Genomic DNA, 144,179 nt, shown 5'->3' with positions numbered 1-144,179 from the left:
AGCTACTCGGGAGCCGTGTGGTAAAAAGCTCTCCATGTATCTAGGCCTCTCTATAAATCCATCATCAGTGATACTCATGAAGTGATCTCTGTAGTACAGCATCTTCGGTGGAAGAGACTGTGTAGGCGATATCCATGTCTCTCGTGTATAGAGCTGCCATAGGTCCTATCTCAATACTTTGTTCCTCTCACTATGAGAGAGACGGATATGTGGTGCATCCCTGTCATACTGGAATGGTGGTAGATGATCCATGTCTAGGCCATGCTGTGAGAACCAATGTGTGACCTGTGCATACCATGATCCTCTGTCTCCTGCCTCAGCCAGTTGTCTAGATGCCTCAAAAGCTCTGTACGACAATCTGTCCTGTGGCATCTCTCTGAATCTGTCTAGCAGGCATATAGTCTGGAATATGGCCTCTACCATCATAGGAGGCGCAGCAAACTCTGCTCGGATAATGTCATGAGGGACTGACGGTTTGCTGCGTATCATGCGTGCCATCATGAGGGCCTCTGGTCTCTCTATCTGTGTCCACCAATGGGTAGCAAGGCCTGGCGCCCATACCGCTGCTCCATACATCAGTGCTGGTGTGACTAATGTGTCAAATAGCCACCCCTTCGTCCAGGGCTCCTGAAAATGCGCCTGGTGGCACTGTCTCTCTAGCATAGCCAATGCTCCATATCCCCGTGTCAATCTAGCTCTGGCTGCTGAACCCATGGTGAAGCGCATGGCTGCTGTGCAGAGAAGGTAACCCCTAGGTACACGTATGATGTCACCACCTCCACCTGGCGTCCTGCGAGAATGAATGTCAGCTGACTCCTGCCCTGTCTCGATGTATGAAAGACCATAACCTTGGTTTTCCCAAGGTTCACAGTAAGACCCCTTTGTCTGCAAAAATCATCGAGTGCATGTAGATGCTGATGTAGACCTCTTGGAGACTCAGACACTGATACAATATCATCAGCATAAAGCATAATATGTACTGAGGTACCTGCTAGATCAACTCCATCTCCGCCTCCCCGTGTAATGAAGTCAGCCACCTCATCAATGTATAACCCAAATAGCGTGGGGGAAAGTGAGCATCCTTTCTTCACACCAATGGTGCTAGCAATAGTCTCGGACATACCTCCTGGGCATCTGACTTGCCCAAAAACCTGCTCATATAATGCATAGATGCCCCATGTCATATCTGCTGGTATGCCAAGAGACTGCAGGCGCTGAAAGAGCCTCTCTCGTGGTACTGTGTCAAATGCCTTGTGGAAATCCACAAAGCAGCAATAGAGCTCTCTCTTCCTCACTCTGGCCTGATCAATCATACATCTCAAAGTGAATACATGGTCAGTGGTAGAGAAAGCTCTCCTGAAGCTTGCCTGCCCTGATGAGCGTAAACCTGCTCGCTCAACATATAAGCTAAGCTCTTGCTCCAACACTGCAGCATAGAGCTTGGCCAACACGTGGCCAACCATAACCGTCTTGTAGTTGCTCGGATCGAGCATATCCCCTGTTTTGTGAATCAGCACAATGGTGTGCATCGTCCACTCCGCAGGCAAACCCTCTGCTAGTGCCCTGTTAAACAAGTGTGCAAGAAAAGGAGCCAAATAATCTACTGCATATATGAGATGCTCACCCTGTAGGCCCATATGGTCGGCGGCCCGTCCATGCTGTAGGCGGCGGATAGCTTCCTTTACCATCAAGTGGGTAAAGAAGCTAGCTGTGGTAGGTCGAGGCTCCTGTGGCTGAGGTATAGGTGGCTGCTGTGGGGCGTGGTATAGGCCCTCTGCATATGTGTGCCATGTCTGTGGGTCTGCAATGGGTGTCGGTGTCCGGGGCTCTCTGAAGTGCCGCCATGAGATAGGGCTATCTCTACTCATGAAGAAATGGAAGATCTCTAGCTCTTGTATCTCTGCGAAGGCCCGCCTTTTGCGACGAGTAAGTCTCCTCATCTCTTTCCTCGACTCCTGCTTTGTGATGGCTCTCCCAAGGCTCTCTGTATGCGGAGCCGTGAGTATAGGGCTCTGCACTCATCATCATACCATCTATTTTGGGGCATAGTCCCAGATCTCGCAGGCTCTCCTGAGTGGACACGATGTGGGAAGCTCTGTAATGCAGCTGTGTGTAGGAGTGATGCCAGCTGGGCTGTAATGGTATCCATAGGTGCCAGGGGATCCATGAGTAGGAGCCCATCCTCTACTCTGCCAGTGTATATGTCTACCATGTCATGTGTGAAGTAGATGGTAGTGTGTGGTGTCGGTATGTGGGGGGCTGGTGATATTGGTGATCCGGCTAGTGAAAATGCCAAGTATGTATGATCTGCCCCAATAGGACGAGATGGGATGGAGAATGAGGTGACAAGCTGTGATGCCTCCAAAGACCCCATAATGTAGTCTACCACCGTGCCTCCGGTCCGTGTATGACCCCCATGTGGGAAGCATGTCAGTCCTCCTGATCCCGGCCACTGTAGCATCCCGTTATAAATAACGAGACGATGCCCGGCTCCCAACTCTAGTAAGTGGTCCCCATAATGTCCTCTGTTTGGTCCAGTGTCCTCTGATGCCTGACTAGCCCGTATCTCCTCTGGATCCACAGGGTGGAGGATCTCCATGTCATCATAGTCATACACCTCACACTGTCTGCTCTATGTGTGGGCATTGAAGTCAATCGTAAGAAATACCTCCCCTAGTGTAGAATAATGCATAATCTCCTCTGACAGACAAGTGTATGGCGAGGCTCCTGTCTCCTCCTCCTGTGGCATGTCCTCTGTAATGACATAGGAGGATCCTGATGGAGGAAAGTAACATAGGGCTATGTATATAACCCTGTCCTGTGAGAGCTGTAAGCTGATCCACATGTATCTGGCCTCTGGATCCTGTGCTACCACTCTCAGTCTCCCCTGTAGCTCCTGTCTAAATAGAACTGTAGCTCCCGTCTGAATAGAACTGCTACTCCCCCTGACCCTCTCGAGGTACCCTGGCGTGTGGTCCTCCTGTATGCTGACTCCCACTGGAATCCCTCTACTCGAGGTAGCCCTCTCTTTGGGCTCTGATGTGTCTCTGTCAAAAGTATGATGTCTCTCCTCACCATAACATGCTCCAGTCGTCCAGGCTGCACCCATAGTGAACCATTACAGTTCCATACTTGCCTGGTCTGTGTCCCATAGGCCCCAAATCGATCATCCATGGGCCGGCCATCAATGATGACCCGACCATCTCGATAGAAGGCCTTCTTGCCTTCTCTCCTCGCGTGTAAGACTCGTGGCATGCAAGCTCTCCTATGCTCTAGCTGCATCCTCGTGAGATCATCATCCAAGAAAATAGGAGCTCCCTCTAAGCCTCGTAGTATGACCCTCTTCCTCCGACCCTCTTCCTCCTGAAGATGGTGCGTGCCTCCACATCCCGAAACTGTATGATGAGAGCTCTCTTCTTTGTCATGTCTTTCCCGGCCCTCCAAGCTTTGAGGAAGGGGGGGGGTCCCTTATTTGAGTATCCAAGTCATGTGCATAGTGTCCGCCCATCCCCTCGGGGGTAGAGTCGGCTACCTCGGGAATCCCCGTGACTCTCACATTGAGTCTACGAACATGTTGCATCCGCTCCTCCTCAATGGTGGTGTTGACGATTTGGAGCCCTTATTTTTGGGCATCCTCTTTCACTTCCTTTTTGATGTTCCTCTTCACCACTTCTACCCAACCCTCCCTTGTTGCCTCCATCTTACCTTCTAGGCTCTTGGTGATTTCCTTGGTGAGTTCCTCTTTGATGGCCTCTTTGTCAACTTCCACAATCTCCCCCTCCTCCCGTGGTGGTCGATCCCGTAGAGAGATCACCTCTGCTTTGAGGATGTCGATTTCCTCCTTCATAGTGTCCCGTTCCTTCTTCCATCCCTCTTTCTCCTCTTTCCATGCTTCTTTCTCCTTCTTCCCTCCTTCCTTCTCTTTCTCCCTCTCCTTCTCCCAAGTCTCCTTCTCCCTTTTCCAAGCTTCCTTCTCTTTTTGTAAAGCTTCGATCTCCTTCTCGACTTTGGAAAGTCGGTTGATGATGTTGTTGATGTCGGAGTCCGCCGTCTTCTTGTTTTCTCTGATGGAGATGTTCAGCTTATCCTCAAAAGTGGAGCCAACACATCCCTCGCATGGGAGAAGTGCTCAGTAAGCAGCCCATCATGATCCTGTCTCCCATTCTACATCTTGTCAATAGCATCTCTCACCAAGGAATGGGGGGGACGAGGCTCAAGTGGATGAGGGAGGGGTGGCTATTCAGGGACGTGGTGTAGGTATGCCATATGTCGGGTGAGGTGATCTGGGTTGGTAGGCGATGATCGTGGAAGATCCTCTAGGCCTCCTTGCGGTCCCATCCTAGAAATAACTGGTACAGCTCGTGCTTGAGATTGGCTAGATAGGCTCGCTTCTTCCTCCATGTGGGTGAGTGGTGGAGCCTAGAGCAACCTCCCACTACAGGTGGGCATGAGTCTCGCGGCATTCCTCATCATACGAGTTGTTCTGTGGAACAGTCCCACCTAGTGGTCTGGGAGTGGCTCTGGTGTGTGGGAAGGCAGCTACGGCAGACGTATGAAGGGTGGCTACGAGCTGTGTGGTAAGCTCATCAAGTGGGATGTGTGGGTTGAGGTCGGAGAGGGTGCGGAAAATGTGGGCAGAGTAGAGGGAAGAGGTCTCCCTGGTGAAGTGGTGGCGATGATGTGGTGTACTTGCATGTGAGGGAGAAGGCTAAGTATGCATGATCAGCTGCAACACCGATGGGGCGGGGCAAAATGGTCCGGGATGATGTGGTGTACTTGCTTGTGAGGGAAAAGGCTAAGTATGCACGATCAGCTGCAACACCGATGGGGCGGGGCAAAGTGGTATTAAGGAGAGAGAGCCCACCAAGTAGTCCACTGTACTAGCTCCATGTTCGAAGAGGTAGCAAGTGAAAGAGTTGGAACCAGGACACTGGGCTATGCCATTGTAAATGGCTAGTCTATGAGCCCCACTAAGGGTCAGGAAGTACCCCCCATAGTCCGTGCGGTTCGCCATGTCCTGTGATGTCTGCTCGAGATCCGTGCCCACCGTGTCGATCTCTTGGTACATGGGATCATCTGTCTCAAAGAAGGGAACCTGTGCACTGGTGGTGTGGGCATTGAAGTCTCCAGTGAGGAGGATATCCCCTAGGCTGGAGAACTTCATAATATCATCATAAAGTGGCAGGTACGGAGACTCCCCACAGCTGGCATATCTGGATCTGGCTGGTGCAAAGTAGCACACTGCAAGGTAAATGTCTCGGGCCCTCTCGATCCTGATCCTCACCCACATGAACTGTGCATCCTCATTCCATCTGATCACTTGTATCACATGCTGTAGCTCCTCTGAATAATATGGCCACTCCTCCTGAGCCTCTAGTGCCTCCTGCTGTGCATGGCTTTGGGCGATAGACCGACTCCCATATATATCCCCTCACCTCGGCTAGTCGGCTTCCCTGGCATTGGTGTGTCTCGACTCTCTCTATATAGGACCATGTCACGCCCTCTAAATGTTTCCTCAAACAGGTGTGCATCTGTCCGCATAGCACCATTGCAGTTCCAGACCGCAATCTCTAGCTTGGTCTCATAGGTCGCGCACTGTCATGGAGAGTGCTGCTCGGTGATAATCACCCTCCCATCTCTGTACCCTGCCTACCTCGCTGCCTTCCGCGCTCCTAGTATGCGTGGCATGCGCTCCCTCCTGTGTGCGACCTGGGCTGGTGTGAGGTCGTCCTCAAAATAAGTCTTTTCCCCCTTTAAGGTCCACCTTTTGGTGAGGAATGCCCGCTTTGCCTCCAAACCGTCAAACTTGAGGTTGAGTGCGCGCTCCTTTGTGGTGTCCTTGCCCACTCTCCATGCCTCAACGAAGGGGGTGTTGGGAATTCCCATCTTCCTACATAGCACTATGGCATCTTCTTTCGGTGAGGCCCCTTCCTTCCATCCCACCACTCTCACATGTGGTGCTCGGATCTTCCATCTCTTCTCCTCTTCAAGCATGTCATTGATGATGTTTGGGCTTGAGGGTGGGTTTCGTTGTTTCTTGGCGACCTCAATCCAGTTGCCCGCTTCCTCCACCTTCCTCTGTGTCTTTTGGATCATTTCAGCCCATGTGGTTGCCTCACTGGAAATTTTCTCCTCCTTCTCTTGGAGGGTCTTCACTTGCTCCCTAACCATATTCAGCTCATCATTAAGAGATGGTTGAATTTCACTTTCCTCATACTGCGTGCATGTTTTCAGATTATTGTTTTCTGCTTTGAGTGCGGCGACTTGGGCCTCTTACCCCGTGATGAGCAGGGCTTGTTGGCTGTTTTTGGCTTCCACCATCTTAATCAATTCTCCCCGCATCTCGTTTAACTGGCTCGTCAACTGGGTCTGCATTTCTGCTTTCCATTTATCCATTTCCTCTCGCCTAGAGGCATGCCATATGCACATAAGCTCGTCTGCACCTTGTATTTCTCCAAGCTTCTTCTGCATATTTTTTATTTCCAAGTCTAGCAACTTGCACACCTCCTTCATGGCTGTCATTCTTGTCTTAACATGGGAATCCATGATCTTCTATGTATTACTCCATACTGTACTGTATTTCCTTTCTATTCCACCTCTGGCAGTCTTTGGAGAGCCCTCCATTCTTGGACTGAAGGGGTCCCCTTTGTGCCGGTTCCTAGTACTAGGGTGCTAGCAGGTAGGGCCCATGAAGCGGAGTAAGGGAGGTATGCAGGCAGGATAGTGGCATGCTGCAAGGCAAAGCAAGGGCAGGCAAGTCAGTGGTGGGCTGATGGGCAAAGAGGTGCACACAACAAGGCTTGGGGGCCTATATGTGCAGCACACAGGCGGCGGAAGAAGGGAAGCTCAAAACAAGGATAAAGGAAAAAGCAAGCTAGTGGAAAATAATTCATCTTCTCACGAGGGTTGGCAGAATGCAAAGAAGACGGTGCCTCTCAAACAAAGACCTCTCCAATCTCGTAATTGGGATGCTTCTGCTCCATCTCCTGGTCAACCTTCTACCTCTTCGGACAGCCCCATCTCAAAGGCATGGGTTAATGCAGTTAAGAAGGGTATTCCACTTTGTGAAGAAGATGATCTAGTCAGGGAATTGGATTCTGAGGGTCAGCAAGACCCTGTGGCAATGGCAGAGGCCTGATGCCTCCCTTTCTTTTTGAGGACTGCTCATCTCTTGTACATATTTTCATGCGTACTTCTCTTAAATGTTTTTCTTATAACATACAGGACCTCTGCAATCAGCATAAATGGAGGCTCCTATGGCATTATATAAATAATACTCATCCAGATGTTGTGTGTCTGCAAGAGCATAATCAGCATTCTTTTGCTGGCCAGCATGGGTTCTTTTCAGGATATGATATATTTTATGCAGGATCTGGACAATTCTTTGGGTTGTGTATTTTAGCCAGACATGATCTGCAGCCCTGTGTAGCATATAATGATCTTTGTGGCCGATGGATGATTATCCAATGTATGATCAATGGAGAGATTTTTGAAATAGGCTCCTTGTATGCCTCTCAAATTTCAGCTTCCAGAGCTCAAATGTGGGACTCCATAAACCAATATCCTTGGTCCTCAAATGCTCTACTTTGTGGTGACTTTAATAATTCTCCTCACTGGAAGGACAATACCACACATAAATCCCATATGCTTCCCTCTGAAATCTAGCAATGGGAACATATGACTTCATCACTTCATACTGCAGATTTATGGACAACAACTCACCCTTCGGTTTTGGGATTCACCTATCATCATAATGCTTTTACAGAATATTGGGCCAGGCTTGATAGATGGTATCTTATTCATGCTCAGCAATATGATGATTATACCTGTCAAATGTGGACTGATTATCCTCAACAACTATCTGATCACACTCCACTTTGGCTCAACCTTTCATTTGGTATGCCTCTGGATGATATTCAGCTCTCTTTAGTCAGACATTTGCAGGTTAATCAATTATATCTTTCTCATGAAAAATTCCAGCAAATGATCAGATTGGCTTGTAAGCCATTGTTATCCCATGCTCAGGAGGATCTGGATTTTGCTTGGAACTCTTTTGTACATCGTATTCAAAATGTCATTAAGGAATATGGAAGATGGTACATGGTAGAAACCAGACATCATATCCAGTGGGCAAAATCATACAAGCAGTCCTTGGTACAGATTAGCCATCAAAGGTCTCTTTTTGCTTCTGAACAGAATTCATTGTCTTGTGCTTCTTCCATAATTGATGCTAATGATAAACGCAAGCTTTCCAAATGGCAAACAAGGGCTAGAGTTAAACCTATGCTAGATAAGGGTTGCTCCTCGAAATCTTTCTTTCGAAATTTACACATGTACAGACAAAGTCAATCTATCATGAGAGTCAGGAAACCCGATGGTCTTTGGACCCAGACTTTATCGGAGCTAGAAAAACAATGGCTGGATCATTTTCAGCTTCTTTTTTCTCTACCATCTTCTTCTACACCTCAGGTTGCATTGGCTCGGAGGAGATTTATTGAGCTTGTTTCTCCTATTGTTTCTTTGCAAAAAGCTTCAATGCTGGAAATGCCCTTTTCAGATACTGAATTGGATGAAGCCCTCAAGCATTTGGGTAAACATAAATCCCCAGGCTGGGATGGTTTGACGGTTGAATTTTTTGTAGCCTTCTGGGCTGAATTGAAGGGTCCAATCTTGAAGCTCATTAATGTAGCCTGGCAGCATCAACATCTTCCCTCAGCTTGGAAGCATGGTCTGGTTAAGCTTCTGCCCAAAAAACCTCTGTGTGAGACAATGGATGACTGGAGGCCTATCACTTTGATGCCTGTTATATATAAACTTATTGCTAAAATGTTGGTACATCGGATAAAGGATATCCTTCATGATGGACTTCATCCCAGGCAATATGGTTTTGTTCCAAGAAGGCATATACATGATAATATCTCCAATACTCTCATTGCAATGGAATATGCAAAATACTCTGCTCAGGATGTCTTGATCATGCAGGTGGATGTGGCAAAGGCATTTGATACGGTGCAGTGGGATTATGTTTCTCAAATCATGTCTAAACTTGGTTTTGGGCCAAAGCTAGTTAATGTCATATATTGGCTTTACTCAGATTCCACTGCTCAATGCTTTATAGGGAAACATTTGTCTGAGTCTTGGACTCTAGAACGATCAGTTGGACAGGGATGCCCTCTCAGTGCTTTGTTCTATGCTATTGCTTCACATCCTTTGCTTCTTTATATGGATCATTTGGTTGATACTAGACAGTTAGAGGGGCTTCAGATTTCTGGTTCACAGCCTTTCATTGCACAGGCTTATGCAGATGATTCATTCTTCATGCCAAAGAACAGTCCTCTGGAGCTTTGCCTATTGATGGATACTCTTTCAGATTTCGGTTTGGTAGCTGGTCTAAAAATTAATTTTCAGAAATCAAAACTCTTACCTCTCAAGCATTGTGACTGGCATGCTATCCTGTGGCCCGGCCAGATTATCTATCCGGAAAGCATAGTAAGACATTTGGGTTATCCCATTGGCTGGAAAATCAGAAATAAGCAACAAATATCTTGGGTGGTAAACAAAATTCAAGACAAATTAGAATATTGGAAGATCTCCACTTGGCCATTGCACGTACGGCTTCGAATTGTTCAGTCCATTGTTCTGGCTTATGTCCAGTTCTACCTTCCTCTCTTACATTGGTCATCTCGAGATCTTTCTTCTTTTATGTCTCAAGCCATGGAGATTTTTGGGAAAACTAAGCTTCATAAAAAAGCTTTAAGGTTGCTCAAAATGGATCTTCTTTGCTCACCAAGAATGCATGGTGGTTTGAATATTATAAACATCAAATTTCATGTGCTGGCAAGAAAGATCACTATGCTCAAAACCTTTTTTCAACAAGAGCAGCCTTGGTCTATCATGTTGGCAATTTTGTGTAGTCAGATGCGCACAAATGCTTATGGTCGTTGGTTAGTTGATCCATCGGAAGTAGTACTTGGCAAATTTCAAGGTAAAATCCCTGGTTGTCCATTTTCTACTTCCTTGATTCAGGATTGGAAGAAAGTGCTCTCTCGCATCAAATGGTCTCCCCATCCTGCCTCTATAGCTTCACTGGTTGTGACAGTTTGGGTGTAGTACAGTACTGTTGCAGAGAATACAACAGTTTCTGTAGGTCAAATAAGAGTGCTATATATCCTACTACACGTGAGTTGAGGATAAGCAAAGATGTTGTGTTTGATGAAATGAGTAGCTGGTATGTTGCTGAGAAAGATGCCGTTGGGGTTGATGTAACTAGAAATGTGATTACAGGGAATGCAAGTCAGCAATCGCAGTCATTGAGTGGACCTGGAGAATTCTCTTGTGTTGGGTTTGTTGATAGACCATGGAGTGGCAGGCTGTGTCAAAATATCACTCCTAAAAATGCAGTTGATACATTACAAAAAGGCAAAGAGAAGGTTGTGAGCCTCTTAGTATGTCCAACATTTCTGTAGGGCATTCTTATGTTGATGGAGAGTCTAGTGGCTAGGACCAGAGCCTTGATGATGAGCTTGGGATTCTAGCTATTAGAACACATGGTGTAAGAAAGACAAGAGAAGCTGTAAAAATGCTAGGTAGTGATCATGGACAACACAGGTCACAGAGATTTAGAAGACCTGTTGACAGGTTGACATATGATGGTTATGTGGCTCATCATTATGCATATATGGCTAAAGTTGTGCAAGATGTTGAACCCACATGTCTTGAAGAAGCTGTTGGGAATGTAGATTGGGAGAAAGCCTAGGATGAAGAAATGGCTCCACTGGATGTAGATGAGACTTGGGACTTGGTGCCATTGCCTTAGGATAAGAAGGCTATTGGATGTAAGTGGGTGTACAAAATGAAGCATAACTTAGATAGATGTATTAGTAGGTATAAAGCAAGATTAGTTGCCAAAGGTTATGCTTAAACTTATGGCATTGATTATGAGGAGACATTCAGTCTCGTTACCAATGTGAGAGCTGTTATTGCGGTGGCTGTATCAAAAGGATGGGTTTTACATCAAATGGATGTTAAGAATGTGTTCTTGCATAATGAATTTCAAGAAGTGTATATGGATCAGCCACCAAGTTATGAAGATGTGGGTCACCTTGATTTTGTGTGCAAGTTGCATAAAGCGTTATATGGCTTTAAACAAGCACCAAGAGCATAGCATGATAAGATAGCACAATATTTTATCACCATTGGTTTTCATGTGGCAGATGCTGATCATTCACTCTATGTGCGGAACAGTGATAAGGGCCTTGTGGTCATCACAATCTATGTTGATGACTTGATTGTTGGGGCTGACAGTGGAGAGGAAGTTGAGAGTGTGAAATGTCTCCTCAAGCAGAAATTTGACATGAAGGATTTGGGTAAGTTGAGATACTTCCTTGGCATTGAGGTTATTAGGACGGCCAAGTATACATTGGACAGCTGTCCAAATATGGTATGGTTGGTTGTAAGCCAATTTCTATGCCACTAGATTCAAATGGCAAGTTGAGTGCAGTAGCGGGTGACCTTTTGGAGAACCCTACTATGTATAGGAAGATAGTGGATAGCTTGATCTACATGATGATCACCAAGCCAGATTTGAACTATAGAGTTGGATTGGAGAATCAGTTTATGCAGGTTCCTCGTAAGCCACACTTGGATGGTGTGAGTTGCACATTGCGCTATGTGAAGTGTACATTAGACTATGGTCTCTTTTATGAGGTTGGTACGGAGTTGCAGGTGTTGGATACATCGATGCAGATTGGGCTGGTAGTATCGCAGATAGGAGATCTACCAATGGATTTATGTTCTCCTTTGGAAGTGGTGTTGTGACATGGAGCAGCAAGATGCAGCCAATAGTTGCCTTATTGAGTACAAAGGTAAAGTATAGGGGTGCTGCTGCAATGGCAGCATGTGAGGTAGCTTGGTTGCGCAAGCTACTTGGTGATTTGGCACTGCAGGTTGACAGATAGGTGATCATCTATTGTGACAACCTTAACAAAATACAGTTGACGAGGAACCCAATTTTTATGCACGGACCAAACACATAGAGGCCCACTATCGCTTCATTAGAGAGAGGGGCTTAGCAGGAGACATTGATCTCGTGTATGTTAGCATAGAGGAGCAAGTAGCTAACATCTTCATGAAAGCATTGGGAGCAAAGAAGCTTCGCAGATTTCGGACTATGCTTGGAGTCCTAGAGATGGAGTTGAGCTTGAGAGGGAGTGTTGAGATGTCAAGCTCAACACGAGCTGACACTTATAATATGCCTGGATGATTGTTTCTGCCACTTACATCACTGGCATGTTTAGTAGGATGCTGACATGATAGATCTTCGCCAGTGATTCTACAGCTGGACTATGCCAGCTCTACTAGTCCACCACTGAGTTATGGCATACTTATCTTGCCAGCTCACTCATTTAGCGTGTTCTATCCACCCCTCTAGCCTGGAAAAATGGGTGATGGTAAGCTGAGAGGACTGTTGGGGCCGAGGATCTCTAAGTAGTGACTCTCTGTGTCGGCTGAGCTCCAGTAGGAAGAGTCCAAGGTACCTCTGATCTGGGTTCTCCAAAGTCCTCTCTGAATAGACAATGAAATCTCCCTTTGATCTCATAGTAGATTGGGCACTGGCAAACATAGTGCTCCTTTGACTCAGCCCCTGTCTGACAGAGTCTTCATGTCTTGTCCTTTTTGGGTATCCGCTCAGCTTTGCCACTCTCTATCCTTAGTCTATGGGATGATACCCTACGCTGGCCAATGGCTATCCTCATAGCATGGGACATGAAGGCATCGAGGTAACTTGGTCTCTATATGAAACCATCTGCTGTGAATCTCAAGAAATGATCTGTGTAGTACTGCATCTTGGTAGGCATTGGGCCTACTGGTGTGATCCATGTGTTACGTGTGTTTAGCCCTAGTAAATCATATCGGATGACCCGGTTCCTGTCGTCAAGTGTAAACCTAATGTATGGCGAATTTGGATCATATTGAAATGGAGGGAGTCGGTCCATCTGTAATCCATGTGCCTGAAACCAAGTGAGTACTGTGCCTTACAAGATGAATGCTCTCCCCGGCAGCTATTTGCTATGAAGACTGTAGTGTAAGTCGGGGGAGTCTAAGTGGAAGCATCTCCCTCACCTTGTGTATACATAGTTGTTGGTCGTACGATACGATATCGTACGGAAATTCACCGTACCGTATGAAATTTTGGGATATGATATGGTAAAGTATGGTTTTTTTTATAAACATTATCAATTTGAAAGGATAGAGAGCTCAGAGGTTGTTACAGAGCTTGAGAGCGATGGGAGCTTGAGCTTGAGAGGCTAGAGCTATGAGAGCTTGAGCTTGAGAGCTTTAAACTTGTGATGGAGAGAAGGTTGGAGGAGAGCTTTTTAAAGGGAGGCCAAAGAGTCCAAGGCACCCGCCCAAGGCCCAAGTTTTGGAAGATGATCTGCGAAGACAGAGAGTGGGAGGTAGTGAGGAGAAGCCTTTGCTTCTTGTTGCCCTAACTAAGGAATGTGCCTCACCTCAACCCTCAAAATACGGAGTAGCGATCACAAGGATAGAGAGAACAGATCCTTTGCATCCACACCAGAAGTCAACATCCACAGATCCTTGGCCGCTGAGCCTAAAAGGAGACCAAAAGCAAGCAAGCCCCATAACGGTCAAAAACAGCCATAAGCAACCATTTTTTTAATTATAAAAGGGGCCAAAACAGCAACAGTTAAAAGCAAAAAAGGGGAAAGGGTGGGGGAGGGTCCGTACGGACGACAGCGTACAACAGTGTTGTACAACGTACGAGAGAAACTGTGTATATATATGTGACTGTCTAGAACAGGGCCTCCATCAACTTAGGAGCTGCAGCAAACTCTGCTTGGAGAGAAAGATAGAAAGAAAGAAAGAAAGAAAGAAAGAAAGTTATATTAAACGTCTTGAGAAGACCCAATGGATCTATGAGACCAATAGTGATACAATAGTGTCAATGTAATCTCATCATGGTACAAAAGAAAACAAAGACTAGAGCTATGGGCTGGGAATGTCAAATCCGAGCCATATGATGTGAAATGGGATCATCATCATCATACAACCTATGGAGCTAACTCCCCGGTAGGAGGAGGGGACCATCAAAGATGTCAAGGAGAGAGAAAGAAAGAAAGTTATATTAAACGCCTTCAAAAGACTAAATGGGTCTATGAGACCAAAAGTGATACAATAGTGTCCATGTAATCTCATCATGGTACAAAAGAAAACAAAGACTAGAGCTATGAGCTGGGAATGTCAAATCCAAGCCATATGATACGAAGTGGGACCGTCATCATCATACAACCTATGGAGCTACTCCCCCAGCAGGGAGAGGGGGCCATCAAGGATATCGAGCACATGGGGTTAGCCTGTAGAAGGCTCTGCAGATCCGCCAGGCATGAGAAGGTGGCTCCGTGCCTCTCCAAGTTCTCCTCAAGGTGGGGCCTATGAGACCAAAAGTAACAATGAATCCATGAGTAATTGAATCATGGAATAATGAAATAAAAATGAAACAAGAACTACACTAAAATTGAGCTATCGCTATCGAAAATCCGTTTGTGCTACACCTAGGGTCAACTGTAAAGGTGCAATATTGTAAGAGAGATTAAGTGTCTACTAAAGACCGAATGGGCCTACGAGACCTAAGTGATACAATAATGTCCATGGCATATCTCGTCATGGAACGGAAATTTTTGGGTATTTTTCTCATCTTTCATTAGGCGTTTTTCCTAGTCGTGGACTTTGTCCTCAGTCATGGATTTTTAGGCTAGCCGACTAGCCCATTCATGATGTATATATATAAGAACAGGCTTTCTGCCATTTAATTCATTCATCAATTTGCTCAAGTGTTGGATCATTGCTAGCTGCTCCAAGCCTCTCCTCTGCTTTCGTTTGCTGCCTTCAACTATTCTCTCATGGTATCAGAGCGCTAAGGTTCTTAGGCTCTTGCTTCTACACTCTACAAGAAGACTATCAGCCAACACTTTTTTTTACAAGCCCACCCTCCATCCGTGCAGTTTAACGCAGCATCCCATTTTTTTGTATTGCATCCATCCCTATTTTTTTGTATTCTGTCCCCACCCCATTACTAGTGGTAGCACCATGCACTTGCTCTAGTAGCTTTCCCTCCCTTACTTCATCGCACATCGGGTCGGCTTCCATCTTCACTTGTGTGCCTTGATCTCCGGAAGGAGTATAGTTCTACATCTTTCTCTCACCTCACCTAGTGTCTAGGGAGGAGTGGGTAGTCCCCGGGTACCTACTTGCAACCTTTCCACTGTAAATTCAAGAGGAGGATTCCATGGCTTCTACACCGACTGTCATCTCTTCATCTATTTCCCAACTTCCCAAGGAACCCATCCTAGATGGGACCAACTACCTTGATTGGTCTTTGCTAATGAAGACTTTACTTTAGTATCATTGGCTATGGGGTATTGTTACTGGGGCCGACGCACAGCCAATTACAACTTCTCCTTGGGCCGACATTGATGCTTGGCTTGATAAGGATGCTTGGGCACATGTGTTCATCATCTTCAACATTAAACCATCTGTTGCTTGTCAATTTGATGACAATGATGATGAGACCACATAGGAATTGTGGAATGCCATTCAGAGGTGGTATCATAGAGCGAACTCTACCAGAAGATTGCCTTGGAGAATCAGCTTGCCAGTCTGAAGATCTCCAATACTGCCAATATCATGGATTCCATCACAGAGTTTGTTACCATCTGGAAGCAGTTGGTCTCTTTGGGGAGCAAGGCTATTGATGAAGACTTTGTTCATTGGCTCCTCTCCAAATTGCCTGAAACTTTCTCATCTTTTTGTGATACTATTTCACTTCTTCCCTCTACTCCCGATCTGCATATTGTTGTTGGCATTCTTCAAGATAGAGCTACGAGGAAGAAAACAAGCCAGGGTGCCTCCAAGACCCTTCTTTAGGTCAAGGGTGAAGGCAAATGGCAGTCTAAGGATTCCACTAGCAACAAAGTTGACTCTAAACCTGCTAACAATCTTGCTCGTACGGATCTTGCTTGCCATTATTGTGGTCACCAAGGTCACATTCAGCGTGAGTGTCGCTAAGAAGAAGAGAGGTGGTTTTGCAAAGAAGCCCGTCAATCAAACCTCTCCCTCTACCAACCAATCTCAGAGTTCCTCTTCCACCAAGTCATTGGCATTGAGGAGCTCCCCATGGACTCACCTGTTCCTACCACCTCACGTCTTATGGATTGGGTGGTTGATTGCGGCTGCACTACTCACATGACTCATGACATGTCCATTTTGCATGATTTTTGGCCTAGCTCTTCGAAGGTGTCCATTGGCAATGCTTCCAATTTTTAGGCCTCTTGTGTGGGTAATGTGCGACTTTACTCTTCTCCTAGCTAGCCTTCTACTATCCGGGATGTGCTTTATGTTTCCAAGATGTCTAGCAATCTGCTCTCAATGTTTCGGATTGCAAAGAAAGGCTACAGTGTCTACTTTGATAGTTCCGTTCTTGAGATCATTGACACTGGCACCTTGTAGATTGTTGTGATAGGTCTATAGAAAGGTGGTCTTTACAAGTTGAAGGACTTTGTTGGCTCTTTGAATGAGTCACATTCTCATTTGCTATAACTCCTTCAAAGCTATCATGCCTTGGTAGCTCAGGAGGATACAACGTTGTGGCATGCTTGCTATGGGCACTTGAACTATACTTCTCTTCAGCAGTTGTCTTCTCAGCACATGGTTGAGGTTCTTCCGGAGTTGAATTCCTCCCACTCCACTTGTGTGGCTTGTTTACATGTCAAGCAACATAGAGAGCCTTTCCCTCATGAGACTACTCATCAGGCTTCTCACATTTTGGAGCTTATCCATATGGACTTGTGTGGTTCCATGCGGACTACTACCTAGGGCTGTACTAGGTATTCGTGCTTATTATTGATGATTTCTCACGTAAAGTTTGGGTGTATCTCTTGGCACAAAAATCTCAGATTTTCTCCCACTTTCAAGAGTGGGTGGCTCTGGTTGAGAATGCGACCACAGAGAAGGTTCGACAAGTCCATTTGGACAATGGAGAAGAGAAAGGTGTGGTTGAATGCAAAAACAAGATTGTTCAAGAGGTGGCCCGTACCATGCTTTCTTCTTCCAATCTTCCTCCCTCTTTGTGGGGAGAAGCTATGCCCACTGTTGTCTACATCATCAACCGTTCTGCCACAAAGGCGGTTGCTAGTATGACACCGGAGGAGGCTTTTTCACGACAGAAACCTTCACTTTCACATCTCAAGGTTTTCGACTGTGATGTCTATGCTCATATCCTTGATTTTGCCAAGTCCAAATTTGACCCAAATCTAGGAAGTGCGAATTCCTTGGTTATAGCTCTCAATCTAAAGCTTACTTATTAAGGGATCAGGCGACAAAGTCCTTAGTGATTTCCGCAATGTTCACTTTGTTAAACCCTCGTCTCATGATTCCCGATCTCACCCCGAGCTTACCATAGAGTTCCTCATCCTCCTACTTCTTCCTCTTCTGCCTCGGCATCCCCACCCCCCTTAGCTTCTCCACCCCTAGCTTCTCCATCCCAAGTTTCTCCGTTGTCAACTTCTCCTACTCCTCCTACGTCTGTGCAACAGAGGATTTCCCCCAGGCTTCCCCGATGGTTGGAAGCCATTGTTTGTGACTCTCATCTCCTTAGAAGTACCTTTGACACGGACATATAGATTACAACAGCTTCGTCATTCCTGCAACCTCTCCTTGATGAGTAAAGTGGTGCCATCATATGAGCCTACTACAACAAAAGAGGCTCTTGCTTTTCCCGAGTGGCGGGCAGCCATGGAGGCCGAGATTGATTCCATTGAAAGGAATGGTACATGGGAGCTTGTGGACCGGCCTTTGCATAGGCAGGTCATTAGGGTCAAGTGGGTCTTTAAAACAAAGTTTCATGCCAATGGTTCTCTGGACAAACACAAATCCAGATTGGTTGCAAAGCGGTATTTTCAGATTGAGGGTATTGACTATGAGGAAACTTTTGCAGAGTGCTGTCCTCTTTCATGTCCGATGTATGCTAACTCGAAGCTTTCTCGAGAAGATTCTACTCCCATCTTTGAGGACAGTACGAAGTAGTGGAGGCTTGTGGGTTCTCTTATTCACTTGACTTATACTAGGCACGACATTTCTTACAGTGTCAGTATTCTCGATCAGTTCTCTTCCACTCCTCGACATTCTCATTGGGAAGCCACTCTCAGGATACTTTGATACTGGTACCTTGGACTATGGTCTCTCTTTTAGAGGAAGCTGTTGCATGCGCGGAAGCCTTGCTATACCGATCCACAGCTCTAAGCTTGATTAAGAACATGATGCTGATTAAACATGATTAAGATAGAGGAGAGAGAAGAAGAGAGAGATAGTTGGTGTCAGGGTTTTGATTTATTTTATGGTACAAAAAGGTTACCGAATGCTTGTATATGATGCAAGCCCTTGGTCAGCCCCTAGGGGTGACCTCTGGCCCCTTCTACATGCTTGATGATGACGTCTGCTTCTTCAATGATGAATGACTTGATGTGCTATGTAAAATGATGACTTTATGCTTATACAGGTGCAAGGGATGCTGGTCGGTCCAGTCCAGGGGCTGTCGGCCTGTTTGCTTGGACAATATTGCATAAGTGCTTTCTTTCTTGCTACGCTTTACTTCCATGATACTGTTGGTCATGTCCACTCCCGGCTAGTTCAGGTGTGAACCCAACTTACTCACGGGCACTTTTTCCCTGTGACTGGACACAGGTTTTTTCCCCGTGTGAACACACTCATGTGTGTTGGGCACTTTGCCCTAGGCCTTTTAGTACTCACTTGTTTTTTCATTTCATACCAGCACTCTCACGTTTCTCTGTGCTTGAGGTTGTGTGTGTGTGTGTGTGTGTGTGTGTGTGTGTGCAGGCTAGCTTCCCTCCTACCCAACATTGGTATCAGAGCAGCTTGGTTAGGGTTAGCATTAGGGTTTGCCCCCTGCTGCCTGTCAGAGCTTGAGCCTATTGCACACATCAGGGCATTAGGGTTAGGGTTAGGGTTTAGCCTTCAGCCGCCCTGCAGAGCCACCCTGTCGCCACTCTCAGCAGCCTCTGTACGCCTCCGCCGCTTTGTTCGTTCGCCGTACTAAACCGCCGCCGCCGCCGCCCCTGTGCACCGACCGTACCTGTGCGCAGCACCACCCTGTACCACAGCCGCCGCCACCGCCGTCGTCACCTGGCAGATCTGTGTGAGCCGTCGCCACCGCTGTTCGCCGCCTATCAGATCTATGACGCTGACCTGTACCTGCGTCATCGTCACCTATGCCCGTCGTACCTGCGTGCACAGTCGTCGACTGTAGCTGCCAGATCCGTGCGCCGTTGGCTTCAGAACTACCAAATCTGGGGTCGCCGCCTTCAGATCTGCCATCGCCGCCATGTGCCGCCCGTCATCTGCCCAGTGCCGCCGCCGTCTGCGCCCGCCTCTGCCGTCGCCCTCACGAACAGCTACCGCCTGCACCGTCCATGCCGCCCTGTACCGTGTCCCGTACAACCTCCTTGTACCGTCGTACGACTGTACCTGTGTACCTACTTTGCACTACCCAAAGCAACTTCAGATTCACCTTCAAATCTACCCAAAATTGGCAAGGTTTGAGGGATTTGCAATTTTTTGACCTGAAATTGCACATTTTGCCTGTTAAAAATTGGGGCTTATCACCATTGAGCCTGCAATTGCAGCATTGGCACACATTGGCATTGATTTCAGCAGATTTGGTGCATAATTGCACTAGAAATTTGGGGATTTTCAGAAATTGACTTGATTTTGCAGAAATTGGCACTATTTGCAAGCAATTTTGGGTATTACAGGCACATTTGGTTGGCATTGGGGCATTTCCTCCAAATTTTTGGGTATTGCAGGTACATTTGGTTGGCATTGGAGCATTTCCCCCAAATTTTTGGGTATTACAAGCACATTTGGTTGGCATTGGAGCATTTCCCCCAAATTTTTGGGCATTACAGGCACATTTGGTTGGCATTGGGGCATTTCCCCCAATTTTTGGGCATTGCAGCACTTGGTACAGGTGACAATCGCATTAGTAGATTTACAGGTGCAGATCCAGTTCAGATGTGGTCTAATTGGTTGCCTAAAAATTAGGGCTTTTCTACATTGATCCCATTTTTGGAGCATTCGACCAACTTACATTTGATCTGCCAGGATTTTAGCACTTGCAGCTTTTACAGGTGTCAGCTGATTGTGTTTTTCATGGCACATGTATACATTTGTGGTTTGCTGCAGTATATATTGCCATTGTGGACACTTTGATAGATTTGCATCATCGTGCAGTACACTTGCAGTTTTGGGACATGCAAGTGTTTCTCGTGGTGAAGGAGTTTCCTTTCAGTCCATTGGTTATCCTGCTATTTATCTCCCGCATTCTTATAGTTTTGCTGGACATTGCATACTTGTGGTGACTTGTGATGACAGATTTGTTGTCCTATCATGGCCAACAGTAATAATGACCTCTTTGGAATGCTATCTCAAGAGGACAAGCTCAATGGGGACAACTACCGTATGTGGGCTTATATGATGCGTCATGTTTTGGTTGCCAAAAATGTACGGTTGCATGTGGATGGCACTGAGGAGCGTCCTCTTGCACCTGCTCCAACGGAAGGTGAAGTGATTCCCGCTCATCCTCCTGCAGTCCACCTCCTCGTCTTCCTCCTACTCAGCAGCAGCGTACTTGGGATGCTAGGGATGCTCAAACCCATGCATTGATTGCTCTCTCGTGCTGCAGGCATATCATTCCGCACATTCGTTCTTGCACCACTGCAAAGGGTGCTTGGGATACCTTGGCGGCGTTGTATTCAGGTTGCAATGAGGCTCGTGTAGCTTACCTTCGGGGCAAGCTTGAGACTGACCGCATGCTTGAAGGTGACTCTATCGATCAGTACCTTACGCATGTGAAGGACCTACGAGAGCAGCTCATTAACATTGATGAGGTCTTAACAGATAGCTATCTTGTTCAGACAGTTTTGCGCAACTTGCCTGACTCTTATCAGACATTTGGCACCACTTTGCGGTTGTTGGCTGGCAATGCACCTAATGCGGTCACTTTTGACAGCGTGACTCTCTTGCTCAGTGAAGAGCAATCTCGTTCCAACAGGAACAACATGATGTCTACTGAGTCAGCAATGGCTGTTCCATTTCGTGGGAATAGATCTGGGCCTAAACCTAGCCCATCGAATCCTCCCAAGACAGAGGACAAGCCTGAAAAGAAAAAGCGCTGTAACTATTGCAAGAAAACAGGGCACACCATAGAGGAACGCAGGAAGCGTATTGAGAGTGAAAAAAAGAAGCTGGCATCTTCTTCCACAGGTGCAGATCAGGCCAATTTGGCTAAACATGTGTCAGCCTTGACACTTACATCTTCATTGCCTACTACAGAGATATCTTCTGATGCCATTGCTTTTGATGACTATGCTTTATAGTCTGTACTCCATGGTATGCATTGTCTGGCAGATGCATTTCAAGGGGGGATTCTACTTGCCCACATGCAGTTGGTGATGCCTCATGGTCACTTATGCTTGTTGACCCTTATGCTGGTCTATGCTAGACGCTTTCTTTCATGTGATGTCTATTGGCGATGCCTTTTATGCTGTTTTCCCTTGCAGCGGGATTGTTTCTATAGTGTTGACATTGTCACTTTCTCACATGTGATGTTTACTGGGAGTGCCTTTTACACACTTGGCCAGTGTTGGCTTGCTCTCATGGTTTTGACATGTCACATGTATATTATTCATTGTGGGATTATGCATCTTTTCACTTGCCATACATGCCACTGATCATGGCATCGTTGAGAGTTTACCTATCCTCTCATAGCATTGGTTGATGCCCGCCTCGAGCCCCCATTTTCAGCTTTTCCCATTGCTGAATTTTTACTCATATCAGCCCTACCATTGCTAATTTTTTCCTCATCGGATCCTCCATTGATGAGTATCACTTCTGCAGCTTAAATTTGCATGTCTCACAGGCATGACTTTTGGATCCTGTTGCCTTTACACGTGTATATCTGCTACCTCTTCTTATGCTTATCACTGGTGCAGTTATAGAGCATTGATGTGGATTACATGCAGTTCAGCTTGGCATTTGGTGCTTGCCTTTAGGGGGGTATTATGCGATGCCTCTTGATTTGATGCAGTTGATGTCCACATGATCTTTGCCATGCATTTCTGGTGATGAATTTATGTACTACTGTGCTCTAGCATTAGCACTATGACATATAGTGCTTGCTTTTTCCATTGGCACTGCAGTTCACTCTTACTGTGGACCATAGTGCAGGGCAACATTCACAGCTTTATCACCCTGCTGCTACCCGTTCACACCATTCACTTGAGGGGGGTTTGTTGGTCATGTCCACTCCTGGCTGATTCAAGTGTGAACCCAGCTTACTCACGGGCACTTTTTCCCTGTGACTGGACACAGGTTTTTTCCCCGTGTGAACACACTTATGTGTGTTGGGCACTTTGCCCTAGGCCTTTTAGTACTCACTTGTACTCTCATTTCATATCATTATTGAGTACATCTTTTCCAGCACTCTCACGTTTCTCTGTGCTTGAGGCTGTGTGTGTGTGCAGGCTAGCTTCCCTCCTACCCAACAGATAACCCACACCTCCTGGCTATTCACCCAAGCGTTGGTCGCTTGCTGCCTAGGACTCCACGCTAGTTGTCGACTGCAGTATGCTGGCTGTTGACAGGGTTCCATGCCCTTCCATGGTGATGGTGATGGTGATGGTGATGGTGGTGATGATGCTACTGCAGAGGTAATGATGCTACTGCTGATGCTCTAAATGCTGTCTTAAGTGATATTAATCAAGGATTATGATGGTCGTTTTCTTGGACAATATTGCATAAATGCTTTCTTTACTGCTGCGCTTTACCTCCATGATGCCCGCACGTGTTGGCCATTCACCCAGGCGCTGGCCGCTTGCTCCCTAGGGCTCCATGCCGGCTGCTGCCGACAAGGTTCCATTTCCGTGGTGGTGATGATGAGGATGATGATGGTACTGATGCTGATGTTGATACTGCTGATGGTAATGATGCCACTGTTGACGCTCTAAATGCTAGCTTAACTGCCATATTAATCAAGGAGTATGATGTTCATGCTAGAGATTAGCCATGGAACGAGCATGCACGTGACAGATGCACTGAGCTTGTTGGATACTCTGACGTTGATTGGGCAAGTGATCAGGATACCACGCGTTCCACTTTTGGTTATTGCGTCATTTTAGGTTCCAGCCTCATTTCTTAGTAGACTACAGCTTCTCTTTCTTCCACTGAGGCTGAGTACCGTGCTTATTTGGATACTTGTTGCAAGCTATTACGGTTGATGCAGATGCTGAGTAATCTTGATGTTCTTTCCGACTCTCCCATTCACATTCTTACAGACAACGAGAGTGCCTTGGCATTAGCACGTACTTCATATTTTCATGGCAGGACCAAGCACATTGAGGTTTTTCACTTTGTTCATGAGCTGGTCGCGGGTGACGGTATCATTTCTCTAGAGTATTGTCCTTCTTAGGACAACCTAGTTGATCTCTTCACCAAACCTCTTCCTCGAGATACTATTGATCAGCTCCTTACCCATATGGGAATCGGACCACCGTGCTCGAGCTGAGAGGAGGTATTGGAATGATCATCACCAGCCCCATTTGATCCCTTTTATGCCCCCTTTTATTCAGCATATTTATCTGAAATTTTGGGTATTTTTCCCACCTTTTATTAGGCGTTTTTCCTAGTTTGGACCTTGTCCTCAGTCATGGGTTTTTATGCTGCCCGACTAGACCCTTCATGATGGATATAAGAATAGGCTTTTTGCCATTTAATTCATTCATCATTTTGCTCAAGTGTTGGATCATTGTTGGCTGCTCCAAGTCTCTCCTCTGCTTCCGCTTGCTGCCTTCAACTATTCTCTCAAACACTTAGTTCATGTAGGTTGTCTTAGCCTAGGCATGTGTAGAAGCATGTAGAAGTTGTGTTAGCAAAGGGATTCAAGGCTGTAGGCTAGCCCTATGAGCCTTGCCACCATGGGCAACCCCAATAGGGGCAAAAAAGTAGCCTCATTGAGCATCATAGATCCTGTTGGCCAGCATCAGGCACAAACGGCCAGCATGCAGGACAGCTGCCTTGCTCACACATGCGAAAACCATGCCACTGTAGAAGAAAGTGTCCACGAAATGCTTCCGCAAGCACTAAAGTTTTCCTTCAAGAGCTGATGGAACAAAACATGCTATTTAAGTTACAATTACAACAAGCGAAAAAATCAGAAAAGCCTAAAGAGCAGGGTGCCCAAAATTTTGAACACATGCTTCTTCTCACGGAGAAGCAAAGACGTTGGGAACTTGCTAAGGAATGAAAGACAGAGGACGCCAAACGCAGGGATGATGAAAACCGGCGCTAGGTAGAATGTGCGACTGTGGAGTATTAACATAAACTCGATCGAGAAGCCATGCAACTCCAGCATCAACAATTGCTGTCAACCTTACAAGCCAGTTTGATAGCAACACTTCCCAAGTTGGCATGTGGGTCCTAGTTCCTCTACCACCCCATCCACCATTGTCATCCGAGCTCTTTTTGAATCTAGTACCTCTTGCGGTATTTGTCGATTAGCAGGAGGGCGAGGTTGAAGGGCGGAGGAAAGCTCTAACCCATGCCTATGGTACAATGAAGAGACAACAGTTCATTGTCCTTTTCGACATGGGCAGCTCTAAGGATGCCATCTCTCCGTAGTTGGCTACAAAGATGGGTCATACCTTGGTGTCACACAATTTAGTCGTAGACGGGTTCACACCTGGTCTTCTCATGGGCATTACTCACAAAGCTCAACAGTTTAAGTATAATGTTTAAAAGCCACATTTCAGGGAGATTTCATTGTTTCACCACTTTTGGGGTGTGATGATTCTTGACATCCTGTGGTTTCGAGAATGTGTCCATTTTTTATTGGCGTATGACACCTTCACCATTGTTGATGGTTTACCTTAGCTCGTCATAATTCACGGGGATAGAATCCCACTAATTTCACATGTCCAGGTTTAATGAGCAACCAAAAAAGGGGCTGAGTGTGCATTGATCTATGTCCGTGTTCAACAGTCTGTCGTTCAACTAGCAACACCCTTAGAGAAAAAGTTGTGAGTCCTCCTTCCATGGTTCCAAGACATCATGGTGAGGGACAACCTCCTACCCAAGCTCTTACCCATTCGTCTTGATGATCATCGCATTGAGTTGGTCCCCGAGATAGAGCCACTGAGTAAGTTCCCCTATCGCCGAGTGTGCATTGATCTATGTCCGTGTTCAACAGTCTGTCGTTCAACTAGCAACACCCTTAGAGAAAAAGTTGTGAGTCCTCCTTCCATGGTTCCAAGACATCATGGTGAGGGACAACCTCCTACCCAAGCTCTCACCCATTTGTCTTATGATCATCGCATTGAGTTGGTCCCCGGGAAAGCCACTGAGTAAGTTCCCCTATCGCCTATCTAAGGCATTGGAGGGCGAATTGGAGCAACAACTATCTCCATTACTCCAGTTGGATTTATCTACGCATCATCCTCACCGTTTGTTGCACCCATCTTGTGCAGAAGAAAAGCAAGCAGCATGTTTATGTGTGGACTACAGGGCAACGAATAAGCTCACCATAAAAAATAAGTTCCCAATGCCAAAGTTTGAGTATATTTTAGAGCGTCTCCATGGTGCTAAGTAATTTTCCAAAACAGGCCTCAAGAGTGGCTACCATCAGGTTCGGGTTTTACGGCTAACATTCCAAAGACGGCTTTCTGGACCGAATGTGGCCATTATGAGTGTGTGGTGATGTTGTTCAATCTCACCAATGCTCCATCGACGTTCACTAAAAATGTAAAAATGATGTTTTCGGGTGTTCATAGAGCTAATTGGAAAGTGTGTATTCATCTTCTTGGATGATATACTTATCTTTTCTGCCACTGCAGAGCAGCATGAGCGGAATGTAGAGGAGGTCTTGCGAATGTTGCGGGACAATGAGTACATCAATGAGAAGAAGAGCACATTTTGCCTATTAGAGGTTCATTATCTCAGACACGTGATCAGTGCTTCCAGTATTCGCCTTGACCCTGAAAAGATGTAGGCTATATTGGATCGGATGTTCCCAAGATTGCTCAAGGGATCACATAATTTGTGGGTCTTTGCCAAGCCTACAATACGCATATGGACAAGTTTTCGGACTGTAACGTGGGGAAGTTTGGTGGAAGAATCGGTAACTCCAATATCCAGAAATTCAGCAATCGTTCGTGATGAAGATAATGCACAACATAGAGAGAGATGTGCGGAAATAGAGAGAGAGAGAGAGAGAGAGAGAGAGAGAGAGAGAAAGTTATATTAACATCTACGGAAGACCCCAAGAGCCTATGAGACCAAAAGTAATACAATGGTACCATGGATATATTGAGCCATGGAAAACTGAAAAAAAAAGTAAAATCAATACATGAATATTTTATTATTAGAAAATGCAGGTTTATGCATAATAAATTTTATTCTAAAAGTGTAATTTTAAGTATTCTATAGCCCGAGTAGATCTAACTGGATGATCTGGTTGATCTCCTGTCGTGAGAGATCAAGGTAGGGGGAATCTAGGCTATACTGAAATGGGGGGAGACAATCCATCTATATTTCATGTGCATGAAACCACTCGACTACCTCAGAGTACCATGCATGTGTCGGTAATGGTGGTGGTCGTGTCGTTGAGGAAGCGTGTATACATGCTGAATATAAGTGACAGTCCAAAAAAGGGCATCTGTAACCAGTGGGGCCACCCCAAACTCTGCATTTAGAATGTCATGTGGTACAGATGGCTTACTCCTAATCATGCATGGCAACATCATCACCTGTAGCCTCTCTATGCTCCTCCAGTGATCCTTCCCTAGGCTTGGCCCCCAAAAGGCTGAATATAAGTGACAGTCTGAAAAAGGGCATCTGTAACCAGTGGGGCCACCCCAAACTCTGCATTTAGAATGTCATGTAGTACAAATGGCTTACTACATGATGGCTTACTCCTAATCATGCATGACAACATCATCACCTATAGCCTCTCTATGCTCCTCCAGTTATCCTTCCCTAGGCTTGGCCCCCAAAAAGGCTACACCATACATAGCCGTTGGTCGTAATAGAGTATCAAAGAGCCAGCACTTAGTGCGAGTTCTTGGCCGTGTGCCTGGAAACATAGTTTCTCCATGAGGCATGCCCCCTCAGTCGGTCTGTTCCAATTTTTTTCCACGATTTGGTCCCATGCAAAAATGCCCTTTCAATGCAGCACTTTCACATTGCAGGCCAGCTACCCATGTGCGCATGCTGCTGTGTGCAGTGTGCTGTTGACTAGGCTGTGCCTGGCTGTTGGGCAACATCTGAACCTTGGCCAATTGGCTGTTGGGCAGCCTATTAGGCTTGGCCGCCTGGCTGTGTTGGCCTCTAGGACCTGTTGGCTGCCTGGCCAAGCCCCTTAGGCTGGCCGACAACTTGCCCAGCCCAAACCTGTAGTTCAAAAACTAAGGAGATTGGGAACAATACAGAGACGAATTTTGGAGACAGAGGTTACCAAGCTGCTGCAAGCTGGTTTTATCTATCCAATAGATGATGTTGAGTGGGTGTCTCCCATTGTAATTGTTCCTAAAAAGGGGAATAAATGGAGAATTTGCATAGACTATAAACCATTGAATGCAGCTACCAAGAGACATCACTACCCTCTTCCCTTGCAAGATGAGATTCTGGATAAGTAGCAGGACATAAAAGGTACTCAGTATGTGATGGATTTAGTGGATACTATCAAATAAAAATAGCTCCTGAGGACTAAAAGAAGACCAGTTTCATTACTCCTTGGGGAGTGTTCTGCTACAAGGTGATGCCTTTTGGCTTTCAGATTTGGGTTGACAGATCCTTGCGGGATGCACGTGACATTTCCTTCTGCTTAACTTGAAGCCTCCAAATAGTCCGTTAATAAAGCCGGATAGTCTTCGAAGAAGTCTTTGTCAAGCCTAGGGTTGTTTCTCGAACCAGTACGAACCTATTCGTATCGTACGGTACGGTACGGTACTGTATGATATCGTGCGGTATGATTTTTTTAATAAAAATTATTCCCCCTCCCCCCCCCTCCCCCCAACACCTTGAGAAAAAATTTCCAAATGCTAAAACAAAAAAGAAATCCTACTCAACGAAGATCCCAAATGCCCGCAATACTTCGCAACTTTCATGTTGTCCACTCAATATTCCATATAGGGTTGCTGAGAGACCTAAAAATCTGGCAAGGTAGACTGGCAGTGTACACTTGATTGATAGGATGAGAGAATCTTGTTACATCACTTGGAGATCCTTGGTGTAGGTAGGCTGGACAGTCAGATCCTCAAGTTATGTACGAGGGAGAAGATTTGGACAGGGCCATTTTGATCTACAGAGGAGTCCCTAAACCTATCACCCTAGATGCATTGCCCGTATTTGTGCAAGGACGGTCCCTTAGTCATAAACGCCACACTAGGAGACCTTTGGTATTGCATTACCCATACAAGCTCTTTTTTGGAGACAATTGGGAGATCCAACTGGGAGAGACGCATCTCCATGTTTTGGTTCCTCAAGCACTGTAGACTCCTCCCTCCCCAACCTTCCCTCACATTCAAGCTTGAAGCTCCATAGTTTGTAAATGTTTAAAAAAAATTTGTATTTTATCGTACGGTATCTCAAAATTTCATATCATACCAAAAATTCCCATACGGTATCATATTTTTGTACCGTGACAACTATGGTCAAGCCAAACCGCTTCGTGAGTCCCTCAATCTTGAAACTTCGTGAGGAACTATCTTTGCCTACGGCTTGAGCCATGCTTGAAGCGGTGTAAAAGGTTCTAGTCAATAGCGACTAGAATGGTCTAAACTTGGCATCTCGATCTGACACTATGGTCCTAGGAATCCTGCCAATTGAGTACCAATGCCGAATGAACAAATGGGCAAAATCTTCGGCGGTTTCATTGGCCCTGCATGGAATAAGCATAACAAATTTGTTAAATCTATCAACAATAGTTAAGCATTGTGTATTACGCTTATCCGGACTTGGAGGCAGATTTGTGACAAAATCCTTCGATACATCTTGGAAAGGTCCTTTGGGAATGGGTAAAGGCTGTTTGCCCATTGTCTTTATTAATGGTTTCCCATTAAAAAGATGTGGATTTGATACCCCGAAGTTTCTCCCACTGTCCATGAAGGGTATGAATGATATCAAGCCAAATGCTCCGAATGGACTCCGTTGGTAGGGTGAGAGTGCCCTCGATGGCCTTGCTATAATGAGCTCTCCAAATGTGCCACGTGTAACATGAAGCCTTCATGCCTTAATCATAGCCCTTAAGCACCCTGTAAGAACATTAACGCAAGATGCATGAGAGAAGAGAGAGAGACTGGTTTTCAGTATATGTATTATGTACATGGAAAAGGTTACATGTATTCTTGGTCATTGGCCTTCCCAAAAGGACTAGTGACTACTTATGACCCATTTCCAAAAGGGAGAAAGATCATTTATGAGCTATTGCACGACTTCCTTATATATGATGCATGGATGTTGGTCGGCCAGTTTCAGGGGCTATCAACCAGCTTCCAGGGGTTGTCAACCAACTTCTGTGTCCTCTGACAACCAGCTTCCAAGGCCAATTTGAGGTGATCCCAAGCCATAGTCACAGAAACGGCCATCTCAGTCCCTAGAAACGTGTTTCCTTGTTTCAGGACCCCATCCGTTTCCATGGCTGTTTCTCGGTTCCCAAGTTATATTGTCAGTGGAAACAACCGTGTCCACTCCTAAAAACTCGTTTTCCCATTTCCAACATTTTCGTTCCCGTTTCTCATTTCTGGTGACTATGTCCCAAGCGTGCAGGAGGTTGCCTGCAAATCTGTCTCCTCAAATGTGGAGCTAAAGCCATCAGCCCGCATCTTCGTGAAAATCCATCTCGTACTCTGAGGCCAGCAAGGACGTCCTAACATCGGGGTGTAGGTGGAGTTCTGGCTACGACGAGTCCTTCCAAGGCTCCCCAATGGAAAGAAGTCCACGAACTATCACCTTGCCCAAAGGTTGCGGCTCTGAATAGAGGGGTCGATGATGCCCAGGCCTCCCTTGAGGAGGTTGAATGATCATTCCCAGGCCACCTTGGCCTTGGTAGGCCGCCCATCACTACCAACCCATAGAAAGTTGCGGATCAAGCACTGAACTTGACCAATGCAAGCTTGGGAAAAGGCCCAGCAAGAGGTGATGTTCCACATAGTGGCTAGAAGAACCTAGTTCACCATTACATCCTGGCCAGCTAAGGAAAGCCTAGCTGAACTCCAATCTAGTAGCTTCTTTCGAATGCTTAGAAGAAGAGGGGCTAACTGATGCTCTGGGGAAATATGGATACCAACCTGGCATCCAAGATAACGAATTGGAGTGGCACTCAGGATCCAATGAATGGCCTCAACTGGCCTTGAAGTGGGGCAGGCGATGTGCTAACCTAGAATGCATACGACTTGTGCCAATTGATGTGTGCGCCGAATGCACGGTAGAAGACCTCTGTCGCATTGGTGAATCTCTGGAGATTCCCCTCATCTCCGAATAAGTATGCTGCTGTGTCGTCGGCAAACTACTAAGTCAAGTAGCTCCTCCTAAGCGCGGATGGAAAGACGCAGCCCTTGAAGCCCTATCTCTTGAGCGGAGAGAAAATTGCTCTAATGGCCTCGACAACAAACAAGAAGAGGCAAGGTGCCAATGGACAGCCATGCTAGACAGAGTGAGAAAGCAGAAATGTGTCACCTTTGGCCCATAAATGAGCACTTGGCTATGCGAAGCTGAGTAGAGCCCAAAAACACCTCGACTCCACTCATGAAATCCCATCCGGCACATTGTCCCCTCCAAAAAGCCCCAGTCCACCCTATCATAGGCTTTCTCAAAATCAGGAAGGAGAACTATAAGATCCTACTGCCTCAGCCTGGCCGAAGCAGTCGCCTCCCAAAAGGTCAAGATGTTGTCTAGAAAGCTACAATAAATCCGTCGCCCATGCGACCTGCTCTCCTCAATTAGGCCCGCAGAGTCAAGATGTGGTCAAGAGTAGAGAAACCTCTCCTGAACCCTGCCTGTCCCTCTGCTCGAATGCCCTCTCTCTATGCCCATCTACTCAACTGCTGCTCAAGAATGGATGCATACAATCGTGCTAGTGTGTGACCAATCATAATAGTGCGATAATTCCCTGGCTCCATAGGGTCCCCTAACTTGAAGATAGGCACGACGGTGGACATACTCCAAGTCTCGGGTAAGCCTTCACACATAGCATGATTGAACATCACTGCTAGAAGCTCTGCCAACATGTCTCTCGCCTGAATAAAGTGCTCAGCGACCAATCCATCATGATCATATGCTCTCCCAGTCTTCATCCTATCAATGGCCTTCCTTACCATCTCTGCGGTAAAGAAAGTACATGTCTGTGGGCATGGTGCTGGTGGGTCAGGAAAAGGTGTCTGTCCAGGAACTGTATATAGAGATGCTGCATAACTACCCCAGACCTCTGTAGAAGTGATGGCCAAAGCAGGGGAGGACTCATGAAACAAACGCCAAGCCTCCCTCGAATCCTGGCTCAAGAACAGCTGGTATAATTCCTGCTCTAGCTGAGCAAGGAAGGCCCGCTTCTTCCTTCGCACAAGGCGCCGGAAGGCAATACGTGACTGTCGGTGAGTAGTGACTCTCAAAGCAACCTCCCGCTGCAGTCGGGCTCTTGTCTCTCTGCACTCCTCATCATACCAGTTGTTTTGGGGCATACACCCAGAACGCTGTCTCTGTCCAGGCTGAGTATGTGGATATGCCTCTCTCACTGCATCCTGGGAAGTCTCTGTCAGTATATGGGTCAGCTCCTCCAAAGGTCTCCCTGGCTCCTCTGTGTACAGACGTCTATAAATCCCATCTCTGTAGACAGCATCAGTCTCTGAAGTAAAAGTATATCGAGTGTGATCTGCCCCTCGTGTCCTCTGAGCTGTGGTTCCTCTGAGCTGTGGTAAAGTGAAAGGAGATGGTCAATGTCAACAATGCATGATCCACTACTACCCCAATGGGCCGAGATCCAACTGTGAAGTCCTCAATGCATGAAACAAAGCTCGGCATAGCCATAACATAACCCACTGTGCTAGCACCATGTCTATGTGGAAAGCAAGTAAAACCGACTGCTGACGGAAACCTCTGCAAGCCATTAAGTATGGCCAACCCATGTGCAGTCCCCGTATCTCCCATACTCTGTGCACTCCACATCCTGTGAGCGTCTGTCTAATCCCATATCCAGAGTGTCCAGCTCTCTCAACATCTCCTCTGAGGTATCATAAAAGCCTGTCTGGCGATTGCCCGTCCGGGCATTAAAGTCCCCTAACAGGATGATGTCTCCATCCCTAGAGAACTCCCATATGTCATCATCTAGCACAGAGAAAGGAGACTGCCCTCTAGGTGTTGCATATGTCGATGTACTAGGAGCAAAATAGCATATGGCATTATACAGGAATCTGCCTGTGTCGGCTCTCAGTCTCACCCACATATATCTGGCCTGATCATCTCTCCGAATGATGTGTAGAAGCGGTTGCAGCTCCTCCATGTCGATGTCGAGTCTGTTGTTGCTCAAACGAAGATAATGTGTGTCTGGTTGTCTCCGAAGAACCATGCTTTGGGTGAATTTTTTGTTTTTTTAATGCCAACTTCAAGGCTTCTTCACACACGCGCGTGCGTGAGAAGCGGGTCGGGAGGATTTATTTTGTTTGTGTTTTGAACGTGACTGCCCGTATGCACACTGGAGGACTTCTTCTTTTTTTTGAAAAAAAGTGACTTGTTGCTTTTTTTTTTTACATAGGGTTGGACCCGTTTGTTTAAGCAGCGTACAAATTATTATTATTTTTAGTGCCCTTTGGAAAGGGCGCGATCCAGAGAGGGGGATGGGCAGCCATCGCACGAGAGAGAGGGGGCTTCACTTGTGGGCATGGAGGAAGGGGGGGGGGGGGTCCGCCTAGCAAGGGAGGGGGTACCATCTGCACGCCATAGCGGGGCCAGGCGCGGTCTTCAACGAAGAGGGGCAGCCACCAACGCAAGGAGGAAGAAGTAGCTCCTGTGTGCCAGAAGGGGGGGCCCACATGTGTTGTCCCCGAGAGCCCCGGAGGGAGCCTACACATGCGCGAGGCGCGAGGAGGCAATGGCCTCCGGGAAGGGTAAGTACACCCGCAGTGGCCCGGTAAGTGGAAGATCGCCTCTCTGTCTGCGTGACGGGGGGGGGGGGGGGGGTTTACATCACCGTGAGAGGGGGGGCTTACGCCAAGTCCGCCATCGCTCCATAGCTTCCATACAACACACTTGTGGGTTGTCGAGGGGGGAGAACGCTGAGTGAAGAGGCTAAGTGGCCCGCATAACCCACGGGGGGAGGAAAAAAAACTATTTTACATCACCATGGGCAAAGCTTTACGCCAAGTCCACCATCGCTCCGTTGCTTCCACACAACACTGAGAAGAGGGGTGGAAGGAGGAGTGCCGCGGAGAGGGTGAGGGTTCACAACCCACGGGTAGGAAAGGTTTTTCGCTCTGATACCACTATGAGGATTATGTTGTTAATCCCTCATATTGTGTACTAATTACTACTTAAGTACTTAACTTAGAGAACAAGAACCTTCAGGGGAACACTTGAGAGAAGATTGAATTGACTTGAATTGAATTGATTAAACTGAGTACAATAGGTCTCTTATATAGGAGATGAAGAGACACATTTGAAGAGGCATGTCCTTTGACGAAAGAACATGACCATAGACGAAAGGATACATCTTTAGGCTAAGGGATGTGTCTAGGAGATGAAGAGACACATTTGAAGAGGCATGTCCTTTGACGAAAGGACATGACCATAGACGAAAGGATACATCTTTAGGCTAAGGGATGTGTCTATTCGATGTAGAGGCACAACCATTCATCAAGGGATACAACCATTTGTCGAAGGGATGTGGCTATTCGATGAAGAGGTACATCCTTTTTGGTGAAGAGTCGCAACCAGTCGAGGGTAGGGGTTCCCTTGGCTGGTTACTCTTTGCATCTGCAACAGGAATCAACAATGAAGAGAGGATCTAATACATACATACGTCACAATTGTGACAATGATGCATACTTATTGGTGGTAGATTTGTCAAAATATGCAGCGGAGATGATGACCAAATCTGGAAACACTTGAGCAAGAACAGTGCAGAAAAACAGCACAAGTGAAGGAGAGAGATAGAGGCGTGTAACTCTACTCTATATACACAAGAAGATCTCGGAATACAACACAATACAAGACAATAAGTGGCAAGGGTTGTGGGGCCATTTTATATGGCCCCACAATCAGCAGTCGGCCTGCTCTAGGACAGCCAAAAGGACCATGTCCACCACAACTAGCAAAATCACTCAGTCGGCCAGGTGTGCTGAGTCGGCCAGCATGGAAAAGGTCCACGTAAAATGGCCCCCAATCAGCAGTCGGTCTGCTCTAAGATAGCCGACAGGACCATGTCCACCACAACTAGCAAAATCATCCAGTCGGCCAGGTGTGCTGAGTCGGCCAGCATGGAAAAGGTCCACGACTTTTGCAAGTACAGTCAGCCAGCACCAATCAACTCACAGATGCAGTCGGCCAAGACAAATGTCCTGTCTCCCAAGCCACAAAAAAATGGGAAAAATACGGGGAGTGAGGAAAAATGAGAAAACACCTACAAAGGGCGGGCACACCCACAACAGAGGCCCTGGTGTCTGATAAAGACAGGAGATGACTTCTAACACCCCCTCTTAGCTCCTGGCTATGAAACCAACCACCAGGAGCTAGAGTGCCGCCTGAGCAAAGCCTGAGATAGCGACTTCGTGAAGAGGTCCACCGTACTGTCCTCCATCGAACAGAACTCTAGCAAGATGTCATCAGCAAACAACGATCTGTTCACAAACAAAGTGCCTCTGGATGACTGTGGGTTCCTCCAGTGGAAGCCCAATCCTGCCAACATGCAACCTCTGCAACCTCACCACCTCACAAGCAGCACCACAAGCAACCCGATACTGTGCCTCTATCGACAAGGCAAGAGAGAGCTGCCTCTTACTGCTCCATAAAACTGCTCCTGAGCCTAAAGTAGATCTCCTCATGTCTGGATCTCCTCCCCAATATGAGTCACTCCAACCGTGGAGTCGGACTACATCCATCAATCCCCCTCCTGTGTGAAAGAGACCAAGATCCTTCGCATGCTGCAGAAACCATAAGATACACAATTCTACCTCCCAAAGAGTCATATGCAACCATGAGCTCAACAACCTCATCACGAAGCTTCCGTCCAATCTGGTATCCATCAACCAAATCAATGAACCATTCTTCTTCCGAGTCAAAGAGGCAGCATACTGCTCACAAGGGAAACCTATTGAAGACCACTCAAGGCCTTTGGAAACTTGTAAACCACCCCCTTTGAATCCGGAACCACAAAGCCTGGAGAATGTGCAACATCCACCTCCTTCTGCAAGTAATCAATTGCCACTTGCCTGGCTTTCCAATAGGTCCCCGTGGAAAGAACTTCCTCATCTACATGAGTTTCTTTGTCCCGAATACTACGAGACATCAGAGCATAGGTTACTTGTAAAGTTTCCTCTAACTAACGAACACAAGAACTACCAACATCTGTACTGGAAAGTTCGTGCCAACTGCTGCCATCAACTGGCAAGCTAACCTCCATCTGGTCCCGAAAAGCCTGCACCTGCAGCGTATCCACACTTAAGTGGCCATTATCAGACTGTCGCTCCTCACAAAACTGAGGACCTGGGAGAGAGAGTGCTCAAAGTTTGTAAACTCCATTCTCCACTCCGCCTTCCCAAACTACTTGGCCTATTGCCTTCTCCCGGAGAGCAACAAAGTGCTCATCAAACTCCACCCGTACGCCAGTCTTGCAAACCTGATGCACTGACAACAGATGAAAACCAAGTGACAGAACATACAACACCCAGGAGGAATGCTTCCCCCCTCTGCCATCGAGAACTATCTCCAACCTGCTCTCATTGTGAACTGGGATAGTGGATGTATCCCCAGTAAGAATGTAACCAGAATACCTGCAGAGATCCTATAAATCTTAACGGGAAGGAGTCATGTGCCTGGAAGCACCACTGTCTAGAATCCACTCCTGAGTATCCGTAGTGGCAAGTCCTGCAACCTTCTCCCTGCCCAAAGAAAATGAAACATCGGTGTCCATCACCTCCAGGTGCACAAATGCTGGAGTCTTCACGATTACTGCTAAGGAGTCTTCACCCTTCTCGGTCTTCCGCTTGGGACGCTACCTCCAATAGTGGCCTTTCTCGCCACAATCATTACAGGTCCTCTCTGCCTTTAGTTTCTCACGGTCAGTGTCGGACTTCTTCTCAAAAGACTTCTCCGGTGAAGCCTTCCCTTTGCCCTTGTTACGGCTTTTCGATCGTTGGCCAGTTAAGGCCTTCGAACCTTCGCCCTGTGGGTAGGGCTCGAGAATCTTTCCTCCTGGTCCAAGACCATGGGCACAAGCTCCTTCCACGTGATGGTGTTGAGCCTGCCATTGGTAATGAAAGACGAGTAGAATGCTGAGTACTGAGAGGGCAAATGCGACGGCAACGTTATGGCCATATCCTCTGATGAGATGATATCTCCTTCCCGACCTGAAGAACTTCCTGCTAAAGACCCTACAACTTGTTAATATGCTCCCGCATCGTCGACGACTTTGCAGGGTTCATAAGCCGCATCTTTACTTCCAAGGAAATCCTCTTCATGGGCGATACCCTGTTATAAAGAGAAGCCAAATGCTGCCATATACCTCTGGCCAGCGTCATATGCTTTATATGATTGATTACTTGCGGTGTGCAGTTGAGGAAGATAAATGAGCGGACCCTGGCATTGACACGATCCCGCAACTGTGCCTGTGCCTCCCGGTCCTTACGAATCGACGGTAACTCCCCTTCCTCTTCCTCCAGCCGTGGAACCCCAACAACGATGAAATCAGCAAGGTCGTAAGACTCCAGAACAAATTCCATCATTACCTTCTAGATGCCGTAGTTGTTCCCATCCAGCTGATGGTCCACCGGGAATGTGGGGAGTGTAGGGATCTTCACATACCTCTCAGCCATCTCTGACAAATCTGCCATTGCGGGGATGTAACTGAAAAAGGGTGGGTGCGTGGGAACAAAGAAGAACTTAGCCTGCAAGTGGCTGTCCAGCAAATCAGCCCGCCTTCCTCTTGCTTCTCCTCTTCCCAAACAGTTCAAAACAGTCCACCAATCAGCAACGCAACAGTCCCCCTCTTGCTCACACAACTCCCAAGAACTACCAAGAGCCTAGGGCTCTGATACCATGTCAGAATATGCAGCGGAGATGATGACCAAATCTGGAAACACTTGAGCAAGAACAGTGCAGAAAAACAGCACAAGTGAAGGAGAGAGATAGAGGCGTGTAACTCTGCTCTATATACACATGAAGATCCCGGAATACAACATAATACAAGACAATAAGTGGCAAGGGCTGTGGGGCCATTTTATATGGCCCCCAATCAGCAGTCGGCTTGCTCTAGGACAGCCGACAAGACCATGTCCACCACGACTAGCAAAATCACCCAGTCGGCCAGGTGTGTTGAGTCGGCCAGCATGGAAAAGGTCCACGACTTCTGCAAGTACAGTCGGCCAGTCGGCCAGCATGGAAAAGGTCCATGACTTCTGCAAGTACAGTCGGCCAGCACCAATCAACTCACAGATGCAGTCGGCCAAGACAAATGTCCTCCTGCCACCACAGGGCTGATGCTAAGCCATGGCATGCTCGATTTGGCCACCTAAACTTTGGTAGTCTACTACGCCTTCAAAGACATGACATGGTTTTAGCTTTGCCACCACTTGATGCACCCGTCAAGTATGTCTGTGAGGGTTGCATATTGGGTAAAATGTATCGTGCATCATTTCCCAAAGATGGTTTAGTGAGGGCTGCTTGGAAATTGCAGCTTATACATAGTGACGTATGTGGGGACACCATCTATTGAAGGATGTATCTACTTTGTCACGTTCATGGATGACCTTTCCAAATTGAGCTGGGACTATGTTATGAAGACAAAATCAAAAGTGTTTATGTGTTTTAGGCACTTTCAACACATGGTTGAAAATGTGTTAGGTTGCAAATTGCAAACCTTTTGTATAGATAGAGGGGGGGAGTACATGTTGAAAGAGTTTAATGCATACTCGTTAGAAATACCATAACAAAATGGTGTTATCGGAGAGGAAGAATAGGTCTCTCATGGAGATGGCATGATGTATGGTTAAAGGCCAAAGTTTGCCTCACAAGTTTTGGATGGAAGCTGTTATGTGTGCAACATATATACTTAACATGTGTCCAACCAAAGTCTTAAAGACTATCACTCCTTACGAAGCTTGGCATATGATAGAAAGCCATCTGTGGCTCATATGTGTGTCTTCAATTGGTTGCCTTATGCTCTTATAGTGCGAGTAAAGGGTACCATCTTACTTCTTAGCGGATTTTGGTGAGTAGAGATGTGGTTTTTGTGAAAACTCAGTTCAATCCATGCTTTCATGCAAAAAACAGCAAGTTGTATCCTCAGAGGATCTTTTTGATACCATTTTTTCCTTGTATAATATGGGACAACCATATGTGGAGCATTTTGCTGCTCATCACTGCTCAACAGGGTGCTGAAATTCACTCCCCAACATTTGCAAATCATCCCGTTCTGGCTGAGATTCAGCCCATTTTACAGCTCACACATCATGCCTTAAGCTCAATATCTCCCCTGTCCAATCCTCATCTAAGACTCAATGGAGATTGTATTTTCAGATATAACGAGTACAAATTTACATTTGCTTTTAGATCAAGCATTAAACTCCCTACAATTTCTATGTATGTTCGATGTCCTCGAACGTTTTGAAGATAGCATACACCTAGCAATCACTTTCACTCCACCAAAATGGGATGAACCAAAGGTCCATGCAATCCCATTAGCAAAGATCCTTAAGGACAATGGTTATAACATATTCCACCTCTAACATGTCCGGGGGTTACACCTCATCGAACAGGTGGAAAATGCACATGACTCCAAAGTCATGGAATCAGAATAATTCCATGGAACTTTGTCTACCCTAGAGTATCAAATGGTCCAACCATCAAATTGATCTAGACATTTAGTCTAAGACCGAGAAGTTGCAAACTTCTCCTCTCTCATGTATAATTTTGAGGCTGCCTGATGCATCAATATCAATTGGCCATCACGAGAGTGTGTGATGAATCGAAAAACTTATCACCCTACAAGTGACATGGCAATGCTTAGACAACCAAGAAAGTCTCTTATTTTGTTGTCACTCGGAGACTAGCATTGCTTCAGTGTTACCGAAGGTTAACTATACCAAAGCATAGAGTGTCCTAGACAAGCAACCCATAAAGCCTTGGGAGATCTTATATGAGAATACATCGTGATGTTCCATACCACCAAAGCACACCCCACATAAAACCTCTGTTAAGCATGATTATAGGTGGAATGGATAACATTTCCCTCTCATACCCAGCTTTGAAGCAACTGAATTCCCCTTTGAATACCATGGTCAGGACCTTTGGTCAACTTGAGGGTCAATCTAATCCATGCAAAGTCAAGGATGAAAGATTCATCCATGTTCATTGTTAACCCTCATTAGACACCTCTCCAGCGTCATTGTATATTTTACGTGTGCGATCATCGCTTGTCTATGAAAGGTGTGCCACGGGATTAATTATGGAGATTGTATTCTTAGATTAAGTGTTTGCACAAGTCTAGGCGATCGCCATGGATAGCCATGGACCTGTTTTTTAAGTATGGTCGCCCAAGGTGTAAAGGCTGGGGGCCAAGATAAGGGTCATTGTGTATTCTCATCATTCATTTTTTAATGCTAAATCAATAGAGTGCGCTTCTTCTCTACTCTCTTATGCTATTGCTTTCTTGCTTGCCTCTTGCTTGTTTGAGCTCTTGTGTGCTTGGTTGCATGTGTGTGAGAGAGTGAGTGTGTGATTGAGTGAGAGAGGAGAGTCGAGCCTCCATTGGAGTGCGACGGTGACGTTGGAGTGGAGCTTGGAGTGTGTTTATGCGGCAACATTGTCTCCTACAAGAATCCGAGCACAAGCAATCAACAAGGTAAGTGATACCACTCAAGACAACCCCCCTCGCCACAAAAAATCCAATTTTGGGGTAACTTCAAATTCAAATGGCAGCACTATCTTGTTTATGCAATTGTGGGTTAGATTATGATAGACTAATCTCTCGGTTTGAGTTGTTTTATGCTCTCCAGTGCGGTGAGGCAAAGCCCCATGACATTGGCTAGTTCTTGCACTCTTTCTATGGTGCAAGGACGTTCCAAAAATGGTGCTGTTGTGGGGAATTAGCCATACCATATAGCCACAATGCATTTTGAATGTGTGTGCATAGTTACAAGAAACATTTCTAGGTTTTGAAGGTTTCGAGATTTTGAAGATTTTTTTCGAAAGCTTTGATCCATTACTAAAAAAATCAGATGTTTTTTTGGATTTTTATTAAAATTACACACACACACACACACACACACACACACACACACATATATATAAAGAGAGAGAGAGAGAGAGAGAGAGAGAGAGAGAGAGACGTATGTGTATTGTGAACTGTGAAAGGGTGATGGTAGAAGAAGAAGAAGAGAGTAAAGGAGAGGAAGTGAAAGCTTAAAGTAGAAGAAGATGGCAAAGGGAAAAAAGTGGGAGAAGAAGAGGGGAAGGAAGAAAAGGAGTAGAGGAGGAGATGGTATGAGAATAAGAGGGAAAAAAGGGAGGAGGTGAAATAAGGAGCAAAAGAGGGGAAAAGGAGAGGAAGTAGAAGAAAAAGAAGAAGGCAGTTAAGAGAACAAAGTGAAAGGAAAGAGGAACGAACAGAGGTCAAGACTAGCCAAGGGGAAGAAAGAAGATGGAAGGCGAAGAGGAGGAGATGGAAGCAAAAACAAACAAACAAACAAACCAAAACTTGAAATTTGGGTGAAACTACCTCACTCTATAAAGGTTTTGAGGTTTTATAGATAGAGGAGAAGGAGAGGAGTTGGAAGGTGATAAAGAAGATATGGATGAAAAACCAAGAAAACCCAAAATATATATATATAGATATATAAACTTGAAATTTAGGCAAAATTATCGTAGTGCATAGGTTTTGAGATTTTGTAAAGATGTTTCGAAGTTTCAAGATTTCAAATGGACAAAACACGTTTTTTGGTGATTGTGTACATATGAAAGAGTTATGTTATAATTCTGTTTTTTGTTTTTGTAAGAAGGGTAGAAATGAATAGCTGAAAATGTGTCCATTTCGTAGCATTGTTGGCATTCTTGTCGATTTCTGTAATTTTTGCATATTGTTTCTGAATTTCTACTTATTTTGCATTTCCTGTGAGTGTTACAATTAGTGCATTTTGATTAATTCTTCTGTTACACCAATTGCAAGTCTAATTTGTGATTTTTGTATTTTTTTAAATTGTGAAATAAAATAACAATCAATTGAATATTAAATTAGAAGAATTGGATAAAACAGACCATAGCATCGGTTTCTTACATAGTGTTTATCTTAATTTTGACTTTTTATGTGGAGAAATTAAGATAATAACAAAAATTAAGAGAAGATTTGACAAACATAATTTTATATATATTTTTGTATTAGTATAATTAATGCGAGTTAATTAACATCTAATTCTCTTTTTAATTTGGGAGCATCTTGATTGGTTGACCACATTTAATGTGTGCAGGCTTTTATAGGCCACTAGCCAAAAATTTTTAAAAGTTTGTTTTGTGTGGTTAGACATATTTAATGCATGTAGGCCAAGTCAAAGATTTTAGGAAAATCCCTTTTTCGGTGAATCAGTGTAATCCTCTTCCTACTTTGGGGGCATCTTGATTAGTTGGCCGTATTTAATGCGTACAAACTTTTAGGCCACTAGTTAAAACTTTCGAAGTCTATTTTGTGTGGTGCATGTAAGTCTCAACTCAAAGATTCTAGGAAAATCTCTTTTCGATGAATCAGTGAAATCGAAAACAATAAACAAAAAAGTAAAATGTATAAAGTAAAAAAATAAAAACATAAATAGTAAAAAGTAAAAATGCAAAGAATTAAAAATGAAAAGTGAAAAGTGAAAATGTAAAAAGAGAAAGGTAAAAGGTCAAGGGGAGAAAAATATATAGAAATTTTTTGAAAATCGTTTGCACAAATTTATCTAATATATGTTTTAGGCTGTGTGATCATGTTGACACAACTTGTTTAATACTCGAAAAATTTATAATTTTACATAGTTAAGGAGCTTCCTTAGCGCGTGCAGCGCTTGATTGATCCCCTAGAAAATATGCACTATTTCTAGTGCAAGACAAGTTAGGAAACACAAACGACGTGTTTCAAAAAAACTTTGGCCAATTTTTTTAAATAATTTTTTTAAATAATTTTTTTTTAAAATTTCTAAACTTGTTGGGGGATTCTATAGGACCTTCTTGTACCCTATAATCACTTGCACCTATGATTTGGGCGGGTATTAGAGTTTAATATAGATGATAGTGTATCTATCGAGCTAGGTATCTACCAGCATATATCATATATCAGGCTCAGGATCTTCCAGATCGAAAATCAGTTTAACATTGTAGGAGGACCTATACTAGAGACCAATGATACATCATCAGATTTTGGCTCAATGTACGGATCCCCAGTTTCAAGAAGTGAGAACCCTAACCAAGTCTCACTACCTAAGCCAGCTACCAGTCTTTTTGGGCATGTAGCTAGCTACCTTAAAGGTCTGGCCTCAACTGCTACCTTTGAACTAAACCTTAAAACTTATAAAACTAATGATGAAGGAGTTGAGATTAACTCCTGAGGAGAGACATCTAGTGTACTCATCGTTTGCAAAAGCACGGAGCGTTCATGTTGATATCCCTGTCCATACAACTCATATTCCACTATCGAACCACTCCCTGCATAAGCGCTTATGCCCGATGGGTAAGACATTAGAAGAAGTGCAGGTGGTAGAGGCACTGATCCAAGCTACTAGAGCAAAGGAAAAAGAGACTTTGCAATTAGCACAACAACGATTAGCAGCCCAAACAACCCAATACACGAAAACGAGTCTCAAAATAGGATTACTTAGGTAGTGTCCGATAGTCTCGATACAAGCAATAACATTGCGTCTACCTCAGGGAAAGAGGTAGGTTTATAAATCATGGATCAACGTCTTCTCACAAATGATTGGAAGTATGATGCATCCACAGAGACGCTTGTGGATCTCGCCACAGGTCAAGCTTATGGTGTTAGTTAGGAATGGATTGTCCAATCTATATATGGGGCCACAACAAGGGAGAAACGATTGTAGGATATTTGTGATTGCATATATGGGCTCATTGAACATGAAAGGATCCAAAGATTCATGGTGCAAGTTGAGACATCCAAAGAAATAATGCCCACAATGAGCGAAATGGTAACACCTTCATTGAGCCCAATAGATCCTACTTCTGTGGTAGTATCACTCGGCTAAACCATGAATCAACCCACAAGGCCATGCTTTAGGGACTTAAGGGCAGACTAGCATGAGCTTTACTTAGTGAACGACATTACATCGAGAGAGAGAGAGAGAGAGAGAGAGAGAGAGAGAGAGAAAGAAAGAAAGAAAGAAAGATTTTATTAACGTCTTCCAAAAGACCGAACTCGGCCTATGAGACAAATCGGAGTACATGTATGGGGTATCCTCTGTCATCCCAACAAAATGAAAAAGTACTGAATAAAAAAGCTGAATCTGGGTGTGTAGGGGATGGAGCTCTATTACTAGGAGAATGCAAAGCTATATGCATGGAGTATACAATCATGATATGCAACCTAGCTAGCTCCATCCTGTACCATACTGGGGGTATAAAATGGTATACATCAGTGAAGGGGGTGTCCACAGCTCTCTGAAGAGAGAGAGAGAGAGAGAGATGTCGTGTTACATATGAAATATCTTGCAAAAGTGTGAAATGTGTTGGTGTTTACATGCGTCAATATTTCGAGAGAGAGAAAGAGAGAGAGAGAGAGAGAGAGAGAGAGAGAGAGAGAAATGTCCTATGTGTTACGATTTCAACCAAGCACACTTACTTGAGAGTGAGATTGCGACTTTTATCGATATCTTACAACGAGAGTCTACATGTGAATTGTGTGTGTGAGAGAGAGTGAGACAATGAAAGAGAGTGTGAAAGAGTATAGGGAACAAGAGATACCTATGTGTTACGATTTCAATCGCTTGCCAGTTTCGCAAAACTCCTCGCACATAATTGCTCGCCAAAAAAAGCACCCCTTGGACAGATAGTGTACAAAGACAGAATTGTTGTCAATCCGACCAAAGTCAGGATGATGAGCAAGTTAAGTCCACCACAAAACCTGAAGAACCTCAACAAATTCCTAGGCCAAATCAAATGGCACAATTGATTTCTCAGGTACCTTGCTAACATGGCATAGCCACTATGCAGTCGCACAAAGAAGGGGGCAAAATTTCTCTAGTCATAAGAGCACAAGGGGTCCTGTCAAAGTTTGAAAAAATGCTTTTGCTAGTCCAGTGATAATCCAACCACTGGCATGAAACAAGACATTCCATGTGTTCGTGGATGCATCGAACACAGCAATCGAAAGTGTGCTGATGTAGCAGACATAAGAAGGGTGGTACCAGCCTATTTATTATGCTAGTCAGATGCTAAGAAAAATTACAAGAAAGTTTGATTGGTCTCAGTACATCACCACTCTCAAGCCAAAGAAGCAAAAGGAGGCCCAAGAAATTAAGGTGCAGCAAAAGCAACAACTGGAAGGCACATGCAAAAATCTGGTGATAAGAGGATTGTCCCTTGGCTAAGAAAGATGTAGAAAACTGACCCAGCCACTCAAAACATTCTCGCAGCATTACAAAACATAGAAAATTGTGTCATGAACAAGCTAGAGAATGAAGAGAGATTGGCCATGGTAGATCAGGTAGAAGAGCAAGTTCAGTAGTAGTTGTCCCAGCAACACAATCGACAAGCTGCTGCTCAGGACTTGCTAAGGCAACAACAGCAAGACACCATTGGAAGATTGCAAGTAGAAGCAGTAAGACTACAAAGGAGAGGAGATGAGTTGAAAATGGTGGTCTCCGAGCTCCGAGCAACAAACAAAGAGATCCAAACAAGTTGCGTCAAGGCGGATCAGGTGGCTCAATCAGTTGACAAAGCAGTCCACATTGTGGAACATGCTACCCAGATGATCCGCAATGTGGAGCTAGCAACGAGAAAAGATCGCAGAGATTTACTCCTTGTTGCAAAAGACAAGATGTGGATATAGGAGGCCGACGAAGACATCCCTGTGGTCCAAATGCTAGTGGAATTGATGGAGCAATGGAAAGAGGAGCTGACATCCTCTCAAAAAACATCTTGGAAGGACAATTTACAACTACTGAAAAATACATAGTATTGCCAACTCCCATGCCGTCTGTCACTACCACCAATTCCACCTCAAGACAAAGATGGAGATGGAGGGTCAACATGTGCCACAACTAGGAGGAAACTCAGCTCTGTAACAACCACCACCACCTCCACAGTCGCCATCACTGGAGGAAATGCACAAACAAATCAGCAGGTGAAGGAGCTACGAAATAAAGTACAAAAGCTTAGAGAGTAGCTGAACAAGAAAAAGGAACTCGAGATCAAGTTGGAACTACTCCAGAAACAGATGTCTGGCAAAGGCGCCACAAGGAAAGGCTCAATAGATTAACAGCTGATGTTGGACCAACAGAAACAGATAGAAACACTTAAAAGGTAGCTGGAAAATGAACAGCAAAAAACAAAGTTAGCTCTCGCCAAGGGTAAAGAACCAATACAACAACAATTAGAGCCCGTAAAGAAAATAACAATTGGAACCACGCATGCCATCAATCAGATGACAAAAGACTAACTGAAAGAGCAAATCATCGTGTTAGAGAAACAAATGTATGTGCAACAAGATGAGAACACAGCCAAGCAGACTGCCATGATAGTACAAGAAGCATTCAAAAACATAGACAAGGCGCTCACGTAGGCATATGCAAAGATAGACAAGAAAAAAAGCAAAGCTAATTTAGCTAGAAGAGCAAGCCGCGGAGAAGAAAAACCTCCCCAAAAAAATGTCTTGACGAAAATTAGATGCAATAGCAGAGCAGCAGGAAACCATCAACACAAAGAAGTTGCAAAAGCTGCGCAGTTTGAAAGAAGAAAACTCTAAGCTAACCTCCAAGTTGTGCAGAAAACCCAACAGGAGTTGAAAGCCATCGAGGAAGAAGCCATCTAGCAACAGGAAAAACCAGATTAGTTGATAGTAAGTCAAGAAAAAAATGGTAGAGCTACACAAAGAAATTTTGCTAAGGGATATGAGGTTGACCAAAGCAAATCAAGCAAAACTGGAGCTACAATGTGTACGAACTTATTAGCTAATGCAAGAGAAAAGTAAACAACGAAAGGTACATGAAGGGTTGTTGACAGTTAAGCAAGAGTTGAAATCATCAACTCCATGAGCTACCACAACCAATCAAGTAAACATTCTTCATCAGCACAGCTGGTGAATCTATAGGAGGCAAAACAGAGACGGCAAGCATAGGCAACAGAATAACTGAAGGCCAGAACACAAAATTTGGAGTATGCTACCTACTCACTCTCTAAGTTTGAACACCAGTATGATGAAGAGGGATGGGACCTGCCAATAAAGCCCTATAAGGTAAATGAATTTCTCAGCAAATATAAACCAGAGGAAAAGTCCACATCACAAACCCCCTGGATCTTCATCAATGAATCCCAAATGATGTTGTGTAGCTACTATAGGGCAAGATGAGTTTGAAGCTGAACCAAATATCTATGATAAAGACAAATAGACCCTACAACAACAGTTAGAATCCAACCCGCAAGATACACATGTCTACTAAACTATTCTTTCATTCTTTAAATCATCAAGTTGTACATGTTGATGCAGATAGAGTTTTTGATACAATTCAGCCCTGTGATAATAGGGGAGGCTTAGGATGTGGTCCCTAGGAAGAAGACATGCACTGGTGGAAAAATAAAGGCTGGTTCAAGTCAAACCACAATAGGCTACCCCCACCCATCCATCAATCATTCTGATTATCCTTCGAGGCAGCTCTCTGCTAGCGTAGAGCCACCGAGGTATAAGTGTTGACCATCTGACAGAAGTCGTAGATTGGTGGGACCTGAAGAACTGGCCAAAGAACATAGGCCAACAGTAAGACGGCAGTGCACAGACAACGGTGCATAGATGGCAACGCACATGCGCGCTTATTATAATCATATGTATACTTTGTAACAGTCTGATAACAAAATGTTCTTGTAAACAGTAAGGGCAACGGTGAGATGGGACAATAAGAAGGTCCTTCCAAGATAGTAAAGAAAGAAGCAGTTAGCAACTAGGAGATAGAGATATAGAGGGATAGAGAGAACATTCGAGACAAAGATAGTTTTGATCGAAGTAGCATTGTATAAGTTTAAGGAGCACAGTAAAATAGAGTGCTTGAACATTATTCATTGTGTACTATCTAAGTGAGTGAGTGAGAGAGTTAGCTTCTGTGTTTTTTGTGTGTATTCTTTGATTAGTCTCTCAGTGAGCTTGTGAGTTTTGAACCCTTTGGGCTTAGGCATTGACAGATTTACTTCCAAGCAGTATTGATTGGCTTGCGTGTCAAATTGTAATAATAAGTACCTTATTTCATTGCAATAAAAAATAAATCGGGTCATGGCATTGGAATAAATAGATTCTATCATGAAAACCCAACCCTTACTCTTGCAACCTGGTTTGGCTTTGATTCTTGACTATTTTTCGTCTATTCCAAGCTATTGGGATTACATCATGGTCACACTTAGAAAAACATATGGTTTTGGAGCATTGGAAATTTGGATGTGTTTATTAATTGTGTTTGATTTTGATTTGGAGTTTTTGTAGTAGGTCATTCTATTTTCAACTATTGCCAAGATAAAACCTTGATTTTCGGTGGTTTACATGAAATTGATTCCTAAGAGGCTTAGATTTCATTACTTTGATCCGAAGATTAGCTTAGTAATTGTGATTAGGAGTGAAATCCACTCTAAAACGTGACCATCGAGTTCCTTTATGTTGACTTAAAGTGTGATTGTCAATTTTTATTCATGTGTTTCATATTTTTCATAATTTGTATATGCATTGTTGGAATTGGTAGATCAAAAGCATGTTAAACCATAAAAAAACAATTAAAAAATACTTAATTAGTTACATCACAACCATTACTTAGAATTTAACCATTAATCACATATTATCAAGTCCAAAAAAATCACAAAAACCTCCGCCTGTCCATCACCTTGCCCGTCACACTTTTGCATTATCTGACGGCATCCTAGATAGGCATAGGCATGGATATGAAGAGAGCTCCGTCTTGTAATCAAACTTCCTTGTGACAACGGCATCGAAGATGTGAAGAACCGAAGTTCACAGGTATTATGATGAAGAAAATCATTAAGCTAGAAATGATAATGATGATGACCTGGAAGCAACTGATCAACTTGATGGTAGGAACAATCCCCCATTGCTATTTCCAACTCTCAAGATGGACAGGAAGCTGTCAACTACTCGCACTCCTTTGGGTCCATATGCTACGGAGCAACAGACATGAGATATATTACATGGATACCGCCTTCATGTAAAACTTTTTCAAAAGTCCCCCTTTCGAGGGGATGTAGCCGAGCTAGACTACACCAGCTCACACACACAACCCTACCATGTCAAGGTAGGAGTGTTAAGGCACACCCATGACCTCTTTTGTAGGGTGGGTCGTGATGAGCTGAGCCACTCGGGCAAGTGCCCACTGACTCGTGTAAAACTTCTCAACTGGCTTCACATTGTTTTTGGCAGAACAGTCTCTTCTTTTTCTCAATGTCTCTTATCATGTTTTCAAGGTTTTAGATCTTAGGAGCAATTCACAGGTTTTCAAGCTTCACAATTGTCATTTCAGAACACTCTTCTTTTTCTGAGTGTTCCTATCATGTTTTCAAACTTTTAAATCTTAGGAGTTTTCAAGCTTCACAATTGTCCATCTTTCGTCACAATGTACACACAATCAACTTTGTACAGTTCTTACACCAATAAATAGACAAGTTTCAAAAAATTATTGCTGTGATTCTCTCTCTTACGACCAATATTTTCGTTCTTAAATCTTTGGCAAGTATGGTTTTGCTATACACAAATGCAGGCTGTTACCCCTACTTTCATTTTGAGATTTGACTTATTTAAAATAAGTAAAAAACTATTTAAGGCAAGCATATGCCTTACTGCCATTGTGTTGCTGAAGGCAAGGGAGGGTAGGTTTTACTATTTTCGTCATGCATCTGCTAAACATGATAAAGCACAAATGGTTCTTAAATCAACGTCGTCGACCAAGACATCTGACACACTACTCACTTCAACCATTCTTCCTTCCCTTTGCAAAGGATGACTTCAATGGGTGTCCCAAAAGGAGATTTCCTTCGGAATCTACCTTGCTCTTTTGTCTTTTCTTCACCTAGCTTGTACCGTACTTAGTAGTTCCTTTCCTTTCACTTCCTTGGGTAAAAATAAATACCTTGTTTTGAAAATAAAAAGTGAATCAGGCCCTGGCATTATCATGAAAACCTAGCCCTTACTCTTGCAACCTGGTTTGGGCTCTGATTCTTGACCATTTTATTACCAAATAGGAATGTTGAACAGACTTGGCCATGGCACCTCTTTAGTACAAACCCTGCACACAGTACTCTTAACAAGAATATCAACTCTTTCTATCGGCCTTGTTATAAACATATACATCCATATTAGCATAGGCCATCAAACTTTTAAGCCATTATTAATGGCACTTTGAAAATGTTCCCCGACCTTGTTCGTGGTGTTTTAACGGTAAGCTTGATACTAAGGCTTAGGCTCTATAGAAAACTAGTCTCTCAAATGGATGGCCATTGCTGGCCACTCACACCTATAAGGCTAATGGAGGTGTTATGGGAACCACACGGACTCAAGACCACAGTGGAAGTCCTAAGGTGAGATTGGCATGTTTTTGGTATTCAGATTGTAGGGTCAATGTCGCTGAGTTATTCTAGCGTAGAGATCTTGCTATGGGCATCACCGTGTCAAGCAGCACAAATCTTAGGTATGCTTTCATGCTGTCCGTTTTTTCCTTCAAAGATTTCCCACCATGAGCAATCCCAACATGGTCTTTCACGCTTGTTTCCAAACTTACGCCTTCATGAAAGTGACAAGAGCTAATTTTTTTATCGCACACCGAGTATGAAGCCCACTTTTACACCACCATGGTTCGCACAAGGATCCTTACAATCCTCACAGTGGTCACCATGTAGCTAGAGAGATGAACACACCTCTAAGAGCTTGGAAGTCCTTTTATCATCTAGATATTACCTACAAGCTCCTCACAAGGATGACTGAAACAGTGGACAAACTCCTAGAGTAATTTTTCGCAACTAATGTATGTAGTGCAATTATGGAGCTCCAGTCCTTAAAACAATACTTCATGGCATTCACTTGAAAACTGTCTCACAAGGAAGAAATTATGCACAGGCATGTAAGCATCAGTATCCAAATAAACAATCACCTTGAGAAACCATGGGATAAGGAAAAATAAATCAAACTGTACTAAAAAATCCCCATCAACAATAGATGATCTTTGCTTAGTACAACTGCTTATATATGCAATCAAAGGGGAAGGCCTGTGCATCTGTCAAGAAGGTGATCTGTCAATAAGAACGGTCCTCTACCAGGACGTGTGCATATAATGTAGTCAAGCTCACCAGGTGTCCTGGAGACACTCATTCCTAGAGCCTCTTGAGGCACAAAAGTGGCATCTATACCTTCCGAAGGTATTAAATCCGTATCACCCACAACATAGCTGCCATAACAGAAAATGGGAAATGATCGCTTCTGCTGCAACATGATCAAAAGCATGGGAAGGATATGAGAAAATCAAGACTATTTTTTTACCTTGACAAATCTGTCACATGGGCTGGAGGAAAATAATACAGCAATCGATTAAGAAGCTCATTTGCAGTACTATTGTTAGGAGCAAATAGAACTGCATTGGGTCCGGCGTCAAAAGTATATGCAGCCTGCAGGAATCATAACAGCTATATCATTATGCTTGAAAAACACTAAGACAAAAGTATTCCATATATGCAAACATCTTTTTTATGAAATAAAAAGAAACCTGTGCACTGCCTTTTGCTTTATTCCAACGCTCGACAAAACTTATAATCCTGTCAACATAGTGACATAAAAGTCTTAATAGCTATCTCCTGTATTTGTTGTTGATATTGAGCCTCTCTCTCTCTCTCTCTCTCTCTCTCTCTCTCTCTCTCTCTCTCTCTCTCACTGTTCGCTGTGCCTCACTGTTCGCTGCGCTTCGCTTCACCCACGCTTCGCTACTGTCCGTCGCTTCTGCCCAGGCATTTCAGCGCCGTCTCTCTCTCACTGTTCGCTGCGCTGGCTTCGCCCTTCGCCCCTTTCAACATAGTGACATAAAAGTCTTAATAGCTATCTCCTGTATTTGTTGTTGATATTGAGCCTCTCTCTCTCTCTCTCTCTCTCTGTAGCTATCTCCTGTATTTGTTGTTGATATTGAGCCTCTCTCTCTCTCTCTCTCTCTCTCTCTCTCTCTCTCTCTCTCTGTTTGCTGCGCCTCACTGTTCGCTGCGCTTCGCTTCACCCACGCTTCGCTACTGTTCGCTTCTGCCCAGGCATTTCAGTGCCGTCTCTCTCTCACTGTTCGCTGCGCTTCGCTTCACCCACGCTTCGCTACTGTTCGCTTCTGCCCAGGCATTTCAGCGCCGTCTCTCTCTCACTGTTCGCTGCGCTGGCTTCGCCCTTCGCCCCTTTCAACATAGTGACATAAAAGTCTTAATAGCTATCTCCTGTATTTGTTGTTGATATTGAGCCTCTCTCTCTCTCTCTCTCTCTCTCTCTCTCTCTCTCTCTCACACACACACACACTGTTCGCTGCGCCTCACTATTCGCTGCGCTTCGCTTCACCCACGCTTCGCTACTGTTCGCTTCTGCCCAGGCATTTCAGCGCCGTCTCTCTCTCACTGTTCGCTGCGCTTCGCTTCACCCACGCTTCGCTACTGTTCGCTGTACAGGCATTTCAGCGCCGTCTCTCTCTCACTGTTCGCTGCGCTAGCTTCGCCCTTCGCCCCTTTCAACATAGTGACATAAAAGTCTTAATAGCTATCTCCTGTATTTGTTGTTGATATTGAGCCTCTCTCTCTCTCTGTAGCTATCTCCTGTATTTGTTGTTGATATTGAGCCTCTCTCTCTCTCTGTAGCTATCTCCTGTATTTGTTGTTGATATTGAGCCTCTCTCTCTCTCTCTCTCTCTCTCTCTCTCTCTCTCTCTCTCTGTTCGCTGTGCCTCACTGTTCGCTGCGCTTCGCTTCACCCACGCTTCGCTACTGTTCGCTTCTGCCCAGGCATTTCAGCGCTGTCTCTCTCTTACTGTTCGCTGCGCTTCGCTACTGTTCGCTTCTGCCCAGGCATTTCAGCGCCGTCTCTCTCTCACTGTTCGCTGCACTGGCTTCGCCCTTCGCCCCTTTCAACATAGTGACATAAAAGTCTTAATAGCTATCTCCTGTATTTGTTGTTGATATTGAGCCTCTCTCTCTCTCTCTCTCTCTCTCTCTCTCTCTCTCTCTCTGTAGCTATCTCCTGTATTTGTTGTTGATATTGAGCCTCTCTCTCTCTCTCTCTCTCTCTCTCTCTCTCTCTGTTCGCTGTGCCTCACTGTTCGCTGCGCTTCGCTACTGTTCGCTTCTGCCCAGGCATTTCAGCGCCGTCTCTCTCTCTCTCTGTTCGCTGCGCTTCGCTTCACCGACGCTTCGCTACTGTTCGCTTCTGCCCAGGCATTTCAGCGCCATCTCTCTCTCACTGTTCGCTGCGCTGGCTTCGCCCTTCCTGCCTTTCCCCACCCACCCACCCACCCACCGACCCTTGCTCAGGCCCCCGAGGCAGCAACATAACTCTCTCCTCCCTGCCTGTGGGAAGGACTACAGAGTGATCCGGAGGAATGGCCCCGAGTCTCCAAGAGAAACTCCAGGCCCTCGAGACGGCAATGAAGGCACTAATCAGGAGAACAAGAAGACATCCGATTCCAACCTCAATGAGGTGGAGAACAAACTACACCGGCACATCATGGCTCTCGGACCACGGGTCACGAACCTCGAACAAGAGAACACGGCACTCAAGGAGGAGGTGAGTGCATTGAAAGTGGAAATGGTAGCCATCAAGAATACTGAGAAGGAAGAAGGGGAGATCAATGACAACACTCTCACGGCCATCAAAGAAGAGATCTCCAAGGAGATCACAAAGGACATGGAGGGAAAACTCGAAGCCAAGCAGTCAGGATGGGTTGAGGTGGTGAAGAAGAACATCCGTTAAAGAAGTGAGGGAGGAGACTCAATGTGATATGCAGCGGAAGTCTTTGTATTGGAAGATCCTGTCACACAGATGCTCACACCGTCTTCTGTATCCTGAGTTTCGTGAGTTTAGCAGCTTCCCTACAGGTCTGCGTTTCTGTCCACAGCAGTTTCCAGCCCTGAATCAACAGTCTACAACAGTTTCCAGCCCTGAATCAACAGTTTGCATCAGCATCCAGCCTTCTATGCATCATCCATACATGCAGCAGTCATCTGGTGAAGGTAACACAGCATTCATAAGTGTTTTCAGCATTCTAACATAGTGTAGAACAGTCCACCTTCTTCTTCTCTCAGCCTCAGGTGTGCAGCCCTTCCTCATGCCCTTGGGAAGAGTGCATAGGCTCGAGATCACGTCATCGAGGTGTTTCTACAACAATGTACAGATCAGCCACTCTCCGATCCTCCGAGATCGTGCGTTTGGCTTATCCACAGTCATTCTCTCTAAAGAAATAAAGCAAATACTATCTCGTTATCGGGATAGGGGGCCCTTCAGTGGGTAATTCGGAACCCCATCTGGTGTACAGTTCTCATCTCTCTCTCTCTCATCTCTTTAAAGTTTGAAGTATTAAAGTGGATTGCTAAACTCACGAAACTCAGGATACAGAAGACGGTGTGAGCATCTGTGTGACGAGATCTTCCAATACAAAGACTTCCGCTGCATATCACATTGGTATCAGATTCAGATTGTCCACACACACCGTATCCTAGCGTAGGGGCATCCTTGGATGGTTAGATTGCGTTCCAGCACGACCACCGACTTCAGCATCATGTCTACAGGAGAGAGTACTCATCAGCCGGAAGACGTCTCCCCCGAAGGAGACCTTGTTCTTCCGCCTACAATAGACACCATAGCTCTTCTTAGAGCTCAAAACCAGCTGCTCATGGAGCGTCTCCAACTCTTGGAGGCAGCAACAGCACGCCCTTCTACACCTCCAGCAGCACCCGACTACATCTCCCTCTTCTTTCAGATGGAACAACAAAGGAGAGAGGACGAGGCCCGAAGGAAAAGAGAAAAAGAAGAAAGACGGGACTATGAGGAAGCCCAACGCAAGATCGACGAAGACCGGCGTCAGGATGAACTCGCCGCTCAGAAACACCAACGTGAGCTTGATCAAGAACGTATGTTACTCGAACACCAACGGGAAAAGGAGGCCCCATACACTTGAGGTATCAGCAGCTCTCCTCAGTCTCCCCAGTCATAGGTGTCACCAGCCCAGCAGCCCGCAGCAGCATCAACCACCATCATTCGCAGTCAACCAAACTTCAGTAAGTATGATGGTAAGTGTGATCATTCATCAGTTAATCAATTTTTTCATCAATTTAATGCTCATTTTCCATTAGCTAGGATCACAGACCCACAAGACAAAGTCCACTTAGCGGCTCCCCATCTCACTGGTGAGCCGCAGTCACTTGGTGGCAGCATTGGTCTAGTATTCATACAGACGAGGCCAAAGGTGTCATGGCCTTTGACTGGGACATCTTTGTCCATGACCTGAAGACCAAATTTCTCCCGCCCCAGTACATGACCGGTTTGAAAGACGAGTTCTATGGACTCAGACAGAACGGATCCCCAGTGCTTCAGTTTTCCGGTAAGGTTATTACTTTAGCACAGTAGTTAGGGTTATCTGAGCAGGCCAAGATGGAGCAATTCATTCGTGGATTGGACTCTGTAACATTCGGTTCACAGTTCGTAACTTTGAACCAAGTACATATAACCGGGCTCTGACTCTCGCTCAAAATGAAGAAATGAAGCTCAACGGGGGCAAGCCCAAGCAGGCATCTCAGTCCAGTACCAAACCCCAACAGTAGCAATTAGCTGCACAGACAGGGAAAGGTAACGCATCTTCTAAAGATGCTAAGAAGGACAGCAGTAATAGCTCCAGTTCAGGGGGTAAGAAGGATAAAGAACCTAAGAAAACCCCTGATGAAAAGGCTAAAGCAGGCATTACTGGAGGTTATCTTCCTCCAGAGGAGCAAAGGAAATACGAGTCAGAAAATAGATGTTTTTTCTGTCATATTATAGGGCATGGTAAGAAGGATTGCCACAAATGGCAAGCGGCACAAGCCACCAAAGCTCCTTCTGCCACAGTTGCCACAGCCTCCCCAACTCCTCCAGCCCCGCCTACTACCTCAAATGCAGTTCAACTTTTACCTTCCATGCATCCTATACCATCCGTGGTATTTGATGCTAAGCAGGAGGGTGAGAGCGATGCTGCTCAGAAGAGCCTCATCCGAGCTTATGGCTCTGCCCAGGGCCGACAGTTTGTAGTCCTTTTCGATATGGGTAGTTCTGAAGATGCCATCTCTCCCCAGTTGGCTAATAAATTGAACTGCACATTAGTCCCATATCATCTGGATGTGGACGAGTTTACACCTGGTCTTCGCACCCACGTTTCCCAGAAGGCACAGCAATTTGCCTTTGAAGTTCAGAAGGCCTCATTTCAACGAGATTTCATCGTCTCACCTCTGGTGGGGTGTGACATGATCTTAGGAATTCAGTGGTTCCGTCAGTATGAGCCTATTCCCAATTGGGGGCAGGACTTTACTATTTGTAAAGGTTTTCCTGAGCCTGTCATGATTCGGGGGGATAGAAGCATTCTTGGCATCCCATTGATTTCACATCTCCAGGCTAGACGAGCTATCCGCAAGGGAGCAGAAGGAGCACTCCTTTATGTTCGTGCTCAAACAGTCCCTCCCTCATTAGTAGCATCCCTTACATCTTCAGTCCCTCAGTTAGCAGACCTCCTATCCAGACATCAGGACATTATGCTTAGGGACGATCTCCCGCCCAGTCTCCCACCCTCTCGCCTTGAGGACCATCACATTGATTTGGTCCCTGGATCAGATCCTCCTAGCAGGTTTCCCTATCGTCTTTCCAAGACTTTAGAGGGCGAGTTAGAAAAGCAGTTATCTGAGCTTCTCCGAGCTGGATTCATTCGGCCTTCTTTCTCCCCATTTGCTGCACCTATCCTATTTGTCCAAAAGAAGGACAGGTCTGCACGCCTTTGTGTAGACTACAGGGCATTAAACAAACTCACTATCAAGAATAAGTTTCCTATGCCCAAGATAGAGTACATTTTGGAGCGTTTAGACGGTGCTAAGTTTTTCACTAAGATCGATCTCAAGAGTGGTTACCATCAGGTCCGCATTTTTTAAGCTAACATTCCAAAAACAGCTTTCCGGACAGAGCGTGGTCACTACGAGTTCGTAGTCATGCCTTTTGGGCTTACAAATGCACCCGCAACGTTCAATAAGATGATGTCTAGGATTTTCGCAATCCACATTGGGAAGTGTGTTTTCATATTCCTTGACGACATACTAGTCTTCTCAACCATTGCGGAGCAGCATGAGAAAGATGTGGAGAAAGTCTTGCAACTTTTGCGAGATAATCAGCTCTACATAAACGCCAAAAAGTCTGTCTTTGGTATTAAGGAAGTTCAGTATTTGGGCTACATCATCGGTTCCGATGGGATAAGACTAGACCCATCAAACGTTCAGGAGATCTTAGATTAGGACATTCCTAAGACCGCCCAAGAAATCCGTTCATTCGTAGGTCTTTGTCAGGCCTATAGTACACATGTCCATCAGTTTTCCAACCTTGCAGCACCTCTTACCGACTTGCTCAAGGGGGTGAAGACTCGCAAGCAGAAAGTCTCAGTTACAGGTAAGGCACTTGATGCATTCCGTGCACTCCAGAAAGCTGCCTCAGAAGCGCCTGTATTAAAGTTAGCATCATGGGACGAACCTTTCGAGGTCATCACCGATGCCAGCAATGTAGCCATAGGTGCAGTCCTCCAGCAGGACAATAGACCCGTGGCATATTACAGCAGAAACTTGGATGTCGCCGAAAAGAACTATTTGGTATATGACAAAGAGCTTTTGGGTGTGATCACAGCGCTCAAACATTGGAAGCCTTTTCTTTATGGACAGGCTTTCACAGTGAAAACAGACCACCAAGCACTTAAGTGGCTTCAGACTATGCCAAGTGCCCAGTGGAGTGATCGACAGGCCAGGTGGAGTCAAATCTTCCAACAATTTGGAGGTATGATTGAATACATCCCTGGTAAGCATAACCCAGTAGCAGATGCTCTCAGTCGAAAGTCCAACATCCAAGCAGTCCAAGAAGCTACCATTCTCGAAATCACGGGGAAGGACTTGGATAGTATGAAAGACCAATATGTCGACTCCCCTGAGTTTGGTACTCAGTATAGTTTGGCCCTCACTTCTGAGCCTGGCCACTATTCAGTACAGAACGGTTGGTTGTTCTACAAGAACCGTCTCTGTGTTACTCGGGAAAAGCATTCTGCTCTTCTCCACGATGCCCATGACTCCTTAGTTGGAGGACATAGAGGTATCAACAGTACCCTCGAGAAATTAGAACGGTCCTTTTATTGGCCAAGATGAGACGTGATGTCTATGCACATGTACAAGCCTGTAAGATTTGTCAAAAAGTCAAGGTTCCCCATACAAAGAAGACAGGTTTACTTCAACCTTTGCCTATCCCCGACGGACCTTTTATCTACATATCTATGGACTTTATAGGGCCTCTACAAGCATCCACTGGATCCCGTAACACTCAGTGTTTACCATTGTGTATCGCTTTAGTAAATTCTGCATGCTCATCCCATGCAAGCATACGGCCACAGCCGAGGACGTAGCCCGTCTGTTTCTCAAGCATTGGTATCCAATTTGTGGTTTGCCTACCACCATAACATCAGACAGAGATTCCAAGTTTACCTCACATTTCTGGAGGGCATTATTTGAAAACTTTGGAACTAAGTTGCAGTTGTCTAGTGCATTCCATCCCCAGACAGATGGCCAGACAGAAATTTATAACCAGTTGGCCTTTGATGTTCTCAAGTCATACTGTCATAACCAGCAGTCCAAATGGGAGCACTATCTTCCGTTGGTCCAAGCTATCTTGAACGACACGCATTCATCCAGTGTCGGACGGACTCCATATGAAGCAGCCTTTGGTTGCCGTTTTTCTTCTCTTTTGACAAGGATGGTGTCTCCATCTTTAGAGGCTAATAAAACCACGGAAGCATTTTCCGAGATCATTGAGTCAGTCAAGGACCGCTTGACCAAAGCTCAGGAAGCATATAGCAGACAGGCAAATAAGTCTAGATGAGATGTCCACTTTAAAGAAGGGGATTGGGTCTATTTGCGTATCAAGAAGCAGAGATTGAAACAAGTGGGCAAACGTTGTCCCAAGCTTTCATTCCATAGTTTTGGCCCTTTTCCAATAGTTAAGAAGATAAGTGATGTCTCAATGAAGTTAAAGTTGCCTGCTAGTTGGACAATGCATGATGTTTTCCATGTTTCTTGGCTAAAACCATATGTTGGTCCAGAAGTGTTCAGCAGCGAGACGTGGTAGACGAGGCAGAAGTTATTGAGCCTGAACAGATCCTTCTTCATCGATGGAAGCATGGTTCCGGTCGACGGATTCGTCAGTTCTATACGAAATTCCGAGATCGAGGCACCCACGAAGCCGTATGGCTCGACGAGGAGTTCTTCCAGGAGTACCCCCAGTTATTGAAGGACTACTTGGAAGCCATGAACCTGCCGCCAAGCTAATCAGGAGGGAATGTCACATGCACTCTGCACTCAGTGCATGGTGACAAGAAGTGCAACAGTTGTACAGTTTTAGAACCCAATTGGATGATAATTGTCGTACGCCGTGACCCCATTGTACATCCTCAGTCTAGGATAAGTCAGGCACGAGCTACGTAGGTCATTCCTCAGCCTTAGCAGGTCAGTCAGTCACTCAAGTCCCTTAACCCACTTGGAGAGAATCATTCATGCATGTAGAGTCAGTAGAAGCCTTAGAGTTTGCATCAGAAAGCACTCTGCATCCTGCATAATATGCATTCATATGCCTGTGCTGCGTGCATCATTTAGAACATCCCCGAAGCCTTAGTTTTACTGGGATTTATCTGGTATTTTTTCCATATTTAATAGTATTTATTTAGCATTATTTGCATTATTGGGCATTTATAAATATAAACTTTATTAAATGACCAACCTCCAGTTAGTATAAATAGGCTTGCATAGGGCATTTTCTCATTCAGTCTTCATTGTGCTAAGAGCTCTCCTCCTCAGCCCTAGGAGCATCCTTGCCTTCAACCCTAGACTAATCCAACCCTTGGAGCTCATAAGCTTGCTTCTCCAGCCCCCTTGAGAACCCCTTGCTTCAGTCAGCCCTAGGCGCCTGCTATCAGCCTCAAATCAGCCCTGATTCAGTCCACTACAGTCTCTAATTCAGCATACAAGTCTGCGTTTTCCTGCATAGTACCTGCCCGCCTGCAGATTCTGTCCAGCCGTACAGCAGTACTCCTGCGTTTCTGTCCAGCAGCATCAGTACCCCTGCAGATACTACGAGGTTTAGAGGGAGCTCCTATTTTCTTGGATGATGATCTCACGAGGATGCAGCTTGAGTATAGGAGAGCTTGCATGCCACGAGTCTTACACGCGAGGAGAGAAGGCAAGAAGGCCTTCTATCGAGATGGTCGGGTCATCATTGATGGCAGGCCCATGGATTAGCGGTTTGGGGCCTATGGGACACAGACCACGCCACTGACAGAGATACACATGGCAGTATGGAACTGTAATGGTTCACTATGGGTGCAGCCTGGACGACTAGAGCATGTTATGGTGGGGAGAGACATCATACTTCTGACAGAGACACATTAGAGCCCATAGAGAGGGCTACCTCGAGTAGAGGGATTCCAGTGGGAGTCAGCATACAGGAGGACCACGCGCCAGGGTACCTCGAGAGGGTCGGGGGGGTAGCAGTTCTATTCAGATGGGAGCTACAGGGGAGACTGAGAGTGGTAGCACAGGATCCAGAGGCCAGATACATGTGGATCAGCTTACAGCTCTCACAGGACAGGGTTATATACATAGCTCTATGTTACTTTTCTCCATCAGGATCCTCCTATGTCATTACAGAGGACATGCCACAGGAGGAGGTCATGAGGGTTGACATGCTTCCCACATGGGGGTCATACACGGATCGGGGGCACAGTGGTAGACTACATTATGGGGTCTTTGGAGGCATCACAGCTTGTCACCTCATTCTCCATTCCACCTCGTCCTATTGGGGCAAATCATACATACTTGGCATTTTCACTAGCCGGATCACCAGTATCACCAGCCCCCCACATACTGACGCCACACACTACCATCTACTTCACACATGACATGGCAGACATATACACTGGCAAAGTAGACATTGGTGTGAAGCAAGGATGCCCACTTTCCCCCACGCTATTTGGGTTATACATTGATGAGGTGGCTGACTTGATTACACGGGGAGGCGGAGATGGGGTTGATTTAGCAGGTACCTCAGTACATATTATGCTTTATGCTGATGATATTGTATTAGTGTCTGAGTCTCCAGGTGGTCTACAGCACCATCTACATGCACTCGATGATTTCTGCACACAGAGGGGTCTTACTGTGAACCTTGGGAAAACCAAGGTTATGGGCGCAGCAAACCGTCAGTACCTCATGACATTATCCGAGCAAAGTTTGCTGCGTCCCCTATGATGGTAGAGGCCATATTCCAGACTATATGCCTGCTAGACAGATTCAGAGAGATGCCACAGGACAGATTGTCATACAGAGCTTTTGAGGCATCTAGACAGCTGGCTGAGGCAGGAGACAGAGGATCATGGTATGCACAAGTCACACATTGGTTCTCACAGCATGGCCTAGACATGGATCATCTACCACCATTCCAGTATGACAGGGATGCACCACATATCCGTCTCTCACATAGTGAGAGGAACAGAGTATTGAGACAGGACCTATGGCAGCTCTATACACGAGAGACATGGATACCGCCTACACAGCCTCTTCCACCGAAGATGCTATACTACAGAGATCACTTCATGAGTATCACTGATGATGGATTTATAGAGAGGCCTAGATACATGGAGGGCTTTTTACCACACGGCTCTCGAGTGGCTATTGGTCAGCTTAGAGTTTCATCACACCGATTGGAGATTGAGACTGGCAGAGCAGCACGGATCCCTCGAGAGGAGAGGGTATGCAGATTGTGCAAAGAGGAGGTGGAGAGTGAGGAGCATTATGTATGCAGATGCAAAGCATATACAGCCATCAGAGAGAGATATCCCATTTTATTCAGAGAGCCACATTCCCTACGCCAGATCTTTGAGGCAGCAGACCAGCGCATACTGGGGAGATTCATTCTAGACATACAGCGCCATAGAGAGACATCATTACAGGCTCAGACAGCTCCAAAGGGGGGACGACAGACACAGATTACTACATTTTTTCAGAGATCCATCCCACTCCCAGCCCCTACACGGCAGGGAATTATTCTCCAGAGAGCAGAGACACTCAGAGCCCGCAAGAGACAGAGGACACCTGGCTTTCGGACACCACGCCTATACCAGAGAGAGATGACAGAGATCAGAGCTCAGTTTCACAGAGAGGGTGCGAAGCGACTGGCTCGCTTCTTCAGAGCACACCCAGGCATGTTCTTCAGGGAGCTGTGGACACCCCCTTCATTGATGTATACCATTTTATACCCCCAGTATGGTACAAGATGGAGCTAGCTAGGTTGCATATCATGATTGTATACTCCATGCATATAGCTTTGCATTCTCCTACTAGTAGAGCTCCATCTCCTCCCCCACTCATTGTACTTATTGCACACCCAGATTCAGCTTTTTAGTTCAGTACTTTTTCATTTTGTTGGGATGACAGAGGATACCCCATTCAGGTACACCGATTTGTCTCATAGGCCGAGTTCGGTCTTTTGGAAGACGTTAATAAAATCTTTCTTTCTTTCTTTCTCTCTCTCAAACAAGGCTGTCCTCTATCACCCACTCTTTTTGGCCTCTACATTGATGATACTTCGAGCTTCATTGACAGATTAGGCGGGGCTGGTCCCCCACTCTTGTCACACCAGCCTTCAAGTATGGAGCACCCTTCTGGGGAGCAGATTTATCCGATGAGGATTGACAATGAGTTGAGAGACCCCAAGTCATGATGTTCCCCCGTATGATCCGCAGTAAACCATCAGTCCCACACCAGATTATCCAGGCAAAGTTTGCTACAGCCCTGATGATAGTGGACACACTCTTCCAAACAATCACATACCTCCATCGCATCAGCCACATGGATCCCCACATGTACCTGAGCCTTGCCCTGAATTCCTCGAGATAGCTAGTACTTGAAGGCCACCCTGGAGTATGGTATGCCCAAGTTTCACTTGGTTCTCAGGATATGGGCTCCACATGGACCGCCTCCCACCCCTTCAATACAGTTTGGACTCCCCTTTTCTCCAGCTCTCTCATGAGGACACCAACAAGGTTATCCAATTAGATCTTCTCAGCCTCTACACCCACTGCACATGGATCACACCTTCGGAGCTCCCACTGAAAATGCACTTCTATAGAGATCACATCCTCAGGCTCAGTGAGGATGGATTCACCCAGCAGCCGGCCTACCTGAGTGTTCACATGTTCCACGCCATGCTAGGGCGCTTCCTGCTCGAGCTCTGCAAACAGAGGGACACTTTCTTAAAAGAGCTTCGGCCCCAGCCACCCTGTCCTCTCCCTCACCAGCCAACCATCACGAGCTTCTTCCGGACCTAAGAGGAGGACACCCATACAGCAGATCCCGTGGACACACCTCGAGTTGTTGCCGGACCCACCTAGCTCGAGAGGAGTTCCCTCGGACCAGGCCTCCGCATTCCAGTGCCCCCAGCCCCCCAACATCACCCATGGACACCACACCAACTATGGATGACATACCCACAGCCTCATCGAGCCACACATTCCTGAGTGCCCAACCACCCACCAGACCCCACTCTGGTGTGACTCTGGATTGCGCCATGGCACTACAGCGAGCCCGACATCCCAATCTCCCTCGACCTCGCCAGTAACACAAACATCAGCCCTAGCTTGATGAAGAGGCACAAAGCCACCCTCCCATGCCTAATGGATCTGTAGAGCCTTCTGCAAGCTACCCCCATGCTTGATATCTTTGATGGCCCCCTCCTCCTATCGGCGGGGGGTTAGCACCATAGGCTGTATGCTGTATGATGATGATAATCCCATTTTTTATCATATGGCTCGAATTTGACATTCCTGGCTCATAGCTTTGGGTCTTTTGAAGACGCTTATAACTCTCTCTCTCTCTCTCTCTCTCTCTCTCTCTCTCTCTCTAGAGGGGCATGGTACTCATACTCTCTCACATCCCCAACCAGCCACCTCTACCCCACCACCTGCAGTTTTTTCACACCAAGCAGGTACTCATGGCCATTCATAGACTACATATTGGGCAAGCACCGGATCATGAGAGACTCGCCGCCGAGTACATCTCCCATTACTAGCCTACATGTTCAATAGAGCCATGTGTCAGGGATTCCCACCTTCCTAGTCCACTAACACCATGACCCCCATCCTCAAAGCCGGAGATCCACTTGACCCCAATAACTACTGGACGATCCTGATTGGCCACACATTGGCAAGCTATATGGATACAGCTTAGTTCCTTTGCAAAGAGACAAGGATACCACGAGCCCAAGATGAAAGGGTTGGCTTTTCGACACCCTCCTCACACCAGCCTTAATGTATGAAGCACCTTTTTGGGGACCAAATCTATCAGACTGCAATTGCCAGCATGTGGAGAGGCCACACGTCATAATGTTCTCCCATAATTTGTAGCCAACCATCGATCCCACATGTGATCATTCAGGTATAGTTCACTGCAGCCCCAATGCTGGTAGACACTTTTTCAAACATTCACCTACCTCCATTGCATCAGCACAATAACCCCCTACACAGATACCCGAGGCTTGCCTGGAGTCCTCACGACAGCTCGCACTTGAGGGTGACACTGGAGCATGGTACTCCTGAGTTTCCACCTGGTTCTCACGACATGTGCTCCAAATGGACCACCTCCCACCTCTTCGGTACAGCCTGGACTCCCCTTTTCTTCAGCTCTCCCATGAGGATGTCAACCACACTATCTCGTTCAACCTCCTTAGCCTCCACATACACGGCAGATTGCACTTTCAGAGCTCCCACCGAAGATGCACTTCTACAAATCATTTCCTCAAGCTCACAAAGGATGGCTTCATCCAGCAACCAGGCTACCTGGGTATTCACATGTCACATGCCATGTGGCTCACGATTGGCCAGCTACGGGTATCCTCCCACCACCTACGGGTGGAGATAGGATGGGCAAAGCGCATATTTAGAGATGGATAGCTCATACGGAGACCTCGGGAGGAGAGGATTTGCAGATTATGCCACACGGGGGTCGAGACAGAGGAGCACTATACCTGTCACTACTCAGTGTACTATGAGATCCACGAGAGGTAACAATGTCTCTTCCGTGATGGTTTTGGATTGGCGTGACGGTTTTGGCCCAATCCAGGATCATGGACTTCCCAAACCTAGGACTCTTCCTACCACAGCTTCACAGACACACAGACACTCCTAAGAGAGTGTCGGCCACAACCACCACCCCTCCTTCCTTGCCAACCGACCATCACTAGTTTCTTCTCGCCCCAAAGGACAGGATATCGGCATAGTGGACCACGCGGGTGGTCCACCAAAGGATACCTCAACTCCGCTCTATCCCCAAGGAGTCGCTTTGAAATGGGCTTGCACGCTTTGATGTACCTAGCGTCCCCAGTCCACGGGACACCAACCACGATCCTTCCATCAGCTCCAAATCCAGAACATGCTCCACCACCATCACACCACCTTCCAACGTACCGTTGTTGGGAATTTTCTGGTGACCTTTTGTAGTGTCAAGAATAGCAGTTGTGTAGATGCTTTTTGGTTTGTCACTGGAGGTGTGTCCGGGTTCTATGTTTGTTAAGCTTATGAAGAGAGAGGTGTGCATATGCATTGTATCTTGTATAAGATCTATAGCATTTGGTTTACTCGCATGCACAAGGTTGCTTGAGGTTGCGATAATAATCTCAACATGTATAGCCTTGATCTTATTGATATCAACATAGATTGGAAAATACTACTAAAAGAACATTGTGAGGACCTTTGTGTAAGGTGGTAACGGGGGCTAAGGCCACTTTAATCAAATGTATTGTTACTAAGGTCTAAGCCTTAGCCAAAGCTTAGTAGGCAAGGTGGCGGCTGCCACAGTCATGCAGAAACCCCTACCACGTGGAAGCTGGATTTGGAATGCTGCATGGGAAGCATGGAAAGCCCATGAAGGAAAGATTAGTAAGTGGCATGCTTCAGGCTGTAACTGAGAATAGAAGGTACATGGGGAGGCTGGAAGTGGGATCGCCTGCATCATTTAGAGAGGGTGTGTTATCTAGGAGAGGGTGGCTTGTCCAAAAACCAGGGGGAGATGCTGCCAAAATTTCCCTGGTATTTGGTAAGCTGAAAGCCAGCCTATTCCAGACCTGTTCGGGCAAAACTTTGTTCGCGATAAAGAGGCAGGCTGCGCTATCAAGTTATTACTGGTTGCAGCTCATATTAGGGTGGTTCATGGCAACAAAAAAGTGATGAAGCTATGGTAATGTCTCCTATCAAGTTCAGAATTTCTTCAGAAAAGCTCTATAGCTCTGGGCATAAACTCACGATGTGAAGCTTTTCTTGTGGGTCTTGCTACAGTTTGTGTGTATTTGGGGTCTTCCTCATACCCTGTCTCATAATCCATGTTTCCTCTTACATATGGTGATCTAGTATTGTGAGCCTTCTGTCTGTATTGCTGAAATACATAAACTGTTCGTGCCCAAAATCCTTGTATATCTCTGCAAGTATAACTTGTGATGTGTGTGAGTGATTGGGGTATACTTTAAGCAAGGGATGAATGCCTAATTGTAGGTTCTGGTGTTTTCAAGCTTTTTTGTTATTCTCAAAACAAGCCTTGTATCGCTTGGGCCATTATGAGTTGGATCTATGAGGTAAATGATGGATTGGAGTTGTTATTCAATCATGGTGTTGCCCTGTAGACATATGGGTTGGCATTGTGGCTGTTGCTCCATTGATGCTCTTGATGGGTGTGCCATGTTGAAATGAAGGCAATGAATCTTTGCTTTAATCATTGAGACGAAGACCATGTGCATTCCTGCTATCAAAGAAATGAGAAGTTTTTTGAAGACTGTAGGTCCCTTGCCTTCTCGAGGGTGGTTCAAGGGTGGTGCCCCTTTCAAGTTATGTGATAATGTTTGATGCTGTGTGTTCTTGAGTTGGTAATGTGTCGGTATTTTGCTGGGTCTCGGGTGTGTTGTCATTGATCAAGGATGGTGAGTGAGCTATAAAGAGGCTGTATTGTGTTCTACCCAAATTCTTAACACCGTGACCTCCAACCATACTCAGTAACCTCATGCGTGACATACTTGAGAGATGTGTACCCTCTATACTGGAGGATGATGTGTCCCACATGCTTCATATTCTCATCATGTACTTCATGCTCGACATAGATGTGTACCCTCTGTTGAAATATACAAGTGAATAGGGTGTGTGCGAGAACAAGCCCTTAGCAAGAGGCTGTAAAAGAGAATCTGTAAATATGAGAGAACCTGTGAAAAGGTGAGAAGAATCTACTGGGAGAGAATAAAGGGTAGCATGAGGAGATTTAGAAGGTGTGGAGATATTCTGGGAGAGGTGGAGAGAATCTAGCAAAAGAGGTGGAGTGAATCAAGGAAAAATCAATAGGATTAGATGCTTGGATGTAAACTCTATAAATTGAGGCATTGGCCTAATGAGAATTTGCTGGTTTTTGATTATCCATGCCTACATTAAGCTATTAGTTAATTACTCACTAATCACGTCTTAATTATCGTCTAATCTCTTTGTTAATGATATTGATTCTAGCATTTGATCCACCATAGCTCATCACATTGCTGTAATTTTAACATGGTATTAGAGCCTAGCCTAGAATCCATCAATTTGTGAGCCCATTATCTTGCTAATCACTTAACTAATTAGAATTAGTAAAAAATTAATATTTTCACCTCTTTTTCAACTAACCCTCTGTACCCCCAGCTGGTGGAGGAGCTTTATCTCCTTACATACATCAAATTAGCCCAAACCCTTCTAGCCTAACATAGCTACCTTATTGGTGCTCCAGCCCATCGAATCAGCACAACAAACCGCCGGCGCAATCAAGAGAAAATCACGAATCTCAACGCTTCTTTTTCTGCAGAAAATGGAGATCTTGTCTTCCACAGATCAAATGGGTCTAATTATATTAGTCCCAAGGATTTTCAAGCATGCTCTACAAGCTGGTTAAGTCAGAATTTGATTTGGTCAAGTCTACAGTGAGATCCAAGCTCTTCATCAAATCTGCAGGTGACTTTGGTAAAACAAAGATTAAGCATTCAATATTTGGTCAAATCTTGTGTTTCTTGGCTTAATCCTTTACTAGACTAATTGCTATTGATGGCCTTGAAAGCATTTGAGCTCATTTGAACTCTAAGGCCTCAAATCTGGGCTCCCCGCATACTCTGTTTTCAACACACAAAACAGAGGATGAATTTGCTAATCAGTGATTAATCAATGCTAATCACTGTATTTTAGTGCAATTGAGGATTCAAATTAACCATTAGGTATCTGATACAGATCCCTATAACTTCAGATTGCAATTCGGAGATGGTTTGATACTCCAACCATTCCGTACAAATTGGTTACCCTTGATTTAATGTAATTTCTGGTGATTTTATGCTAATAAATCTGTTGTAATCATCTCTTAAACACCAAATTGAGTTGTAGAAGGATAGACACTGCCCTTGAATCTTGAAATTAGATCAAGAGGTAAGACCCCCGTCACATCATCATGAGTACAACACAAGAGATAGCCAAATTTAATGGGGAGCAGTTTTACACATGGCAGACAAAAACCATGTATCTGCTCATGAGGAAAAATCTGTGGGGGCTAGTTGAGAGAAGAGATGAATGCCCAGAGGTGAGGGAAAAATGTGGAAGAACAGGAATGAAAAAGCATTGGGACTTATCGCACTCGGTTTAAATGATGAAATCATTCATCACATCACAAGGATACAATGGACAAAAGATGCATAGGATGAACTCAATAAATTATTTGGCACACAAGCTAAAAATTCAAAGATAAACCTGTTAATGCAATTCTACAAATTGGATATGAAGAAAAGTGAACCTTTAATCACACACTTGAACAAATATAAAAGTGAACCTTTAATCACATACTTGAACAAATATAAAAGCATTAAGCAACAACTAGCAGCTATTGGCAAAAAGGTAGAAGATGATGAGACACTAGCAGTGCTTCTGAAGAGTGTGGACAAAGGTGAATATGAAAATATTGTAGCAACACTAAAGAATGTACCTGAATTGAAGCTACACGAGATAGAAGGAGCTCTACTAAAGCAAGAGAGCACAGGCAAAGAGAAGAAATGGCTCAACTCAACAGCAGGAGAAGAAAAAGCATTCTTCACCCAAGGAGGATTCTCTCGAGGACGAGGACGAGGAAGAGACAGAGTAGGAGGAACGACCTTCACTTGCCACAACTGTGGAAAGCCAGGACACATGGCAAGAGACTGCTACAACAAACCCAATGGAGAAGGAACGACATCGGCAAACTTCATGGAGGCTCCTAAGGAAGTGGAGTCGGATCATCTTTTCTGAGAGAGAGAGAGAGAGAGAGAGAGAGAGAGAGAGAAACCCCACAACCCAATATAACCTGCCCTAACAAAGTAAAACCACATTTGAGCCACCGATGATGTAGACCACATGGTAGATGTATGTGTGAGCACTTTAGTCAAGGTCGCGGGCACTTGTAGTAGCCTTGGACACATAGAGAGAGAGAGTGTCAAGGACTATGAGTTTAGGGGGTGTTGAAATATAAAAGTGAATAGGATGTGTGCGAGAACAAGCCCTTAGCAAGAGGCCGTAAAAGAGAATCTGTAAATGTGAGAGAACCTGTGAAAAGGTGAGAAGAATCTATTGGGAGAGAATAAAGGGTAGCATGAGGAGATTTAGGAGGTGTGGAGATATTCTGGGAGAGGTGGAGAGAATCAAGCAAAAGAGGTGGAGTGAATCAAGGAGAAATCAGTGGGATTAGATGCTTAGATGTAAACTCTATAAATTGAGGCATTGGCCTAATGAGAATTTGCTGGTTTTTTATTATCTATGCCTACATTAAGCTATTAGTTAATTACTCACTAATCACGTCATAATTATCGTCTAATCTCTTTGTTAATGATGTTGATTCTAGCATTTGATCCACCATAGCTGCTGTAATTTTAACACCCTCTACTGGAGGATGATGTGCCCTACATCCTTCATATTCTCATGTACTCCATGATGAGAGTCTCTTGTACTAGTGTTTATACCCCATGTACTTCCCTATGATTATCATTGTATCAGCCTCTACTTTCAAAGAGCTATATAATTGTACTTGTTTTGTTTTTCTTTTCCATGATGAGACATACCATGGATAGCATTGTAACACTTTGGTCTCATAGACCCATTTGGTCTTTAGGAGACGTTTAATATAACTCTCTCTCTCTCTCTCTCTCTCTCTCTCTCTCTCTCTCACGCACATGCACATGGTTTGCTTGAAATGGAAGAAGCTATCCAAAGTCAGAATCACAGACATTCATCCAATCATGGGACTAAGGAAAAGGAAACCAACGTCACCCTTCAAAAGCTGATGGTTGACAATCAGAAAAGTCCCGGAATCGAGGGTTGTTGAACATTAGACTAAAGCGAAGACCTTTGAATAAAGCTCACCTTCTAGAAGTATCATTCATATAAAATATTGGAGGGGATGTGTCTAAGCACGTCGCATGAAACTGATTGCTATCTGCACAGCATATGCGAGCAAATGTTTCAAAGTCATGATTATTGATCGCTTCTTCCATCTTCACGATGAGCTTGGGAACCAGTTCCTGTAAATTTACTTAGTACATATCAGACTTCATGTTTATCACTTAATGTCTAAAGCTGCGAGAGATGCCCATTGCAAAGAAGATCCAAACTACTCTAGATCATCTGCACCAAATGGTAAGGCCTACCTTAGCCCTGTGATGCAGAAGCTTACTTGTTCGAACACTCTCCTGCATGCCTGCAGTACTACTTGTTTCTTTCTGTCGAGAGCTTACCTGTTTTGAACAGAGTCCAGCCACATCAAAATATCACCATGCATTGAAGCTGCTACATAAGTATATATGAGAAAAGAAAAAATCTTGAGAAGACAACTTTAGAAATTTTCTTAAATTCATCATAACATAATACTGTGTTCTTCTCCTATAGACAATTCACCAGACAATGATACACACCACTGCAATGATGACCACAAGATCCTCCCAATGCTTGTCATCTGCAAGCTGAATCGCAATGCTATCTTTGCCTTCATCCTCCTGTCTTCCAAGGCAGAGCATAAGAATTTACACTAACAGGTAATTCTAAGAAGTGCTTCTTTTGATATGCATGAAAAATGATACCCAAATTCATATACCTTTCCCATTTCCCATTTTACAAATCCCCCATAAAGACTCCGGCATGCACTACCAGAGCCAAGCCTGCACAAAATTAAGTTGTGAGTACTTCACTACAAAAACAACACCATCAACTGGCACTAACCAAACGGAAAAATTAAGTCATGAGTACTTCACTACAAACAACACCATCAACTGACACTAGCCAAACGCAAAAATTATAAGCTGATAACTATTCTGCCTAACCAATGCATCTGCAAACTGCTCCAAGACAAATACACGTGTCAATAACCAACCAAGTTGGATTCTTAGGCAAAGCAGCTGAAGCATGGATCAAGAACCTATATGATCAGATGATAACATTGAGATCTCACAAAAATCTTCTTGGAAGCTGATCCAGGTTCACCCAATACACCTAGGTTACTGAACTATTGACCATGGTGGTAAGGCTGTCGTTATATCCCCAAAAGACATAACTAGAGTAGCAATACTCATGAGTAATTAGGGGCTCAATTACGGGACACTTCATACTAAGCATTGGTGCTAGTGTAAAGTCGCCTTAAAGTTGAGTATTTGTAAGTTCGTAATTAATGAGCTAGTGTAAAATGGCCTTAAAATTAAGGGTTCTCTCACACATACTCTATATAAGTGAGGATTGTGCTCATTAACGAGCATTCCCAAAAGGCTCAAGACCATCAGCATCAGGGCCTAGGTCTAGCTCAAGATTCACATCAGGAAGTTGAGTTTAGGTGGTATGGGACAGTTGGGGCTGGGTGAGAGCCAGATTGCAGCATTGCAACTGGCCAATTAAGAGCTTCATGAGGTAAATAATAATCTCAAAAACTTTGCCAAAAAGAATATGCAGACGATCAAGGAGCTGAAGGTTAAAGGCAGAACTAAAGGAGCCAAGGCATCCAAGCAGGCTGCGTACCACTACAGCCTTGCACTTAATGCTGATGAGCCTTATTGTGAGGTCTAAGTGATCAATGAGGCTGCCAACAAGCTGAAAATGTCACCATACATAAAGATTCACCTAGTTTTTCACGTCGATAGACTAAAAGACATATTTAAGTGTCTAATGAGTAACTTGTTTGATTGGAGAATTTAACTTGACGCATTCTGCACAAACCAGCAATGACGTGTTCTATTACAACCCTAATAATAAAGACACTAGACCGTCGCATCATCAGCAAGGCTCAATGCATTCCACACAAACCAGCAATGATTCCAGATTACCAACAAAGAGCTTTTGTGAACACACGTGTTCTATTACAACCCTAATAATAAAGACACTAGTCGCATCATCAGCAAGGCTCAAGCATAGCCTCTGTATAATCTGTGTGTAAGGCACCTTTGTGAGCTTAAGCATCTCAGTGGTAGCAACAGAATTCTCGCAAAAGCACGTGCATGTTACATGTGACACACCTCATATGTAGCCAGGTCTGGATGCTGTTTCCACCAGCCAGGCATCAGATAGAAGAGGGCGCCCAGGGGGCAGCAGGCAGACAGGCCAGCCAGGTGTGAAAAGGCCACAGGCATAGTCGGGCAGGGCTTGAGCAGCTCGAGCAGGCCCACACTGTGAAAACATGATTATTAGTTGGTTGTGGGCATTATTAACTGGCCGACAGTAACTTATGAAAGCCAACCAGCAAAGCAATGCATATATATACGTACATAGCAAATTTGTCAAGAATCATATGCATCCTTCTCAATGTGAGTCTACATGAAAGCGTTTCTCTATAAGTATGGACTGGCCAAGAAGTTCTGAGCAGTTTTGTTAGTGAATTGACATCTTCATTCTAGTTAAGAATATACTAGACAAGCTTCACTCCCGGTCCAGCAGTCATCATTCTACACTCGCGCACAGTCGACATAAGAGACACCAATCACGTCACTGACGGTCTCCTTTGCGGAGTCCCTCTCCACTAAATTCTCCAGGCACTTCATGCTCGCCTTCACCGGCTCGAAACTGAGGGACTACCAATTTGGCAAGTTCTTCCTTCATGCCTCACGAGGAACAAGGTCAGTTATTGAAGCTTTTAAAACCTCATGAGGAACAAAGTCAGTTCAACAAGAAGATGGACGCAGAAGTCATCACCGACCGGACCCACGAGATGACTGCCATGTTGGCGGCAATAGCTGGTTTGCATGCTTTTCAGCTCCATTTGGTGCGTACGGCTTTGATAGGTGCTGCCCTCTTGTGGTGGGAAGACCACCTTAGGCACCACTCAGTTACTTGCCAGGATGATTGCCGCAAGGTGGTCTTGAAGTAGTTTGTTCCTGTGGACTATTACCGTGAGCTAAAGCAGCAATGGGAACACTGTCCAGAATCAAGGTGGGCAGGTAATAACCGACTACCTAGCACGTTTATGGAAGCTTCTCCTCATCCTCCCGACAGTCGGAGCAGGTTGAGCGCTTCAAGGATGGTTTGAACCGTCGTGCAACAAAGATATTCGTGCACATGGACCCCATGATCTCTACACGGTTCTTCTTGTTATGACCCTCGAGACGTGGGAGAGTCTAGCAACAGAAGGACAAGGAGATTCCAAAAGGAGTTGTTAAGGCCATGGAGAATAAAAATAGTTCTAGTGGGAGAGTGTCAGGGACACGGCTCTCTCAGGAGGAGTTCTTGTCAGAATATGCAGCGGAGATGATGACCAAATCTGGGAACACAAGAGCAAAAACGCAGGCAGAAAAACAGCACAAGAGAGAGACAGATGTAGGCGTGTAACTCTGCTCTATATACACAAGAAGATCCCGAGATATGATACAAATAAGGCATGGGGGCTGAGGACCTATATATACCTCCCTGGAAGGGCAGTCGGCCAGCACTAAAAGTGTCCACGACTGAGAAAAGAGGTCCACGACTGCATAAATGCAGTCGGCCAGCTATCTGATGCCCACGACTGGTAAAAGGCAGTCGGCCAGCAGCCCTGAAGCCCACGACTGATGAAGATCCAGTCGGCCAGCACTGGGGTGCTCCCGGCATCATCTGGCAGCCCTCCCAAGCTTCAGAAAAAAATGGAAAAAAATAGGGGAAAAATACGGAGAGTGGGGAAAAATGGGAAAACACCTCATAAGGGCGGGCACACCCACAACAAAGGCCCTGGTGTATAAAACTAGACAGGAGATGACTTCTAACACCCCCTCTCAGCTCCTGGCTGTGTAACCAACCACTGGGAGCTGGGGTGCCGCCTGAGCAAATCCTGAGAGCGACTTCGTGAAGAGGTCCACCGTACTGTCCTTCGTCGAACAGAACTCCAGCAAGATGTCATCAGCAACAATCTGTTCACGAACAAAGTGCCTCTGGATGACCAAGGGTTCCTCCAGTGGAAGCCCAAACCTGCAATGTAACCTCCTCATGCTCCGTAAAACTGCTCCTCGGGCATAAGTAGATCTCCTCGTGTCCGGATCTCCTCCCCAAACCGAGTCACTCCAACCGTGGAGTCGGACTCCATCCAACAATCCCCCTCCTGTGTACAAGAGTCCATGATCCTTCGCATGCCGCAGAAACCACAGGAAACGCAATCCTACCTCCCAAAGAGACATCTGCAACCATGAGCTCAACCGCCTCATCAGGAAGCTCCCGTCCAATCCGGTGTCCATTAACCAGATCAATGAACCATACAGCTTCTGAGTCATAGAGACATCACACTGCTCACAAGGATCAACACCTGTTACGGTGCACAAGCAAGTCCTGGAAACCTTCTGAAGACCACGCAAGGCCTTCTGAAACCTGTCAACCACCCCCTCTGAATCCGGAACCACAAAGCCTGGAGAAACCACCTCCTTCTGCAAGTAATCACCTGTCACCTGCCTGGCTTTCCGAAAGGTCCCCGTGGAAAGAACATCCTCAACTACTGGAAGTTCTATGTCCCGAACACTACGAGACATCAGAGCATAAGTGACCTGTTCAGCTTCCTCTGACTCACGAACACAAGAACTACCAACCTCAGTACTGGAAAGTTCCTGCCAACTGCTGCCATCTACTGGCAAGCTATCCACCATCTGGTCCCGGAAAGCCCGCACCTGCAACGTATCCACACCTGAGTAGCTATTACCATACTGCCACTCATCACAATCTTGAGGACCTGGGAGAGAGAGTGCTGAAAGCCTGTAGACTCCATTCTCCACTCCACCTTCCCAAACCACTTGGCCTGTTGCTTTGTCCCGGAGAGCAACAAAATGCTCATCAAACTCCACCCGTACGCCAGTCTTGCAAACCTGATGCACTGACAACAGATGAAAACCAAGTGCCGGAACATACAACACCTGGGAGGAATGCTTCCCCCCTCTGCCATCGGGAACTATCTCCATCCTGCCCTCACTGTGAACTGGGATAGTGGACGTATCACCAGTAAGAATATGACCAGAAAGCCTGCAGAGATCCTGTAAACCGGAACAGGAAGGAGTCATGTGCCTGGAAGCACCACTATCGAGAATCCACTCCCGAGTATCCGTTGCGGAGAGTCCTCCAATCTCCTCCCTGCCTGAAGAAAATGAAACATCGGTGTCCATCACCTCCAGGTGCACAAAAGCCGGAGTCTTCGTGATTGCTGAGGAGTCTTCACCCTTCTCGGTCTTCCGCTTGGGACACTGCCTCCAGTAGTGGCCTTTCTCGCCACAATCATTACAGGTCCTCTCTGCCTTTAGCTTCTCGCGGTCAGCGTCGGACATCTTCTCAGAAGACTTCTCTGATGAAGCCTTCACCTTGCCCGAGTTACGGCCTTTCGACCGTTGGCCAGTAAAGGCCTCCGAACCTCCACCCTGAGGAGGGTTCGTGAATCGTTCCTCCTGGTCCAGGACCATGGGCACAAGCTCCTCCCACGTGATGGTGCTGAGCCTGCCACCACTGGTAATCAAAGAGGAGTAAAATGCTCAGTACGAAGAGGGCAAATGTGACAGCAACGTGATGGCCATGTCCTCTGACGATATCTCCTTCCCAGCCTGAAGAACTTCCTGCTGAAGAGCCTGCAGCTTGTTAATATGCTCCCGCATCGTCGACGACTTTGCAGGGCTCATAACCCGCATCTGTACTTCCAAGGAAATCCTCTTCATGGGCGATACCCTGTTATAAAGTGAGGCCAAATGCTGCCATATACCTCTGGCCAGCGTCATGTGCTTGACATGATTGATTACCTGTGGTGTGCAGTTGAGGAAAATAAACGAACGGACCCTGGCGTTGACGCGATCCCACATCTGCGTCTGGGCCTCCCGGTCCTTTCGGGTTGACGGTAACTCCCCTTCCTCTACTTCCGGCCGTGGAACACCAACAACGACAAAATCGGCGAGGTCGTAAGACTCCAAAACGGATTCCATCATCACCTTCCATATGCCGTAGTTGCTCCCGTCCAACTGACGGTCCACCGGGAACGTGGGGAGTGTCGGGATCTTCACATGTCTCTCGGCCATCTCTAACAGATCTGCCATAGCGGGGATGTACTCTGAAAAGGGTGGGTTGGTGGGAACAAAGAAGAACTGATACCTGCAAGTGGCTGTCCAGCAAATCAGCCCGCCTTCCTCTTGCTTCTCCTCTTCCCGAACAGTCCAAAACAGTCCACCAATCAGCCACAAAACAGCCCCCTCTTGCTCACACAAATCCCAAGACCTATCTAGAGCCTAGGCTCTGATACCATGTCAGAATATGCAGCGGAGATGATGACCAAATCTGGGAACACAAGAGCAAAAACGCAGGCAGAAAAATAGCACAAGAGAGAGACAGATGTAGGCGTGTAACTCTGCTCTATATACACAAGAAGATCCCGAGATATGATACAAATAAGGCATGGGGGCTGAGGACCTATATATACCTCCCTGGAAGGGCAGTCGGCCAGCACTAAAAGTGTCCACGACTGAGAAAAGAGGTCCACGACTGCATAAATGCAGTCGGCCAGCTATCTGATGTCCACGACTGGTAAAAGGCAGTCGGCCAGCAGCCCTGAAGCCCACGACTGATGAAGATCCAGTCGGCCAGCACTAGGGTGCTCCCGGCAAGTCAACGAGGCTCCCCCACTTGCCGTGTCCTTATCATCCTTGGCCTTGGACTAGCTACCCTTGTCTTTGCCTTTTGTTGTCCCTATTGTTGAGTCCCAGACTTGGAACTCTCCTGCGTCTCAAGGGTTGTAGCAAGACAAACCGCATTTGAAAGATCACACGACCGATGTGCACAAACGTCTACATGCAAAGATGGTTTCAAACCATGCACAAATTACTCAACCTACTCCGACCCTCAGACGGTCCTTGGGAGCATGAGCAAAAGCTCCCAGAAACGAGCAAGATAGTCGGTTATCGATTCGCCAAGTTTTTGCATAAAACGCTCCCATTGTTTCTTTAATTCACATTGGTAATCTATGGGAATACACTGCTTCAAGACCACCTTGCGGGCAGTCATCCTAGCAAGTCACGGAGTGATGCCTAAGGTGATCTTCCCACCACAAGAGAGCGGTACCGTCAAAGCCGTACCCACCAAATGGAGCTGAAAAATATATGAACCACTTGTTGCTGCCAACGTGGCAACCATCTCACCGGTCCAATTGGTGACAACTTCTCCATCCATCTTCCCGTTGAACTTCTGAAGGCTTCAGAAGCTTCATTAATTGAGCTCGTTCCTCACGAAGCATGGAAGAAGGACTCGTCAAACTGGTAGTTCCCCAACGTTGAGCCGATGAAGGCAAGTGGAAGCTGTCCGGAGAATTCGATGGAGAGGGACTCCGAGAAGGAAATCGTCGGTGGCACGAACGGTGTCTCTCATTGCGAGGCATCGGGCTCGTCCGACTAGGCATCTCACTATGGCAAATATCCAAGCCATCCGGTAGAGACCCATGCTAGGGCTCCTAGGATGATTAGCACTCCAGCCATATACTGTTGTACTCACTGTCACTTTTGTACTCCCCCAACTCATGTACCCCCTTTTTACTGGTAGCATTAGCTTCCCACTCTCCCTAGTTGCTGCTTCCGGATGCTCCCTACTAATGTATTGTAGGGCTAGATACTTACCTTCAGTTCTTTCTTTTCTTTTCCAAACAGTGTATCAGATGTCACATGGTTGTAACTTTGGTCTCATAGGTCACTTTGGCCTTTTGAAGACGTTAATATAACATTTCATTTCATTTCTTGCAAACTATAGCATCTCTTGCTGCTGTTTCAAGAAATCAACCATGGCACCTGTGTGAACTTTCTCTAAGCCAATCATCCACAGGGCTCTGGGCTGATAGCCATACATGAGCATAAAAGGCCTCATCTTAGTAGCAAAATGCTTAGCACTCTTGTAAGCATACTCTACAAACAGAAGATACTCTTCCCAATCAAACTGTCTCATAGAAACATACACTCGCAGAATATCCACCGTCTGATTTACACGCTCTGTCTGTCCATCAAACTCGGGATAATCAAACGAGCTTATACTTAGCTTAGTGTCTAATTTCTTGAACACCTCATGCTAGAAATGCCAATGAACTTCGGATCACGATCACTAACAGTATCAAGTGGCAAGTCATAAAGGCTAAACAACTTCTCAATAAGCAAATGAGCAAGTTGCCCAGCTGAGATTTTCTCTTTCATAGAAATAAATCTTGCCATCTTAGTGAGTTGGTCAACAACCCAAATGGCATTATTCCCCCTCAAAGTCTGTGGTAATCCAATCACAAAATCCATCGAAATACTTTGCCATTTCTTTTCAAGTATTTCCAACTGATACAACAAGCCACCACATCCCAAGCGCTCGGCTTTATTGACTTGGCATTGCTGACAATTTCAACCATATTGTTCGACATCAACCTTAAACATTGGCCAGAAGAATCTCTTCTTACCAAATACTCAATCCTCACACACCCAGATACCCAACGCAGAAGGCGTGGCATGACACACAAACATGATGTGACTCCTCGCACCATCAACTTCGGGTACACATACCTTTTCCTTTCGGAAGAGCAAACCATTTTGAATAGAATACTACCTCATACTCACAGAAATAGGGGTCGGGGTCGTCCCAGCTTGGACAATATCCCAAATCCTATCAAAAGAATCTGTCACAAGGATACAAGCCCTTGAGAGCCACAAAGATAATGTCTCCACTCTTTCAAAGCATGAATAACAACAAAGAGCTCTTTTTCATGCGTAGGCCACTTGATTCGAGAATTCGTCAACTTTTTACTCTCAAAAGCAACTGGCCCGCCACCCTGGGGAACAATGCAGCTCTGATGGCAACATCATTGCCATCCGTTTCAACCATGAATGGTATACTTGGATCCACAATCTATAACATAGTAGCTGGTAGCCTGATACTTCAACTCATTGAAACATCTATCCAGCTCCTCAGTCCACTAGATAGACTTGTAATTATTGTATTTTTCTTTCTCCACCCCTTTACAAAGATTCAAAAGAGGAAATGCAATCTTTACATAGTTCCAAATGAATGTCTGGAAGAAGTTGACAAATCCTAAACAGGACTTGACTTGGGTGATGGTCTTCACAGGATTAGCCATTCACAGACCTTCCTGATCTTTTCATAATCAATGTGGACACCATTAATGTTAATAGCCTGTCCCAGGTACGTCAGCTCTTATTGAAATAAATCATTCATCATCTCCTGGAAAGTCGCTAGTGCATTCAAGAGTCCAAATGGGCGAATAATGCCCATATCTAGTTCTAACCCGGTCTTAAACACATCATCTTCAAATATCCTAATTTCGTGAAGTATCGCGCTCCACAAAGCCGATCAATAAGGTCATCCATCCTCGGCAAGGAATATTTATTCTTAACAATAAACTTGTTAAGACCCTTGTAACAACACACATTCTCTTAGTTTAACTTTCTTATCCACCAAAAGAACAGGTGCACCCATGGCGACATATACTAGATATTATATGCCACATATGGACGTAACTCCTTAAGTTATACATCAACTTCTTCCTCCTCAGTTTGGCTTAACTTGTAAGGCTGCCTAAACACTGACTGAGGCCGAGGTACTAGCTTAATCCTATGGTCTACCTTAATCCTTTGAAAACACATCCGAAAAATCTGACATAATCTCTCGAAAGAGCTTTCCCTCAGGAGTATCCACACTTCGAAGGTCACCACCCTTTGAGCCTACTGTATCAATGACACTAGAGCTCAAAGTAGCCTATTGGTCTCCCACAACAAACCTCTCCAAAAGAATAAAATCACTCTTTTCTTCCTTGGCATGGGCAAGACCTCATAATTTCCACCGCCATTATTTTGTGCTCCTCGAACAATGGCAAAATATGTCTCCCAATGACTCACCCAGGCTCTCAAAAAATCTCAAGTGTAGTTTCTCCGCCCCAAAGAACAACTCTGGAGTAAAAGGAGGATACGTTCCAAAAGTACCCAATGGTCCATTGTTGCTCACTTTGAGAGACATCCCAGGCAGAGAACCCAACTCAAACACATAAAGAGATGAAATGGGCTAAAAAACTCAATCAGTACCTATCTAGATTGGAGAGTTCAACAAAAAGGGCTTTATCAAGTGCTGTTGTAGAGGTTTCCAGCTTCTCTGGTTCTTCCTCCTCTGAATCTGCATCTTCTATCACCAAGTTTGCATGGTTCTTCTCTTGTTCCTTGGCTATTTTCTTGAAGCACTTGTATTCAGTATGTCCCAGCTTTCGGCAATAAGTGCACTTCATTGCCTTGTCTTTGAACTTGAGAAGAAGCTTTTCTCCAGGTCTAGGACCATTGTGTTTGGTCCTGTAACCTCCTGTCCTCATCAAGGACTGCTATCATGCTGTCATAAGTCATCTCTCTAGATACTCTAAGTGTAGAGAGCACTTCCTTAAACTTGTCTCTGTCCTCGAGACTAGAGAAGAGGACAGCCTTCTTGTCATCTTCATCAATGTCGACAGTGAGGACACCATGTTGTTGTAATAAAGAACCAATAGTGCTCAAGTGTTCTTGAAGTGAGTGATGCTCCTTCAATTTTAATGTATAGTATTTTTGTTTTAAGAACACTTTGGAGTTATTAATTTTATTGCCAAATAGATTTTCCAACTTGTTCCATAGCTCCCATGCAGTTTTGTCGAAGTCGATGCGATGTATCAAATTATCTGCAAGACCCACGCCAGTATGAGCAAGTGCTTTGTCATTGCAGTCCACCCATGCTTTGACTTCTGGAGAGGTGGCAGCTCCCTTGGGCTTCTCATCTATTCCTTTTACTATGTTCCACAGACCATCTCTCATGACGATAAGCCTCACTTTGGTTTGCCATGTTGGAAAATTTGCTCTAGAGAATTTTCCAAAGGTGATGATTGATCTAGGCAAATCCATGATGAGTGAACTTGTGATGTGGCTGCAAATGCAGGTTAGAGAACTGCAATGGAGAGAACTTGGTTGACTATAGCAAAGGTGTGAAGGGCACAGAAAAGCAAGCGGAAGGGAGAGGCACGTTGGATCAATGAACAACGGGAAAGTGAGCAAGATATGGTGCAGGTAGCGTGGATCTGGCCATCAGGCGGAAAGGTGCAGCAGGTGCAAATAGACAGGAAGGCGAGGCCAAGCAAGCAACCATATAAGGATGCCAAGAGAAAGGCCATCGTTGCCGAGATAAGACAGTGGCGATGACGGGAGAATAGCACTCGATCAGCACCGACGGGAGAAGACAGCGGTCGAGGTGCGCGAGGTTGTTGAGGGCGAAAAGATCAAAGCAGAGAGTGAAAACGGGAGTGACCCAGCAACGCCTAGCCTAGCGGGCAACTCAACCGGAGTTCTTGCGCCCTCGATCCGCCCAGTCGACTGAGCAGCAACGCTCAACTCAGCCTGGTCGGCACCCTATCATGGGGTCCACTAGGTTGGCGGCAGAGCAACGGCATAGGTCCAAGCAACTCAACAGCAGCGCAAGGCGCAAGGGGCAGCACGCAATAACCACACCAACATGGGGCACAAGGAGTAACCGGCAGGCCACCAACACGCAAGGACCAGTGCTCTGATACCAATTGTATGCTGAACCTATGATTGCTGCTGCGAGACTATGGAGGGTAGAGCTCCATCGTGGAGTGTGCAGAAAGTTAGAAGAGAAAACAATGCTCAAGTGTTTGCACGACTCAAATGAGTATGGATTGCTTGATATGATTTCGAGTACACCAAGTACATGCTTTTATAGGTTGCATTACTTACCTTTAGACTCACATAAATCACATACACATATGGGAACACGACACATAGCACACACTTATCTTATCCAGATAAGAGGGTGTTCACACACTTACAGGTACACTTACACATACATGAGGTGTTCACACCTATACAAACACATATAGATGGATACACATATACTGACAAGTATACGTGGCGGACATACAAGACACAAGAGACTCCGAAATACGCAACAAGATTGGTATGGTATAAGGTTGATTTTTGCAAAAGAAGTGAGTAGCATATGAGAGAGAAGAAAAGAAATGTGCCCGTTAATTCCTTGGGGGATCCAAGAAACAAAAAGCAAAGGGATAAATATTATAGAATTTTCCAAAATTACCAAATGTTGAGATAATGCAAGCCTATATATTAGGGGTAAGCCTTTCGAAAATTCAACTTTCCTCCTCTCCTTGTAATGTGTGAGAAACTCAGCTGGAGCCCAAAATGGTCAAACACATGTCACAATACATGGACACATGTATCATGTACATATAGGAGCTCCCAATTGCCACATGTCTCGATCAAAATAGCCTCTCCTTACACACACACACACAATTCGAGTTTTTGCACTCGCCTGGACAATCTTGGAGCACCCAAACATGTACTTCTAATTTTTCTTCCCAATGCGAAGAAAACCATGTTGTGATAAGCCAAAAATGCCCAATTGCCTCTTACAGCATGAGTATTAGATAGAGCTCATTTTTCATGGTTTTCAAGCCTAAGCCTATATTTGGGTTTATAAACTAACCATTTTAACCAAATTAAACCTAATCCACACTCCATTTGCAACAAGGTAACCATGCTTCCATTCTGGTTACATGGAGATTTGTGCAGCGAAAGCCCTAATATACCCAAATCCATTTAAACTAAGGTTTTCTACACAACCATTATTTCCACCCTTCTAAACCTTACAATTGCAATTTTTAATTGGTTGTTTCCCATCACTTTCTAATGCTAACTCCATTCAATAAATTTACAAAAGAATTAAGCACAATCAACTTTCACTAATCCTCTGAATTAACAGTAACCATAAACAAGCTATCACAAGAATTAAATTAATAATCAACGCCCTAATACCAAATGAAACACCCCAAGTAAGCGTCCACCTACCTGTGTATCCGCCCAAGACCGACAACTCACATTTTATAGCTTGAGAGGCACACCCATAGCACTGCAACACCGCACGCGAACCAATGTAACCATGGACAAACAAGGGAAACAACCCAACCATAGGCTCCAAACCAGACGTAGTGGTAAGCCACCCTCCAAGCTAGACATCGGCGCAACCCTTGCAACCCCGCACCCACAAGGCATGCACATCCAATGCCACACACCCCCAGCCCTCACAGTTTTCATTGGTACGGCTAACCACTGGGTTAACCACTAGCTGGGACCCTTGGGCTGCCCCAGTTCCAAGGTAGAGATCTCCAAAGGAGCTCTCCGTCAAATGAGCCATAATCCCAACTTTATAGCCACAATGACCAGTTCACACTGCTATAAGAACGTTCTGGCCAGCCTCTAATCACTAGCCTCATTATGTCCACACAACATGGGACATAACAAAGGGGTACTCCAACAGAGTCTGCACCCTCTTCCCCTAGGCATGCGGATCTCCCATTGTGGTCCTTTCGTTGCCTAGTGAGTGCTTGTTGCCTCAGCTGCTCCCTAGGCCCTTTCCCTTCTTGTGAGGGCATTGGAGGCTCCTTCCCCCTCTTTCTGGGTGTAGCCTCCCTTCCGGCCAAGCAGGGAACACCCCCCCCTCCCCCCCACCTCTTCCCCCTTTCTTCTTTTAGCTTTGTACTCTTGACCTTCTCGAGAAGGGTTGTAGCCTACTCACGAGCCAATGTCTTTTTTTTTAACTAATAAGGAGCTTCTCTTGAAAAAAAAGAAAGATCACGGAATACCATCATTTAAATTGCACTAGCCATAAGAGTAGGTGCAAGTTACAAGATGTAGCAATTCAAAGAGACAAATCAAGATGGTTGAGAATATTTGAAATCAGATCCTCGTTGCTGTCCAAAACACACAAAAAATGCCATGGAGAAGAATAAGAAGCTCTTTAATTGCTTTTTTTTTAAGGACGGCCAAAGGGGAATGGGAAATAGCACAAAGAGACCTAATTTATAAAAATAATCACCTCACCAAGATAATCTGATTACGTTTTAAAAAAATGAGTGTGGCATATAACACATACCTTGCAATTGAAGAAAGCTCCCCTTCATAGCTCTCCTGAACTCCCATGAGTTGTGCGAGAGTGTAAACTGAAAGCATGAAACCAAGCATAGTAAATTAGAGTTGACGTTCTTAACAATAAGAAAATCCTTGCATCCTCTGTCTTATCAATTCATAACTGCAAATAAATTTGCTCGGCTTTCATTTTAAAGTATGCTCATTTTTTCTACATTCAGACACTATAAATTTGTCAATTGCATTTATCAATGGCCTGTTTTTTCTTCAACTCATTAATTACTAGAACCAAGCAATTGACTTCTAGGTGTGTGCCTTAGTCTTGGATAAGGGCAATTGATTTCTACACACCTTATTCGCGGTTGCCCACACTTCTTACTAATATGGGGAGAATGAGATTTGAACTCTCACCCCGAGTTGAAACTTCTACACTCTACCACTAAGCTACAAGCCTGATGTTGGCTCATGCATATTAACTTTTGTTTTTATTTCGGATCAATGCCGTTGATAGGACAAGTCTTTTTTATTCAAGTGTGCTTTAATAGCGTAGACATTCAACTACAACATTATACTCCCTAACATTCTTTTTTTTTCTTTGAACTAGATGAGTAAAATTGTCATACCATGTTTAATGACAGCTGACTGTTGTAAGTGCAAATCTCGCCTATGCTAGAAGGAGATCAATTGTGTTGAGATATCGAGCTCAACTAGTGCTACGGACATTAATGACCCGCTTGGGTGATAGCTTCCACGCTTACGCCATTGGCTAGGTTGGTGAGATTATATGCGATATGCCACCAATGGTTTACAGGCTGTGTGACAACCACTGTGTACTAGAGTTGTCGTAGTTATGGCGCCAGCTCATGTAGACGGATTCCCACTATGGACCGACCTTTGTGTGTTATAGTAGGAGAGTACTTTCCCTTATAGTTTGTACTCTTATCTCTTTGTGTTATAGTTGTAGAGAAGAAAGAATGGAAGAAAATTCAGCCATCCATCTCCCTTGTGTGCTTGCCAACCCTTGTCTGTGTGTGTTTACTTGCAAGGAGAGCTCAAGCTCATCCTCTCCCTACATTCTTCTCATGGTATCATAGCACTAGTTCGTGTGAAGAGGTCAAGAGACAAGCAAGAGACAAGCAAAGGAAGCAGTACACGAGTGGGTAACTTCATCACTTTCCCTTTGATTTGGAAGCAAATCTCTGCCGGTAGCTACTAGGCAAGAGCAACAGGCAAGCACAACAATAAGGTGCACTGTCACATCTTGAGGCACCCTTCGCAGTGAAGCAAAGGGGTATTATATTATGCGTGATTTCAAAATTTGAATTCGAAGCCATTTCAAGCACCCTTTTGGCTCTGCAAGTTTTATGTATGCACTCTGTGAAAGAGTCAATTGTCATGTGCAAGACATGTGCTATTTCTTGAAGGGACAAGAGGATAAAGAACCAGATTAGGACCAGATTTAGGAGCTATTGCTGCTAGTTTGGGCAAAAGGACCTTATGGAAGAGTCAAGAGCTACAAAAACTGAAGGGACTTTTGTCCAGGACCTGGTCGACAGTAGGTCGGCCAGTCCATAGCATAGTTACCAAGGGACGGGGACGGGGACGGGGGACGGGGACGGGGACGGGGGACGGGGGACGGGGGGTGGGGATGGTGTAGTGAGTAGGAGAGGATGGAGAGGAAGGTGATGGACCGTGGAGTAGGAGAGGGAGATAGTGGAGAGGAAAGCTTGAGTAGGAGAGGGAGATCGTGGAGAGGGAACTCAAGTCTTGGAAGGCTCTTCTCTCTCTCTCTCTCTCTCTCTCTCTCTCAAATGGCCAGTGTTAACGGCTAGTAGCCGTTTATTTGAAAAAAAATGCCTGAAGATTTAGCTGTTGCAGCCGTCCCCATCCCCTACAGACAACGTCCCCCCGTTCCCACGGAGGGAACGCCCGTCCCCTGGTCCCGTCCCCCTGGCCGTCCCCAGCCCGATGTGCAGGTCTCTCTGCTTGGGACGGCGTTCCCACGTCCCACGTGGGCGTCCCTCCGTCCCCGTGTCACTATGATTAGGGTGGCAAGGCCATGTGGTGCATACAGGAGACATTGTTCGTCATCTTGGGTATCCGGTGGGTGTGGATGTGGACCCCCCAAGCGCTTCTTGCTTGGATTTCTGCTCGGATCTCGGATAAATTTGTGTATTGGAAAGCTCAAGGGTGGCCTATGCACGTGAGCGTTAAGGTAGCTCAAGTTATTATGCTTAGCATGATTTCCTATTTTTTGCCTTTGCTACCTTGGACGCACAAATCTCTTCTCCGTTTGGTTGCTCCCATTCGGTTTATGCTGTGGAAGAGGCAAGGAAATATTATGGGTCAAACATGGATAGCTTGGAATCACATTACGACACCCAAAAGAATGGGTGGGCTGCTTGGATGTCCGCTTGCATATGGTGGCGCTGCCTTCAAACTGGCCATGAAGAAAAAACACAGATTTTCCTTGTTGGGAAAAAATGCAGATCTGCTGGTTGATTTTTTGCCTACCTGGAACTACATACTAGTATGCGGATCTATGCAAAGACTATGTAAACTCTAACACAAAGACCTACTGCTTATGACATCAACGACGACCTTTTCTGCGTGCAAATTAACACACCAGGCTACAGGAAAGAACCTAACTCAAACCTAAATGCATGATGTGTGAGAGAACACCTGACGTGTGCAAGAACTTGCTGTAGGCCGATCTGATGCCCTGATACCACTGTAACATGCATGCAGAAAGCATGCTTGATTAAGTCCTTTTAACACTGATTAAAAAGGGTTATTGGTATGGCGGTTCCAAGAATCGCCTCTACTGCACTGGGATTTGGCATTGCAGTATCGTTATTTGGATGCCTGAGATTGATATTGTGATCCTCATAACTGCTGGTCAGCCAGTTTACGGTTGGTGGATAGCACACATCCTGTACTTCCAGCTGACAAATCAACCAACTGTCCAAAAAGCTCGTACTTGAGCACTTGGTCTTGCCTCTTCCCGGGCGGCTTGCTAGGCCCGATCTGTTCCGATTCTGCCCCTAAACTTGTCCTTAAGCTTGCTAATGCTGAGATCCATGTCCATGTGGCACTCCATTAATTGGTGGACATGAAGGGGAGTATGTGTGCATGCTTGAATTTGATGCAACCACTTGATCTTTTTAAAAATAATGGGCTATTTACATCGTGGTTGGCATTCTTTCTATTCAATACGAGATGGACTGTATGGTTCTGTATGTGAATCTATGGAGGTATAAATGTTGTTGTTCGCAAGTGCTGATTCTATGCACTAGATTTTTGTTTCCATTAAAATTAAACCTGACCATTAAGCTTTTATACTCTTGCACTTGTTAGTATCTGAAAGCTAACACACACCTGCCACCAACTAGTGGCCAGCACCACACACGGAGGCGTACACACATCTGTGCAGCCCATGGGAGAGGCTGACAATCCTGCACAGGCTCCCATTCTGCCCAGCCAGTCCTACCTTTACAAAAGTCTAGGCGTAGGGGAATAAATGATTCAAGCATCCCATCATTGGCCTTTTAGCCCCCATCCATGAAGCCCTCTTCCATGCAAGTTTTCCACCTCCAACAGCCCCCTCCAATCAAGCAAGACAAGGAGCAGCCCAAGATCTAGAGCCAAGCTGTGATACCATGTCTGAAAGCCACTAACTAGGAGGCGACCTCACATGATACATCTGCGTAGCTTGTGGAAGGGGTTGGCAATGCCATGCAGGCCCACTCTGCCCAACAAGCCATCTTTTCACAAAAGTCTAGGCTTGGGGGGAATAATGATTCTAGCAACTCATCATGGCCCTCGTAGCCCTTGTCCACAAAGTCCTCTCCTCAATGTCAAATAAATAGTGGCTCACTCACCAATTTGAGAAGAATGCAGGGATTTGCAAGCAAGCAAGCGCGCCGCGCGCGCGCGCACACACACACACACAAGAGTAGGCAAGCACACGAGTGATGGATGACTGAATTTTCTTCTATTCTCTTTTCTACAACTATAACATAAAGAGATAAGAGTACATCCTATAAGGGAAAGTACTCTCTTACTATAAGATACAAAGGTCGGCAGTCCATAGTATGAACCCGACCGCACGAGCTCGCACTATAACTATGCCGTAACTCTAGTACACCAATGTGGTTGTCACACAGCCTGTAAACCACTAGTGGCATATCACCCATAATCTTACCAACCCAACCAGTGGCGTGAGTGCGAAAGCTATCACCCAAGCGGGTTATCAATGTCCGCAACAACAGCACTAGTTGAGCTCGATATCACAACAACATCTGGAAAATCTGGAACTCCTAGTAGTAGGTATGCCCTCAATGCTTGTATACTCCCTTTGAATAATAAAGCTTGTCTTAAGGAGGGGGAGGCGGGGAGTGTGTGTCGGCATATTTTGGCCCAGTGAGGGGTCACCAATTTATTTCATGGTTATCATGGTATTGTGTGTTTTTGTCTTTAAGTCTTAATCACATTAATGGTATAAGTGATTGTGAGATCCACTCCCTCGCTACATTAATCTAGTCACACTTCTGCATTGATCTATGCCCACTACTGCTTTGCATTCCTTTCAATTGTGAGGATGCACTTTGTTGACCCTGGACTAGGTTTGGATTGAGTTTTGCAGGCTAAAGCTGGTTGAGAGAACCTCATTAAAACTCTCTATATACAGGTCAGAAACACCAATCCCTTAGTTTATGTTTCACTTCACATCATGAATGCATTATGTCCTCATAGTCTACCTATGACTCAGTACTGCTCATATTCCATTCCCCCTTCACAACCTCCTACCATGAGCATTCAGCTGCTGATTGCTTCCTTCATCTTGCATTCGCCCCAAGCCTCTACACAATCCATCCGTGCTTCTTCTTGTGATCATTGTCAACACGCTCCCAGAAAAAATTGCTGAGCTCTAAAGACATTTGCTAGTATCACTTGGACTTATTTCTTACAAAAATCATCCCATCATAGGGCTCCTTAGATATATACCTTGTGTTTATTATCCCTTGTTTCGAGATTTATCCAAAACTTAACAAATGTAGGACCTTCTAAGCCAGCACAACATAAGACAGCTTGTCCTCCCTTTTCCTCCATCAAAGATACTATATGCTTATGTTCTTCCATTCACAAAGGTTGTGTTCCTTTGTCCAACAGCACCGCAAAGGAAAAGAGATAAAGCTTTCTCACTATGGTTGAGAGAAACTTTTGCATTAGCAATCATACACAAAAAGAACACTTAAGTATAGCAATGTAAGGACTTCTTAATACAAAGAGCTGAAGGCAGTACCTAGACATGCAAACCCTGCAGCCGATGATGCCAGCCCTGCAGCTGTAGGAAAATTGTTTTTTGATGCAATATGTAAATGCAGACTTTCCCAATCTTTCTTGGCAATAATAGCACCAGTATTCTTATCAACAACATCTCCTGCTCGAGACCTGATCTCACGAAGACAATTTCTGTATCTATCACCTTCAATAGAGACTTCCTGCAGCAATAAAACATCATTCATTTTCTGAAGTAAGTGAGATTTTTCTGCATGTTATAAAGATTACATTTATATACATGGTTACTATTGATAAATATATTTCCCTGCAAAACTAGAGTTATTAAATTTTAAATCTATATACACACGTGTGCACCCAATTTTAAATCTATATACGCACGTGTGCACCCAAACCCCCTTCACACACACACACACACATTTAAGATACATTTTGATTATCAACATCATTTGTTCATTAGAAGCACTAATTTACAAGGTTGGATACAGTCTTTGTGCCAATTTTCCATCTTGGACTTTTGGATATACAGAGGTCTCAAAACCTTGATCCTTATATGGATGTAAAAGACGGACATGGCAGACTTTGACCACACTTCCAGAACAAACTATGCAAACTAATAAATGTAACAGAAGCATACCATTGGTGGGAGGACAGCTGCCCCCCATCTTGAGTTTATTGGCACCTCAAATGAGTCTATTGGAAAGCTGGCATCCCAATTTGATGCAAGTTTTGTAGATTCCCTTAGGAGAGGAATTTTCCCTCCAAGGTCCCCTTCCTTCCATGGCTTATGGACTTGCAAATCCTGAAGTGGACAACCAGATCCCACTCTGGTGTGGTCAAGCACCTGACCAGTCACTCACTGTCTCATTAATCTCTGACAGCTGAGCAGGTAAGGCAACAGATGGCGCTGGCCATCATGGCTTGAGCTCAATCATCTGAATACGGAATTGTATCGGCAATGGAGACTGGAGAACATGTTTGTTTTTAAGTTCATTTAACATGTCAATTTAAGCACTCAGTATCTCTTTAAGAAAGCATGGCAACGTCAAGCACCACAAGGCCTTTCTCAAGGTTAGGTGACATGGGTTTTCTTTTGCACGCAAAACATCCAGCAGTTAAAAGGAGAGAGAATGGTACTGACCTTGCCATTGAGCCAGAGGCGATCGGAGGTGAAGGAAGGGCTTGCGGCCACGGTAGTGGTGGCGGAGAGATCGTCGGGGTTGAGGGTGACGCTGATGCTGGAGTTGATGGGCAGGATGAGCGCCTCGTCGCGCTTCCCCCAGTACTTCACCACCGCGATGTTGGTGGGCGCTCTGCCCGTCGCCATCACCAGCCACTCCTTCTTGGCCTCACGTTCAGCCATGGCACCCCCAAAAAACACAAAACGGGTGGTGTTCGTCTGTCTGTGGGGGGAGAAAGAGAGGGAGAGAGAGAGAGCGCGAGACGCACAGAGATGGTGGTGGAGCTATATATTGATTTGAGTGGGCTCCAGAGAGGCAACGGAGCACATGTGATTATCGCCTAAGGCCCTAAGCTCACAAAAGGTCTTCAAATTGTTGCCAAACATACACTTTGACGATTCATTTTGTCTTCACAACGTTGATAAAATTTTGACTTTGTACACATTTCTTAATGCACATGCAACAATCCATTAACTTTTTGGGAAGATTCATAAGTGTGCTTGGATGTGACAAGAATCTCCATGTTGAGAACTCCATTGGGCGATAATTTGGAGACTACCCAAGGTCTTATACGTTTGCATGACTAGGGTGTGTGGTCTCTTATAAATTGTCAAAGTGTGGACAAGTTGCTTGAGTATTGGGCGCTTGGAATTTGCAAAGGCTAGAAAGGATCATAGCAAGTAATGAACTTCATGATTGAAACCTGGGACTTGCACCCGGCCCAACCACGAGGCATTCACTTCGCCACAATTGGTGGGGGCTTGAACCCAGGTTCTTTTCTAGACACTTCAATGCCCTATCCACTCCACCAGTACTCATAATCACCTTTCAGTGCATGAATGATAGCTAAATATAACAATATATAGGGCACCTATCTTAAAGAGGTTACCTTTATTCATCCAACTCACCTTTGTCTCTATCCATATGTTGACTGCATTAACTCCAAGACTTACCTTCCACCTCGCATCCTTCTGCATCTTTTGCCTTTTCCAATTCACCAAGTTAAAATTTGGCATTGCCAATCAAACCCAAATTTTTACAGTCCTCCCCCCCCCCCAAATGTCAAATTAGAGGAGGTCACTTCAAATTTGTCCTACATGCATGTTGGGCCACTAACGCTCATACAATCATGGTTTACCATGCTCACCCACAGGTATTTCGAGCACATTTACCCAAGACCTCAAGAACAAGGAGGCACATAGCACTCCCCTTGTTGCATCTTGCATCTTCTTGCACACATCAATATCAAGGGGCGTGCCAAATTAATAACACCTAGATGACACTAGGCCTTCTTGCATGTTTAGGAGGGACGTGCAAGGACTTTGTCCTTTTCAGCATCAAAAACGCGGGCGGTGCGCCCATATAAATTTCCTTTTCCCATCGACAGGAATAGCAGGTATAAGTTGCATAAGTCATAGACTATGGTTCAAAGGCTCAAAGGAAGCCCAAATGTGAGGGTATCATTAGAATGTCCTGCCCAAATGGAGGCGCCTAGAAGAAGGTGGTAAATAACCTAAGTGGGTGCTCACTTCAAGGGAGATGGTACTCAAATCTAGGCAAGATTAGCGGATGGCTTACTCAAGATTAGGAGCCACAAATAGTAGCTAATGGAGATGTACTCAAACTTATAAAGGCCCTCTATCGAATGGACTATCATATGAGCTTTTTTGTTAAATTCTATTGCCTTGTCATTATCCTCTAGTTTTGTCATTAGTCTTAATCTCTTTCTTGCATTCTATTATGTTAAGATGTTCATGCTAATCCATTTCTATCATGTTAAGATGTTCATGCTAGTCCATTTTTGCACACCCTAATCCTCTGTAAGCATAAAATTCAAGTTGGTATCAAAGCCACCCATCATCCCTTGATCATCTATGCATCTTAGGGATAACCATAGTTAGCAAAATCATTAGCATCCTAATTAGCCATTCATCCAATTTTTTCCCTCTTTTCCCAACAAGCTCCAAAACCATCAAGAATCAAAGTGTTTGGGCTCATCTACTACAAGAAGACATCATTTGGAGCAACTACATCAACTCAAGAAGCTACAAGGCATCTAAGGGAAAGTGAAGTGATCAATTTGAATCCAAATCAACCCAACACAAGCAGCAATAATTTTTAGTAGCCAAGGGGGTAAAAACATCACATTTCTGGGTTCATCACGACATAGCATGTGGACATTATACATATTGGTTTGTTGAGCACAAACAACAAATATTTGAGCTTTAATCTTCAAATCACTCCCGGGTTTGTTAACAAAAATTCACCTCTAATAATAATGAGATTAATGCTAATCACAATGAATTTTTTAAGCCATTAAGATTTCAACTTTACCATTGGGATGTTACTAAAGCCTTGTGCATCATCAAAATGAGGTATCCTCTAGTTTTACAGTTTTGAATTGGGAAGAGTTAACCATATGAAATGCATCTCTCTACCTTTGTAAGGGACTAGACACTAGCATTGGGTCACTCCATTGAGCTTACCATCCCAATAGGGAAATCATGATAACTCCACTCATAATTAATAAATTTAATGGTGGTGATAGTTTCTATACACGGCAAGTAAAACTTAAATTTGTACTCATAAAAAAAGGGCTTTAGGGGATTGGGAGTGGAAGAGAGAAGTGTCCTGGATTGGAAGGAGAAGAGAAAAGGTTTTGGCTTGGGAGAGGTGAGAGAGTCCTAGCCACCATTGCATTAGGATTAGGATTAGGATCTAGATAGTTTCATCCATCGTTGCACTGCATTAGAAGAAAATTCTAAAGGATCATGGGATGAACTAGAGAAGTTGTTTGGTGCCAAATAAAAGAACTCTGAAATTAGCTTAAAATTTTAGTTTTTTGGATTGGACATCAAAGAAAGTGAGTCACTTCAAGCTCACTTAAACAAAACAAAAAGTGTTATGCAACAACTTATATGTGCTACCATAGCAATCCTTCTTAAGAGCACGACCTTAGAAGCATTTAGTCCATTGGTAGCTACCTTGAGAAATCTACCTGACCCCACCTTCATTTGCATTGATTGAAGAGGAAAAAAGACTCAAAGTCAAAGTGAGGAGAAAGAATTTTTCACCAAAGGACCAAAGAGGCAAAGTGAAGTGCAACTTTTATGGTAAACTGGGCTACAAAGAGAGAGATTGTTGGAACAAAAAGAAGACTCAAGCTAACACTCAAGAAAATATAATGATAAGAGAAGAACCAAATGAAGGGGCCTTCTAAGAAGGAGGCCAATCATTGGAATATCTCTTCTAATTTATGGAAGAGGGCACCTCTCCCACCTTGTGTTTAACAGACTTATTGTATTCGTACCCTTGTATAAAACTTTAATCCCTAAGCCAACATTGTAGCTTAAGGGACATATGATAGACCACTCTAGCAAATGACTAAGAGTGTAGATCTATAGTGTAAGTATGGTGGTAGTAGTTCATCACTCAAGGGGGAGTGTTGAAAATAGCAAGTGGTGTTGGGTAAATGTTAGGAGAAAGGAGAAGTGTTATGTGACCCTCAATTAATGTATAAGTTGCATAAGTCATAGACTATGGTTCAAAGGCTCAAAGAAATCCCAAATGTGAAGGTATAAATGGAATGTCTAGCCTAAAAGGAAGCACCTAGAAGAAGATGTGAAATAGCACAAGTGGGTGCTCACTTCAAAGGAGATGGTGCTCAAATCTAGGTAGGATTAGGGAATGGCTTAATCAAGATTAAGAGACACAATTAGTGGCTAATGAAGATATAGTCAAGCCTGAATAAAGGCCCTCTATCTAATGGATTATCATATGAGCTTTTTGCTAAACCTCTTATCTTGTCATTATGATCTAGTTTTGTCAATAGTCTTAATCTCTTCTTTGCATTTTTATTATGTCAAGATGTTGATGCTAATTCATTTTTGCACACCCTAATCCTCTTTAGGCATGAAATCCAACTTTACAATGGCTATTGTTGGGACTATGTTATCATGGATTGGTGGGCTATGTTGACCAGCACAGAAACACCTCTTTGGTAGTTCCCTCTCATGCTCCTCTGCAACATTACCCTTCTCTTCGTGTAGCTTGCTAGCCTTTTCAATTAAATCTCCTTGCTCTCACTAGTAATCCAAACATCTCTCATGCTCCTTCGCCCGCCTTACCCTTTGTCTTCTCCAGCTTGCCAGCTTTTTCAATTAAAGTCCCTTGCTCTCGCTCTAGTAATCCAAATAATTTGATGCCATTCAAATTAGTTGTCTAATGGTTAGTGACAACTTGAGATCTTTGAATTGTTCCCACGATTCTCCTTTTTATTTGGCTTTTCTAGCTCAGCTTTACTCTCACCTTTTTATGGGGAACTTTTACGTGGGCTGCTGCCTCCTTCAAACGAGCTATCATTAAGTGTTATCTTTAACTTATTGTTCTAAGCCTCGAGTGCTATTCTTTTTCTTGTACCCTCAGACTGCTTAGGTCTTTTGCAATTGACCTTTCTGTTGGCTTCCAACTTGGTTTAGAGCTTCCTAGCTTTTTTCATCTTTCCCTTCGTAGGCTTCTATTATTATACCCTTCTTGGCTAAGGTGGTTTGCTCTGCCTTCTGCTGCCTTTTTTGATCGTTCTTTCCTCAATTCTTGCTTTTCATTGTTTTCTTCTACTTTTTTTTTTCCAAGTTTGATCAATATCCTTCTTTCCTTATTTGCAAATATCCTTACTTCTTTCTTGTTCCTTTGCTTGGCTTGACTCCTCCTTATACCTTGTCTCAGTTATTGCTTTTGGCGTCCACACTTCTGTTCTTGGCTTCTCTTTTACTGCCTCACCTTTTCTTATCTTGAATACTCTTACCCTTTCTTGATTGGTCCCTTGTGCCTTTCTTTTTCCTTATTTTTGTTCTTCCTTGAAATTTGGTTTTCCCTTGGAATTTTAGCTTTTGTTCTTCCTTCAAATTTGGTCTTCCATAGGAATTTCAGCTTTTGTTATTTTTCCTTCTTGTTGTTCTTCTTCCAAATTTGGTCTTCCCTAGGAATTTTAACTTTTGTTGAATCTTTGCCCACTTTTGTGAGCAAATGCAGGTGCTCTATCTATGGTTACCCTGTCCTCATAGTGTACCTTTTTTCTTGACATTTTCACTACCTCTTTTACCTTTTTAGGTTTTTTTGTGATTTTAACTACCTCTTTCATTTCCTCATACCATCTCAACAAACCTTTGTCCTAGATTGATCCCCATTCTTTCTTCAAGTGTTGTCGTTTCTCCTTTTTGGCCTTCTATGCACTCGTCACCACGCTTGAGCTTCCACCTCTAAAATTTCTTTAAGAACCAGGTGGATTTTGGGTTATTTTGCACATCTTCTCTATCTTTGCATTTGTGTGAGTGCATTAAGGGGACTAGATAAACCCATCTCTCAGATTTATCAAGTTAAGGTGCCCCCAACAGTTTGGGGTCTGTGGATAGGTTTGATGCTTTCAAGGCAAGAATCCTTGTACGTGTGGTTGATCCCACACCTTATGCAAAGCGATGTAAGAGGTCATGTGGGCCTAGTCGAATGCCATCATGGCCTTCTTTATAGGACACTCTGCCACATGGTGAGGTCCTTTTTTTGCAATGAAAACATTGCATGAGTGATCTTACCCTCATTGCATCCATATCTCTCACCCTTGAGGTGGTCTTGCCCTCATTGCACAAGAGTGGTCTTACCGTCATTGCATTCATATCTCCCATCCTTGAGGTTTGTATTACCACATGATGAGATCTTTTACAATGGAAACACTGCAAGGGTGGTCTTGCTCCCATTGCAATGATATCTCTCACCCTTGAGGTTTGTATTGTGGCACATTATCACAATTGGTGATAAATTAGTTTAATATGATAGCTCTAGGCCTCCAACGGTTTGATGTATACAATTTCCTACCCTTCTCCCTCTTTGCCTTTTCTAGAATCTAAGTCAGTGTGAGTTGGTTCATGGGGGTGATTCTTGGGATAGGTGGTTGTGGTGGTAACATTAAGGGTGGTATGGGCATCAAGAACTCTCAAAATTTCTCTCATGGGCACATGTTGCCCTAAGTGAGGAGCATTAGCAATCATAGGCTTGGCTTGTGGGGCTAGCAAGGCTAAGGGAGTTGTCCTACCTAAGCAAGCAAGGCTAGAGCGAGAATGTTGCCTTACAGGCTGGTTCTTATAGCAATGAGTCATGTAAGGACTTTTGAATCTATTACAATGTGTTTGCCAAAACCCTCCTTGTTTTGGTCTTAAATATGGGAAGTGTTGGTGTGATTAGCATGAAAATTGAACACACCAAACCAACTCGTGTCTTGAGTAAAGATGTGGTTGGGCCTGTGTTATCTCTTCTCAACCCAATTTTCCGTTATTTGGCCATATCTGGTGCATAAGTGCTACGGCAAGGTCTTCTATTGGTGGTGTGATTGGTGGTGGTTCCTTCACCTTAGAAGGGGGATATGCACTAAAGGAAGCTCTAATGGAGTCTCTTCAAGGAGTTCCTCCCTGTTGCGAGGGAGTTCCCACCATGAAGGTATCATCAAAGTTGATTTTTATACTTTTGATAGCATAGTTTGAAGGATGAGTGTTTCTTCGAGTACAAGGCATTGTGTAGTGTCGAGTCTTGGACCCTTAAAAAAAATCCCCCTATCAATGTTTTGTCAGAGAATTTATCCTTGTCTGTATAGCACAAATGGAGGCAACACACATGATTGATGTAATTGCGGATTGACTCTTTCTCAAGTTGCTTATTCAAATGATATAGTAGTTGATCCAAGGAATTCCATCGAGTTCCTTATTGAGAATTCCCCATTGTGTGAAGGTAATGAAGGGGAACACATTAATTGGGTAATTAGCCATGGGCACCCAGACATGTAAATAAATAATGGACCCTAAGGCCATGTGAACACACCATGGGTCATATAAGTGAATTAGGGGAGATGGATAGATTACCTTTTTATAATCATTAATACAAAATTTGAGCCCAAGCTCTTGGCTTTGGTGGTACTCCCATTTGAGTGCATATGTGTGGTACTCCACTTGAGTGCATCTCTTACCCTAACCCTAATCTCTTGCATTGGTATTAGAGCCTAGCTTTTGATCCATCTTCATCTTCTTCTTCCTTTCATCCACTTCTTACAAAAAAAAAAGTGTTTGGTTCTTGATCTTCTTGATGTTCTTGATTTTCTTGAATTTTCTCCAAAATTTTATTGGGAATCTTGATTCCAACATGGAAATGCTTCAAGTTTGGATGCTATGGCCATTAGAAGTGCTGAATTTGGGTGGCATTGGTGGCTTTGAAAACCTTGATTTCAAACCGGTCATTAAATTAAGGTGATTTTGAATGGTTTTAGGTTAAATTTCATTAAGGGGCAACTAGGACTTGAAGAATCTTTGTGTGGAGATGTTCTGGACATCGGAATATGAAAATAATTCCCCAAAAAAAGGGAAAGAAGTGTGGATGCATCTCCAGGGTTTTTTAAGCTCTCTTGTATGGCCTTGCTTGCCTTGTGATACAATGGTGAATATGAAAATAATTCAAAAAAAAAGGGAACGAAGCGTGGATGCATCTCTAGGGTTTTTTTAGCTCTCTTGTATGGCCTTGCTTGCCTTGTGATACAATGGTGACTTTGACGGTGTGTGGAGAAGTGATTCGCATGGGGGGATATTTTTTGGTGAGCTTCCTATGGACATTGGAATATGAAAATAATTCCAAAAAAAAAGGAAAGAAGCGTGGATGCATCTCTAGGGTTTTTTAAGCTCTCTTGTATGGCCTTGCTTGCCTTGTGATACAATGGTGACTTTGATGGTGTGTGGAGAAGTGATTCGCGTGGGGGAATATTTTTTGTGAGCTTCCTATGGTGAGCTTTTTCCCTATTTTGGTGATCTTTTCTAAAGCCAATCTCTTATTTGTACTACTACATGAGCATATTTACTTTTTTGATGAGATTTTTTCAAGCCAATCACTCTTTTGTACAACAAGGTCTCAGCATCCTCCTCCATGCAGCTTAAAATTTGCTCCAGCTTCCTCTGCCAACATCAGTTGCCTCATCCTCCTCCATGCAGGCAAACAAGAAGAGAACACTAAGGGATCAGAACTGGGGATGCTAGAATCCCAGCTCCAAGGGCATGAATCAAACCTGCAATTGTCCCCCAGACCTCCAATTGATTGATTAGGACACTTCAACACCCTCCCAACCTCCCTTTCAAGTCTAGTAGCCACCTCTTACTATCCTCTCAGGCAAGCACAGACCTCCATAAGCTTTGATCTTTCAATTATGAGCCTCTTCTCACCACAACTAACTTCCAACTAACTAAAATCAGCTCCAGCTGACTCAGAACCCGCTGATTCTGCTTTAGAATGCCTACCTTTTGTTCCCAGTCAGAATCATGTCCTTCAAGCTCTCTCTCTTATCCTCGAATGTCAGCTGATCTTTTATCCCCCAACCCCAGGACCTCCCTAGATCCCCTGCCGACCCTCTTACCAGACTGGATTTTGCCTCAGAATTTGGACGCATAATTTACTGACTCAGAAGCCTTCGTAGAAACAAAAACCTTCCTCAAGTGTCCTTAGTCACCCTCAGGCACCTCCAAACTGATCAGGGTATCACACTCTTGGATCTAACAGCTGTAAGCCCACTGTTGCCTCAGAAGAACTGACTACATCCTCCCAACATCCCTTTCAAGTCCAGCAGCACAGACCTCTAGAAGCTCTGATTTTTCAAGTATGGTCCTCTCCTCACCCCACAGCTAACTTCCAGCCAACTAAAATCACCTCCATCTGACTTCCATCTAACTCAATTCAACTAAAATCACCTCCAGTGCCTCAGAACTGACTACACCCGACCATCCAACTAACATAACCTAGTTGATGCAAAACTTAGCTGGTTTAGTTAAAAGAGTGTCGACAGAGTGTCCAGAGAATTCCTAGGGTTGTGGATATAAGGTCAGCTGACATTCATGGAGGTTTGGAGGACAAGAATCTAACTGGGGACAAGTGAAGCCATTTGGAGGCAGAAACAGGCGGTTCTGAGAGTAGATTTGGTCAGCTGGATGTTAGTTGTGGTGGTCAGTAGGGGCTTTTAAGTGAGTGATCAAAGATTCTGGAGGTGAGAGCTGACGTGAGAGGATAGCTGAAGGTGGCAACTGGATTAACTAGGGAGGCTACATGTGTATGATTTATCTCTTGCATAGAGAATTCACATACATGAGACAATGCAAGGGAGGACAATGCAATGTGAGGGTTGTGAAAATAGACTTGTTATATATGAAGGGTGTTTGCCTTTGTAGGTTTCTTGGAGAGTTTTTTCATTATACCTTGCAGATCCTCAGTTGGAGGGCTGGGGATAGTTTCCAGGTTGATTGGCACAAATGGGATCACTTTACTTAACTATATTGATAAAAAAAATATAATTGCGTCCAAAGTGAATTGCTTGCCCTAAGTTTAGAAATATGCTTTCAATCAAAACAAGTGACATTTTACTCCCTTAAACTAGCACACATGGGATCACTTTTTAAAATTATAAGCAAAAACAAAAACAAAACTATGACATGATGAGATAATTTCCATAAGTTTAGTAACGTGATTTCACTCAAAGTTAGCACCAAAAGAAATCTGGATAAGCTAGATTCACAATGAAAACTCTCATGAAAGCACCAAATCTCCTAATGAAGTAAGTCATAGAATTTGCGATTCCTAATTAGTGCGGCGATGATATCTCTCTTTGGTATTATAGGCTGATATGCATAAACAGGTTTTCATTTTGGCGTAACCCTAGTACTTGCAAAAACATATAGTAAATGTGCTTGCAAGCAAGATATGAATTTTTCCATGCACTCTTCATTGAAAATTAGGGTAATTGCATTCAGGTTCTGTTTTGATTGTCATCTCGTACTCCCTTCCACTATTTTTTGATGCAAAAGAAAGTACTTTAAATGTTTATTGTGAGATCCCATTCTTTGTCTCTCTGCTATCACTTTGAACTTCAGTATAGTTGCATCTTGAATCTTTTGCAAAGTTGCTTGTGATATCCCATGTCTCCACTTTGCTTTTTTTCCACTTGTGTGGTTAAGCCTTCCTTATCTTTTACAATGTTGCACGACACTGCTGGTGATGTTTCCTATGATTGATGCTGTTGGTGATGTTCCCTATGATTGATGTTGTTGGTGATGTTCCCTTTGATTGAGTGGTGGCCTTTCAAGACTGAAAGTTGCCGATTCTACCTTACAAATTTTGTCAAGGCTCAAATTTGTCTCTTTGTGCACTGGCCAAATAAAAGGAACTGGTGGAGTAGGTCTCAATATGTTGTGGTCCAATTTCCTTGTATGGTCTAGCTTGTCGTTATAGAACCACATCCACTGTGATCACATACACCATTTGCACCTAGATGCTTTCTCTAGCCCCATAAACATGGTGCTAGCACACCATTATTACAAGCAGGTAAGAATTGCTTGCACTTTGCCCTTGGACCACACATGCCCATACATGTTACTCTACACAATTGACAGGGGTCCTCCTTATTGCCCAAGCTTCCTTTGGCATATCACGCTTAAGTACTATGGTGTCATGTGCTCCCACATTGGTAGTTCTTTCTATAGTGGACGATACTCTCTCCGTTGTTCCCTGGTTTGAATATATGGTTTCACCCTGCTAGTGGGCTGATAGGTGTATTGAAATTTAGCTTATGGGGTCTCCCTTGCTGCTTCCTCTGCATATTAACCATCACATAGCCTGGCCGATGAGACTCGATGCCCACTAGGTCAATGACAGTGGTTGATTTCTTATGCTTCTTTCTTTGTATTGTTTCTCGATCCCCATGTAGAGGTCCAGGAGCCCTATTAAGTGGAGTATTGGACACTGCCTCTCCAACTATATGAACCACATTAGCTGGAGATGGTGTTGTCTTCTTTGTTATTCTATCACCCAATGTCTCCAAGTTGGGGCTTGACCCAACATGCTGACCTAATTTTATAGCATGTTCTTTCAGGCTTTGCAATATTGCATTGGCCATGTCAGAGACACATACATCATACAAGGAAATTTTAGACTTGTACCCTTCTCCTGCCAACTAGCTACCATGGACACTCAGCCAGGTTTGTACGGGGTGTCATGGTTTCTTCCTCTTTGCTTTGAACCTCCTATGTAGAAATACCAAATCATAAGTGAACTATTGTCTTATGGTATGACTGAATTTTTTTTGGGTGTTGGCTTACTGCACTCATGAAGTTTCCCCAATGGGCAATTTGTGCCTCCCACCATGCAAGCCAAGAGTCCAATGCTGGAATGTCCTCGTCCAAGGCCATACCATTTCTCCATGCATTGTGAAGTTCCTCGCTAACCTTGGAAGCCTCTTCTTTGTTTTCACAAAGTCTCCATTTGTCACACATTATTTTGTGTTCTTGCCTGTATAGTCGTGTGATATACTTCTTGGTGTGCTCATTCAAGCTCTACTTCCAATGGAAGAGGCATGATCTCTCCTACACTGAAATTTCATTCATTGCCTGCCCATTATTAATAAAGACAGCTCTGACTGCTAACCAATTTGCTTGAGCTTAGTCATCCATAAAGCCATAAAAGTTAGCTTAAGTGAACTATTGTCTTATGGTATTGCCAAGAGTCCAATGCTGGAATGTCCTCGTCCAAGGCCATACCATTTCTCCATGCATTGTGAAGTTCCTCGCTAACCTTGGAAGCCTCTTCTTTGTTTTCACAAAGTCTCCATTTGTCACACATTATTTCGTGTTCTTGCGTGTATAGTCGTGTGATATACTTCTTGGTGTGCTCATTCAAGCTCTACTTTCATTGGAAGAGGCATGATCTCTCCTACACTGAAATTTCATTCATTGTGTGCCCATTATTAATAAAGATAGCTATGACTGCTAACCAATTTGCTTGAGCTTAGTCATCCATAAAGCCGTAAAAGTTAGCTTTTGGGAATCCATGTTTCTCCATGGTATTGTTTATCATATCCCATAATAGAATTTGGCTTGTTGTATTATCCTCTTTCATCTCGCATGTAGCGATTATCATTATCATTCTAGCACTATTGATGTTAAAAATAAATAGATAATATTAGAGTTGCCAATGAATTAATACTAACATCGACTCCAAAATTAAAGGAAAAATGTACCAACCTTGGGACATAAACATGAGCTCCCATGATATTCCAGTTTGGGATTCTATGGGTGTGATCAAACATGACCCAAGCATTCTATGGGTGTGATCAAACATGACCCAAGCATATTTTAGGTCTCCAATGCCATCTTGATGCATTCTATTTACCAAGTCCACACCAGAAGCAAAGCCTTTTGTTGACATCTTGAACAGAAAGCATCGTTTGTCATCTTGTCCTTGGCTCGAAAATCTACTACCATGAATAAACAGATAAGCCATACATCTTTGAAGGAACATAATTGCATCAAAGCGACTTCCAACTGGTTGTAATTTTTTCTTGGTGGTGTTGGACACTATTCTTCTGAACCTGCAATAGTGCAGTTAAAAACATTTCAATAGTGAGTAAAACCATAGGTTAGTATAATACCTTTGCTCTTGGACAAGTGGCACCATTGCATCAAATACACCAGCCAACTCCATATCACCCACCATGTCAAGGTCCTTTACATCCTCGTCTCTCTAAAGAATACCTGCAGAAGTCGCTCTTTTGGAATTATCATTTGGATCTTATTGGGACCTGCTTGCCTATCCATTCTAACAACGTCATATACAAATTTCTCTGTGTCATCCCCAATGAAGACTTAAGAAGACCTGGCTGAACATGATGCTTATGCTCTCTAACATGCACCATCAACCTTGTATATGATTTTTCAGCAGCCATCACATAGTATACAAAGCAATCACGTGTATACACAATAGACTTTTCTTTGCAATGGGTATATGTAATCATATTGTTTCCTTCTTATGCTCTAGTTCCTCGATCAACTCTTTTAGTCAAAAATCCTTTGAAGAAAGCGTTATTGTATATTCCATGATTCAAGTAATAAGAACAGACTACCCTATGACATTCAAGGTGTCTAATGCGATGGCTTATTCTAACCTTGATGTTTGGTAGAGCCATGTTAGTAGTATATGCCTTTGTCCAAACATGCCCATCATACTTGTGTTGCATTGCATCCATTTTATTGTCTACTCTCTCATCGGGGGGGAAACTCAGAAACCAAATTTCCATCAAAAACCCTAGGTAACTGCTAAACCCTTTGACTTGTAGGAAACTTGGTTATGTACTGCCTAAGTAGGGTAGCTGCCTTTTGCTTGAGCAAAATAGGGATAATGCTTTTCTCATTAGGAAATTTGAATTTGCTTACCTTTATCCCAAGATATTTAGAGGACATTAAGGGAAATCCTTGCTAACATCATCTCCTATACTATTGTCACTCATCACTGACATGTACAAGTTGATGGACCTGCTATCTCTGGTTGTAGCTCTTCGTTTTTAAAATTACTACTATCACTAAACTCTACTGTCAGTATAGAGGAACACTCTGTTTTCAAATCTAAACCAACGTAATACTCTCTATACAAGGAGCTATCAAGCAAAAAAAAACATATTTTTTAGCACATCTATTTGACCTGTTATGCCTCTGAAACCCTTTCAATACCACATTGAATTATTACATTGAACCTCTTGAAGCAATACACAGATGAAACCTGTTGCTCAAGAAAATCTTGGCTTTCCAACATCTTTCCTGAGTCTAATGGTATTTCCATCTCTTTCAAGACATCTCCACACATCCACTTGACAATAGGAGTAGTTTACATTTGGATTTATCAAAGTCTCAATGGAGAACACATAAGGATAGAAGAAAACCCATGCAAAAATAAGATTCAAATTGTTGTTTATATCCAAGAATTAGCATTCTACATTTATGTTGTTTCTTTGTTTGTTATATATATGTTTTAAAATCCATGTAGGAAACTCTGCAAAATGCAAAAAGGTAAATTTTTTTTTTTGCATAATCTAGTAATATAATATTCCTATGTATGACCACCTAATTCACTGTACGAGTTGTATTCTTATTAAGTATTGGAGCAGATAAATCATAAACAAGCCTGCCAAACTATCAAAAACAATTAAAAATCACAACCACCATATATTCTATCATAATTCTCTCATGATTGTTTTATTAAATGATATAGCTTAAGCTCATTCCAACTTCACTTACCCTAGCTTCGTGTTCCTACTAGATACCACACCAAACACGCCAGATACGGGAATGTAATGGGATATGGTGAGATTTTTTCTAAGTAGGTTGAACTTAATACTTTCAGGTGATGAAGGGGCACCGACTCACGTGGTGGCTAGCTTCTTGTCTTGTAGTAAATAAAATAAATACTAGTAACTCAACCCACGTAATTGCCACTCTAAAAAGCCTACCACCCGCTCACTCCTCTCTCTCTCTCTCTCTCTCTCTCTCTCTCTCTCTCTCTCTCTCTCTCTCTCTCTCTCTCTCTCTCTCTCTATCCTAGTATAGACAATCTTCTGCTCTACTCGCTATGACTACTGCATTGGAGGGGGCCTTGTGTTCTTCTCATTGTTGAATGCTGGCGTGTTGCTAACTATGGCTCCTGTGTGTCAGGGCAAAGGGGAGACCATCAACGCGCGCACTGAGACAAAAACTCGTTCGCAGCAGCTTGATTTTGCATCAGTAGAAGAGAGCTTGAACTCTTGCAAGCACACACACACTCACAAAACCCTAAAAAAGAACACACAAGGTGAGAGGCTGAAAATCTTCTTCTTCTTCACACAACATTCAACACACCATATACAAAGATAAGAGTACACACAATATGAAAAGGTACTTAACCAAATACATACTAGGGTTCTCTATAGTGTGAACCCAACTAAATGAGATGGCGCTATAACTATGTCAGTCTCTAGAATGGCTGTCACATAGCCTGTCATCCCAATGGCCGCATATCACCCATGATCTCACCAACCATGCCAGTGGTGTAAGTGTGGGGCCTATCCCCCCAGGCGGGTCATCAGTGTCCACCGCCTCACTAGATGAGCTCGATATCTTAACACTCCCCCTCGAGCTCAACTCCATCTCATGTACACCAAGCGAAGCCCTTAATTTGCGGAGCTTCTCTGTACCCAATGCTCTGGTGAAGATGTCAGCGACCTGATCCTGTGTGCTGACATCAACAAGGTCAACGTCTCTTGCCAAAACCTTCTCTCTGGACCTCTATATGCTTTGTGCGAGCATGAAAAACTGGGTTCCTGGCCAACTATATACTACTAATGTTGTCACAGAAAATGACAACTTGTCTAGCCACTGATAGACCCAAATTTGCAAGTAGCTTTCTCAACCAAGCTACCTCACATGCTACCATAGCAACACCTCTATACTTGGCCTCTGTACTGGATAGAGCAACCGTAGGAGGCTGCTTCTTGCTGCTCCAAGTCACAGCAGCACTCCCCAAAGAAAACATGAAGCCACTAGTAGATCTTCTATCTGAGATACTACCAGCCCAATCAGCATCTGTGTACCCATGTACACATATCTCTGTCCCAGTTTCATAAAATAGTTCACAATGCAAAGTAGACCTCACATACCTCAGTATGTGTCTCAATGCATCCAAATGCGGCTTCCTAGGAACCTGCATAAACTGACTCACCAACCCAACAGCATAGCTCAAATCTGGCCTGGTGATCGTCATGTAGATCAAGCTTCCTACTATGCACCTATACATAGTATGCCTGCATAAAATGACTCACCAACCCAACAACATAGCTCAAATCTGGCCTGGTGATCGTCATGTAGATCAAGCTTCCTACTATGCATCTATACATAGTAGGATCCTCCAAAATCTCTCCTGAATTCGCACTCAACTTGCCATTCTGATCCAATGGCACTGAGATAGGCTTACGGCCTGTCATACCATACTTGGACAACATGTCCAAGCCATACTGTCTCTCTGCAGTAATCCAATACCATGTGGTGACCTAATCACCTCAATGCCCAAGAAATATCTGAGCTCCCCTAGATCCTTCATCTCAAACTTCTGTCTAAGCAAGATCTTTACATCAAAGATCTCTACATCATGGTCCCCCATAATGATCATGTCATCTACATAGATGACAAAACAAGCACAACCCCTCTATTACTGTGTCTCACATACAGCGAGAAATCTGCATTGGCTACATGAAAGCTAATAGTAAGATATTCTCAGAAATCTTATCAGACCATGCTCTTGGTGCTTGTTTTAAGCCATACAAGGCTTTCTTCAACCTGCAAACATGCTCGGGGCGACTCACATCCTCATAACCAGGTGGCTACAACATATACACCTCTTCCTACAAATCCCCATGCAAGAATGCATTCTTTACATCCATATGATGTAAAGACCATTGCTTTGACGCAGCCGCTGCTATCACAACTCTCATTGTTGCCATCTTGGTAACTGGGCTGAAAGTTTCCTCATAATCAATGCCATATGTCTGTTCATATTCTTTAGCTACCAATCTAGCCTTGTACCTGCTTATGCTTCCATCACTGTTATGTTTTACTTTGTACACCCACTTGCATCCAATGGCTTTCTTGCCTTCAAGCAATTGCACTAAATCCCAAGTCTCATTTCCATATAGTGCATCCATCTCCTCATCCATAGCTTTCTCCCAACACACATTTCCAACAGCCTCATCAATGCATGTGGGCTCTACAACCTGCACAACTTTTGCCATGTATGCATAGTGATGTGCCACATAACCATCATAGGTAAACCTCTGCACATGATTCTTCACTCTCCCAGATCTTCACAGCTTTGCATTCATGGCTTCCATAGCTTTCTTTACACCAGGTGTTCTCATAGCTGGTATCCCAAGATCCTCATCAAGGCTCATCTTTGAGCCACTAGACTCTCCATCAACATCATGAGAATGCCCTGCAGAAATGTCAAGCATACTAAGGGGCTCAGCCACTTTCTCTTTGCCTTTATGTGATGTACTAATCACATTTGCAAGACTGGTATTATGATGCAGCGTACCACTCCATGGTCTATCAATTGAACCACTAGATGAGGACTCTCCTGGTCCACTCAAAGACTGTGATTGCTAACTTGCATTCTGTGCAACCACATTTCCACTCACATCAGCCCCAACAGCTTCTATTTCACCAGCATACCAGCTGCTCATCTCATCAAAAACCTGCTTACCCTCAACTCACGTGTAGTAGGGTTATAACACCTGTATCCCTTTTGCTCAAGGGAATACCCAATAAACACATATTTTTCAGCTTTTGGATCCAACTTAGTTCTCAGCTCATCTGGCACATGCACATATGCAATGCATCCAAAGACTTTCAGATAAGACAAATCAGGTTTTCCTAGTAAACCTCTCCTCTGGAGTTACATCATGTATGGCTGCAGTTGGAGTCTTGTTCATGATGTAAACTGCTGTAGAAACAGCCTCAGCCCAATAGCTATGCGGCATATTCTTCTCTCCCATCAATGCTCGCGCAATCTCAGCAATGTGCCCGTTTTTTCGCTCAGCAACTCCATTTTGATGCGGAGTGTATCTACATGTAAACTGTCTCTAAATACCATTCTTCTATAAAAATTCAGAGAACTCATTGGAGAAGTACTCTCCCCCTCCATCTGACCTTAGGCACTTTACATGTTTCCCTGTTTGCTTTTCAACCATAACTCTGAAATTCTGAAAATGAGTGAATACCTCACTCTTCTCCTTCATGAAGTATAACCACACTTTCCTTGTGTGGTCATTAATAAATGTCACATAATACCTGTAGCCTCCCATAGACATGGTCTTCGTAGGACCCCATACATCTAAATGCACAACATCTAGTGCATTTCTGCTCACATTTCTGTCACGTGGAAATACATCCTTTGTTTGCTTTCCAAATTGGCATGCTTCACATATTTTCTGCATACCTTCAACTGCAAATCCACTGTACCATCCAACACTTTCTCTCTGACAAAATGATAGTGGACCTCTATGTGTTTGGTTCGCGCATGAAAAACTCGATTCTTGGCCAACCGTATGCTGCTCATGTTGTCACAATGAATGACAACCTTGCTATCAATAGGCTTACCCAAATCAGCCAAGAGACTCTTTAACCATACTTCTTCACATGTAGCAATGGCTGTACCCCTGTATTCAGCCTCTGTACTAGATAAAGCAACAGTAGGTTGCTTCTTGTTGCTCCAACTCACCACTGCACTTCCAAATGTAAAGGCATAACCACTAGTAGACCTCCTGTCATACGAGCTACTTGCCCAATCTGCGTTTGTGTAGCCGTGTACATCCAAGCCTTTACCATGCTCATAAAGAAGACCATAATGTGCAGTGGCCTTTACATAGCGCATAATGCGTCTCACTACATCCAAATGAGGTTTTCTCGAGCTTTGCATAAATTGGCTTACTAGCCCCATAGCATAACTGAGATCCGGGCATGTGATAGTCATGTAAATAAGACTGCCAACCATCTTTCTATACATGGATGGATCATCCAACTCTTCACTAAAATCAGCCCCCGTAGCTTCACATTCTGCTCCAACCAAAGGTGTACTCATTGGCTTACACCCTGTCATCCCATATTTTGCCAACATATCCAATGCATATTGGCATTGCACTAACCATGTCCCTGCATGGTCTTTGATCACTTCAATCCCAAGAAAATATCTCAATTCACCCAAGTCTTTCATATCAAACTGCCCACTCAATGCCTTCTTGACATGCATAACATCTGTAGCATGATCTCCTGTGATAATCAAGTCATCCACATAGATGCCAAGTAAGATAATCCCATGATCTGTTTTCTTCACATAGAGTGAGGAATCTGCTGAAGAAACCTGAAATCCAAGGGAGATAAGATATCGGCTTATCTTATCACTCCAAGCACGAGGTGCTTGTGCTTGCTTCAAACCATATAATGCTTTCCTTAATCTGCATACATGAGTGGGGTACCTCGGGTGTACATATCCTTCTAGTAGCTGTGCCATATAAACTTCCTCTTGTAAATCACTATTTAGAAATGCATTTTTCACATCCATTTGATGCATTTCCTAACCATTTGCTGTTGCTGCAGCCATAGCAATGACTGCTCTCACTGTTCCCATCTTTGCAATTGGACTAAATGTTTCGTCATAGTCCAAGCCTTGGGTTTGTGCATAACCCTTAGCTACCAACCGTGCTTTATGGCGCTCAATGGAACCATCTGATTTGCATTTCACCTTATAAACCCATTTGCAACCAATGACATTTTTGCCTTGTGGTAAGGCAACCAAATCCCAAGTTTCATTATTATGAACCAATGCGTCCATCTCAACATCCATTGCCTTCTCCCATACATGCTTCCCAATAGCTTATGTATAGCATGTAGGTTCCACATGCTTCACCAAAGAGGTCATATATGCGTAATGCATAGCAAAGTCACGATATGTCAACCTGTCAACTGGATACCTGACCCTTTGAGATCTCCGCAATGCATGCGAATCACTCTGAACCCCTATCATTCTAGCATGTGGAGGCACATATCTATCCTGCCTTGCACACCTGGTGTGCGTAAAACTGGTATCCCAAGTTCCTCATCCAAACTTTCTGAACTTGACGACTCATAACCTATAATGCCAATTCCTTCAACCTTCTTTTTCCTTTTATCCACATCACTACTCCCAGTGCTCACACTCTCATGTCTCAAGCGTCCTGACGATGGACGTATAGTGCTACCCTCAGGCTCTACTGGCCCAGACATAGAAATAGAACTTGCTTGTGGCAAGTTCACATGCACATCAGCATCAACGGAATCAATGACACCCTCATCCTTTGCCTTGTACCAACTAGCAAGTTCATCAAACACCACATCTTGTGAGATAACCACTTGCCTAGTTTGTGGATTGTAACATTTATATGCCTTGCGATCCTGCGCATACCCAACAAAAATGCACTTTTCTGCCTTAGGATCCAACTTCTTCCTTCTCTCGTCTGGCATATGCACATAAGCTATGCAACCAAACACTTTGAGGTGTCCAATGTCTGGCCTAAAATCTATAAGATGCATCTCTGGCGTACTTCCATGTATGGCTATGGGTGTCTTATTAAGTACATACACCGTTGTGGTACACGCTTCTGCCCAATAATAATCTAGCATGCTCTTTTCATTGAGCATCGCCCTCGCCACATCACAAATGACTCTATTTTTCCTCTCAGCAGTAGCAACACCATTTTGCTGAGATGTGTACCTGCAAGTTAGCTGCCTTCTTATGCCATGCTTTCTCAAGAAATTCTCAAAAGCATGTGAGGTGTATTCACCATCTCTATCTGTCCTCAAACATTTTATCCAAGAGCCATATTGCTTCTCTGCAAAAGCTTTGAAGTCCATAAACTTTCCCAATACTTCACTTTTCTCTCTGAGAAAGTAAATCCATGTCATTCTGCTGAAATCATTAATGAATGTCACATAATACAAGCTGCCTTTAATGGATGGGTTTTGTGCAGGACTCCATACATCACTATGAACTATCTCAAGTGGCCTGCTACTCATGTTGCCTTCTTTAGGAAATGGCAACCTTGGTTGCTTTCCAAACTGGCAAGCATCACAGACATGCATATTCCCATCATACTTGAATCTAGGTAGTCCACTAACAATGCCTCTTGCCTGCATGTTCTTTAACCTTTGTATGTTCACATGTCCAATCCTTTTATGCCACATGTCAATGTCCTGTACCACATTTCGACTTTTAGAGAACATGGTTGATTTCAACTCAAGAATCCCAGCATCCAACTTAAATAACCTACCTTCTTTCTTACCTTTGGCAATGACTCTACATCCATTTTTGAAATCCTCAATGAAGCAACCATGTTCGTTGAAACGAACCTGTAAACCTTGTTCCACCATTTGACCAACTGAGGCTAAACTCTTTGTAATAGAAGGCACATACAAGACATCTGCCACCATAGACTTTGTTTCACCAGTGTGCATAACCAATGGTACACTTACAACATAAGTGATAGCATGTTGGGAATCATCACCTGTCTCCACATAGCCTTTCACATCCATAGGCTTCATATGTTCAAACCATTCGCCATGACAAGTCATATGGTTTGATGCTCCAGAGTCCATATACCAAGTGTCATCACTGTCACCATTTGTCATCATAGATCCCACGACATGTTTCATGGCAAACAAGTGATTTGCGCTACCATCATTACTGATTGATGTAAAATTTCCACCATGTTGTGCATAATGTCCACCATGTTGTGCTCTACCCCCTCTCAAATCATTTTGTTTGCGGTAACACAATCACGTGCCATATGACCAAACTTCCCACAGTAATGGCATTCCACATTTTGCATAGATGTTTGTTGGCCTTGCCAACGTTCTCTACCACGAGTATTACCTCTGCCTCTCTCAGGTGTATATCCACGACCACCTCTGGCACCATATGAAGGCTGAAAATTCTGTTGTGGTGACCTATCCTACCATCCACGACCATTACCACGACCTCGTGATGCAAATCTCCCCCTGCCTCTAAATCCCCTTTGTGAATAGAAAGCCTGATTTTTGCCATTATCATCATGTGTCTAGTAGATGCATCATGAAAAGAGTCACTGAGTTTGATTTCCTCAACAAGCAAGAGTGAAACCAACTCATCAAAATCTTGTAAACCTGTACTCCGAACAGAAATAGATGTATCAAAAGACTTGTACTCCTTGCTGCCAAGACCACGTAAGGCAATGTCTACCAGATCATCATCAGGCATGGGGGCATTGATAGTTGCCAATGCATCTGCATACTTCTTTATCTCTTGTACATAATCATGAATACTCCTTCCTTTCCGCTTCACATTATGAATATATTATCTCAACTGAGACTTACGAGCACTAGTATCTATATCAAACAGCTTTACCAATGTATCCCATGCATCCTTGGGATTCTCGACATCATGTATATGTATGTGTATAGCATCCGAGATACATATAGACAAGTAATGCAAAACTTTGTATGCTCTCTATGACCATTGCTTATTATGAGCTACAACCTGTTGTTGTGTAGGTTGTCGGGGTAGTTCCGGCTCTGGCTCCGCACCTGTAACAAGGCTCCAAAATCCTTTTTCCTTCAGAAAGCTTTTAATCCTGTACTTCCATGCCTGGAAGTTCTTTCTATCCAACTTCTCACCCACAATCTGTAATGAGTTGTCTGACATATTTTCTCAATGCAAATGCACATTTCGCACACGTCCAATTCTGTAAATGAGCCTTCCTCAGCTCAACCACACTCTAATAAGTGTTCTAGATACTCCAAAGTACTCAACGAACTTCACTGTTGATGTAGAAAATCAAACTGATTGCATTCAAATTGAATTGGCATACGCAGTCCAAAGTATCCTATTTTGTCACGCTTTCCAAGGCTTCAAATTGCAATGTAGTGGTTCAATCAAGTGTGGATAACTTGTATTGACACCTAAACAATCTCAATGTTGCATATCAACACTAACCAAGGTGCGTACATACCAAAAATATCAAATCCCCTTCTCTGTTTTGAGAAAAACCAGTAAAAACCAATAGTAAAAGTGCTCTAATTCCTTTGATTCTTGTCCAAATTGAGAGACCAGGCATTCATTAGCTTAGCAGTGATGTCTACTAACTCCATGTAAAAAGAATTAGACCAATTGTTTAAGTTGAGAGAGTAATTAGCCGATTAATGATGCTATGTTTCACTAATCACTATAGATAGCCTGTTTAATCAGCTCATAATAAGCTCCATAATGCATAATTGTTCCAACCAACCACATAGCAACCTTCTCAAGTATGTGTATTGCAAAATTGCTAAGCAATTTTTGGGTTTAATCAATCGCAAAACTAGAATTTGGCCTCCACTTTGCAAAAGGTTGAAAATTCTGCTCTATTTCTTCCCTTTAGGTTGCGTCGCTTGCTGTAGGGGAGGATTGAGTGGTTTGTTGTGATAATTGAAGGTATAGGTGAGTTCCCAACACTCTAAGGCATGTACCCAATCCATCAATTAGTTGATTTTTGCAAAAGACCAGCTCCAATTTCATCCACAATGGACATCTCTTCTCTATTTTTGTGAGGGCTTCAAAACAGTGAATTCCAATCACTTAAATGCATCAACTTTGCTCCAAATTCAATGTAGGGCTTGCACATGAGTTGCCAATACATTCCCATTTTCCAGATACATGATTCTTTATCAGATTTACAACCATTTGCCTCATACATTCACCACACTCAAGCTTCAATGGAGAGCTTGAAAAATATAATTTTTCTTTGCTTTGGGCAACTCAAATCTGGTGTTGTTTGTGTTTTTGCACCTACAATCCACTCAAGGATGTTTAGTAGTCCTTACTCGGTAGGCCAAGCTCTCAGATTTGATGAAAATTGGTGTGCTCCAAGCTTCACAACTCCAATGGCAAGCTTCACAGCTTCTTCTCCCTCTTCTCTCACTCACTCATAAACCCTAATAGAAAGCACAGGCTCTGATACCATGATGAAAAATAGGTAGAGGGAGAGGAGACACACACATAGGAGAAAAGCCTAATGTATTAAGCAAACCCTAACCATAGAGGGAAGCATATCCCTTCTCACACAATGCACAAAGCTATAATCCATAATCTACAACACACTACATGTGTTGTGTCCACACACTGCTAACCCTAGCTAATGTCCACACACTATGACCAGCTAGATGCGGTCATTTACGTCTCACACATGTTACTACCTAACATGCCAGCACATAGTGCAACTGACACAAGCTAACATCAAGCTTGAATCTCAACAAAAAAGCAGCTTGATTTTGCATTAGCGCACATGTTGACTCAAAAATCAAGGAGGCCATTGATGGGAATTTCACGAAGATAGTGGGTGTAGGATTGTGTCGGTTGTGAGGAGGTACATGATTGTTTCTATGTTAGTCAGGCTTCAAATCAGTCAGCCGGGGGTCTTGGGATCTTATTTTTAGTTGTTTGGGTTGTTTGGAAGAGTTTCTGAGAATCAACTATTCTGGACTTGTCTAAAGTTTTTGGGAGAAGAGAGCTTGTGTGTCGTGTGGTTGTAGCTTGCTGTAGAGCTGTCCAATTGTCTGTGCAGAGGTTCAATGTGATTTCTATTTGAGGAGACTTGAACTTATCTAGTGCAGGGGGTTGCAGTTGAGGGAGAGAGTTATGTGTGGAAATTGGAGTGCCAGAACCTCCCGTCAAGCACCACTATTGGAACTTGGAAAGTTCCAATAGTGGTGCCAGAACCTGGAAAGTTCCAATAGTGGTGCCAGAACCTCCCGTCAAGCACCACTATTGGAACTTGGAAAGTTTAAGGATTTCTCAAGACTTTTCCTAGTTGTTTAGCTAATGGATCCTATAGATTGTAGCAGAATATATAATTGTTGATGATTTTTGTTGAAATTATGAAATATATGATTTTTTTTCTTTTATAATCATTTGTGTGTGGGCCCTCTTACCATGTGGATGTTATCATTCAATTTGATGAGGACAGTGGGTGTAGGATTGTGTTGGTTGTGAGGATGTACATGATTGCTTCTGTGTTAAGATTCAGATCAGTTATCCAAGGTTTGGGGATTCAGATCAGTTATCCAAGATTCAGATCAGTTATCCAAGGTTTGGGGATCTTATTCTGCTGCTGTCTGGGTTGTTTGGAAGAGTTTCTGAGCATCATCTGACAATTCTAGACTTGTTTGAGGATAGCAATCAGAAGGTTTGTTCCGTTACAAGCTTACTGTGGCAAATGTCTAACATAGTTGGTCAGTTGATTGTCTCTGAGGGTTGGTCCTAGTTTTGTTTAAGTGCTTAGAGCTCCTTGTGGTGTTAGCTGACTCTCAGAGGACATAGTTTCTATGTCAGTTGGGTCAATTAGGCTAGTGGGGTAAATACTGCCCTCTCAGAGGCAGTTGTGAGTTACTGGCAGCCAGAAGAGAACCTAGGATGTGGTATCTTGCCTAGTTGGGAAGTCTAGGAGGGATAAAGTTGTCAGAGGACATTTTGGGAAGAGTCAGAATTACAGTTAACTTTGGAAGCAGAAGATTCTGTAGCATAATTCTATGGTAGAAGCTATAGGTATTGGAAGGTCAGAAGATTGTTAGAAGAGAATAGGGGTAGAACCATCAAGAAGGCCTTGCAAGTGTAGATATTTATCTGCACAGCAGACGCTGAGGAGTCATAGGACAATGGAGTCAACAGGGGGGAGGAGTTAGCACAGTCACAGTAGAGAGTACCTGACTGGTCTAGAGAGGTTATGTATCAGTTCTGGGTCAGAGCTGAGTGTATCTTGTGTCAGCAGGGTAGCTGACTGGTCTAGAGAGGTTATGAGAGTGAGATATTGAAGTTAGAAGAACTGGGAGGAAGTTTGGAGAGCCTGGAGAGGACATGCATTTGACTGAGGACATGTGAGAGACTTCAGAGGCAAAGAGGAGTCAGCAGAGTAGAAGGCCAATTGTATCAATAGGGCATCAGGAGAATGTCCAGTAAGGTGCTGGGACATAGTGTTTGATGCTACCTGATCTTGGATGACTTTTTTGGAGGCTGAGAGGATAGTTTGAAGAGTCATTCTTGAGGGTTGTGAAAATAGAATTGTTATATATGAAGGGTGTTTGCCTTTGCAAGTTTCCTAGAGAGTTTTTTCATTCCACCTTGCAGATCTTCCTCCTCGCATCTAAGAATGGTTCCATGTCCTCCTAGTAAGAATCATCAGAGTAAGTGATGATTTTTATTGTTGTTACATTCATGAAGTTTTTCATGCATGAAAGGTTTTTGAATATAATTTGGGTTTTCTTATACACTATAGAGGCCACTATGAACTATGCTCTCAGATCAGGATGGATAGGCCGGGCATCTTGCCCATGAGTCAATGGGCTCATCTACCTCAAGAAAAAGATGTAAGAGCGAGATGCCCATTATTTTGGAGGGAAACAATACAGAGAATCAAGAGAAGGAGGGGGATGATGTAGGATGATGTGAGTCATGAGGTGGATGTGAATCATAATGATGTGAGTCATGAGGTGGAGGTGAATTAAGATGTTGCACCTATAGTGGAGAATAGTGTCACTGTTGTTGATCGACCTCCAAATCATCCAGTTATCTTTGGGAAAGAGATTCCCGAGAGGCTATTGGAAGAGGTGATAGAAGGGTTCATAGAGAAGCGTCTTGGGGATCCCTTGAGAATTCCTTTGTGTAGGCTGCTACCAAATGAGGCAATTAGAGCAATGGGGGTTGGCACCGATGCCTTGGCAGCTAACTCTAGAAGATTTGGATATTCTGTTTTGTCTACCCCATTTCTACTATTATTGAAAAAGCTAGGAGAAGATCAACAATTGGTTACTAATGATGACCTTGAAGAATGGGACCCACAATGGAGAGAGGTTAATGATGAGTTTGAAAGAGAGCTCCCTCCAAAGTGGGAGGATATTTGTGGCAAGAAATCCATAGTGTGAGATGGAAATCATCATCTAAAAACATGGTTTCTGATGATACAGAGAGGTACAAGTGATCTTCTTTCATCATTTCCTCATTTATTTTTATTAGAGACGATTCTCAATGGTCATTATGATTTGTGGAATACTTTATGGTGAGATGGAGGCATTGTTAGGTGAAATGCTTGTTTGTGCATGTAGATCGTGATACAGAGGGTGAGCTATTGCTTACACTGCGAGCCCAAAATGAGTAAGTACTCTTTTATATCCCTAACTATATATGGCATGGGGTCCATGATGTTTTGTGAAAGTTTTTGAGAAACAAATGATGGATGTTATAATAGTATTACTCGGACCACGGTGGCCACAAATTTCTCTCAAGATGTCTTCATGTTTCAAAAATTTGGTATGGCCAATAAAGAGTCCCTATTAAGGGGTCTACTAGTAGAAAATCGACATTGGATTGAGGTTGAGCTCGCATGTGAGTAGAAGACAAGTCGCTCAAAGGCCTCATGGTACAACGCCCTAGTAGCAAAATTAGCCTAGCTAGTTTGGAAGGTAATCTTCATGTTTTAAAACTTTGAAAGGTTTCTTTGTGAGATTAAGTAAAGAACTTCTTGTGTATTTGAATTGGTAGAGTGAGTTTGATGCTTTTGTGGAGAAAGAGCTTAAGGAGATTGCTAGAGACACGACCATTGATGCCTCTATCATTGATAGGAGGAGTGCGGCAATAGCCAAGGTGGAAAGGGCATTTAAAGAATGTGCCTATAAGGTGATAATTGCCTCTTCAATTATCTTTATTTAATCACGTAGACACAAATTGATGTTTTTTTTCTATGTAAGATGCTTGCAATTTCAAATCCAAGCAATGGGCTAGGCTTTTTCTCAATCTTGTTTAACTACAATTGGAAACAAGAGAAGGAGTTGCTTGGATTGACAAAGGATAAGCTAGACTCCTTCGTTAGCACAAGAATCCCTCCCAAAAGGTATCTTTCAAAACATGCATGTGCAAATGGTTATTGTGTTCTATTTACCATCTAATCTTGTTTATGTTTGTGGGTAGAAAAAAGGAAATATTACACTCTATGGCCACTACAAAGCAGAAAGACAATATTGCTTTTCGTCGATACAGTAGTGCAGAGGAATTTCGGATCCATATGCACAAGGAGGTCTATTGGTGCTTTGTGTATGACCATTGTAAGAGGCTAAAAGCAAAAATTGAAAATGGATTTCCAAAAGGCTTTGACCTTTGGTTTGGTAGATAGAGAAAGGAGCATATAGACAAGGCCTGTGTGGGAGCATAGAGAAAGGAGCATATAGACAAGGCCTATGGGAGAAATTCAAGGACAAAGAAGGTGAAAAGAATCAACCAAAGCTTGAGTCATCCAAGCGTTATCACATACTCTTAGCAATACCATGATATGTCTTTTTTTTGCTTTCGATTCTAACAGATTCTAAGTTTGTATGTATAAGGTGGTTGGTTAGAATCCATGACGAGCCCACTTGAAAGTCTTCCCAAAGTGATAGAGAAATGGCTCAATATAGATGGGGAGACAAGTATGTATCCGAAATGGATGTAGGACCGTGGCATGAATGAATGGCAGATGCAGTATTTCCCTTGGTGGTTGGAATTCCCAATAGGAGAATATCCAAGGGATGAAGCAATATTCTATAAAGGTACTTTGAATCGCATTATTAAAATGGCATGTATCTAGAAGTTTTTAAAGTTTTTAAAGTTTTTAATGTTTTTTTTTTTTTGTTGTTAAGAGCATTGTCACATAAATCAATTGGAGAATGTTGGTGAGGTAGGGTTGGCATCTAAGAGAAACTCAAGGGAAAATACGACAAGTAGAGTGGTGGAATCTTTTATTATAAGAAGAGGCTTGATTATTTGAGCTCAAAAGCCTCATCCTCAAATAATCAAAGCCTCATCCTCGGCAAAGAGGAAGTCCAAGAAAGCATCATTTATGACTTCGAGTACATGATTTTCATGATCTTTTCCAAGTTCATGTTTGTATTTGTGACATTGTTGTGCTGTGGTTGATTCCCAAAGGGAAATTCTCTCAATTTATTTTTCTTTTGGTGTTTATTTTTCAAGGTGATGCTTGTGTCACAAATAGAAGCCATGCAATGTCTCTCTTAGCACATTGTGAACTTGACAACTTCAGAGGAGGTTGGGTTTGTACTTACCTTTCCATTTACTCACATGCATCTCGCTTGAATTTTGTGAATTGAGATTTTTTAAATGTTGGTCTTTTTATAGAATTGCAATGTTTCTACAAAAAGTGAAAACCAGTGGGTTGCGTCATTATGGAGAAGAAACAGTTGAAGCTATGCACGTACTCTTTGAGGATTTTCCAACAAATTTCTTGATAGAGTCTATTGTTGATGAGAGGAGGCTTTGTATTAAATTTCACGATCACTTTGACTTGAGCCTCTCACTAATGTAGACAAAGATTTATTGTTTTTTGTCATTGTATTGCTAAAGGTGCCAGATTGGAATACATTCTCCTTTGCTTTGTCGTCTAAGGTTTCCTTCTTGGCAAACACTTATGTGGCTGATTCGGGTTGGTACATCGTGTCATGCTCATTGGACCACTTTGGAGTGGTCCAACACCATGCCACAAAGCGAGGATTCAAGATGAAGCAGAGTCTCCAGTATATACTAGCCACACATTACTCTCAGAGGTCCACTAAGGAGAGGGTGAGCTACTACATCACATCATCATTAAATTAAATTTTTACCATGCGATAAAGTATTACTATGTCACATATGCATTTATTACTTTATAACCTTAGTAGGTGGAGGCGCTTGTGACTGGGATGTTCTATTGGAAGGGTAATAAACCCTTCTATGATAGAATTTGCGGAGAGGGCATCTACCAAAAGGCATTCGAGGCCAATACGGGAGTAATCATGGAGCCTCTATTAGCCACATATCATGGTGAGGGTAGACTTGATGGTCCTGTAGAACGTGTTAAAATATATGATGTACAAGTGGTAAAGTGTGAGAGAAAGAGGTCATGCAGGTGTGAACACAACCCAAATAAAGTGGGCATGTGGGTGAAAAAGGGATCTAGGGTTGGCCCCAACCCTAGCCCTTGGTGAAACCTATATAAAGGGTAGGAGGCTTCAATTTTTGTAACACAAGTAATGCAACACATGAGGGTGAAGGTTAAGCCAATCTTAGAGTGGCTGAAATAGAAGGTAATATAGAAACTTTTTATACATCTTGTGTTCTTGCTCTCTCTCATATATGTTGCTCTATCTTGCCATCAACCATTGCTTCCGTTGTGCATACTCCCCATAATTTTGGCATGGTATCAGAGCTTGCAAAGGTTAAGTTCCCCTTCAATCCCTTTTCTCTCTCTCTCTCACTATCATAAGCCATTCACATCCTCATCAAGAAGGACAGTGGTAGAAGAAGGTGAGAAGCAATCGCTAGCAAATCGAGAAAGCGTGAAGAGAAGAATGAAAAAACGCAAGCAAAATTGGTAAATTTTCTGGTTTTTCTGTCAAGATTTTCGTCCATTTGATTCCGTCCATTAATATCTCTCTTTGGACTCTTGAAGAGGAAGCATTGCAAAGTGTTTGTTCTAAGACTCTCATCAAAGCAATAAGAAACATCATCAAGGAGACCATCGAATCCAAAAGGAAAACAAAGGCAGCCCTGTTTTTTTCGTCTGTCATTCCGTCCATCACAGTGCCATTTCCGTCCATTCTACTGGTTCCGTGGACGTCATCCGTTCACTGTGTTCTATCTGTCGCCGTTGGGCATGGAGCCTTAAGTATTGGTGGTTGCTGTTTCTTAAGCAACAGTTGGTAAGATTCGACAACACAAGTTTCAGCAGCAGCCGGCATCCACGAACAAAAACGCAGGTGCAAAAAAAAACGAACGGCGGTTTTTGAGCATTCAAAGGTTTTCGCCTTCATTTCTTTCGAGTTCGAGACAAGGGGAGGAAGAAATTATTTGGTTTTGTTCTTGCTTGGGAAGTGCAAGCCATGCACAATTTTTGAAACCAAGCAAAATTCAATGCATCAAGCATGAAATCCGATCCTAAATTTTTTTGATGAACTCATATGCATGGAAGTCATCTACCGTATTATAATGGAGTTAGACATTGCCCTTGTGTTGATAAACAAGTGGTAAGACCTCTCCTAAATCAATGTTCATATTGGTGTATGTATTTATGCATCATGATGAAGTGGAAGGTGGAAGCAAGAAGCATATTGAGAAGCACATGCATAAGCTATTGAAACATGGGTGGCAGCCTTGTGTTAGTCTATGTGGCAACTGGACTAAGGAAGCTAGCATGATTGGAAGGAGACATGTACGCATGAGAAGCGTGTCTACCATGAGAAAGGATTGGAGAAGCACGAAGATGCAACCAATGAAGCCAATGTAATGAAGAATGGTACATCCAAATCCCACTTGACAATAGTCTTTTGCAAGAAGATGGTTTCATCAAAGCGAAGGATCAACAAGGGTGGTGCACGAAACCACTATGGAAGAGATGGTACCAAAGATGTTACTAAGGTTGAGGGAAATTATGTAAATTCTTCAAATGTTCTCGATGAGAAAATCTTCTAGTTGAAGAGCGAAGCATGTTTGCTAGAATTGGGAGTGAACCACATTTCTCTATAACTCATCACTTTTGGCTACCTACCTTGTCATCTATCCTATGGTTGAGAGGGGGTCATTTTGTTCTTGTATGTCCAATGCTCACCTTGCTCCATGTTTGGCATTGTCCCATGGTGGCATTGAGAGGGGGTGCTGAAATATATGATGTACAAGTGGTAAAGGGTGAGAGAAAGAGGTCATGTAGGTGTGAACACAATCCAAATCAAGTAGGCATGTGGGTGGAAAAGGGATCTAGGGTTAGCCCAACCCTAGCCCTTGGTGAACCCTATATAAAGGGTAGGAGGCTTCACTTTTTGTAACACAAGTAACACAACACATGAGGGTGAAGGTTAAGCCAACTTTGGAGTGGCTGAAATAGAAGGTAATATAGAAGCTTTCTATACATCTTGTGTTCTTGCTCTCTCTCATGTATGTTGCTCTATCTTGCCATCAACTATTGCTTCCATTGTGCATACTCCCCATAATTTTGACAGAGCGTGCTTTGGAGTTTTATAGGCTGGCAGAAGATTATAATGCTATACGTGTATTAGTCTATTTTTTATAGTATGCAGGCCAATATCATATTTGAGTTCCTTTTGTAGATGGTTGATTTCCACCTTCACTGTGGAAGGGAAATCTGTTATTGACATATTTGCAGGATGTGGAGGACTTGGTGTTGTTTGCAGAGAGATGGGACTGCATTATTTGTGTGTCGACTATGACACTACGGGTTTTTATGCCCATCTCAAAGAGTTCAGTACAGAGTGCATGTTTCCTGGGTGAGATGAGGGGATTGAAGATAGCAATAGCTTGTATGACCACGATCTCAAAGACTTTTTCCCCCCATGATCTGATAGATATGTTTTGGGTTGATGTCTCATGATCTCATAGACATGTTTTGGATTGACGATGTCACTCTGCAAGATTTTATGATAGTGTATGTGACAGGATTTTGTCTAATAATATTTGCTATGCTATGTGGCTATGTTGTGAGATGAGAAATTTATCATAGAATTTCTGGTTATGATGTTTTGTGGATATGATACTTTAGATATGATATTTTGAGTTGGAGGATGTTGGTTTGGCTGTTGATGTATCTGTGGATCTTGTGAGGAGGGCGATGGGAGATTTTGTCTAGAGAAGACTTGCGTTTTGTCTAGAGCAGGGGCTTATAAACTGCAGCCAACTTCCACTAAGCTGATGTACCAAATCAAAACCTTGGGTGTCTCTCCCTTCTCTGATGTTCTCTCTTACACATTTTCTTACTTGCGACTCCTCGATTTGCCTTGTCCCTCTTAATGCTTTGCATAACTATTGCTTGATTTTTGGTCAACCACCCTGTCGCCATGTGCATGCAACAATCTTGGTGTATTCTTGGTAAAAGGCATTGGGCATTGGATATGTGAGACATGTTAAGAAATTACAGCTTATACATAGTGATGTATGTGGTCCTATGAGGACACCATGTATTGGGGGATATCTCTACTTTATCACTTTTATTGATGATTACTCCAGATATACCTGGGTGTATCCATTAAAGTAGAAGTCAGAGATTTTTATGTGCTTTAGGCACTTTGTATCCATGGCTGAAAATGCATGTAAATGTAAAGTTGGCACCCTTCATTCAGATCAAGGGGGGGAGTATATGTCCAAAGAATTTCATGCATATATGGCTGAAAAAGGTATAAGGCATCAATGTACACAGTGCCATACACACCTCAGCAAAATGGCATGGTTGAGAGAAAGAACAGGTCTCTTATGGAGATGGCATGATGTATGGTGAAAGCCCGAGATTTACCTCATGGTTTTTGGTTAGAGGCAACTATGTGCACAAACTATGTGTTGAATAAATGCCCTACCAAGGCCTTGCAATCTAAAACTCCTTATGAAGCTTTGTATGGCAAGAAGCCTTCTATGGCTCATTTGTGTGTTTTTGGTTGTCTTGCTTACGCTCTTGTGCCTGAGCAACAACGCAGTAAGCTTGATGATAAGGCAATTACATGCATATTTGTGGAATACAGTTCAGAAAGCAAGGGATATAGACTATACCATCTGGCCTCAAAGCGGATTTTGGTAAGTAGAGATGTTATTTTTGTTGAAAACTCAATTTAGCCCATGCTTTCATGCAAAAAATAGCAGAATGTATGCTCATAGGACATGTTTGATTCGTTCCTACCTTTGTTTAATGGAGGGCAGCCATATGTAGAGCAATTAAATGCTCAACCAACAAGTGCTTAAATTTAGCCTTTGCAGGTACAAAATTAGCTTGCAAATTAGCCTTTTGATGAGGCAATTATTGAGGATGTAGTGGATGAGGAGAGAGCAGCCATAGAAGAATCTAGGCATATGCCAAAATGGCTTGTTCACACATTAAGGGATAGCAAGTTGGCAGCTCCTTTACCTAGTAGAACACATGCAAGTTCTCATTATGCATATTATTCTCATGTGGATCATGTTTGCATTTCTACTTTATGTAATGAGGAGGAACCTGTTTCCTTTGAGGAAGCACAGGATAATGATCATTGGATGCATGCTATGTAGGATGAGTATAAGTCTATACTCAAGAATGACACCTGGTATTTGACAGATCTACCTCATGGCAAGAATGCCATTTGTACTAAGTGGGTTTACAAGTTAAAACACAAAGCAGATGGTAGCACTGATCGCTACAAGGCCAAACTTGTTGCAAAGGGGTATGCCTAGCAAAAGGGCATTGATTATGATGAGACATTTGCACCCACATCTCGTATGACTACCATTAGGTGTCTCATTGCTTTGGCAGTATATCATGGGTGGAATGTACATTAGTTGTATATTAAGACTGCATTCTTGAATGGTGATTTACATGAGGAGGTGTATGTATCACAACCTCCTAGTTTTGCTATGAAAGGAGAAGAGTCTAAAGTATGCAGGTTGAAAAAGGCTCTTTATGGCCTTAAGTAGGCTCCTAGAGCATGGTATGAGAAGATTCATGCATACTTGGTTGCAAATGATTTTTACAACAGTCCAACAGAGAGTACCTTCTATGTGAAGAGGAGTAAGGACACATTTTTGGTCATCGTTCTATACGTTGATGACATGCTCCTCTCACGGGTCTCGATATAGATCAAATTTCAGCCTTTAAGGTTGATTTGCAGTCATCGTTTGAGATGTCAGATTTGGGGCCCTTGCATTACTATTTGAGGATTCAATTTATGCAACACAATGATGGCATTGTTATGCTGCAATCTAAATATATACATAAGCTATTGAAGAGGTTTAATCTTGAAGACTGTAAACCTATGGAGACAAGTACTCGAATTAGTCTTCAAGATGCAGGAGACTCTTTTGATGCTAGTTTGTATTAGCAAGCTATTGGATCCCTTCTTTATGTGTGCAACATGAGGCCAGATATACAGTATGCAGTCTCACAGTTGAGCATATTTATGCATAGCCTAGGTACAAAGCATTGGCAGGCTGTTAAGCGAGTTTTTTGCTATTTACACGGCACTCAGTATTTTGGATTATTTTATCTAAAGGGGGGTGTGTCATAGCTGTATGATTTTAGTGATTCAGATTGGGCTGGATGTTATGACACACGAGTGTCCACTAGTGGGTTTTTCTTTTGCCTTGGTGATTCATGTATATCATGGCTCAGCACAAGAAGCAGCCTATAGTGGCCACTTCTAGCTGTGAAGCTGAGTACAGGGCAGCTTTTATAGCTACAGTTGAGTGTGTGTGGCTCAGACGTCTTATGGCTGATTTGGGTGTTGGATAGTCATCTAGCACTACGATTTTCATTGACAGCCAGAGCACATTAGCAGTTGCAAGGAACCCAGTGTTTCATGCTCACACTAAGCACACTGAGGTGCATTACCACTATGTCAAGGAAAGACTCTTTGCAGCAGAGATCAGCTTGGTCTATGTGCCTACACATGATATTATGGCATATTTATTCACGAAGGCTCTTCCTCGTGAAAAGTTCAAAGCTTTTCGTAAAGCGTTGGGCTTACTGCCTTTTCAAGATTGATCAGCCATAGCATTTACATGTTCACATCATCACTCCAGGGGGGATTTGTAGCATTATATGGTAGTGATGTGTGTGAACACACTTAGGATCGTCGGGGCACTTTTTCCCTCACTAGGAGGTTTTTTCCCTCGTGCATATGTACACCCTCTTATCTACTCATTTTGGGCTGTGTACTTATCTTTTGTATCTGGCACACATTTGATTATTCTAATCTAGTGAGTTTGTGTGCTCTCAAGCTTCTCTATCTTGTGTGTGTGCATTGTTGCAACCCTAACCCTAACCCCAACACCCAATTCATCCTCACTATCATAAAAAGTCTCCCCATCTAGACCATCTTGAACTCTATCAAGAAAATAATCCAAATCAAAATCTTGGTCAGCATCTTGCATCTCACCGTCACCATTATAAAATTCAGCTTCCATAGCATCAACTTGCTCTACATCACGTGCAGATCCATGGACTCTTCACACAAAATAGGGACATCAATCAATGCATCATTGTCATCCATATAATGGACCAGTTCTCCTTCAACCTATGGTTCATCTTTCAACACCTGTGATTCTACATATATCTCTTTCTCTATTTCAACAAGACTTAATCCTCATTCAAGATGGCATTTAGCTTAGCATCACTTAAGTCCTCAGCTTCATCAGACATAACAAGGACATCCTCTAGGGTGTCATCCAATGAAACCTCCTCATCCCTATCCATGCCATCCTCCAGATATTCAAGCACACCTGGCTGCTACTCCACGCCCACTTCACATCACTTGTATTAAAACAGATAACTCTCACAAACTCTCCACCTCACACTCTTTACAGCATAAATAAAACCTGTAGTCTCCACATCTGCGTCCTCCAATGATGTCGGCTTCATCATAGTCTCTTATAGTATCTCCAGCATATCAGGGTTCACCAGCTCTTCTACAATAGACCCACCATCTGCGCATTCCTCCTTGACTTTGCTGGCATCTACCATCTTCAAATCTAGGTTCACAGCCATCTCTTCAACTTCACTGTTATATGCACATTATGTGTGCATATACTAGGAGGCTAACCCACATTAGGCTTGTGAGCATGGGAGCATGGGAACAAGCTCTAGTGGAGCATGGGCTAGGACTAACCTTAAGGGTTAAGGTTAGGGTCAGGCATCCAAGGGTTACACATGAAAAATGGAGAGTCAAGAGTCACTTGAGGGCCCTCCTATATAATAGGGACATGGGGCACACTCAAGGGAGGCTAAGACTATGTTATCTCTTGAGGCTTGAGGCTTAGGCTATGGTCTCTTGATGTTATCTTGAGGCTAGGTTATGTTATGCTCTCTTGTGTAGAGGATCATAACTACTCACCTATACCTCTTGATGGTATGGGACATCAAGGTAAAGGTATACTGTATTTCATTATAATTCATGTGTGCATCCCTTGGGCTCGGTCAGGTGGATGAGTTTATGCATGATTTATGCATAACAATTATCTAGAGAGATCTTAGGGTTTTAACAGTGGTATCAGAGCAATCTCTAGTTAATTGTTGTTACTTTTTCTTTCTTATTGTAAATTTTTTGGCATTTTTGAAGTAAATTTTAATATTTACTAAATAAAAAAAATTATTTTATTGATTTTTGATGATGATTTACACATGGATCATCGATATGGCACTTGGAACACATGTTACTACTATTCAATGGATAAATCGACGTTGTGGGGGAATTCCGTGAGTTTAATGCTATTTTTTTCTATTTTTTATGGTTTAAAATAAGCATTAATGGAAATTTTTACAAAAATACCACATATTTTATTGTGGATATTTTTGGTAGAATGGATTCCCTAAATTTCTATAATTTAAAGAAATTTTTCCTAATTTTTTAGAATTTTTTTGACCATTTTTATGGTTAAAAATATATTTTTAATGCATTTTGTGGGTTTTTCGCGGGTATGTTTTCAATTTTCTGCCAATTTTTTTGCTGAAAAGCAGTGTGGGTCAGTCAATTGATGCATTGGGTTTTCTCCCGTGCGCGTGAAGTTCTTCTCTTCCCCAAAATCTGGAGATTCTTTCTTTTTTCCTCTCCCGTGTGTGAACTCCTCTTAATAGGGATTAATTTTTAATCATAATTAACTTTTAATTGTGATTAATCAAAACTTAATCAAGTATTAACCTCTCTAATTAACAGAGAAGAGAGAAGAGAAGGAAGAGGTGGAGAGTGAAATTTTTTTGGAGAAGAAGGAGAGAGGAGAGTGGAGAGGGAGACCCTTCTCCCTCTCCATTCTCTCATTTCTGCGCGCAGGCGGGGGGGACTGCGCATAGGCGAAAATTGCCCCCCCCCTTAGAAATTTTTTCTTATTAAGCTTTTTTCAAAGCTTAATTAAGCTTATTTAAAACTTTTTTTAATTAAAAAAATTGTTTTTTTTAAATTCCAAAAAAGCTTGAAAAAAAAGTCAAAAAAGAGAAAATTTGAAATCTGAGAAAAGAAAATTCTCTGAAAATTTCTCGAAATTTTTTCTTTTGGTGCCTTTTGGCTTTTCATCTTCCGGGAAACCTTTTGGCTTTCCGCATTCCCGAGAAAGCTTTTGGCTTTCTGCATTCCGAAAAATCTTTTGACCTTTCGGATTCCGGAAACTTTTGACCTTTCACATTCAGATTTTTTTTTTGTCTTTTCATTTTCCCAAAACTTTTGGCTTTCCATATTCCGGGAAAACCGTTGGGATTCTAAAATTTTTTGACCGTTCGTATTCTAAATGCGTTCAGGGTAAATTAAAAATTTTAAAAAATTCTCAAAAATTAGTGAAAAATTAGACAAAGGTTATTTTAGGTTTCTGGAAAATGTGGGGTTAGTGTTTGGCATGTGGTGTGTCCATTTGGGCGCCCGCGACCATTCAAATTCCTTTAAAAATATATTTTTTGACCCAAAAAATTAAAAAATCCATTAAAATTACAAATTTTCATTGGATTTGAGAATTGTCGGGCAGAATTGGAAATTTTGTGAACGATGGGATTCTTAGAAAAAATTAGGAATTTTCTAGAAATTATTTTTAAAAATCTTAGAAATTGGTATTTTCAAAATATCAATGGTATTTTGGCAAATCTAATTGCTAAATATTTTCTGGAAAAATATAGGTTTGAAATGCCATAAGATAGGTTTGGTGGAATTCAAAATTATCGTATTTTGAGGCCCTATAAAATTAGGGAAAATTTAAAAAAAAATCATGATAATTCTTTTTCTCGAGAATTTAATATTTTCGAGGGTTATTGAATATTGAAGTACGTTTTCACTTGCTGACATTAGATAGATGCGGGTTATTCGCATATTATTAATACGATTATACCTCGTATTAGAAGATATATCTGTTTGGATTTATTCTAAACGACGTTTTCATGATTTTTTGCCATTCTTTTTGGACATGTTCCATACTTTTGATGGCTATAATCAGCATTCAAAGTGTGTTTCACCTTTGACACTTTTTCATGATAATTTATTTTGCACTTATTTAAGTGTGGTCTATGCTTAATTTCTTAAGCCTAAGATAAATTCTATTATGGGTTAGTTGATCTATTTGTTTTGGTTGATTTTATTGGATGTTTTCCAAGTTTTATATGGACTCATTAGGTTTTACCTAGATCACTTATGTCTAGGGGTTTTTTATTGAGTGTTACACACATGTGTTTTACTTGCTTACTTTTGGAGTTTTGCTTGAACGACACCACGTTTATATACTCTGGAGGATTGATGAGTTGGCCACCAATTTTAATGCTTCTTTTGGCATGATTAATGACCATTAGGTGGCACGCATTGATTGTTATGATCAACTATGGTTGTTATGGATTCAAGGAGCTTCTATGCTTTTATCCATGGTTTTATAAGGATCTTTTGATCTTTTAGATGATATCATGTGCTTTGAAGGTAGCATTTGCCTTCGTTTGTTGCATTTAATTTTGGAGTATATTGCTTGTACTCTTGTACATATTCCAACTTGGATACCTAATTGTTTATGTATCTAGGTGAGTTATTTTTCTACCCTAGCTTTATTGTGTTTAGTGGGTAGTTATCATTAGAAAGGCGCCAATAATTCAATTTCTTTTCTAATGATGTACTCAGAAGAGTTATTCCTTGATGTGGTCTCAGGTATATAGAGACAGATTTTAGTATGTGAAAGTCTAGGATAAGGCCATCTTATTCCTTTTATACAGGATTTTATTCATATTTCCTAGACGACATACTAGGGAGTTTCAAATTGTTAAGGTATGTATGGTTGGTATCATGGTGGTATGGGATGCTAGTGATCCCTCACATATATTATCTTATGGGATAATTTGGGCTCAAGATTGTTGCTTTGCTTACATCACTTAGCATGTTGACCTTAACATTCAAAGACAATCTCATTTTCTGAATTCATTTAAATTTGTTGTGTGGGGATAAACTTTTTATCTATAGCCTATATGTTTTGATGAGTGTAATCTTGTCGGCATATTCATTTGTTGAAATCTCTTTCTTTAGAGTTCAACGAGATTATCTTGTTGTTGTGTTCGATTAAGGAAATTTGGATTCTTCCTTTGTTGGCATTTCTTTTTTTAGTTCCGTACTTCAGGTGATTTATACAATCCACCTGATGGTTTATGGATGTACATATGTGTTTCATCGAGACGTTGATGACTCCTTATGTTGATATGGGTAACTCGAGACGCCGATGATTCCTTGTGCAGATGTGGGTACGTCGAGTCGCCGATGGATCTCTAGTTCTTGCTGTTATAATGCCATGTTTTCTTACTTTTTTTTGAATGGTTTACAAACGAGGAAACTACTTTGAGTATGAATTCCTCTGATCATCCGCAGTTTGATGGGCAAACAGAGCGTATGAATCAAATTGTAGAGGATATGCTTCGTGCATATGTTTCTAGAAAAGCATCAAATCGAGAAAAATATCTTCCAATGAAGGAATTTGCCTATAACAGTTTTAAACATACGGCTATTGGTTTTAGTCCGTTCATGCTTATGTATGGGTATCAACCTAGGACACCTATTGATGTTGGTCTAAGGACATCGAGCTTGATGCATCGAGAGGGATTTCTTGCGTGATATGCAGGAAATGTTGACCAAAGCTCGGGATTCTATCAGGAGTGCTCAAGATAGGGCACAATTTTATGCTTATAGGGGACGCTCATCTCGGTCTTTTGAACTAAGAGCGTTGGTTTATTTTAATATTCCTAAAGATTCTCAAGACATTAAACCTTGTGTCTGATGTCATTATGTATGATGCAAACCAGACTTCTTTCACGTTGCTTGAGTATACTCAGAGGCGTGAACTTTTGTGCTATTTTATCCCTCGCTCCATACATGCTCACGTCGCAACTTATCGCGATATACTTACTCGTCCCACCAGTCAAAGGTGTGCAACCCATACATTCTCACCAAAATGCTTAGCCATGCAGGAAACATTCCACTTTTGATTACTATTGAAGTTCTTTTTATGAATTATAATAAAGAAACACATAAATTTCCATTTATGCTTAATTTTAATGGTTTTTAAGCATTTCTCTTTCTCCCCCCAAAGAAAGGTCATTCCTATGACCTATTCTCAATCCAAATGAAGCTTCTCATGAAGCATTTCTCATTTCCAAAAGTAATTTCTATGCTTGTCTAATTAGAGGCCAAAATAATGGCTTTTTAATGCTTTTATGATATTTTGTCAATAGGAAAATGCTAGAATTTATCTCCTAGATATTGTGGTCCATTTTGATTTATACATCGGATTGGTACGGTTGTGTATGAACTTAAACTACCTCCAATTGTTAGAGTTCATCCAGTCTTCATAATAATCGATAGATTGAAAGGGAAACTGGGAGGTGAGGATAACACAGTTACTCCTCAAGAACTCATTGAAGTCGAAGATTTATCCTATGTTCCACATGCACCTGAAAGGTACTTGAATTCAGGGAAAGGAAACTTTGTAGTTGACTGATCCCTGAGGTTAAAATTAGGTGGAAAGATAGGGAAATACAAGATTCGACTTGGGAGCTAGTTGAGATTGTTCAGCACAGTTCTTCTAGAGTGCAATGTTTTGAGCAATCGAATCTCTCTTTGCTGACCCCAACAAAATACATCCCTATTGACCCCTTGTCTTTGCATGACAGGATAGGCTCCTCCTGATGGCTGCAAACATTAAAAAGGCATATGACCCCTTTCTCCACAATTAAAATGGTGAGCCTCATCCATCCTATTCCCTAGTTTCTTCTCTTTTGACCCTTGCATAGCTCTATAGCCGAATTCGGAAGTAGAGGCTGAAGGAGGAAGGTAAGAAGATAGTCATAAGGGGGTCAACAAGACAATCAACGCCTTGGGAGTATGGATATTAAGTCCGCGAACACCGGAGAGTCATAGAGGACACTGGAGGATCAATTTTGGACTGGAAGAGCCATCCGAATTCAGAGTAAGAAGATAGAAAGAATCTGACTTGTCTAAGTGAGCCAACAGAGAATATTGTCAGATAGAGGTCCATTCCTGCACTTTCGCGTGTTTAACAGTCGAGTCAATAGAATGATGTTTTGATTGAATTAGGGTGTGTTTTCCCTGCCCAAAAGATCTAGAGAAAGGTTGTGCCTAGCAATTGCAATGATACCAAGTGTGATGGCCGTACGGACGCGAGCCCTGTACGAGAAGACGCCTGGCACGAACACACCACGTCTTTGCCGCATGCGGCCTCATCTAGCTCATGACTCGGCTCCACGGGCCCGTCGAGCACATCTCGCGCGTTTGCCTTGCGGGTCTCGCCGTTCACTTGCGTTCATGCCCGGCTCGGCTCCATCGGCCTCGACTCGAGACTTGCCTTCCATCCATGATCCGCCGGCCTAGGGTGGCCGGCGGTCCATCTCGGCCCGTCAGCACGGCACGGCGCGCCGGCCTCGGCGGGCGGCCGTTTTTCCACCGTTTTCGGTCCCGTCGGCGTTTTCGGTCCCGACTCCGTCAAGGTGGGGAGGGCATCCCCCGGAGGCACTCGGCACCCATGAACACCGCTCGCACCCCGAGAGGCCTAACGTGCCTACCCGCCGGTGCGTGAGTGCATCTAGGTGCCTACCATGGGTCCATGCCTTGCCTCTCCAAGCACTTCCTCCCCATGCGTGAGTGCGTCTATGTGCCTACCTGGTGCGTGAGTGTGTCTAGGTGCCTAGCAATTGCAATGCAATGCAAGTTACCAACACAACCAATGGCTCCTTGTTTTTTTTATTTTTGTGATTTTTTTTAAAGAAAAAACAGAACAAAGTGTGTCACCACTGCTAGCTCACGGTAGCGAAATCGGTGACAAAAACAGCAAAATTGAAAGGAAATTCCAGTGTAGCTTTCCTTTAGGGAATACCAAGTACTCACCCACACTTCCAAACACACAATTTTCCTCAACTACTCTAATTTCTTCTCTTCCACACAAACCTTATCTACATAGTTTTTTACAATGCATCTTTAGAATGTAAAGGCAATAGTGAATCTTGCATAATGGTAGCTGGCGCTCTATGAGGATGGAAGAAAAAAAGGTTGTTTCCTTGGTAGCGGTGCCAAAAATGTTATGGGCTACCGCACCTCCCAAGAGGGAACTCCACACATCCATAGTCATAAGAAGCAATAGACAATAACTTTCGTTGGGTGCTTATCAATGCTTCGAGCTCACGTCCCTTGAGGCTCTCCAAGCTTAATTTTGGAAGCTCCACTCCTCCAATCTCCACCTCCACGCTGTCACTCACCATGGAGTCGCTCACACCACAATGCAAGGCAATCATCCTCTCACTCTCCCACACGTATGCATAGAAGAGGAACATGCACTAGAGTACACACACACACACACACTCTCTCTCTCTCTCTCTCTCTCTCTCTCTCTCTCTCTCTCTCTTACAAGACAAAGCAAGAGCTCTCATAGCACAAAGGGGGGTTGTGTCTTCCATTATGAGAACAACTAGCCCTTATTCACACTTGGGAACCCAAAACTTACTCTTGGCTAGCCAGTATCTCATAATGCACAACCTTTATAGTACCTTTACATAACACTTATTAATGTCCTCAAATGGCAGAGCATCTTTGTTAATCCAAAATGGGATTAACACACACCAATCTATCATATTCTTGGATAGTCTTAAGTTTATGAAGACTATCTAATATCAATAACGTGTGTGAATGTGTTTTTTGAAACATAATGACCGACACATACCCAATCACCTTATCAAAAAGCTCTATTTTAAGTATATTTTTTAATCATATCTCAAATTTTTTGGTAAAATACTTTAGTTGTCAAATCAGGTCGATCACATACACTTTGTCTCAGAAGTAAAGCATCAAACACCTCTTGCTAATTTGGATTGCAAATGTAAAACTAATCAATAAATGAGGCTTACCCTTGGAATGTATAATTACTATGGCATCTTGATAAAGTTGATACACTTACCTTGGCCCACCAGTTAAACTGGATGGAAACACTATTTTTCTTCCAATTGCCCTTCCTACAACACCTCTTATTCTTCCTTCTACATAAACCATGATTACTAAGTGACCATAAACTTCAAACACAAAGTTCTCTAATTATTGTAGAGCCAATGATAACCATGATTCTTCAACATTGCAATATGCATCAACTATAAACTATTGTAATAACCTTTCACCACGTAGCAAGCATGAATTTATGTCCGAGACTGGTAAGCATAATACTATTGTTGAGTCGTCACACACTGCCTATTTTTTAATGCACTCACTGATACATCCGAGGTTACATTAACATAAGGGATTTTAAATGCCATCCATCCTCCCCTCTTTATGGAAATAGAACAACGTATAAAAGAGGCATGTAGCACCTATGTAAATTAGAGATATGTTTGCATGTCCCTTCTCGAGTATGCAACAAAATATCATGATGACCAATAATATGATCATCACCTTAACTAATTAAGTATTCTATTGGCATCAAGTATTGTCTTGATGTGGTTTTTGTCTCAATATAGTCATTTTCAGTTCTAGACTTGGATTATCACTCAACATTCTTCCAACATTCTAAAAAGATTATGCATATGGATTTGATGTATGCATCGTGGCTTGAAGTGGCACGAGAAGTTTGTTAGATATTTATAGTAGTACTGAGGCCATGTACTTATGCCATGAGAAATTTTTTTCCTATTGGGTTTTATGGCCATGTAGGTGTGAACGGATACCTTAGGGTTAGCCAGTATACAACCAACCTTAACCATTGTTTAGGGTTATTATTTGTACTTTCTCCTTTGTACTTGCAGAGAGCATCATCTCTCTCCCCTTCGAGCTAGCCATTATCCCTCACTCTCTACACCCTTGTGTGTGTGTGAGTTCATCTCCTTCATGAGCTAATAGTCGCATTAAAGCAGACATCATTACTTCAGGGTCTTCTAATGAAACATCACATGCAAAGTCGGGCACCTAAAAATATAATCCAATCTAAAATCCAAGCTTTCTAAGGGCCCATTTGCATGGGTACAAAATCTGGGCATATGTCCTATTGGACAAGTGGACTGTATGTATTAGTACTGCCCATATCTTTTACACCTTGACTCATATGACCAAGAAACTTTGTACATCATTAATTGACATAACATAGAGCTTAACTTGATTTATCGAGTAATTTTTGAGGTATTTTTATATTTTTTATTTAAGTTTAAATGCTCAAAATTGTTAAAAAACACTATTTTATGCTCCCATCATATCTAACAGTTACAAGGTTAATTTTGTATAGATCTAGTGACCAAAGAATGGGAAAAGATCAATATATTGTGGATCTAAGGTAAAATTTTAATTCTAACGGGTTGGATTTTTATAGATCTCATTTGTAAAATTTGTTCTGCTTGTGAGAAGTCACTAACTCATTTTTAATTTAATTATTTAAAAAAATTAAATGTATACAGATAAAAACTATATGGATTGAAGTACTTTTGTTACCATGAATCCATGAAAAACAATTTGACTCAATTTGAGTAAGGGAAGCTCCATTTTCATTCATCACAAGTGAAAATCTCAATTTTGTGTCCACTCTCCTCTTTTAAGTCTAAAACCAACCCTAGCTAGCTTTGGAAATTCAGGGTTGGTTTTCTTCAAAGCCTAGAGATGATGCCATGTGTGAGCCTTGTGGTGGGCACACATCTTACATATACATGTCAACTTGTGTCCACATTAGCTTGGAGAGGATCCACATAAGCACTAAGCCACCTCAACTTGTGTCCACATTTGCTTGGAGAGGATCCACATAAGCACTAAGCCACCTCAACTTTCCACCTCCATTGTCCATGTCATCTTGGTCAACCTAGTTGACTTTCCACCTCATTGTCAATGCCACATCATTTTGCCACCTTTGCATGCCACCTCACATATGTTGACATGGCATGCCACATCAACTGAGACTATGTCATACACATGTCCACATCATCCATCTACATGTCAACCCATGCATCCCTCGTTGAATTGCCATGTCAACTCACATGGTGCCATGTGGCAATGAGTTGCCACATGGCATGCATGATACCACATCATCACCTCCTTCTCCCATGGCTCCATGCATACATCCTTATTTTAAAAATATTTATATAGTATTAAAATGATATTTTATTAATCTAACTACCTGATGGTTATTTTTTTCATGTATGAAAAAAACTCAATATAAAATTTAAAAACATGAAATTAACAAAAAAATTACTTTTTATTTTTGAATTAAAAAATAATAATATATATTTAAAAGTTTTAAAAACATAATTAAAAATTTAATTTTGATAAATAATAATTTTAAAATTTATTTGATTAAATTAAAGAATCTCTTATCACCTTCCAAATATGTATTTGCATTATAGAGGTATTTTTATATATATTATTAAGTAAGAAAAAATAACATTTATTTAATATAAATATAGATTTTTTAAATAAATAAATAATTAATATGTTAATATAATAATAGATTATTTTATTTCATAAGAAGCTTTATGTACCTTATTTTTATAATATAATTAATATATATTTTTAAATTAAACTAATAATATCCATATGTTTATCTATTTATCTTAATGTAATAGAATGCAATCTTGCACCCAAATGAAATCTTAAGTGGATAAGTTATTTTTCCTATATAACAACACATCTTTAGGTTCATCTCATTAACTCACAACTTAGTTTGAGCCCTCTCTCTAGTAGCTCCCTTGAGAATGGGTTCTCAAAGTCGTAGGAGCTGAAAGCGTGATAGGCCCAAGAGGCTCTTAAGGAGGATATGAAAAGGATAGCTCGTGAGCGACAGATGTAGTGGAGAGCACACTAACGTGCACCAGCGAGCCCAACCCTCCCCCTCCTCTTCCCATATCCCCTATTTTAGATAGTCCACATGAACCCCCCCTTCCAATTCCAAATGAGCCCATCCCTTTTGCTCCACATGACCCCCCCCATTCCTCTTCCATATGCACCCATCCCTTCTCCTCAACATGAACCATCCCCTCCTCCTTCACAAGACCCTCCTCTCCCACATTCTCCTCCACAAGAACCCACCCCTCCTCCGCAAAGTGCCTAAAGTGTGGATAGGAAAGAGCTATCAAAGTCCTCAGTGTATCATCATGCCAATGTGATCTTTGAAGCCTATTTCAAGGATCTCACACCTTTATCATAGTCACTTGTGGTGCTCAATGCTTTGATCAAGCATCCCAACATGGCGGAGTTCAAGGTGCTATCTTCTATTTGAGGTCAAAGAGTTAGCATGACAGTGCTTATAAGTGTGTGCCAATCCTATGATTATCAAGAAGATGAATAGTGCAGATGCTTTGGCTCCTTGAAGGGCTGTTGTGGCAGCTATAAGTAGCTCCCAAATGGGGAGTAAGGTGAGTGCCACATTTCACATTCTTTCCCTAGCACCACGCAGACTTAGAGTTGGCTCTTGTGGAAGCTAAAGTTTGGATGCAACGATGCTAGGGCATTGTGGGGGGCGAGTAGTGGTTGTGCACTTAAGCATGCTCGCCTATTTGATGAAACCACTAGAGCCTTAATATAAAGGTTTTGGTAGGAGAATTGTCGCGCCTCACTAGATTCCAAGAGAGCTTTGCACAAGAGAGTCGCAAGATGTGTGTTCATTGAGCACGATGCTTGCTTTCTCAAGATGACCCAAACTGAGTCGTATTCCTAGTTTGTGGCATCATTTCCAGACCTTAAAATTGGATAAAGGTCATTTGAGGGGTGTAAGCCTTGGTTCATGAGGTACTCATGAGAACGTGACACATGTTTATGTCGCTACCATGTTGAGTTCTAGCTTTTTTATAATGTGTTTCATTCTCTTTCTGGGCATACAGAGTTGCCTCACAATACTCATGAGTTCACCCACTCTCTCTTGTGTGAATGTACGGATGCTACCCTTTACCATAACCTCTCTTGTGTGGACAGTAGTTGCACATCGTGTGGATCACTTGTAATGCTAGAGATGGTAGACCTAGATGTAAGTGATGAGGAGCTCGTGTTGTGGCAGTGCTATGCATATGTAGTGCATGATTGGTGGGGATTCTAGGAGGCTGTAGTTTGTGGAGAAGTATACACCTCGTTCTCACTTCACATCGACATTCAGGGAGAAGGTGTACCCATACATTCGGCACACTCATTCTGCCAAGTGGCAGGATAGGCAGTTTCGAGCATGCTTAGAGCGGAGTTCCCTATTGGTGTAGTTATCACTATGGTGGATTTTTTAGAGAACTACACATTTGCACCTTTTTAAGAGATACAATCTGAGTATTGCTTCTCTGATCAGGTATTCTTTATTGTTAACATTAATTAATTTCATAATATTAGAACCGGTTCAATATAGTGACATAACTACTAGCTTTTCCCTCCCTAGGTTGCTATTCTAGAACATATTAGCTATCGACATGTAGAAGCACATATAGATGGAGTGGAGAGCACGCTCGAGGCCCATGCGATTATTCAAGAGTATCATTTCTACACTAGTGATGATTTCTCACATGATGGACATTTTGTGCAACATTGCTTTCATCTTTATGATGATTTTTTACGAGATCACAGGGTCATATGGTGAGTAGTGATGTATCTCGTCTGATGGATGTGGACCTGATAGATTTGCTACATGAGGGTGATGTATTTGCTGTTATTGTCGATAAGGGCAATAGTGAGGAGGTAGAGTACTATATGTTGAGTTGCACCAGGCCAAAGTGCATCATCAACCAAGATATGACAGATGATCATGGGTTTTCTTTTTATGCCCACAACATGATTGTGGCAGGCTAGTACTAGCAGTAGGTTGGACATCGTTGATGTCATGCTTGCATGGATACAGTGATTCAGATTGGGTAGGAGATTATGACACCAGAGTGTCCACGACATGTTATTGCTTCTACATTGGAGATGCATGTGTTTCATGGCTTAGCAAGAAGCAACCAACTGTGGCCACCTCTAGTTGTGAAGCAGAGTACAGGGCTGCTTACACAGCTACTCTTGAGTGTGTATGGCTCAGACGATTATTTGCAGATCTGGGTATGGAGCAGCATGCTCCCACATCCCTCTACACTGATAGTATGAGTGCCTTGGCAGCTGCCAAGAATCCCGTGTTTCATGCTCGCACGAAGCATATAGAGGTGCACTATCATTATGTCAGGGAGAGACTCTTAGCAGGGGAGATCAGCATGTCTCATGTGTCCACACACACGAAAATGTGGCAGACATTTTCACCAAGGCATTACCTCGTGATAAGTTCGAGAGCTTTCGACAGCTTTTGAACTTGCTTCCTTTTGGTGATTGAGGCTACATCCCTGTACATTCACCACACATCACTCCAGGGGGGTTTGTTGGTTTTTATCTTCATAATTGTACCGTCCGTGGGAGTGCTGGTGGTTGGTAGGTGGGCCGGGGCACTTTTTACTTCCCTTATGGAAGGTTTTTTCCCCCAGGCTAATAATAGCCCATGTGACCTCATTATGAGGCTAGGGGCACTCTGTTTTAGGCCTAGATAGCACTTTGTGCTTAGAGGTGTGCTTAGTAGGCACAACCTAATCCATTAGGTTATGTGCATAACATTACATTGTACAAGCACTTCTTTTCATTCTACTACTGCAATACAACAGTCGTGTTTGCTCTCTCCTGCTTGTGTACTCATTCTCTTGCATCCATATCCAGAGAGTCTTGAGTTCTAGTAGTGGTAGTGGAAGTTAGAGGCATTTTCGTACTCTCATCTAGTTATTGCAGTCAAAGCTTGGATTTGGTCACATACATAGTAGGAAACATGGATCCATACCACGTTTTCACCTTGCAGAGAATGACCATGAGAGTATTTTGAAGCATTTGTTGAGAGCTAGAGAGGGTGCTGCTGCTGCAGAGTAGCTCTCCATGATTGTACTTTTTATTGTATAAATAATTAATTAAAGAAAAGATAAATTTTTGGTATTTTTATTTTTGTGCAAAAAGAAGAATTCCCATGAAATGGAGATCCATGTAATTAAATGGAAAAAGAGAAAATTTGATATATTAAAATAATTAATATTTTTATTTAATTTAAAAAGAAATTTTAGATAAATTTATTTTTATGCATGAGAAAATTTAAATGATGAAAGAGGAATTCCCATGACATTTGGAATTCAATCATTTAAATGGTAAAAGTAGAATTCTTGGCATATTTGAATTAATGGATATTTTTATTTAATTTAAAAAGGAATTTTAGATAAATTTATTCCCATGACAATTGGAATCCAATCATTAAATGAGAAAAAGAGAATTTTAAGCTTATCAAAAAAATGGATATTGGTATTTAGTTAAAAGAAGAATTTTTATGGTATTTAAGTAGAGAAAGATTTGAATTAATTTTTGGTGACAAAAGAGGAATTTTCACCATAATTCCACCTAGAGAATTAGGGTTGATAAATTAAAGTGGTAGAAAGAATATCTTTAGATATTTTTGTAAATAATTCACCAAATTGATATTTTTCCAAAATCAGATTAAATGGAAGAAGAGTATTTTCATAAAAATCCGATATTCTCATATAAAACCATTTCTTAATCTATTATGGTTAAGAAGGAATGAAATTCATAAAGTTGGAATTTTGTTACGGTTAGAAGTTCAGTAGATGTTTATCTGAAGAAAATCCTTGTTAGAACTAAACCGAATGATTTTGGTTAGACTACGACTTTGAGAGGGACGGTCAGTAAACTACTTGTCCATCTCTCAATCTGAATCAAGCAAAAACTTCGTGTTGACCGATTCCAGTTCTTAATACAAAGAATAGACTACCGTTGAATTAACCTAGTTTTCCCTTGACTGAAATCACCAAGAATCTAGTTGGACATTCAGTCAAATGATGGGTAGATTACCCAGATGAGAGATCAGTGATTCTCATTATGAAAATATGGATTAAGGAAAAAGAGTTTTGTGGAACCAATCTCAAACCGAGAATTTTACTTGCATAGAACCTCTGTTTTCTTTTAAAGGACTGTTTTACGCCAGAATGCTGGAGGAAGCATTTGGTATGTGTTTAAACTAAGAAGAGGCTCGTTGCAACAGCTGGCGGCGGGGAGTCATCGAGGGACGTCGCTCTCACGGCAAAGCCTGCCGCCCGCTGAGGTCTTGACCAGCCTCGGTACGGTTAAAATGGTGCACTTCTGGTACGATGGGCGAGGACCGACGAAGTGGTCCCTGAGTGAAGTGCTAGGACACCTAAGTAGGATCCTAGAGGGTTATGACCAGGTGATGCACGGGCTCATGGTTGCTAGGACACCCATGCGTGCGTCGAGGAGATTTGGATGGACTAAAAATAATGACTTTTGTGAAATTTTTGGAGGATTATGATCAGTAATACTATGATTTTCATTGAAGGATTGTTTTAAAGACAGCTGACTTTGTTATAATGGCAATTTCATATTGGGTGTGTACGTGGTATGCCTACCTTAATTTTTGCATGAAACGCTGGCTAGGGGGCCTGGGAACTCTTTTCCTCAGTACTCGGGTAAAACATAACCAAATTTTTATAAAGGAATCCCACTAATACAGTGGTTGGCAGTTGGTAACCCATGGGCCATTGGGGTTAGGCTGGATCGGGGGATTCTTGCAATACAATTAAGTTACGATTAGTTACGTTAGTTAAATTAAATCCTAGGAAGACCCTTGTTCTGTGGGAGGGAATCAGCGCGGTTGTGCCTCATTAAAGGAGGAAAAAAGCAGGAATTCTATGGACCAAGTGTAAGTCTCTTCTTTGATCTGACCATGTGACTTTAGGTTCGGTCGGATCAGTTTGAATAGTTAAGACTTTGACCCATTAGATTAATTCTCCTGTTAAATGATTTTCCTGGCGGAATCGCCCTTGCCTTCCGGGCGAGGGAAGTTTTTTCCGGGTTTGATTTCGGAGGAACCACCGGGCTAGTTTCTTGTCCGGATATCCGTGGGGTGAGGCCCCGAGTGTGGATCCTTGCCCCGCGCGAGAGGCTGACGCTACTTTCGCTCGCCACAGCGCCCTCATAGGGGGCATTGCGAAGGGGGCAGGGGTCTCACAGAGGCAAGGATATCCCATGCATCGTTAGCAGATGTGAGGAATGACTTGCTGTTTGTAGGAAAGAGCAATCAGGGCGTGCACCTGCACATCTTTAGCATCCCATCTGAGCTCTTCTACTATAGAAGGAACGGGTGCAGGCAGAACAATGCCATTGGAATTGGACTCACTAGTTCTAACAGTGGATACACTAAACATACTGATAATAGATGCAAGGCTAGCAGGCCTTAAATCACCAGATATATACACCCACAAGTTCTTTGCCCACCAATACATGCCTCATCATATATGCCCACATAGGATAGTTGGTGCCATCCAACTTATTATTAATGTCAACATGCCAGACAAATCATTGGTGTTTCCTGACATCTTACACACAGTAAAGGAATGTGCAAATTGAAGTATTATGTGACACAAGAAGTAGCTTTAAGTGACTTAGAGTACCTCAAATTTCCACTCATTGAATTTGCAAACTCACTAAATTAGCAGCACAGCTGTAAGTTGGAAGATGTAGGTGGAATCAGCCGATCTTGAAATCACTAGGTACAAAATCTGTTGCAAAATTAGCAGGTCAACAAGTCGAAAGCTGACGTGGAATTAGTAGGATGGAAGCTGATGTGGCAACAGCAGGTCAGAACATAGGAGCAGACAAGAGAAGTCGAGTCTTCAAAAATTGAAGTTGCAAACTGACATAGAAGCAGTGTCAGAAGAGCCAATGGTAGAAGCTAAAGCCTCAGGGAATACAGAAGAAGACCCATTGACCAAGGAGCTAAAGGAATGGATGGAAGCAATGCATTACAAGGACGGGGAGTAGCAAGAATCCATCTGTGTACAAGAAGAGGATGTTGGATATCATTTCATCCCCAGACAGACTTTCCCATGCACATTCATGCTTGTATCTGGCTCCATATGAAGCCCTGCATATGCATATAGGCACTACATATTTTTGCCCTATTTTTAGGCATCATTTCAAATTTTTTATGCATTGTCGACCAGTCTTATGATTTGCTACTGGCCAACGAGCTCCTCTCCCACCTACATAAAGGCGGCTAGGCTTAGCCTCATTTTTATCTCACTTTTCAGCTTCTGTAGGGTAGTAGCATCTATGGGATCTCCCTCATGCTGCTCCATGTCATGTACTACCTTTTCTGGTGATATTCAGCAGTGATCTTCTTTTCTCCTTTATGCTTGTTGTCCATACACAATGTTGTACAGTTCTTGCAGCATTTCTTTGTGGGTATCATATCATAGTACCCATTCTTTTAGAGGAGATCATGGAGCTATTTAGGGGCAGTGGAGTAATCACAAACAGTAAAAATCAGTGCAAAACTGGAAGAAGCAATGTGTAGAACAAACTCCAAGAACTATTGATGTGCAAAATAAAGATGTCTTTGCATGGAGCTACATAGATATGCCTGACATCGACCCAAGCATCTACCAACACAAAATAAACCTGAAGGAGGATGCAATTCTGATCAGATAACAATAGTACACCCCAACTACGCCAAGAAAGTCAAGGAAGAAATCGACAAATTGCTGGCAGTAGGATTCATGCAACCAATAGAAAAATCAACCTAGCTAAGCCTCATTGTGATCATGCCAAAAAAAATGGCAAGCTCAGAGTTTGTGTGGATAGCAGGAAGCTAAATGTAGCAACCCTGGACCCGTTTCCTTTACCATTCACACAGACTCTTTGCTGGATATTGTAGAAAGAAAAGAAATGTCTTCTTTCTTGGATGGATTAAGTGGATATAAACAAGTCAAAATGGCACCTGAAGACAAGGAGCATTTGTGTCAAACGTCATGACCTTCGGACTCCAGAATGCACCCGCAACATTCCAACACATGGTACAAGAATTTTTTTATAATTACTTAACTGAATTCATGTGTGTTTTTGTAGATG

The 144,179-nt window shown here is 43.3% G+C and overlaps 1 protein-coding gene across 2 annotated transcripts; it reads right to left on the bottom strand.

The window, feature by feature from the left end:
• Positions 1–50,675: 50,675 nt before the first annotated feature.
• On the bottom strand, positions 50,676–91,134 carry LOC147636470 (diphosphomevalonate decarboxylase MVD1, peroxisomal-like). Of its 2 annotated transcripts, none has more exons than XM_086801911.1 (10): positions 90,753–91,134; positions 89,616–89,814; positions 84,318–84,384; positions 71,002–71,065; positions 70,823–70,903; positions 70,559–70,645; positions 70,275–70,432; positions 51,285–51,333; positions 51,062–51,186; positions 50,676–50,969 (listed from the first exon to the last, which is right to left on the bottom strand). In XM_086801911.1, exons 1-10 carry the CDS (start codon positions 90,972–90,974, stop codon positions 50,777–50,779), a joined length of 1,245 nt encoding a protein of 414 aa, XP_086658037.1. In that variant the 5' UTR covers positions 90,975–91,134; the 3' UTR covers positions 50,676–50,776. The 2 variants fall into 2 exon arrangements, with proteins under 2 accessions (XP_086658037.1, XP_086658039.1); XM_086801913.1 differs by having other exon boundaries at positions 70,275–70,347; positions 70,585–70,645.
• Positions 91,135–144,179: the final 53,045 nt, after the last annotated feature.

Source organism: Cibotium barometz, chromosome 8, assembly GCF_041138505.1.
Source record: "Cibotium barometz isolate CiBa-2024 chromosome 8, ASM4113850v1, whole genome shotgun sequence".
NCBI classification, from domain to species: domain Eukaryota; kingdom Viridiplantae; phylum Streptophyta; class Polypodiopsida; order Cyatheales; family Cibotiaceae; genus Cibotium; species Cibotium barometz.
The sequence above is the reverse complement of the archived record's forward strand: the minus strand, read 5'-3'. Positions and strand labels throughout refer to the sequence as shown.

Excerpts from the sequence above, each read along its gene's own strand:
- LOC147636470 (XM_086801911.1), bottom strand. The coding sequence starts at position 90,974 with ATGGCTGAACGTGAGGCCAAGAAGGAGTGGCTGGTGATGGCGACGGGC. Across the intron at positions 89,815-90,752 it reads GCCTCTGGCTCAATGGCAAG|GAAGTCTCTATTGAAGGTGA; the intron begins GTCAGTACCATT and ends TTATTGCTGCAG. Across the intron at positions 70,433-70,558 it reads TTCTGCATCACAGGGCTAAG|GAACTGGTTCCCAAGCTCAT; the intron begins GTAGGCCTTACC and ends GTAAATTTACAG.